The sequence below is a fragment of the Hyla sarda genome, chromosome 11, assembly GCF_029499605.1.
Source record: "Hyla sarda isolate aHylSar1 chromosome 11, aHylSar1.hap1, whole genome shotgun sequence".
NCBI classification, from domain to species: domain Eukaryota; kingdom Metazoa; phylum Chordata; class Amphibia; order Anura; family Hylidae; genus Hyla; species Hyla sarda.
In genome coordinates, this window is record NC_079199.1 from 90,728,320 (window position 1) to 90,872,498 (window position 144,179).

Below are 144,179 nucleotides of genomic sequence, written 5' to 3' on the forward strand. Positions count from 1 at the left end.
ACCCGGGGATGTGCAGGGGCTGCAGCTGGTGGGGTCTGGGGGGTTTGGATATGTATACAGAGGATGGAGCAAGACGCTGAAGATGGAGATTGCACTGAAGATGATTCAGGGGTCACATGGGTATGTAACATTATTATTATTATTACTATGGTTTTTTTTTTATTACTATGATATATTATTTTTTTACTGCGTCAGTCCAAAGGAAAGCAGGAGGTTCAGACACAGGGTTGCCATGCTGCTGTTTTTTTATTTTATATATTTTTTTTAATGTAAATTCCTTTACTATATGTGTTAAAGACATTTGCCCAAAGCTCACATTGTTCACATTCACGTGTACAGTATCCTGCACATATTTGATGCACAGGATTCGAAGCTGCAGATTTTATGCTGCAGATTTCAATGTAAACTAAATGACCGAACACAGTTTTAAAGGGGTACTCTGGCGCTAAGATGCCTGATCGCGGGGGTCCTGCCACTGGGGACCCCCATGATCTTCCACGCCTCACCCCGTTAGAATCAGTCCCCGGAGCGTGTTCGCTCCGGGTCTGATTACTGGCGATCACGGGGACGGAGCATAGTGACGTCATGGCTCCGCCCCTGTGTGACATCACACTCCACCCCCTCAATGCAAGCCTATGGGAGGGGGCGTGACAGCTGTCACGCCCCTCCAATAGACTTGCATTGAGGGGGCGAAGCCGTGACGTCACTATGCTCCGTCCTCGTGGTCGAGATGGACCCGGAAGCCGCTAAAGGTGGGTGCTGCAAGGTGGGTGTAGCGGGACCCCGGCGATCTGACATCTTATCCCCTATCCTTTGGATAGGGGATAAGATGTCTTAGCGCCGGAGTACCCCTTTAACCTCTTTAGGACATAGGACGTTCTATAACGTCCCCGCTACCTGGGCTTTAATGTCCAAGGACGTTAGAGAACGTCCTGTTGTATTTCCGGTCTCTGCCGCTCGCCGGGCAGAGATCGGAAGCGGATGCCTGCTGAAATCCTTCAGCAGGCATCCAGGGCAAACGCCGAGGGGGGCCATGTAGGCCCCCCATGTCGGCGATCGCCGCAAATCGCAAGGGAAATCGCCCTTGCGATCTGCGGCGATGCCGGGCTGATCGGGTCTCTGGGACCCGACCACCCGGTAATTTTGCATGATCCCGGTTGTCACAGACAGCCAGGACCATGCTGGAGGCTAGGAGTGAGGTGGCAAGCCTGCCACCTCCTCCAATCCCCTGCGCTCCGTCGGTTAGCTAGCCGACCAATCGCAGGGGGGGGGCGGTTACTTCCTCCCGCCCTGCCCGGCCCCTGGAACTCCGGAGAGGACGGGAGGAAGACCGGACGCGGCGGGGGATGGGGGAGTGCTGGGGCCCGGCCCCGGTACTTACCTTGTCCCTGAAGACCCGGATCCCAGCGATGAAGATGGCGGCGGCGACAGGTGAGTTCCTCTTCAGCCGCGGTCGGGCCCTTTACAGCAATACACGTCGCCGTAAAGCAACATGCATTGCTGTAATGGGACCCTGTATACTACAACTCCCAGCATGCCCAGCCAGCCCTTGGAGTCTGGGCATGCTGGGAGTTGCAGTTTTGCAACATCTGGAGGTCCACAGTTTGGAGACCACTGTGCCCTTCCAGATGTTGCAAAACTACACATCTTCAGCATGCCCTTACTGTGCAGGCATGCTGGGAGTTGTAGTTCTGTAACATATGGCCCTTCAGATGTTGCAGAACTACAACTCCCAGCATGCCTGGACAGTTTTGGCATACTGGGAGTTGTAGTTTTGCAACATCTGGAAGGGCACAGATTGGGAACCAATGTATTAGTGGTCTGCAAACTGTAGTCCTCCAGATGTTGCAAAACTACAACTCCAAGGATGCTGGGAGTTGTAGTTCGGCAACATGTGGCTCTAAAGATGTTGCCGAACTACTACTTCCAGCATGCCTGACAATGTTTGGGAGTAGTGGTTTTGCAACAACTGGAGGCACACTGGTTGGGAAACTGTTTCCTAACTCAGTGTTTCCCAACCCGTGTGCCTCCAGCTGTTGCAAAACTATAACTACCAGCATCCACTGATAGACTGTGCATGCTGGGAGTTGTAGTTTTGCAACAGCTGGAGGTTCCCCCCTTGTGAATGTACAGGGTACATTCACATGGGCAGGGGGCTTACAGTGCGTATCAGGCTGCAAGTTTGCGATGCAGCAAATTTTGCGCGGCAGCTCAAACTCGCAGCGTGAAACTCACTGTAATCCCCCGCCCGTGTGACTGTCCCCTAAAAACACTACACTACACTACCACAAAATAAAATAAAAAGTAAAAAACACTACATATACACATACCCCTACACAGTCCCCATCCCCTCCCCAATAAAAATGAAAAATGTCTGGTACGCCACTGTTTCCAAAATGGAGCCTCCAGCTGTTGCAAAACAACAACTCCCAGTATTGCCGGACAGCCGTTGACTGTCCAAGCATGTTGGAAGTTTTGCAACAGCTGGAGGCACCCTGTTTGGGAATCACTGGCGCAGAATACCCCTATGTCCACCCCTATGCAAATCCCTAATTCAGGCCTCAAATGCACATGGCGCTCTCACTTTGGAGCCCTGTCATATTTCAAGGCAACAGTATAGGGTCACATATGGGATATCGCTGTACTCGGGAGAAATTGTGTACAAATTTTGGGGGGCTTTTTCACCTTTAACCCCTTATGAAAAGGTGAAGTTGGGGTCTACAACAGCATGTTAGTGTAAAAAATAAATTTTTTACATTAACACGCTGGTGTTTCCCTATACTGTTCATTTTGACAAGAGGTAAAAGGGGAAAAAAGCCCCCCAAAATTTGTAATGCAACTTCTCCTGACTACGGAGATACCCCATATGTGGGCGCAAAGTGCTCTGGGGGCGCACAACAAGGCCCAGAAGGGAGAGTGCACCATGTACATTTGAGGTGATTTGCACAGGAGTGGCTGATTGTTACAGCGGTTTTGACAAACGCCAAAAAAAAACCACATGTGACCCCGTTTTGGAAACTACACCCCTCACGGAATGTAATGAGGGGTGCAGTGATAATTTACACCCCACTGGTGTCTGACAGATCTTTGGAACAGTGGGCTGTGCAAATTAAAAATTTTGTACAGCCCACTGTTCCAAAGATCTGACAGACACCAGTGGGGGGTAAATGCTCACTATACCCCTTGTTACGTTCCTCAAGGGGTCTAGTTTCCAAAATGGTATGCCATGTGGGTATTTTTTGCTGTTCTGGCACCATAGGGACTTCCTAAATGCGACATGCCCCCCGAGCAAAATTTGCTCTCAAAAACCAAATATGACTCCTTCTCTTCTGAGCATTGTAGTTCGCCGGTAGTGCACTTCAGGTCAACTTATGGGGTACCTCCATACTCAGAAGAGATGGGGTTACAAATTTTTGGGGGTATTTTATGCTATTAACCCTTGAAAAAATGTGAAATTTGGGGGGAAACACACATTTTAGTGAAACATTTTTTATTTTTTTTACATATGCAAAAGTCGTGAAACACCTGTGGGGTATTAAGGTTCACTTTACCCCTTGTTACGTTCCCCAAAGGGTCTAGTTTCCAGAATGGTATGCCATGTGGGGATTTTATGCTGTTCTGGTACCATAGGGGCTTCCTAAATGCAACATGCCCCCCAAAAACCATTTCAGAAAAACGCACTCTCCAAAATCCCCTTGTCGCTCCTTCGCTTCTGAGCCCTCTACTGCGCCCGCCGAACTATTTTTATAGGCATATGAGGTATGTGCTTACTCGAGAGAAATTGGGGTACAAATATAAGTATACATTTTCTCCTTCTACCCCTTGTAAAAATAAAAAAATTGGGTCTACAAGAACATGCAAGTGTAAAAAATGAAGATTGTGAATTTTCTCCTTCACTTTGCTGCTATTCCTGTGAAACACTTAAAGGGTTAAAATGCTGACTGAATGTCATTTTGAATACTTTGGGGGGTGCAGTTTTTATAATGGGGTCATTTGTGGGGTATTTCTAATATGAAGACCCTTCAAATCCACTTTAAACCTGAACTGGTCCCTGAAAAATAGTGAGTTTGAAAAATTTTGTGAAAAATTGGAAAATTGCTGCTGAAATTTGAAGACCTCTGGTGTCTTCCAAAAGTAAAATCACGTCAATTTTATGATGCAAACATAAAGTAGACATATTGTACATGTGAAAAATGTTTTCTTTTTATTTGGAATATCCATTTTCCTTACAAGCAGAGAGCTCCAAAGTTAGAAAAATGCTAAATTTTCAATTTTTTCATCAAATTTTGGAATTTTTCACTAAGAAACGATGCAAATATCGACAAAATTTTACCAATAACATAAAGTAGAATATGTCACGAAAAAACAGTCTCGGAATCAGAATGATAGTTAAAAGCATTCCAGAGTTATTAATGTTTAAAGTGACAGTGGTCAGATGTTCAAAAAACGCTTTGGTCCTAAGGTGTAAAATGGCCTGGTCCTTAAGGGGTTAAATCTGCAGCTTTAAAGGTGAAAGGTGGAAATTATATTTTTTTAATCAACTGGTGCCAGAAAGTTAAACAGATTTGTAAATTACTTCTATTAAAAAATCTTAATCCTTCCAGTACTTATCAGCTGCTTTATACTACAGAGGAAGTTGAGATGTTATTTTCTGTCTGACCACAGTGCTCTCTGCTGCCACCTCTGTCCATGTCAGGAACTGTCCTGAGCAGGAGAGGTTTGCTATAGGGATTTGCTCTTGCTCTGGACAGTTCCTGACATGGACAGAGGTGTCATCAAAGAGCACTGTGGTCAGACAGAAAAGAAATTCAAAAAGAAAAGAACTTCCTGTGGAGCATACAGCAGCTGAGAAGTACTGGAAGGATTAAGATTTTTAAATAGGAGTGATTTACAAATCTGTTTAACCTCTTTAAATCCTGCTCATCAAATATGCGAAGGATACTGTACGTGTGAATAGACCACTAAAAGGATTTTGATGGGATTTAGCCTATTATTTATGTGATGTATTTCTAACTATATCTCTCCTGACCTTGCACTTTAATCATTTAATGCACTTTAATGCAGTTGCTAGATAATATTTGTGTATTATTGCGCCTATTTGTGTGCTGTTATGCTGAGGGGTCAGTATGTGAAGAGGGGTAATGTTACATTGTGTATTGTAGGAGCATTAGGGTGTCCCTGAGGGGAGATCCCAATAGCTTTGGGATCCCCTCCGTGGCTAAGAGGATTTTCCTTGCCCTCCCTGTTTTTAATTGTTTTTATGAATAGTGTGCTTTATATTGTCATATTGTTCTTGTACGATTAAAGATTCAGTAGTATATGATTTTGGTGTGTGCCCTATAATGTGTTTATGTCTTGCTATGTTAAATGTCGTTTCTGTATATCTTAAAGGGGTACTCTGCCCCTATACATCTTATCCCCTATACAAAGGATAGCGAATAAGATGTCTGATCGTGGGGGTCCCGCCGCTGGGGACCCCCGCAATCTTCGTGCTGCATCCAGCATTCGTTTAGAGCATCGGGTTAGGCGCTGGAGGCTCGTAATGTCGCGGTCGCGCCCTGCTTGTGACGTAACGTCGCGTCACGCCTTCTCCCATAGACTTGCATTGAGGGGGCATGGCCGTGATGTCACGAGTGGGGCGTGACCATGACGTCACGAGCCTTCGCCCCGCATCGCCAGTCATCTGGCACGGAGCGAAGTTCGTATGTTTCTAGGGATTTGGCCTAATATCTGTGGTTCCTTGGAATCCAGTGTCACACTCACCTCTGCTACATACATACTGTCTGTGCTTTGCATATGCTAAATAAGAAAAGTTGTAGTTGTAGCTGGACAGTACATAAGGGATTGTCCCTACAATGCCAGGAAATTCCCAGCTAGAATAAGGAGGTAAATTCCCCTGCTATGACATTGCTTTCCTAGTATTTCACATTGTGCCAGCAGGCGACCTGGAAATATGATGGTATAAGCTACTTTCACTTTCGAGTTCACAGGAAGCCAAAGGAAACAGAGACATAAAGCTTGTAACAAAACTCTACATGGAATGCAGGAAATGCAGCGAGAGATGTGTGATGGGTTATAGCACTGAGATACGTGTATTTCCAGACTGGACCTGTCAGTAATCCTGTTTAGTAAATTCCGAAATTCTCCATGGAATAACAATTCTAGCGCAGTCCAACTTAAAAGAGTACTCATGTGAAAATGTACTTATCCCAGCAGTCGGACCGCCCGTGATTAGTTACTTATCCCCTATCGTGTGGATAGGGGATAAGTTAATTTTTGGAGCAGAGCTCCTCACGTGCTTCGTCTCCTTGGGATGTATAAGAAACCTGAAGGAAATCTTATTGAACACGGACTGGTCATGGAGTACATGCCCTATGGCTCTTTACGGTCTCTCTTTGACATAATCCCTGATGTCCCCTGGGCTCTAAGGTTTCAGATTCTCCACCAGGTGGCCCTGGGAATGAACTATCTCCACAGTCTTGACCCACCAATCATCCATCGAGATCTAAAACCCAGTAATGTACTGCTAAGCAAGCACTTAGATGTACAGGTATTTATTGTAACTACAAAATACCAACTGAAAAGCATGAATATATACATTGCATTTGGAAAGTTTTTACTCTCTATTTTTTACATTTTGTTATGTTGCAGACTTGTGCTAAAATTACAAAAAAAATATGTTTCCCCCCCCATCATTCTGCATTTAAAGGGGTACTCCCATGGAAAACTTTTTTTTAAAATCAACTGGTGCCAGAAAGTTAAACAGATTTGTAAATTACTTCTATTAAAATATTTTAAGCCTTCCAGTCCTTATTAGCTGCTGAATACTTGTTACGCCGAGCGCTCCGGGTCCCCGCTCCTCCCCGGAGCGCTCGCTTCACTCTCCCCGCTGCAGCGCTCCGGTCACATCCTCTGACCCGGGGCGCTGCGATTCCGCTGCCAGCCGGGATGCGATTCGCGATGCGGGTAGCGCCCGCTCGCGATGCGCACCCCGGCTCCCGTACCTGACTCGCTCTCCGTCTGTCCTGTCCCGGCGCGCGCGGCCCCGCTCCCTAGGGCGCGCGCGCGCCGGGTCTCTGCGATTTAAAGGGCCACTGCGCCGCTGATCGGCGCAGTGGTTCCAATTAGTGTGTTCACCTGTGCACTTCCCTATATCACCTCACTTCCCCTGCACTCCCTTGCCGGATCTTGTTGCCATTGTGCCAGTGAAAGCGTTCCTTGTGTGTTCCTAGCCTGTGTTCCAGACCTTCTGCCGTTGCCCCTGACTACGATCCTTGCTGCCTGCCCCGACCTTCTGCTACGTCCGACCTTGCTTCTGCCTACTCACTTGTACCGCGCCTATCTTCAGCAGCCAGAGAGGTGAGCCGTTGCTAGTGGATACGACCTGGTCACTACCGCCGCAGCAAGACCATCCCGCTTTGCGGCGGGCTCTGGTGAAAACCAGTAGTGGCTTAGAACCGGTCCACTAGCACGGTCCACGCCAATCCCTCTCTGGCACAGAGGATCCACTACCTGCCAGCCGGCATCGTGACAGTAGATCCGGCCATGGATCCCGCTGAAGTTCCTCTGCCAGTTGTCGCTGACCTCACCACGGTGGTCGCCCAGCAGTCACAACAGATAGCGCAACAAGGCCAACAGCTGTCTCAACTGACCGTTATGCTACAACAGTTACTACCACAGCTTCAGCAGTCATCTCCTCCGCCAGCTCCTGCACCTCCTCCGCAGCGAGTGGCCGCTCCTGGGCTACGCCTATCCTTGCCGGATAAATTTGATGGGGACTCTAAGTTTTGCCGTGGCTTTCTTTCCCAATGTTCCCTGCATCTGGAGATGATGTCGGACCTGTTTCCCACTGAAAGGTCTAAGGTGGCTTTCGTAGTCAGCCTTCTGTCCGGAAAAGCCCTGTCATGGGCCACACCGCTCTGGGACCGCAATGACCCCGTCACTGCCTCTGTACACTCCTTCTTCTCGGAAATCCGAAGTGTCTTTGAGGAACCTGCCCGAGCCTCTTCTGCTGAGACTGCCCTGTTGAACCTGGTCCAGGGTAATTCTTCCGTTGGCGAGTATGCCGTACAATTCCGTACTCTTGCTTCAGAATTGTCCTGGAATAATGAGGCCCTCTGCGCGACCTTCAAAAAAGGCCTATCCAGCAACATTAAAGATGTTCTGGCCGCACGAGAAATTCCTGCTAATCTACATGAACTTATTCACCTAGCCACTCGCATTGACATGCGTTTTTCCGAAAGGCGTCAGGAACTCCGCCAAGATATGGACTCTGTTCGCACGAGGCGTTTCTTCTCCTCGGCTCCTCTCTCCTCTGGTCCCCTGCAATCTGTCCCTGTGCCTCCCGCCGTGGAGGCTATGCAGGTCGACCGGTCTCGCCTGACACCTCAAGAGAGGACACGACGCCGTATGGAGAACCTCTGCCTGTACTGTGCTAGTACCGAACACTTCCTGAGGGATTGTCCTATCCGTCCTCCCCGCCTGGAAAGACGTACGCTGACTCCGCACAAAGGTGAGACAGTCCTTGATGTCTACTCTGCTTCTCCACGTCTTACTGTGCCTGTGCGGATGTCTGCCTCTGCCTTCTCCTTCTCTACTGTGGCCTTCTTGGACTCTGGATCTGCAGGAAATTTTATTTTGGCCTCTCTCGTCAACAGGTTCAACATCCCGGTGACCAGTCTCGCCAGACCCCTCTACATCAATTTTGTAAATAATGAAAGATTGGACTGTACCATACGTTTCCGCACGGAGCCCCTTCTTATGAGCATCGGATCTCATCACGAGAGGATTGAACTTTTGGTCCTCCCCAATTGCACCTCGGAAATTCTCCTTGGACTTCCCTGGCTTCAACTTCATTCCCCAACCCTGGATTGGTCCACTGGGGAAATCAAGAGTTGGGGGCCCTCTTGTTCCAAGAACTGTCTAAAACCGGTTCCCAGTAACCCTTGCCGTAACTCTGTGGTTCCTCCAGTAACCGGTCTTCCTAAGGCCTATATGGACTTCGCGGATGTTTTCTGCAAAAAACAAGCGAAGACGCCTTTAAACGACTCAAGTCTGCCTTTTCTTCGGCTCCCGTCCTCTCCAGACCTGACCCTTCCAAACCCTTCCTATTGGAGGTTGATGCCTCCTCAGTGGGAGCTGGAGCTGTTCTTCTACAAAAAAATTCTTCCGGGCATGCTGTCACTTGTGGTTTTTTCTCTAGGACCTTCTCTCCAGCGGAGAGGAACTACTCCATCGGGGATCGAGAGCTTCTAGCCATTAAATTAGCACTTGAGGAATGGAGGCATCTGCTGGAGGGATCAAGTTTTCCTGTTATTATCTACACCGACCACAAGAACCTCTCCTACCTCCAGTCTGCCCAACGGCTGAATCCTCGCCAGGCCCGGTGGTCTCTGTTCTTTGCCCGATTTAATTTTGAGATTCACTTTCGTCCTGCCGATAAGAACATTAGGGCCGATGCTCTCTCTCGTTCCTCGGATGCCTCAGAAGTTGAACTCTCTCCGCAACACATCATTCCACCTGACTGCCTGATCTCCACTTCTCCTGCCTCCATCAGGCAGACTCCTCCAGGAAAGACCTTTGTTTCTCCACGCCAACGCCTCGGAATCCTCAAATGGGGTCACTCCTCCCATCTCGCAGGTCATGCGGGCATCAAGAAATCTGTGCAACTCATCTCCCGCTTCTATTGGTGGCCGACTCTAGAGACGGATGTTGTGGACTTTGTGCGAGCCTGCACTATCTGTGCCCGGGATAAGACTCCTCGCCAGAAGCCCGCTGGTTTTCTTCATCCTCTGCCTGTCCCCGAACAGCCTTGGTCTCTGATTGGTATGGATTTTATTACTGATTTACCCCCTTCCCGTGGCAACACTGTTATTTGGGTGGTCGTTGATCGATTCTCCAAAATGGCACATTTCATCCCTCTTCCTGGCCTTCCTTCTGCGCCTCAGTTGGCTAAACAATTTTTTGTACACATTTTTCGTCTTCACGGGTTGCCTACGCAGATTGTCTCGGATAGAGGCGTCCAATTCGTGTCTAAATTCTGGAGGGCTCTCTGTAAACAACTCAAGATTAAATTAAATTTTTCTTCTGCATATCATCCCCAGTCCAATGGACAAGTAGAAAGAATTAACCAGATCTTGGGTGATTATTTGCGACATTTTGTTTCCTCCCGCCAGGATGACTGGGCAGATCTCCTCCCATGGGCCGAATTCTCGTATAACTTTAGGGTCTCTGAATCTTCCTCCAAATCCCCATTTTTCGTGGTGTACGGCCGTCACCCTCTTCCCCCCCTCCCTACTCCCTTGCCCTCTGGTCTGCCCGCTGTGGATGAAATTTCTCGTGACCTTTCCATCATATGGAGAGAGACCCAAAATTCTCTCTTACAGGCTTCATCACGCATGAAGAAGTTCGCGGATAAGAAAAGAAGAGCTCCTCCCGTTTTTTCCCCTGGAGACAAGGTATGGCTCTCCGCTAAATATGTCCGCTTCCGTGTCCCTAGCTACAAGTTGGGACCACGCTATCTTGGTCCTTTCAAAATTTTGTGTCAAATTAATCCTGTCTCTTATAAACTTCTTCTTCCTCCTTCTCTTCGTATCCCTAATGCCTTTCACGTCTCTCTTCTCAAACCACTCATCCTCAACCGTTTTTCTCCCAAATCTGTTCCTCCCACTCCTGTTTCCGGCTCCTCGGACATCTTCTCTGTCAAAGAAATCTTAGCTTCCAAAAAGGTCAGAGGGAAAACTTTTTTTTTAGTGGACTGGGAGGGTTGTGGTCCTGAAGAGAGATCCTGGGAACCTGAGGACAACATCCTAGACAAAAGTCTGCTCCTCAGGTTCTCAGGCTCTAAGAAGAGGGGGAGACCCAAGGGGGGGGGTACTGTTACGCCGAGCGCTCCGGGTCCCCGCTCCTCCCCGGAGCGCTCGCTTCACTCTCCCCGCTGCAGCGCTCCGGTCACATCCTCTGACCCGGGGCGCTGCGATTCCGCTGCCAGCCGGGATGCGATTCGCGATGCGGGTAGCGCCCGCTCGCGATGCGCACCCCGGCTCCCGTACCTGACTCGCTCTCCGTCTGTCCTGTCCCGGCGCGCGCGGCCCCGCTCCCTAGGGCGCGCGCGCGCCGGGTCTCTGCGATTTAAAGGGCCACTGCGCCGCTGATTGGCGCAGTGGTTCCAATTAGTGTGTTCACCTGTGCACTTCCCTATATCACCTCACTTCCCCTGCACTCCCTTGCCGGATCTTGTTGCCATTGTGCCAGTGAAAGCGTTCCTTGTGTGTTCCTAGCCTGTGTTCCAGACCTTCTGCCGTTGCCCCTGACTACGATCCTTGCTGCCTGCCCCGACCTTCTGCTACGTCCGACCTTGCTTCTGCCTACTCCCTTGTACCGCGCCTATCTTCAGCAGCCAGAGAGGTGAGCCGTTGCTAGTGGATACGACCTGGTCACTACCGCCGCAGCAAGACCATCCCGCTTTGCGGCGGGCTCTGGTGAAAACCAGTAGTGGCTTAGAACCGGTCCACTAGCACGGTCCACGCCAATCCCTCTCTGGCACAGAGGATCCACTACCTGCCAGCCGGCATCGTGACAATACTACTAGAGGAAATTCTTTTCTTTTTGGAACACAGAGCTCTATGCTGACATCATGACCACAGTGCTCTCTGCTGACATCTCTGTCCATTTTAGGAACTGTCCAGAGCAGCATATGTTTGCTATGGGGATTTTCTTCTACTCTGGACAGTTCTTAAAATGGACAGAGATGTCAGCAGAGAGCTCTGTGTTCCAAAAAGAAAAGAATCTCCTCTGCAGTGTTCAGCAGCTAATAAGTACTGGAAGGATTAAGATTTTTTAATAGAAGTAATTTACAAATCTGTTTAACTTTCTGGCACCAGTTGATTAAAAAAAACAAAAAAAAAAAAAAAAAGGTTTTCCACCGGAGTTTAACCCCTTAAGGACGGACCCATTTTTTTACCTTAATGACCAGGATCTTTTTTTTTAAATTTGACATGTGACCTTTAAATGGTAATAACTTTAGAATGCTTTTTCTGAGCGGAGTGATTCTGATATCCTTTTTTTCATGACATATTGTACTTTATATTGCATTTTTGTTGACACATGCAGCAATTTTTGTGAAAAACTCCAAAACATTGAGAAAAACTGGAACATTTCTGGCTTTTTTTTAATGGTGTGCGGTAAAAGTGATGTTATATTTATTCTGTGGGTCAGTCTGATTATGGCGATACCCATTTTATATAGCTTTCTATGTTCTTTTTCTTTTTCTGAGCAAAATTATTTTTCTGCCATTCATTTTCCAACAGCTGTAACTTTTTTATTTTTTGTCCGACGCCATTGAGTAAGGGCTTATTTTTTGCGGGATGAGCCGTACTTTTCATTGGTATAGTTTTTGCGATACGTGCTACCTTTTGATCTTTTTTATTCTGCTATTTGTACTAAAATTGGCAAATTTTGCGCTTATAGCTTCTGGGCCCTGATGCAAAATCTGCAAAAGGGCCCCATATGTCAAATATACTACTGGTCTCTTGTGGGGTAGAAGTGTTTTAGGGCCCCCTTAGGCACCAGGGCGCTGTTGCGACTGCTACCTCTGCTACCTCTATAGCCATGCCCCTGAGCTGTTGATAATTACTGGAAGGATTATGATTTTTAAATATAAGTAATTTACAAATCTGTTTAACTTTCTGGCACCAGTTGATTTAAAGAAAATAGTTTTTCACCGGAGTACCCCTTCAAATATATTAACTGTTCAGCCGAGAACATAGGATCACAATAATCCTGCTTAAGACAGTACAGAAAATCTACGGGAGTGCAGATAAAGCCATAGTAAATTTTGTGTAAAATAATATTGTATGAGGTATTCCCATCTGATAAAGTTGTGGCATATTCATGGGGAGAATTTCCAACCGCTGGGGACCCCATGATCTCCAGTACTAGGGGCAGCTACTCACTTGACCTCAGCATGCTCCGGCCCCCACCCTCGAGACAGGCTTCAGTGGCAGGACGAATCACCAGCTTACCCCGATCCTCGGCTGAGTCGGTCATTTTGTGAGCGGGCTGTGACTCAAGACTTGGGGTGGGGGTGGGGGGGCCTCTGGATAAGAGATTAGTCCTATTTTCCTGGAGTACCCCTTGTTACGCCTAGCGCTCCGGGTCCCCGCTCCTCCCCGGAGCGCTCACGGCGTCTTTCTCCCTGCAGCTCCCCGGTCAGTCCCGCTGACCGGGAGCGCTGCTCTGTCATGGCCGTTGGGGATGCGATTCGCACAGCGGGACGCGCCCGCTCGCGAATCACATCCCAGGTCACTTACCCGTTCCCGTCCCCTGCTGTCATGTGCTGGCGCGCGCGGCTCCGCTCTCTAGGGCGCGCGCGCGCCAGCTCCCTGAGACTTAAAGGGCCAGTGCACCAATGATTGGTGCCTGGCCCAATTAGCTTAATTGGCTTCCACCTGGTCCCTGACTATATCCTCCTCCCATGCACTTCCTTGCCGGATCTTGTTGCCCTTGTGCCTAGTGAAAGCGTTTTGTGTGTTTAAAGCCTGTGTACCAGAACTTCTGCTATCTCCCCTGACTACGTACCTTGCCGCCTGCCCCCGACCTTCTGCTACGTCCGACTTTGCTTCTGCCTACTCCCTTGTACCTCGCCTATCTTCAGCAGCCAGAGAGGTGAGCCGTTGCTAGTGGATACGACCTGGTCACTACCGCCGCAGCAAGACCATCCCGCTTTGCGGCGGGCTCTGGTGAAAACCAGTAGTGTCTTAGAACCGGTCCACTAGCACGGTCCTCGCTATCCCTCTCTGGCACAGAGGATCCACCTCCTGCCAGCCGGCATCGTGACACCCCTTTTAATAGTAACTTTCTGTAAGGCCAAAGCTACACCCGTCTTCCTATGCTCAGCCACTTTCTCTACATCCCAAAAATGCTTAGTTGAACAGTGAACTAGGAAATGTGCAAGACAGGAACTTCCATCAATTAGAGGACAACACAACAGTTTTTACCTACTTAGCACATTATCCGAGTGCAGGTAGAAAGTGCCCATAAATGGAGATGAACTCTTAGTGTAGACTACACCCTTCAGGGTACAGCATTGGATCCTGACATGCTCCTTCCAATGCCTATGGCCTGTTCATCTTGGCTCTATCAGGACCTTCTATTATAGCATTTCTCATAGGTGTCTCGTTTAGAAGTCGCTATGGATACTATTGATGGTGCCTATCTGTAAAGTGTGATTATTCGATTGCATTGGATCTTATACTAGGATGGTGGGACCACACCAACTTTAGTGCCTTCATTATACATTTTTATCTTGAAGAACTTTGACTCACCTGGAACGTTGTTTGAGACAATACTGGTGACAGATATTCTTGTGTGTAAAATAAAGGTTATATGGTCGTCTTCTTTCCTAAGATCACGGATTTTGGATTGTCTAAGATTATTGGGGCTACAAGTTCTATAACTCCATCAAATGCCGGAACCTTGTCATACATGGCACCGGAAGCTCTGAAAGACATCAACTATCATCCTACTAAATCCTATGATGTTTACAGGTGAGAGACAGATGATTTGCTGACTGGACAGTAAACACTTTACCTCATTCAATTTACCCCTGGTCACCTCAGAAATGAGTTACCCTTTACGCTAAAGCAATGATCTCAAACTGTAGCCCCCGGGATGTTGCACAAGTTCAACTACCAGCATGCCCGGACAGCCAACGGCTGTCCGGGCATGCTGGGAGTCGAACTTGTGCAACATCCGGGGGGCTACAGTTTGAGAACACTGTACTAAAGGGTACCTTGAGCCAAAACTAAGGCTTCAGAATCTTTATGTATAGCTATTCTCTAGTACATTTAGCAGGTCCTGCTTTCAGTTGTTGACACAGGAAGTAGCTGGCTCAATGCTATACAGTGATCCCTCAACTTACAATGGCCTCAACATACAATAGTTTCAGCATACAATGGTCTTTTCTGGACCATTGTAACTTGAAACCAGACCCAATATACAATGCTACAGACAGTCCAGATCTGTGAAACGTGTCAATGACTGGAAGAACCGACCAATTGCCATTTCACTGGTAAAAACCCTGTTTTCCTAAAGGACATGCACTGACTGGCTGTCTGGAAGCGCACCCTAAAGTACAGGGCGGTACTACAGGTTATGTACTACTCTTTACCTGTATTACTAAAGTGAATGCACTGACTGGCTGTTTGGTAGCACCCCTACAGTACAGGGAGGTATTACATGTTCTGTACTACTCTTTACATATACCAGGGTTAGCTGCTCCTTTGGACACCAGGTAAGGGCAGCTCCATGTTACTTTTTTTTTTTTTTAGGACATTGTGTGTACTGTACAGGGCCCTGAAGAAGCTCCTGTCCTCTACATAGACTGTGATTATAGCTCCCAGCAGCTCTTTCTTACTTTTATATGGAAGTACTTGCTTTATCTTTATTAGTTATCTACTTATTTTTCTTTAATCCTCACTTTTTCCTATTTTTTTTTTATGACATTTTAGTGGCTCCAGAACCAATTACAAGGTTTCCATAGAGTTATGGTCTCAACATACAATGGTTTCACCAATCAATGGTCATCCTGGAACCGATTAATATTGTAACTTGAGGGACCACTGTATAAGCTCTGATAGGAGGCTTTTCCTGTCACTTGGCCACAACTATTTGTCATATCCACCCCTGCGTTGAAGGCAGTGATATAAGCTGCTGTTTTACTTTGACAAATGAAAGTAAAATTGGGATACATCTATAGTTCTTTAGGGCGACCAAGGACAAGTCACTGGATAGTATTATCATGCTTATAATGAAATTATTTTTGTATTGTTTTCTAAATTGTAGCTATGGAATCCTAACATGGACTGTGTTCTCCAGTGAAGAACCATATCCAGGTAGGTCCTAGTATGCATCAGGTAACACAGCACATTTATATTATATTCCTTCATTTATGTTGGCACAATATACAACATATGTCCTGTGGGTTTATCTTCCCCTGTTGCAGGTATCAATGCAGCTTTAATCCAGCACTTTGTGAGTGAAGGCCAAAGACCTAGAGACAGTGTCCTAGACCAGTACAGAGATGTAAAAATGGTTCCTGAAGCGAAAGACTTAATGATTAAATGTTGGAACCAAAAGGCAGAGGACAGACCCAGCTTTAATGGTGAGTACATGGACTACTTCCATTCACAGCTAGAAATAATAACAGGTGAAGACTTCCAAGGAAAGAGTGGGGTTCAACGGCGCTGACCAGGAGCAAGCACGTCAGGTAGGATAAGAAGGTTTAATCGGATAAAAGAATGCAACGCGTTTCACCGCACTAGTGCGGTTTCATCATGCATCAACGATGCCTGATGAAACCGCGCAAGTGCAGTGAAACGGGTTGCATTCTTTTATCCACTATACCTTCTTATCCTACCTGACGTTCTTACTCCTGGTCAGTGCCATTGAACCCCACTCTTTCCTTGGAAATCTTCACCTGTTATTGTTCGTTTGGTCAGGGAGGTTGCAGACCGGGCTTATGCTCATTCACGCTGACCATTGTTGTCTGAGTCCACACAACTTTCTATGGTAAGAGTTACATTGGTGGATTACCTATAGACGGTTTTACACTATGGAACGCTCTTCCATTTTGTTCTAATTCACAGCTAGAAGACAAGATTATTGACAGATTTTCAATTGCTTTATATCCTATGCATATTGGGGGAAATGTAAGTGGTGTAGGAGAACAATTTTTGGACACCATTAATTTGTGTGGTGGTAATGTGTACATGTGCCAAATTTATAAGGCTGGGTTCACATATGTCCGGCATCCAGCATAGGTGAACTCAGCCTAGATCTCGACGCAACTGATGACAAGTTGTCATCAGTTGTATGGCTTCTGGCGTCCATTCTTTTTGGATGGCGGACAGGGGTTTGCAACAAGCTGTGTTCCCTGTCTGGTGCCCTTCGGCGTGTCCAACCATCTGGCGTCAAAATTGAGATGCTTGATGATTCTGAACTGTCCCATTCAAATGAATGGGATCAGTTCTATCATCAGTTTCTCTCCGATGCACGCCGGAGGGAAACTGTGTCAGACACCTGATATATGTGACCCCAGCCTTATACGTTGCATGGCTTGTGATAAATATGAGCTAGCGCCCATTTTTTTTTTTATTAAATTACTCTTCAGTGCAAAACTTTGTATGGTTCCCCCCTTGAGATTTTTTCTGCAACTCTTTGACCCATTGTGACAATATTTACTATTGCTGTCCACAACCAGTTTTGTAAACCAGGTCTGGGCTAGTGTTAATTTCAGACAAATTGAGGTCTTTGCAAATTTTTTTTTTTTACTTTTCACCAAAACTCGCACATGATAAAGTCATGATCACTGCAGAAAAACGACTTCATTTTGACATACCTACACAATCATAGAACATTATCTACTTGAAAAGTCACAACGAAAATAAAAAGTTGTAGAAAAAGTAATTGCAACAAATTTTGAGCATAAATATAGTTTACATACAATAATAAATAACTCCCCCAACCCCATAGTCCCACTTCTAGATGCCTAAATTTCTAGAAGACCATTTTTCAATACTATTTTGTGGTGGTTATTTCAAATAGGTTTTAATAAACATTGGTTTAAGAGAACCTGTCATGATCTTGTTAAATTTTATAATCCTCTCAGTTCACTGCCCCCATCATGATAAACCACCCCCTGCCATTATTTTTCTCATTTTTTTTTTTGTTTTCTACCTTGATATTGCTCTGTATTTTCTGCTCAGTCTCACAGACTCAGATTCACAGACTGGGAAGGGGCGTTCCCCAGCAGGCATTACATCATCTGAAGCCATACAGGGGAGAACTTCCTCCTTCACTCTACTACACACAGCCCAGAGCAGTTCAGTGTGCGAGTTGAGCTATGATTGGCTAAGGCTGAACACACACCCTCAGCACTCCAGACTGCCTTTCCTGCTTTTAGACTTCTGCCAGGCCAGCAGGAGTCCAAAGTCTGTGTAAGAGATGGGGGAAATGTGCTCATGACAAGTAAGGAGACACCTAGTGGCAGCTTTTTTAAACACAAATAAAACATAGAAAACTTCATTATTTTTAAACAAAGATTTTTTATTTATCATAAGGAGTGCAATAGCAAAAATTTGTTTTCATGACAATGCCCATTTAAGGGACTGGAGATTTGCTTTGTGCCATCATACTATTAAAAATGATCATGCAAATTTAATAAGAGACAGTGTTTGTTGTTCATAGCCAAGGTACAACTATAAAGAACCTGCTCTCCATAGGTCCTTAATTTTATATTGTTTCTCTTCCATGTCTGTCTCTCCCACAAGACTGTAGTGAAACTACAGCATTGATGTTTGAGGCTTATGGAGATGAAATTGTTGATGCTGTTCGAAGTGTTCAAGATCTTCTCAATAGGATCTCTTCCCAAGATCAGGTACCATTTTCAGGCATTTCATTTTTCATTAAAAAAGGGTGTTCAGGCATTAACAAAAAAAGTAAAATAAACAAAATATTACTGGGCCTGTAGAAAGTCTATACTTACCTACCCCTGGACTTCTGCAGCTCCTATTCGACTCCTTATGATCCCCTGCCACTGTTGTCTTCTTCCTGCTTCTGAGACGAGAGTTCAGAGCAGGACTCAGCCAATCTCTAGCAGCAGTGGTGTCCTGTCTCAGACAATGAGTGGGGAGGTCCTGCAGTGAACTCTCACCTCGAAAGTAAGAAGAATACAGGAGGATAGAGGAGGCAGGAAGTGGCTGAACTGGAACTGCAGAATACTAGATAAGTATAGTTTTTTTTTTTATTGTTCTAGTATTCCTCCTGTTATTGTGTAGTATTTATCATCTTGTCCGTTTGTATGCTACTTACAGTTAGCACAGGGGTGGAAGTATCCATAGCAGTAAACAGAATAGAAGGGAAGTGTGATAATTCCAATGTAAGTACATATGACATTATTCTCTGTCATCAATAAAGCGAAAGGGAACCTTATATTGGAGATATGATTAAAACTTCACTTTTAATAGTAGCTAATAAAATAACCAAAAAAAACAAACAAACAAAACATCTAGTGCACAGAATATTTACTGACCACCACCATTAATAAGAGATATCGCTAGTAGAAGCTCAAATATCTGCTATTGGGCAGTCCTTGAAAAATGAAGGAGTACTGTAGTCGTAGGGCTACTATGTATAAATAGTCACTAGATCACTTCTGCTGATCTTCCTTCAACGAAGGTGCATGTTACCAATATTTTATATGCATAAAGTGCGTATTCCAGCAATTATAATAGTGTTCATAGTGCAGTAGTGACTCAGCTAGTCAGTATATCCCAGTAGTATAAGGCCTTGATAGCAGCATACATAGGCAGCAATAGATAGCACATATCTTAGCAGAATACCATCATTGCACTCCGTTCTGCAGCAATTAGTATTGCACTTTTCCAGCATAGCAGCAGAAATCCTGATAGCATCGTAAACAAGCAGCAATAGATAGCACATATCTTAGCAGCATACCGTCATTGTACTCAATTCTGCAACAGTAGGTATTGCACTTTCCAACATAGCAGCAGAGATATACAGCAGCAGAATATAGAGTTGGCACCAAAGCGAAATTGATATCATTGCACTTAGCCCTTCAGTTCTGCAGCAGTTATATATTGCACTTTATTCAGTAGCTGCAGATAGCTTGCAGTAAGCAGCAGTACAAGCAATTGGTTCCAACATACATCCATAGTCATAGCACTTAGCCCTATGTGCTGCAGCTTTCCTTCATCTAGTCCAATCACAAAGGCAAATATCTTAACATGTCCAGAGCAGGGGTCCTACGTGTTTCCTTTGCCATCAATCATCAGGGACGGCTGCCACCAGAGTCGCACATAGAGAAATGAGCACATGGATTAAACTAAAATAAAGAGCCAAGACGCTGGTCCCTGATGATTGATGGCAAAGGAAACGCGTAGGACCCCTGCTCTGGACATGTTAAGATATGTAACTATGCTGCTTTATTAATGCATTTGTGATTGGACTAGATGAAGGAAAGCTGCAGCACATAGGGCTAAGTGCTATGACTATGGATGTATGTTGGAACCAATTGCTTGTACTGCTGCTTACTGCAAGCTATCTGCAGCTACTGAATTAAGTGCAATATATAACTGCTGCAGAACTGAAGGGCTAAGTGCAATGATATCAATTTCGCTTTGGTGCCAACTCTATATTCTGCTGCTGTATATCTCTGCTGCTATGTTGGAAAGTGCAATAACTACTGTTGCAGAATTGAGTACAATGACGGTATGCTGCTAAGATATGTGCTATCTATTGCTGCTTGTTTACGATGCTATCAGGATTTCTGCTGCTATGCTGGAAAGTGCAATACTAATTGCTGCAGAACGGAGTGCAATGATGGTATGCTGCTAAGATATGTGCTATCTATTGCTGCCTATGTATGCTGCTATCAAGGCCTTGTACTACTGGGATATACTGACTAGCAGAGTCACTACTGCACTATGAACACTATTATAATTGCTGGAATACGCACCTTATGCATATGAAATATTGGTAACATGCACCTTCGTTGAAGGAAGATCAGCAGAAGTGATCTAGTGACTATTTATACATAGTAGCCCTACGACTACAGTACTCCTTCATTTTTCAAGGACTGCCCAATAGCAGATATTTGAGCTTCTACTAGCGATATCTCTTATTAATGGTGGCGGTCCGTAAATATTCTGTGCACTAGATGTTTTGTTTGTTTGTTTTTTTGGTTATTTTATTAGCTACTATTAAAAGTGAAGTTTTAATCATATCTCCAATATAAGGTTCCCTTTCGCTTTATTAATAAAATATTTGGGAGACCTAAACCTCTAGCTAGAAGCCATATTGAGTATATTATACTCTATGTCCTTTCAATTAATTTATCTTGCTTTACAGTTATCGGAAACATCAGGAACATTATATGATTCCACCCTCTCTATGGAGGATTTCATCAAAGGTTAGTTTGCTTGGACTTTTACCTATTGAGAGAATAGGGATGCTGTGAGCCATTGAAGTTGAAAGGGTTGTCCAGCCCTAGAAAAACCAAGCTAGATTCTTCAAAAACTACACCACATTTGTCGCCAGGTGGTGTGTGGTTTTGCAGATCAGTTTAATTGAAGTGAAAGAGCCAAGTTGTCATACCACACACAATCTATGGACAGGTGTCAAGCTGTTTTTAGAAGAAATTAGCTCTGTTATTCTATTTCCGCATGACCCCATTACTGGTTCTTGCTTGGTTCTTTCCATGACTCTCTTCAATTGATAAATATGCACATAACTACCTTTCTAGTGATTTTGATATGAAAAATGTGTTTATCCCAGGTAAATTTAAAACTGACCACTGCCAACTGCTGCTGGCTGGCTAACAGGTTTCACACCCCTGATATCCCAATAGGTCCCAAAGGTGAACATGCCATGAAGGCATAAAGGGTTATATTCATCTGGACATGTCATATCCACAGGTCCCACACCTATCTCAAGATTTTTCAGATTCAGAAAAGTTCAGATGTAGTTGGGAAACTGAAAACTGTGAGGGTGTGTGTTTTATGCAGTTTTTGTAACACCCATTGATGTTAATGGCCGCTGTGTAGACAGTGTAGCATCATAAGCTACACTGTTTTCACAACTCCTGTGTTGATAAAAAAAAAAAGTAAAGTGAGTAGTGCTATGCTGTTTATACAACTCCCATTAACGTCTAAGAAAGTACTCCAAAAGTCTGTTCAGCTGTTTTTGGCTTCCTGACCACCTTTTATGGCCTCAAGCAGGCTAGAGGGGGCTTGATTTCAAGACAGTGTGGGTCCCACGTCTATCAGACATATAGGGCATATTGGCCCTCATTTACTTAGAAAATCGGGTTGTAAGTCTATCTTGCTTTCTAACCCGACTGCTTTTTTCCCCTGGTATTTATTATTATGTCGCATCTTGTTTGTCGCACGTGCGTTTTGTTGGTTTTGGTTTCCAACTCCTCTGAGCTGTCGGGAAAAAATCCACAACAATTCAACAAATTCGGGTTGGAAACCTTTATAAATACGTGGGAAAGCTCAGAAATGTCGGGTTACGCCCCTTTTTCGGGTTTGGGAGAATCCACATCGGGTCCGTCGGGAAAAAATGTCGCATCGTGTCGCAGACTGGCGCACGATGTCTGCGACATGGCGTAGACAAAGATGCGACAAAAAAACCCGACAAAAGAAGTCGGGTTTAGAATAGTAAATGAGGGCCATTATGTTCATTTGGATATGCCTCTTTATAGGAAAACTGCCAGCCTGTTCACCCACACTAAACCCAATACACTGTGTTAAAGTTTGGGTGAACAAGTGTCCGATGAGGGGTCTCTGAGTTAAATATGTCCAGTAGGTCCTGAGATATGTACCCCAGAAAATCCTCTGCTAAATTCAGTGAATCCCACACAGGGGGCTGGGCTCTGACAACTCAATTTACATATTCATTGTCTGTGACTCCACATCCTAGTGAAGTGGAGTCACGGACAATGAATATTTAAATTGAGTGGGCAGAGCCCCTCTACCCTATATCCTAGTGAAATGGAGTCACAGGCAAAGAATATGTAAATTGAGTGGGCAGAGCCCCGCCCTTTGTGCGCGATTCACTGAATTTAGCAGATGATCTTCTGGGGGACATATCTCAGGACCTACTTGACATATTTAAGTAAATGACCCCTCGTTGGACTCCTGTTCACTCACACTATAACCCAGTGTATTGGGTTAAGTGTGGGTGAACAGGCTGACAGTTTTCCTTTAAGATGGAAAGACCCTTATAAAATCTATTTTTCATTTGTGGTAGCCACTGGGGTGCTAGGACTATACCTTATCACTTTGTAACGCCAGGGCACTGTTAGCCTAAACATGGTTAGAGGTTGGAGACAGCTTCTCCTGGGTCACATGAGTTTACACAGCTCCTCTCTTAAAGGTACAATAACACACACAAATCACATACATAGAAATAACATGATAATTATAAAAATATTAACTTTCAGCAAAGTGCTGGAACACAATAGATATGTCAATAAGTCCCTCAGTGGGCCCAACACCGGTGCTGCAGGTCTGCCTGAGGAAGTCCAAAGCCACAGGACAGCCTTTGTGCTGGGACACCACACATTGCTTCTGGACTAGATGCATTGCTAGATCCTAAAGCCGAGAAAATCTCATACTCTCCTACAGGACCACACTAATGTTTTACTGTATGTGGTGTCAAAACCAAAACTCTGCTAATACATGTTTTTTTCAGCTTTAAGGAATGATCTGCAAACTGATGAAAAGACAGAAAACTCATTTTCAGCAGATAAACAAATACAAGTTAAAAAACATAAGAATGACAAAATGGTGAGTTCTCTACAACACTAGAGCTTTCACATAGGAAATGTCTTTAACAGTATAAGTGGTAGGCCCATCATTTATCCTAATGTATAGGACATATATAGTAGACACCAACTCTACAACATATCCTATCTGCATAGATGATTATGTCATATAATGTGACATCTGCCAGTATGTAAAAGAGTATCACATTGCACATATTTACCAATATTTTATTATTACACATTTTATATTGTATTGATTCCATCCTTTTTGGATATTTAAATTCTTAGCTTGGTCTTTAAGTTTCTGCTAGTTATTTGGGTGATCTTTTTACATATAAATTTAGTATAATACCTTTGTTTTATTTTTCAGGATCGTCCTTCAAAAGTGATCCACAAGGCTGATGATATCTCACCAGCAGGTTGCTAAGAATGTTTTATTATTATTTTTTTTTAACAATCAAATCTAAAGCCAAGATCTAACATTGAACAGCAGACTCCTTCCATGATAATCACAGTAGAGACATGGATATTGTATGATTTCAAGCTTAAGGCAGTCACAGAAGACTTTATACAAAGCATTTAGAGCAATGTCTCCAACCTGTGGCTCTTCAGATGTTGCAAGGATGGGGATGTAGTTTTTCATCAGCTGGAGAGCCTCAGGTTGGGGATCACTAATGTATGGGTTACATATTTTGATGGCTAGGCCAAAAAGTCAAACAGATACATTAAAACCTCATCCAAACCCCCTTTTTTGAGAAGACCATGTCTGGCCTATATGTGATTTTCAGTGCCTTTATATCCCTTGTATTGGTTCTCTGCATTCAGAGGACCACCCCCTAAACTGGCCACTTTGTACTTCATTTACTGTACTTTTACTGTACTGCACTCCCCAATACAAAAATAAATGATTTCCGGGCCACCATTTAAAGTTGAAAATTTTGTATCTTGCGACCAAAACTTTTTGGAAAACTAGCAACTGGTTTGAAGCCCTTGAATGTAACCCCCAAAAGAGAATGAAGATTAAAGAAAAATTAGATAACTAAAACAAATAAAACACATGCTAATAAGTTAAGAATAAATGCTAGAAGCTACAAATAATTTTATACACAGAGAAGATGATCTTCTTCAGGGTTGTGCACAGTACACAATATACTAGAAAATCAAAATGGAGCCCCCCTCATGTGGTGTCCAAAAGAGCAACTATGATCATTTCTATACATACTCACTTACTTATATATGTCCAGTAGGTCCTGCGATATGTACCCCAGAAGATCCTCTGCTAAATTCAGTGAATCTCGCACAGGGGGCAAGGCTCCGCCCACTCAATTTACATATTCATTGTCTGTGACTCCACATCCTAGTGAAGTGGAGTCACAGACAATGAATATGCAAATTGAGTGGGCGGAGCCCCAATCCCTGTGCACGATTCACTGAACTTAGTAGATGATCTTCTGGGGGACATATCTCAGGACCTACTTGACATATTTAAGTAAATGACCCCTTGTTGGACTCCTGTTCACCCACACTATAACCTAGTGTATTGGGTTAAGTGTGGGTGAACAGGCTGACCATTTTTCTTTAATATGGAAAGACCCTTATGAAATCTATTTTTCATTTGTGGTAGCCACGGGGTGATAGGACTATACCTTATCACTTCGTAATGCCAGGGCACTGTTAGCCTAAACATGGTCCGAGGTTGGAGACAGCTTCTCCTTGGTCACATGAGTTTACACAGCTCCTCTCTTAAAGGTACAATAACACACACAAATCACATACATAGAAATAACATGATAATTATCAAAATATATCAACTTTAAGCAAAGTGCTGAAACACAATAGATATGTCAATATGTCCCTTAGTGGGCCCAACACCGGTGCTGCAGGTCTGCCTGAGGAAGTCCAAAGCCACAGGACAGCCTTTGTGCTGGGACACCACACATTGCTTCTGGACTAGATGCATTGCTAGATCCTGAAGCCGAAAAAATCTCATACTCTCCTACAGGACCACACTAATGTTTTACTGTATGTGGTGTCAAAACCAAAACTCTGCTAATACATGTTTTTTTTCAGCTTTAAGGAATGATCTGCAGACTGATGAAAAGACAGAAAACTCATTTTCCGCAGATAAACAAATAAAAGTAAAAAAACATAAGAATGACAAAATGGTGAGTTCTCTACAACACTAGAGCTTTCACATAGGAAATGTCTTTAACAGGATAAGTGGTAGGCCCATCATTTATCCTAATGTATAGGACATATATAGTAGACACCAACTCTACAACATATCCTATCTGCATAGATGATTATGTCATATAATGTGACATCCGCCAGTATGTAAAAGAGCATCACATTGCACATATTTACCAATATTTTATTATTACACATTTTATATTGTATTGATTCCATCTTTTTTGGATATTTAAATTATTAGCTTGGTCTTTAAGCTTCTGGTAGTTTTTTGGGTGATCTTTTTACATATAAATTTACTTATCTAGCGCTTATAATACCTTTGTTTTATTTTTCAGGATCGTCCTTCAAAAGTGATTCACAAGGCTGATGATACCTCACCAGCAGGTTGCTAAGAATGTTTTATTCATTTAAAAAAAATATATATTTTATTAACAATCAAATCTAAAGCCAAGATCTAACATTGAACAGCAGACTCCTTCCATGATAATCACTGTAGAGACATGGACAATGTTTGTTTGATTTGAAGCCTAAGTCAGTCACAGAAGACTTTATACAAAGCATGTAGAGCAATGTTCCCAACCTGTGGCTCTTCAGATGTTGCAAGGATGGGGTTGTAGTTTTGCATCAGCTGGAGAGCCCAAGGTTAGGGAACACTAATGTATGGGCTACATATTTTGATGGCTAGGCTAAAAAGTCAAACAGATACAATAAAACCTCACCCAATCCCCCCCCCCCCCCCCACACACACACACACACATTTTTTTTGAGAAGACCATGCTTGGCGTCTCTGAGTAGTAGCTAAAATATTCTTGGAAACACATACTAGAATAAATGTCCTAATTTCTATCCAGTCTGACTCTAGGCCCATTTGTTGTGCTTGGATTCATGTTTACTTGATAAATCTTGTTGACATGTTATAATATACGACTCTTATATGGCCAATGTCTCGTCTTTGTTTCAGAATTTGTTATGGATAATATTGCAACAGCCATCAAGAATTCCGGTGACTTTAAAAAGATAGTAAACAAGCTTGATAATGACAGCATCCTATCCAAAGATGAACAGAAGGAACTGTACAGCACCAAGAGTTTAAAGGACTTAGGGAACAAAGCTGGGAAAGTTATTCTTACAAAATCCGAAAAGAATCCGGAAGCTATTATATCTTTTATCAAGAAACTCTTTTGAAAATTATGTAAATACAATTCAATAATGGTCAAGCACTGTGTCCTTTAAAGGGGTACTCGAGTGGGAATTTGTTTTAAAAATCATCTGTGCCAGCAAGTTATACAGATTTGTAAATACAGATTTGAAAAAATCTTAATCCTTCCAGTACTTACCAGCTGCTGTATGCTCCAGAGGAAGTTGTGTAGTTCTTTCCAGTCTGACCACAGTGCTTTCTGCTGCCACCTCTGTCCGTGTCAGGAACTGTCCAGAGCAGGAGAGGTTTTTAAAGTACCCCTTTAAAGGAACATTATATCAATACAATACAGTATTTATGAAAATCAATAGACTTTACATCATAGTGAACTGGTGAATATTGATGTGGTTTATTCAGCTTTCTCCTATGGGGAGTTCAAGTTAGGATGGTTTTAGCATTCTCAGAACCCTTCTTTCCATACTGACAAGGATTATATGTGAAATTGAACAGTCCTACAAGTAAGGAGGGGTAATTTTAAGAGCATAATAGAAGAGGTCCCGTAAAATATAAAGTTTAGTAATAAGACAAGTTAAAATCCTCCAGAGGAAAAAAAGTGTATTACCAAAATGTGACAAAATATAGCAATTAAATAGGCTGTTAAAGCAAGGAATTGAGTCCGTGAACAGTAAGATTCAAGACATGATAGACAAAAAGACTTATTGATCAGATCTATTTGGCCTAGTTGTGTAAACAATAGCACCACCTTTAAAACTCAAATATCTGAGACTATAATGACTCACTAGCGAGAAAAATGCATGCATTTCCTACGCGTTTCTCTCCACATATTATTTACAGTAGTATATGGAGACGTCCTCAGGGGAACCATCATCGGCCAAAAAAAAGGCCATAAATAAAATATGGACTTTGTTTTGTCAATTACAGAAGAAAATGTGCCCGTAAAATATAACATATTGAATATAACAAACGCTTAGTAGTTTTCTCCATACACAAACCAGTTTTAAGTCTAAATTTGATACCTTGTTAAAGACCTGGACCATGTATGACTAACATAATATTCCTGTGTTTGTATTTTAGTATACTGTGCATATGTTTTGGGTTGTTGTTTATTGCCTTATTGTTTACACTTTTTTTTTATTTCTTTATACATTTGACAATAAAATTGTTACAAAAGTAGTTTTAGCAACTTTTACAAATATTATGAAATATCCATATTCCCCTTACCCCCCCGGCATGGAAGAAACTAATGAACCCAATTCATTCAGACTCTTTCTATATATTTTTTTAAGCCATTAGAACTCATCTTTGCAATATTTATAAATTTTACTAAACAAATTTTCCCATTCTGTCGTGTCAGGAACTTTGAAAATATGTCATATTCTAGGTTCTTCAAAGTAGCCATCTTTTGCTTTAATTACTGCTTTGCCCACTATTGGCATTCTCTTGATGAGCTTCAAGAGGTAGTCACCTGAAATGGTCTTCCAACAGTCTTGAAGGAGTTCCCAGAGATGCTTAGCACTTGTTGGCCCTTTTGCCTTCATTGGGTTCAGGTCCGGTGACTGTGGAGGCCAGGTCATCTGGCACAGCACCCCATCACTCTCCTTCTTGGTCAAATAGCCCTTACACAGCCTGGAGGTGTGTTTGGGGTCATTGTCCTGTTGAAAAATAAATGATGGTTCAACTAAACGCAAACCGGATGGAATAGCATGCTGCTGCAAGATGCTTTGGTAGCCATGCTGGTTCAGTATGCCTTCAATTTTGAATAAATCACCAACAGTGTCACCAGCAAAGCACCCCCACACCATCACACCTTCTCCTCCATGCTTCACGGTGGGAACCAGGCATGTAGAGTCCATCCGTTCACCTTTTCTGCATCGCACAAAGACACGGTGGTTGGAACCAAAGATCTCAAATTTGGACTCATCAGACCAAAGCACATATTTCCACTGGTTTAATGTCCATTCCTTGTGTTCTTTAGCACAAACAAGTCTCTTCTGCTTGTTGTCTGTCCTTAGCAGTGGTTTCCTAGCAGATATTCTACCATGAAGGCCTCACACAGTCTCCTCTTAACAGTTGTTCTAGAGATGTGTCTGCTGCTAGAACTCTGTGTGGCATTGACCTGGTCTCTAAACTGAGCTGCTGTTAACCTGTGATTTCTGAGGCTGGTGACTCGGATGAACTTATCCTCCGCAGCAGAGGTGACTCTTGGTCGTCCTTTCCTGGGGCTGTGCGCATGTGAGACAGTTTCTTTGTAGCTCTTGATGGTTTTTGTGACCGCACTTGGGGACACTTTTTACCTAGAATATGACATATTTTCAGTTGTTTCACACTTTTTTGTTAAGTCTATAATTCCACATGTGTTAATTCATAGTTTTTATGCCTTCAGTGTGAATCTACTATTTTCATAGTCATGAAAATAAAGAAAACTCTTTGAATGAGAAGGTGTGTCCAAACTTTTGGTCTGTACTGTATATACAACCTAAATATACACCTTCTATGTGCTCAGCCTCTTAAAAACTTACCCAATACTAGAAGCAATATGCAACATCTTTTTGGGAAATTCAGGGCTTTGAAAGCTACATTAAACAGGGTATTGTGCCCTGGGATTGAGAGTTCCGATATCGCCCTCTGCCAGAATGAGAACTCCCTCTGTACTTACAAACTGGGAAGCTGAAAGCGCAACTGTCATGAAGTTTGTGGCATATAAACTAACCATAGTCTGTGTATTGTGTGTAGACTAGTAATACAGCATTACTTTTAACTTCTTTATTCCAGTTGTAATTACCACAAAAAACACTTTTCTTTGCAGTCACTGACAGTCGCGTGGCCAGGGGTTTGCTATGCCCTCCAGCCACCACGCCTATCCTCTATGCCTCAGCGCTGGGACTGCTGTGTAATTGACACAGGTCCCAGCGCATGCGCCCCCTTTGATTTTTATGTGTGCGCCGACCGACAGGAATTTACACAGCAAGTGCCGGCTCCCCCGGCCAGCACTTGCTCATGCAGTCTGTACAATGTAGAAGCAGGGAGTGAGCTCTCTAGCATTGCACAGGCACACGGAGATGTGAAACAGCGGGAGCGAGCATTTGGTGGGGAAGGGATAACAGTGCCCGTTCTCCTCTTCTTTGTGTACCTGCATTCACTAGAGGCAGAGAACTCACTTGCTCCCTGCCTCTAGCATTGTACCGGTGGCGATATCAGACAGCAGGAGTGAGTGCTGACTGGGGGAGCCAGTGCTTGCTGTGTAAATTCCTGTCGGTCAGCGCACACATAAAAATCAAAGGAGGTGCATGTGCTGGGACCTGTGTCAATCACACAGCAGGCCCAGCATTGAGGTATAGGGGATAGGCATGGCGGCAGGAGGGCATGGCAAACCCCTGGCCACGCCTATCTATCTGCAAAGAAAAGTGTTTTTTGTGGTAATTACAACTGGAATAAAGAAGGTAAAACTAATGCTGGATTACTAGTCAGTTCATGACAGTTGCACTTGAAGCTACCTACTGTTCATTAAAATTTATGCACATTTTGTTGAAGGAAAAAAGGAAAAACTTGGTCAATACATTGGTTAAACTACAGGAACAAAAGGAAATTGTCCTACGTTTTAAAAGTGATCCTGAATTTGTTAATAAAGAAACACAATTACAGAACCAAGTTGAGAAATTCCAGTATCAATTAAAACATCAGAAACATACACAATTCATTTTGGGATCTTGTTGACTTTATAGAAAATAGGGTTTACAGTGTCCTGGAAAAGAACTCCGCCTCTAGAGACACGGAGACTGAGATCTCCTTATCTGACACTGATCAATAGGAGGGAGGTACTGGGGGACACAAAGGGGGGGGGGGGTACAAACAGAAATAGAAGAGGTAGGGGAAGGAGTCATTTTTGGGGTGCTAGCAACAACCAGACAGAAACATGTGGCACCACATCATCATCATTATCCTCTCCTTTTTTAGATGGGAGCCAGAGAGACCCATACCAACTCCATTTTCAGCGGCCACCACAATATGGAATCTCCGCTGAACTCTGCGAGCGGAGATTCTGCATTGTGAACATACCCTTAAAGGGGTACTCCACTGCTCAGCGTTTGGAACAAACTGTTCCGAATGCTGGAGCCGGCAGCTCGTGACATCATAGCCCCGCCCCATCATGATGTCACGCCCCACCCCCTCAATGCAAGTCTATGGGAGGGGCCATGACAGCCATGGCGGGGCTATGATGTCACAAGCTTCCGGCTCCAGCGTTAGGAACAGTTTGTTCCAAACGCTGAGCAGCAGAGTACCCCTTTAAAGAGCCAAAATCTTATTTTTTTCCCAGCTTTCATGCATACTAAAACAACGCTGAGCTGATCTATGCCGATCGTACTTCACACAGACATTTGGTTTCCGTGATGAAACCATTGCAAATGTGCAGGATGAAGTAAAGCAGAAGTATCAGTACAACAGGAAACTATTGCTTTTCAAAAACATGACTCATGATTTGCAAACACATCGCAATTGCTGATCATTACCACCTTATCTGGAGGACATATCACCCTAGTCACATATATTCAGGGAAGATAATAAACCATATATACTATATTATTAATAATAATAATTTATTGTTATTAATTTCTATGAAAGCATCTTAAAAATCAATGTGTATCAGGAACAGACCAAACAGAAGTGGTTGCACTGGAAATACCGTAACATAACTGATTAAAAACTTAACACATTATTCCCCAACTAGATTTACTAGACACACAAATGTACCATTAACCCCTTAAAGGGGTACTCGATTGAAAAAACTATTTTTTTTTTTAAATCAACTGGTGCCAGAAAGTTAAACAGATTTATAAATTACTTCTATTTAAAAAAATCTTAATCCTTCCTATACTGAATACTACAGTGGAAATTCTTTTCCGTTTGAAACACAGAGCTGTCTGCTGACATCATGACCACAGTGCTCTCTGCTGACATCTCTGTCCATTTTAGGAACTGCCAGCGTAAAAGGAAATCCCCATAGCAAACATATGCTGTTCTGGACAGTTCCTAAAATGGACAGAGATGTCAGCAGAGAGCACTGTGCTCGTGATGACAGCAGACAGCTCTGTGTTTCAAAAAGAAAGGAATTTCCGCTTTAGTATTCAGCAGCTAATAAGTACAGGAAGGATTAAGATTTTTTAATAGAAGTAATGTACAAATCTGTTTAACTTTCTGGCACCAGTTGATTTAAAAAAAAAAAGTTTTTCACCGGAGTACCCCTTTAAGTCCTCTTCCTGTTTTTTACCTTAATGACCGGTCCCATTTTTTCAGATCTGACATGTGTCTCTTTATGTGGTAATAACTTTTAAATGCTTTTACTTAGCCACACTATTCTGAGATTGTTTTTGTGACATATTGTATATTAGTGGTAAATCTTTGTTGATACATGCAACATTTTTTGTGAAAACTTAAAAAAATGTTAACATTTTTTATGGGTTCACTGTCTGGTAAAAATCATTATTCTGTGGGCTGGTATGATTATGGCGATATCCAATTTATATAGCTTTTTATGTTCTTTTTCCATTCTACAACAAAATCCTTTTCTTTTTCTCTTTTTTGTATTGCCAAGTCCTGACAGCCTTTACTTTTTTACTTTTTGTCTGACCCCATTGTGTGAGGGCCTATTTTTTGTTGGACAAGCTGTACTTTTTATTTGTGCCATTTTTGTGATACATGATACCTGTTGATCATTTTTATTACATGTTTGGACCAAAATTTGCAACTTTTGCGGGTTTTTTTTTCTGGCATTCATCGTGTTGGGAAAATAACATTGTTTTATTACAAAAATTATTGTATTATTACAAATGTGGCAATACCTATACCTGTATAGGTTTTGGGGTTTTGTTTTTTTGGTGATAATGCATTGGGAAAGGGGTATTTATTTTATTTTTTACACTTTATTTATTTATTGAAAAACCTTTTATTTTTATACTTTTCACTTTTTTACTGTTATACTATGCCACAGTACAGCATAACTGTCAGTATTATTTTGACATTCAGCCTGTGCAATCCAGTCTATAGCTAGACCTCACATACTGCCGTACTAGGCAGACAGGAAGCCATCAGCTGGCCTCTTGCTGCCATGGCAACCATCGGGATTGCATTGCGATGTCAATGATGGGGGACAGGGGGAGGGTCCTGATAATAATACTGCCATATCAGGACCAGATCACCACCACATAATGTCTAACACCACTATACTTTTATCGAAAACAAAATTAAAAGACCAATTTACTGTATAAGTGATTACAGTGCTGTTATATTTAGTAAGTATAGGTAATGGCTTTGATTGGTTTAACATTTTTCCAGCATCCTGTCAAACCATTTCTCATCTCTATACATACCTCTCATCCTGTTGACCCTTTAACAGTACTATCCTATTGCTTCTCCAGGTGTAGGCATGACTGTACTCCCCAACAATGTGTGGTGGCCCAATATAGGAGTTGCACCTTTGTACAATTGCTGTCCTCTCAGGCAGACTCCATCCAGTGACCCCTGCCCCCCCCTTCACCTGTATCCTATGTATATTCCTAAGTGCCTATGTTATACAATGTAATGTACATAATTCGTCATATACCTTTAAGTACTGTTGTCATGTGATTGTAACCAAGGAAGGTGTCAGTGACCAGGTGACTACAGGGAGACCTATGGGACCCGTTCACAGTCTCCCCCATATAAGGAGGGTCTCCCCCTGGGAGGAGCTAGCTCAGTCCCTTTGATCTTTAGTGCTGAGTTGCAGTGAGGTCAAGTCCAGAGAGTGTCTGGTGTCCTAAGGAGGCCTAAAGTCTACCTCACAGCCACAGATCCACAAGTCCACCACCCCCCCAGGTCCAAGTCAAAACCTGGTAAGCTACAAAAGGGGTGAAGTCTGTCATAGTCAGTCTCAGTCAAGTCAGTCAAATAATTTGTATCAAGTCAGCATGGCCGTGCATCAAATTATCCAAGTCCACTATAAGTCCCAGCAAGCCCTGTGGTCTCTGAAGTCACTGGCCTTTGGCCTAGCCAAGCTGTATAGACTGTTACACCTGTCTGACTCAGTAAAGCTGCCATTGTTCCGTAACTTGGCTTCAGAGTCATTATTTGCCCCCGTGCCTAGCCCAGGATCCATCGGTATACCTTTGGGTGGTGTAGAGGATAAACCACACCCTTGCGTCATGAACACAAGGGGTTAATGCCCTCTGCCCCGAGGATAATTCCATCTGTCCTCATCATACCCTCACCACAACTCACATCAAACAGATGCCCCAGAGGGTGTGTGTTTGTCACCAATATACCAGCAAAAAAAGGTATGCTGACATATTTTACAGTATACTCTTAGCAGAATCATTAGGGGGGTGTTCATCATGGCCAGCATGGGGTGTGTATAGAGGCACAACACAACAAATTGTGTCCAAAAGACCATTGCACCCTTATCTCACCGTCACCTTATAAAACCTAACTTTTATTGATTAAGTCGGTAAAATGTTAAAAATAGTGAGACAAAAAACATTAAAATCACAGCTCTTGTTGGTAGTGTACATACACTTATAGTAGTGTTAGTGCTGGAGAACCTCAGCAAGGTGCTATGTCCAGCCCTGATAAAGATGATGCTTCTCTGGGGCGCCTCAAGGAATGCAGGTACTTGAGCCTCCGACCCAATGCTGGGTTATGGAAGGATGATGCAGGAGCAGGTTGTGTCTTAAAAAGCTTTATTCAGATGACACGTTTCGCAAGTCGTCCCTTGCTTCATCATGACCTTACACACCAATTGGTATGGATAGAGATACTCACTGGGGATATACCCTCGACATGTGTATCAGGGATACCAAGCTACTGGTCGCTCCATTAAATGTGACCAGGGTATGTGGTTCACAGTGTTATCTAACCTATTGCAACAAAGGATGCACAATTTAAGCTGAATCCAGCAGCAATATTTTAGGTACTTGGGGCTGATAGTAGTCAAGTAAAAGGGGGTGATCACCAGACCCCTCTCTCTTGATGGCTTATAATACTAGTCAATATGTGTATTTAAGACATGAGCACACCTGCAGTATGTGCCGATATTAATATAGTGATAGTGATGACACAGTAATACCACGAGAGCTGCTATTTAAAAGCAAAACGCAAACGCTGCTATTCTTATAATATATGGCTTTATCAAGGAAGACAAGCGAACAGAGGGTGAAAAGTGTACAGAGGGCGCAGCACCAGGCTAAGGATGGACATCACCCTGAAGAGTTCCCCTGCTGTAGACACTTCCTTGCAGCGATTGTTGGGGTTGCCGCTGCTCTCTCATTGTCAACCAAGAAGTATAGGGGGTATAGGCTGTATTCTCCCTTTAATTGGTGCTAATATGTAAGAGAAATCAGAAAAAAAATAAAAAAATATATATATATATATATATATATATATATTATACTGTCGTATATCCCCCAAATATCTTTTATGACAATAAATGTGAAATAAAAAAATAGATGATAGATAAAAAATTAAAAAAAATTGAGAAAAATAGCACAACCCTTAGTAACCAAAAAAATTAAACAGGTGCACGCAGGTTCTGGAGTCTGGCCACTTTAAGGGTGCGTTCACACGCTATTACTAGCAGCGGGTTGCCCGCTGCGGGAAACCTGTTGCGAGTTACACTACCATTGATTTGAATGGGTCCACAGACAGTCCACAATAGTGTCAGATTTGTGGACTGTCCGCGGACTCACTTAAATCAATGGTGGCGTAACTTGCAGCACGTTTCCCACAGTGGGAAGCTAGCTACTAGCGTTTGAAGGCACCCTTAAACAGCACAAGGAATCTCCCAGCAGCAAACAGGTTAGGTGAAAAATCCAGTGATTTATTCCATATAAAGTGTCATATTAAGTGTCAACGTCAACTGTGCTTTATGACACTTTACATGGAATAAATCACCATATTTTTCACCTAACCTGTGTGCTGCTGGGAGATTCCTTGTGATAGATAGATAGATAGATAGATGGATAGATAGACAGATAGGAGATAGATATGAGGTATATAGATATGGGATAGATATGAGATGAGATAGATATGAGATAGATATGAGATAGATGATAGATAGATAGATAGATAGATATGAGATAGATGATAGATAGATATGAGCTAGATAGATAGATATAATAGGAAGAAGAGCAGCACAATGTGATAATAGGAAAAATATTGCGGGGCACACAGATTCTAGACAGCAAAAATTTTCTTTTTACAGCACACAAAGGGAGAGATTTATCAAAACCTGAGTTGACGAAGAATGGTGCAGTTGCCATGGCGACCAATCAGATTGCTTCTTTTATTTTTCACAGGTCTCTTTAAAAATGAAAGAAGCGATGTGATTGGTTGACATGGGCAACTGCACCATTCTTCCTCTACACAGGTTTTGATAAATCTCCCCCAAAGTCCATGTAAAAGTGTCGGCTGCGAGATCATTCTACTAAACAGAGTTGTCCCTATCTCCGATTGTTTCAGAACTGCTTATGCAATGCTTTATTAAACACTCAAAATGACATAAAAATAAATAAAAACAAAAGGGCCCAGATTTATTAAACTGTGTGAGAGAAAACATAGAGTGATTTTCCCCCAGCAGCCAATCACAGCTCAGCTTTCACTTTATCAGAGCTCGTTAGCTGAGCTGTGATTGGTTGCTGTGGGAAAATCCCTCCACTTTTTCTCTCACACAGTTTAATAAATCTCATAGCTAAAAAAGAAGAGGAGGCACAGTTCAAACTTCTGGGATTAATTGATCCAGCACCTGGGAACTGGTTCCATGTGAAGACATGAATCCTGCACTCACCGCGTCCACTGCTGCAGAAAAGGAGGCTTCATGGAGGGGTGAAGACAATTGACGGGGGCTCAGAGGCAACGACCGGTGGCCGGAAGAAGTGCTCATTAGCATGAAACCACCGTTTGTTGCCTCTGAGCCCCCGTAAATTGTCTTCACCCCAACATGAAGCCTGCTTTTCTGCAGCAGTGGATGTGGTGAGTTCAGGATTAATTTCTTCATTTACTGCTGTAGTTTTTCATGTCTTCTGCTTATCCAGGCACAAGTACCACCCCACTATTCCACAATATGGAGCTGTCTTCACCAAGTCCACCAAGAACCAGGTGGTGGGCCGGCTCATCCTGGGGGCACACAGCGTCACTGCCAACGGCATTGAACATTGGCGCGAGGTCTGCAATAACCCCCGCAAGCTGATCGCCAAGTGGCACAGCTTGAGCGAGTACTAGGGGCCTCTTGGCGCGGTGAGGCCGGTTAGTAGGTGAAGAAGGTCACACAGGTCGTAGTGATGGGACAAGTGCTGGAACCACATGGGCAGGAGATCTTTTTATTTTAAGCCTCCAGTGACCGAGGTGCCCGTTACATACCGCAACCGTTCCGAATGCTGAAGGGGCTAGCCTTGTTTTAGTGGTAAATCAAACATTAGGCTGTCAATTCTGATGTCTTGCAGGACACTATAATACTAAGTACTAAACCCCACAGTAACACATGGATATATATACGGAGTGTAACCCTTTGTGTGCATGTTTACCACGTGACTCCGCTGCCTCTCTACGAGCCCTGTGCATGTCAGGCCGTGTTCCTAACTCCTGGTAATGAGGTCTGTCAGGCCCAAGGCCTGATTATGGAAACATACATGTGTTTTATAATTGTATCTGTGTATAAACTAAGACCTGGGGGTGAGGGTCATTCAGACTGTGTGTTTGTGTATTGCATTTTATTGGGGGTCTCCTTTGAAGTCATGCACCCTGGTCCCATCATATAATCAAACAGATAAGGGGTCAGAAATAGAGATGCCCCACCTGGTGGGATCAGAGGGGAGGGGGGGATGGAGTTTCCCTCCAAAGAAGCAGATAAGACTTAAAATGCTGGACTCAACTGTTGTTCAGGGCTGTGCCAAAGGCTGACAAGAGCTGGACTCTCACTGACAAGGACGGCTATACCATCATGCTGTAAGAACTTCATTTTTGCTTTCTGAACTTGTCTTGCCAAACTCTTTTATATATTCTTGTACCTGTATGTCATTTGTTTCTGTATTTTTATATATATAGCACTGTGATACCTTTTATCAGATTAAATGTTTAATTAATCAGCTCTGGTCTTTGATCTCTAAATATATGAGCTCACCTTTCTGAAGGAAGCTCTGGTGAAACACGTTTATCTAAGGGTTAATTTGGTGACTTGCTGGGACTAGTAGTGGATACCCAGAGGTCTGGTGGCCTTAACCCTTGCACCATCACACTCTCTTTAATGTCTTGGCTGGACCGATAGGGTGTGATTGTGACAAGGTCCCTGGGGCTCTTGTGAATTCGGGAGTTCTGTGGCCCTTGTGTCATAGGTTGTGGTGGTTGAGGTTTTACTGGTGGAGCGGATCATTTCCACCCATCGTCTGGATGATGTCACATGACAGCACGCTGTATGGATGTCCCCGGTGTCATCAAGTTGGAGATATGTAGGCTCAGACTCGACGGGTATATCACACATCGCAGTGTGTCTGCTTGTAGCGGCGTATTTCCGTTCCGAGCAGGCACCTGTAAAGGCAGCATACAGCGGTCCTCCAGCGGCGGATCTGCAGCGTAATACGTGTTAGTGGTTCCGCTCGTGTGAACATACCCTTAGGAAGGATCCATGCTTGTCTTGGGCTAAATGGCTATGTTGTGAGATTACCATAAAGCTGAGGCTTTTTGTGAACTTTTTGTGAATTTCCTACTGGCGTTCATTCCCTCAATCTACAAATCCCATAATTCCTTGTTTGCAAGTGTGAGGTCACTTTTCTCCCTCCCACATATCAACCACCCCCCCCCCCCATTGAAACACACCTGTGTTCCTCTTAATGCAATAGACTAACGTGTTTTTACCAGGGTGCTTCCAGCCGTTGCAAAACTACAAGTCTTGCAGAATGATCTCCCTCCAACCTAGCAGTCGCTGCACCCATTAAAGGAGTACTCCAGTGCTGATTCTCTTTATCCTATCGTGCCCGGGCTGCAAAAAAAAATGTAACCCCTTAAGGACCCGTTTTTTTTTGTTTTTTGTTTTTTCCTCCTAACCTTTAAAAAATCATAACTCTTTCAATTGTGCACCTAAAAATCCATATGATGGCTTATTTTTTGCACCACCAATTCTACTTTGTAATGACATCAGTCATGTTACCCAAAAATCTATGGCAAAACGGACAAAAAAAAAGCATTGTGAGAAAAAATTGAAAAAAAAAACGCCATTTTGTAATTTTTGGGGGCTTCCGTTTCTACATAGCACATGTTTCGGTAAAAATGACACCTTCTCTTTATTCTGTAGGTCCATACAATTAAAATTACACCCTACTTATGTAGGTTTGATTTTGTCGTAAAATCATAACTACAAATGCAGGAAAATTTATACGTTTAAAATTGTCATCTTCTGACCCCTATAACTTTTTTTTATTCTTCTGTGTATGGGGCGGTATGAGGGCTCATTTTTTGTGCTGTGATCTGAAGTTTTTAGCGGTATCATTTTTGCATTGATAGGACTTATTGATCGCTTTTTATTCATTTTTTCATGATATAAAAAGTGACCAAAAATGCACTATTTTGGACTTTGGAATTTTTTTGTGTGCACGCCATTGACCGTGCGGTTTAATTTACGATATATTTTTTATAATTCTGACATTTCCGCACGCGGCAATACCACATATATTTATTTTTATTTACACTGGGTTTTTTTTAATGGGAAAAGGGGGGTGATTCAAACTTCGGTCCTCCGGTCTGGCCTTTTTGCTTCTGTGTGCACAGATCGTCACACTGCGGTCAGCGTATAGCTGGCCGCAGCAATTTTCCACCTCGGCCGGTGATAGCTTGAGTGCAGTGTCATGTAAGGAGCCCGGGCAGCAGGGAGAAGGCGGGGCCCAGGCTCCTTACATGACATTGCGTTCAGCCTATCACCGGCTGAGGTGGGACATCACTGCGGCCGGCGATACGCTGACCGCAGTGTGACGATCCATGCACACGGAAGCATAAAGAAGACCGATAGCGGCGCAATGGGGGAACGGAGGAAGGTGAGTTAATGTGTTTTTTTTTAAATGTATTTATGCAGCCTGGGCACGATATGATAAAGAAAACCAGCGTTGCAGTACTCCTTTGAAGCAGAAAGGCTAACTCTGATCACTTGACTAGTGATATAATATCTTCGGTCCCAATGCAACCTGGGAAAACCTGAGACAACACTCATTTTGTATACTGTTAAAAATAAACATTGGGGCAAAAATTACAGAAGAATTGCAAGACCACCATGAAACATAGGTACAGACACTATATTATGAACTACACTAACTTTACTGCCCCTGCAGCACAGACAAATAAAAAAAATTAAAAATCCAGGAATAACCCCTTTAAGTGGACCTAGAGCACCAGTATAGATATTGTTTGTATTTTCCGCATAGGTGCATTTCTGGCTTGCTAAATCACAGATTGGCGATTTAAAATAGAGTGCCATTCCCATATATTATTTTTTGTATATATTTTCCATTATATTTTTAATAGTTCAAAAATTTCCTCACATGGCGATACCACATACGTTTGTTTGGGCTTTGTATTTTACATATTTTTATTTGTAAATCAGTAAAAGGGGGTGCTTTACATTTTTATTAGGGGAGGGGCATATATATATATATATATATATATATATACAGTATTAACCTGTTGAGGACCCATGACGTAATGTTACGTCATGAGTTCGCTCCTGATCTATAACGCGGGGCCACGGCGTCTCTAACAACGGCCGGGACAGATGGCTAATAGCGCGCGGCACTGATCGCAGTGCGGTGCGCTATTAACCCTTTAGACGCAGCGTTCAAAGTTGAACGCCGCATCTAGAGTGAAAGTAAAACCATGCCGGTTAGCTCAGGGAGCTGTTGGGATTGCTGCAGGCGTACTCGCGGCATCCCGAACAGCTGTAGGACACGAGGAGGGTCTCCTACCTTGCCTCCTGGTGTCCGATCGCCGAATGACTGCTCAGTGCCTGAGATCCAGGCATGAGCAGTCAAGCGGCAGAATCATTGATCAATGCTTTACTATGAGAAAGCATTGAACAATGTAAAAGATCAGTGTGTGCAGTGTTATAGCTCCCTATGGGAGCTATAACATTGCAAAAAAAAAGTGAAAAAAAAAGTGAATAAAGATCATTTAACCCCTTCCCTATTAAAAGTTTGAATCACCCCCCCTTTTCCTATAAAAAAAAAAAAAACAGTGTAAATAAAAATAAACATATGTGGTATCTCTGCGTGCGTAAATGTCCGAACTATAAAACTATATAATTAATTAAACCGAACGGACAATGGCGTACACGCAAAAAAATTCAAAATTCCAAAATAGTGTACTTTTTATATAATGTAAAAATGAATAAAAAGCGATCAACAAGTCCAATCAATACAAAAATGGTACCGCAAAAAACTTCACATCACAGCGCAAAAAATGATCCCTCATACCTCCCCATACACGTAAAAATAAAAAAGTTATAGGGGTCAGAAGATGTCAATTTTAAACGTATAAATTTTCCTGCATGTAGTTATTTTTTCCAGAAGTACGACAAAATCAAACCGATATAAGTAGGGCATCATTTTAACCGTATGGACCTACAGAATAAAGAGAATGTGTCATTTTTACCGAAAAATGTACTGTGTAGAAACGGAGGCCCCCAAAAGTTACAAAATGGCGTTATTTTTTTTCAATTTTGTCTCACAATTATTTTTTTTCCCGTTACGCTGTAGATTTTTGGTTAAAATGACTGATGTGATTACAAAATAGAATTGGTGGCGCAAAAAATAAGCCATCATATGGAGTTTTGGGTGCAAAATTGAAAGAGTTATAATTTTTTAAAGGTAAGGAGCAAAAAATGAAAATGCTAAAACGGAAAAAAACCTGGTCCTTAAGGGGTTAAAATTATTATTTATTTTAAACTTTTATTATATTTAATATATACTATAAAAACATAGTACTATCAGTACTCTTATTCTGTCTAGGCCTAGGCAGACCATACTGCAAGGAGAAGAGTAAGAGACCGCCCATCACTATTTTTACTCATCAGACCCCCCTGATCGTTCTGCGGCGGTCCGATGAGTTCACCAGACCCACTGGCAACTGTCATTTTTTCCTGCCCTCGCTTTATAGGCAATAAACATGCAGCATTGTAAATATATGGCGCTGTGCACCTAGCACCATACATTTACGTTGCAGATCCTTTAGGGGTCACATTCTTTTCCCCCATGAAACCTATACCCTAAATAGTCAGTAGTAAATGCTGTGTGAATCGGACTTCATTTGTTTTTAATGAAACATAACACATTTTCTATTTTTCTCTCAGAAATCTTTTAGCCATGTCAGGCTCTGGGCACAGGAAATTGAAGAAAAACTGTGGTAAAAAGAGGAGTGGATCTGTTTCATGTTGTAGTCACATTGTAGCTGACTGTATGTAAGGAGAAGGTTAGCAGAGACATTCCAGTCTACATTGTCTCTCAGCCGCCTGTATACTGTCATACAAAGATATATGAGGATTACCACAGCCCCGTCCTCACTCACTCGGGATTTCCCGCCTCCCGCCCTGCAGTCAGTCAGTCACACAATTGGACGAGGCCACAGAGAGTACACCGCCCGGAGGACATGCAGCCTCTGCCGCCCGGGGACCTGTCCCAGCTGGAGCTGGTGGGCAGCGGGGGGTTCGGGGAGGTCTACAGAGGGCGCAGCACGAGGCTGGGGATGGACATTGCCCTGAAGAAAACCCTCAGAGACAGCGCGTGAGTGCCGGGCGAGTGGGCGTGACGCGCGGGTCACGTGACCTCTCGCTGTAGACTTCTACTTGTTGTGGTTACTGGGGCTGTCCCTTCTCCGGTTTTGAGGCGAATAAAGTCGCTAAATAAGGACGGGTTATACACACTTTTACTTTCAGTGTGTAGAGGATACTGCATTAAAGGAAAACGGTCATCTGTTCACCCACACTAAACCCAATACACTGAGTTATGGTGTGGGTAAACAGGAGACCGATGAGGGGTTAATGGGTTAACTACTGGGCTCAAGTCCTGCAGGAACGTGTAGGAACTGAGTTCCTACACTTTTTGCACAGCAGGAACACCTTTCCCATTAGCAGGACCAGCCCTTAAAGGGTAGCTCCCACCATCCTATATATATATTTTTTTTTGCTAGCCCGTTTCCAAAGGATAGGAGATAAGATGTCTGATCGCGGGGGTCTCCGGGAACGGAAGTCCGTGACGTCAGGACTCCGCCCCCGTGTGACGTCACGCCTGTCCCCTCAATGCAAGTCTATGGGAGGTCCCCCCCATAGACATGCATTGAGGGGACGGGCGTGATGTCACACGGGGGCGGAGTCCTGACGTCACGGACTTCCGTTCCCAGAGTCGCGACTCAGGCCCTCCAGTGGTTCGGGTGAAAAACCAGGTGGGTGCTGCATGCAATAATGTGGGGGTCCCCAGCGGCGGGACCCCTGCAATCAGACATCTTATCCCCTATCCTTTGGATAGGGGATAAGATGTCTAGGGTGGGAGTACCCCTTTAAAGTGCATCATGTAAATTCAAAGTGTAAAGCTGTCAGGCCCAGTTGAGTCCAGTTCACAAGTCCATTTCTGATGAACGGAACTCACTAGGTTTCATACAGTTGCCTTGGCAACAGTACCGCCTCATCTAAAGATCCTGTGAGCTGGAAACTTTGGATTTACGCTTTAAAGTCTAGAACTGCTCTCCGCCCACCCCACCCACCGCTGGGCGGTGCAGTTGCCAAGGTAACCGTACGACGTCAATTAAGTTCCGAGCATGAGTTCTGCTTATCAAAGAATAAGAACTCGCTGGGCGTCATAGGGTTGCCTTGGCAACTGTACCACCCATCGTGAACAGCGTCTCTGCACTGATCTGTTGAACTACACAACTTCCTCTGGTGCATACAGCAGCTGATGGTACTGGAGCGATTAGGATTTTTAAATAGAAGTAATTTACAAATCTTTATAACATTCTGGCACCAGTTGATTTAAAGGGGGGTAGCTCCCACCATCCATTTTTTTCTTTCTGTCCCTGCCTATTGCCCATCTATCCCTAACCCCCTCCCTGCCTTTACATTTTTTTTTACTATATTAAAATGGCTTTTTGTCTGCCAGGTAGTGTGCTCACTACCAGGCAGACTTCCCCAGCAGGCGTGACGTCACTGATGCCTGCTGGGGCCGACACTTTCACCCTTAGTTCACTATACAGGGTGCCTCCAGCTGTTTCACCACTATAACTCCCAGCTTGCCCTGACATCTACTGGCTGTCAGGGCATTCTGGGAGTTGTAGTGGTGAAACAGCTGGAGGCACCCTGTGGTGAAAACAATAACTTTGTTAGCGCAGCAGTGCTACTCCGCTCCTGCTCCCCCCCCCCCCCCCCAGCCTCTATTGCTGAGCAGCGGTGGCGCTCTCCCGAAGCCCGCTTCCCCCACCCCATTCCTCTAGTGCAGAGAGCAGATTTACCCATCCGGGGGATCAGCGCAGCAATGAGTGCGCGCTCTGCCTCCGGACAGGGTAACGAGGGCGGGCGGGCTGCGCGCGAGGCCAGTGGAGCTGGCCAATGCGCACAGCCCCAGCTATCAGCGTGCTCGCTCTCGCCTGTTTGATTGACAGGCGGGAGCGAGCACCGCAGTGACTGGATTTCGACTCATTGCCAGGCTTAAATGAGTCGATATTCTGTAGTGACGTCACTGCCGAATGCATTCGGCCACTAGGAGGGCGACCCCTAGTGGCCGAATTTAAAAGTGATTTTAAACTGGTTTAAAATCACTTTTTTTAATTAAAGTATATTAGAGATATGTTGTAGTACTTAAGTACTACAACATATAAATTTTTTGATTTCATGACAGTGCCCATTTAAAATCATTTTTGTATCCTCTGAAGTGCCCTCTTTAAAGGGAACCAATCATCAGATTTTACCCTATATAACGCTTGGTAAAGCGTTATATAGGGTAAAATCTTTATTTTCACCATTCCCGGGGGACACTCCTGCCCCCAGGGATGGTGAAGATATGAAGTTATATACTAGTCACTGCCGCCGCCGTAAGTAGTCACCTGGGCGGGGAGCTCTTCTCATCTACTCCCGTTCTTCGGCCGGCAGCGAAGCCCCCTCTGCTTCATTGATGGGCCACGTCATCACTCTGCTCCGTCTGTTCAGTGAGCGGAACGATGACCCCTGCTCTGCCTTCACTCTGCCCTCCCCCAGCTCTAGCTTCGGAAAGCTTCGGAGAACTGAGGGGAGGAGCAGACACAGACTTGCATGGGACGCAAGTCTGCACCTCACACCAGAGCCGGTCGGGATAAGTTATACTGTATATCATTTTAATTTGATTCACCCGCGCTATGACCCTGTGTATTGGGTTTACTGTGGGTAAACCAGCTGACAACTTCCCATTAATTTAGTTGTGATCAGAAATCCTTTTTTTATTTTTATTTTAGAGCTGATTTGAAAAGCCTTTTGAAAGAGAAAGACATGATGTCCAGAGCAAATTACACCTATGTTCTTCGTCTGCTTGGATTATACGAGATAGAGGGGAGAACAACATGTAATTTTGGTCTAGTTATGGAGTACATGCCCTATGGTTCTATTTGCACCCTTTTTAAATGCGTTGAAAATGTGCCATGGGCATTGAGGTTTCAGATTCTTCACCAAGTGGCGCTGGGTATGAATTATCTCCATCACGTTCTTGAGCCACCTATTATCCACCGTGACCTGAAACCCCATAATGTTTTATTGAACAAGTCCTTAGATATTCAGGTCAGTATATATGATGTGTGCCTTCTAATCTGTATTAGCAATAACATCTGCTGCATTTTTAGATGGTAACTTTATATTTGTTTTGAAGGGATTTTCCAATTTTATTTAAAACTTTAACCGCAACCTGCTACCCCATACTCGCCTTACCTGCTCTAGCACCGACCCTCTATTCTGTGCCATTGTGCTCTGGTACCTTTGTTAACCTGTCCTGATGACTCCTTCTCCCAGCTCTGCTTCTAATATTCTTAACTCGCCTGAGGCTGGAACATCACTCGTACCATCAGCAAAGCAGGGGGAATGCATTATCATGGTAAGTAAACACAGACATCAGGGTGCAATGGAGCAGCGCTGCTGTACCGGGAGAGTATGGGATAGTTTTTATTTTTACAGTCATAGCAGGCATTTTATTTTTAAATAAGTCTGAATACCCCATTAATTTAGACCCTGGACATTTCTCACGTCATTGATATGCCTAGAAATTGACAACTGTTCCCTTTATTTTAGGGTTAGCTCACAGTATATTGGTGTTTTTGACAAAATGAATGAAAATGGCATATGAATAGTAAAAATTGAATGTGTGCTTCCCTTGTTTAAAAGATTAGACCAGTAAAAAGCTTCTCTTTAAAATCTGGTCAGGGAGGGTGATAGTAAAAATCAAATAATAAATACCCAAGTTACTTCCAGTGGTACTATGGGGAGGCGCCTAAATCATAACTTTTAATATAGTATTTTTCAAAAACACCAAAATTAAAGAAAAGAAGAAAGTGATCCAGTGATATCCCAAAACAAAAAGTAATATTGAACCACTTGACCGTGATAGATAGGGGTTAACTAGTCATATACTAATTGCTAAGCCAATCTACCCCTATATAAAGTAAGTACAACAGCTACCTTAATTTTGTGCAGGTACACATTTCCTAAAATATTGTATGGTTTACCCACTGTGCAAACTTTTGTAACTTATATGACTTTTTGACCCATTACGCAAAAATTTGCAACTTTTAATTTATTGTGTTGGTAGTGGAAAAATGGGCAAGTGTAACGATCTAAGCACCTTTTGACGTGAGAAAATTGTGATGACTTGATCAGAACATCTCCAAAAGTCCAGTTCTGTATGCAGTGGTTAGGTGTTCCCTGTATGCAGTGGTTAGTACCTACCAAAAGAACAGCCGGTATATTGACGATGGCTTATGGACTCTCAACGCACATTGATGGAAATGGGGAGGAAAGGCTAGTCCTTCCGAGGGTGTATTGTAGCACAAATTGCTGACAAAGTTAAAATATACTTGTTGTTCTAGGTACCTTTTTTAGATTAGCTGTCCTGTGTGTATATGGGATGTAGCACTATTTATGGCCATTACATACCTTGTTATGGTATGTTTCACCAGATTTCTTCTCTGCAGGCTTCATCTCTAATTTTTGATTGCCACTGAGCTAGTGGGTGGAGATTAAACTCTATAATGGCTCCCATACACTGTGCACACACAGGAGAGGAAATTCTACTCTCCTTTACCTCTGTAGACCACCTTCAGAGACACTTTCAGGTTGGAGGACATTATAGAACAGTATTGAGCAGTTTAAGCTCTGAATTCAAGACCTAGGATGAGATCTACCCCTCACTACAAACACCTGCAGTTTATCTGTCTCCCTTTGCCAGCCTTGGACTTTCTGCAGCCACTCCTCCCCTTCCCCCCCTCTCTTCTCAATAGACTTGTATAGGCAGCTGTAGCCTGATTCTTTATTCAAGTGATCTGTCTTGTGACAGACTTGAGCTGTTTTGCAGAGTGAATTCGTTTAGAAGGTAGGGAGGCTAGGAAAAAGCTTAATAAATGGAGAAAGATGTATTTTTCTCTAATAAAATATACAAAGATTCTTATATTTGCTTGTACGATTGATTTGTGCAAAGATTTCTTAAACAGCTCTGACCATTTAAAGCATTACTGTCACACAGAGATGTCAACATTTTTTGATTGGTTGGGCTTTCGGTGCTGAGACCCCCACCTATCACTTAATATAGCCAGGTGAAGTACACAAAGGCCAGGAGAAGTTTACTCCCTGGCTCACTGTAGAAAGGGATTGGCTCAGAGAAAAAAAAAAACTTTTGACATTTCTGTATGTGTGACAGTAAGACTTAAGGTAGACAGTTTTATTGTTATAGCTGATCAATGGAACTGGTCATATTGAACACAGTATTTAGAAATTAACCTACTATTGCATCATGAGTGTATTGAATAATAAATTGGCTAAAATTAAAGTATAGTTCATGAGCATGTTATTTAAAGGGGTACTTTTTCTAAATCAACTGGTGCCAGAAAGATAAACAGATTTGTCAATTAACTTCTATTAAAAAACCTTAATCCTTCCAGTACTTATTAGTTGCTGAATACTACAGAGGAAATTATTTTCTTTTTGGAACATAGAACTCTCTGCTGACATCATGACCACAGTGCTCTCTGCTGACATCTCTGTCCATTTTAGGAACTGTCCAGAGCAGCAAATGTTTGCTATGGGGATTTTCTCCTACTCTGGACAGTTCTTAACATAGACAGAGATGTCAGCAGAGAGCACTGTGCTCATGATTATGCAGAGAGCTCTGTGTTCCAAAAAGAAAAGAATTTCCTCTGTAGTATTCAGCAGCTAATAAGTACAGGAAGGATTAAGATTTTTTTTTTTTTTTTTTATAGAAGTAATTTACAAATCTGTTTGATTTTCAGTTGATAAAAAAAAAAAAAAAAAAGTTTTCCACCAGAGTACTCCTTTAATGCTATAAAAAATAGCACTGACATGATAACTTTCTGACAGAATTGCTGGATCCCATATGAGATGGCCATAGACATATTGTTCTCTAAAAAGTGATGGATATCTACACTGTGGCAGGGACATTTTCAGGATAAATCTTTCATTTTTCTGTGATGTTTCTTTCTTATTCTAGCTAACAGATTTTGGGCTTGCAAAAAATGTAGAATCAGACACCTCAAGTCAATCTATGGCGGGCACTGTATCTTACATGCCACCTGAAGCCCTAAAATCCATCACTTACAAGCCTACAAAAGAGTTTGACGTTTACAGGTGAGATTGTTGGTTATCTTTGTTGACGTTCTGTGGTTTATCCAACATAGAAAGTAATAGAAATAAAGCCGGCACTCACCGTTCTTCTCTAAGGGCCGGAGGAAGTGCATCCACAGCACGAAACTGAGCTTTTGTCGCCTATGTAATCCCCCCACGTCTGTTCCCTACCCCTGAATTTATGTGAAGCACAATAAAGCAAGAATTTTGAGAAGAACGGTGAGTGCCGGCTTTATTTCTATTACTTTCTATGTTGGATTACCATGAACTCTCATCCATAAGCCAGAGCACCATAAGACTCTCAGCAGCGTTCCCCAGTAAACTGTAGAGATCCTCCCACGTCCTCAGTGCCGTATGCACACCTATGAGTGAGTTCTGTGGTTTATGATTAGTCCCATCTTTTGTATATTTTTGTTACAGTGGTCTGTACAATAGGCCAATTGTTGAGGTGAGGAGGGTCCACTAAACGTTAACTGTGAATGTGGCTTTACACATTTATGATGCATTCGATTTATTGTTTGCATGGTTATTTGATACTAGTCATGAAAATGTTGAATATTGTGTGGGACAAATATATGCATCAATTAAAAATAGTCAAATTGTGTGAATTATCAAGGCATATTTTTTCATGACAAAAATATCTACAGTACTTAAAGGGGTGCTGTACTGCTCAGTGTTTGGAACAAACTGTTCCGAACGCTGGCACCGGGAGCTCTTGATGTCATAGCCCCGCCACCTAATGACACCCCGCCCCACCCCCTCAATGCAAGTCTATGGGAGGGGGTGTGACAGCCGTCACACCCCCTCCAATAGACTTGCATTAAGGAGGCGGGGCGTGATGTCATGAGGGGGCTGGGCTATGACATCACCAGCTCCCAGCACCGGTTCCAGCATTTGGAACAGTTGGTTCCAAATGCTGAGCAGCGGAGTACCCCTTTAACCTGGCCCTACATATGAGTGTAATGGCTGCCAAACCTGAAAATTTTAATGGGGCTAGAGGACGATCTAATGTATACTCTACTAAGGCAGATGTTGCAGGAGAAAAGGATTGGACGATTCGATTTATGAGGTCTGTCTGGATCCAGCCATGTAATATGAAGAACAAGGGCATTTGCTAAAGAAAAAACAAAATTCAAAAACACTGTACATAGGACGTCTCAGCCCCAAGATCCTAAGTCACAATCTCAGTCACAGTAGTTTTAGGAATGCCCAGATCTTCTAGATCTCTCACTGTCGGTTGCGGATCTTTGTTGATTGCAGCCCGCACATATTTAACATTCTCTCAGACATTTTGAATGCAATGGCCATACAGAACATATGCTCACTCAATAGCTGGACACTTTCTAGACAGACCTAATATTCATGGACATTCCTTTTGTTTTTGTTAGCGAGAAGGTACCACCAGAGTAGTCTGGTATGAAATAGCCCCTTAACTCATTCAGAACGCATTCACATTAACGGGGTAATCCGGTGGAATTTTTTTTTAAAATAAACTGGTGCCAGAAAGTTAAACAGATTTGTAAATGACTTCTATGAAAAAATATTTACCCTTCCAGTACTTTTTAGCGGCTGTATGCTACAGAGGAAATTCTTTTCCTTTTGAATTTCTTTTTTGTCTTGTCCATGGTGCTCTCTGCTGACACCTCAGTCCATGTCAGGAACTGTCCAGAGCAGCATAGGTTTGCAATGGGGATTTTCTCCTGCTCTCGACAGTTCCTGATACGGGCATCAGGTGTCAGCAGAGAGCACTGTGGACAAGACAAAAAATAAAGTCAAAAAGAAAAGAATTTCCTGTGTAGCATACAGCTGCTAAAAAGTACTGAAAGGGTAAAAAAATTTTTTGAATAGAAGTCATTTATAAATCTGTTTAACTTTCCGGCACCAGTTAATAAAAAAATAAAAAAATAATGTTTTCCACTGGAGTACCCCTTTAAGCCACATTGAGAGTGCATATGTAAAGGTGGGTGTTCAGCCCACAGCTATCTGATATGTATGACCAGCCTTATTTTTGTGTGTGCAGTAATGTCTTATATCTATAACTCTTTCTTCTTGACTAAGGCCCGTTTGCAAGGGCCAAAACATGTCACCTGTGTTTACACTGTCTATGTACCGATACAGCAATAAAGTGCAACGTTTGGCAAGGAGTTGGCGCTGGACATTTTCCTTTGTTTGTAAATATAACTTTCTTATTATGTTGCAGTTTTGCAATCTTCATCTGGTCTGTCTTGTCTGCTAAGGAGCCCTATAAAGGTGGGTCCCGGACATTGCAATATTTTTATTTTTTACTTAGTCTTTTTCTATCGCTCTCCTTATACCTCATTTGTAATGACTGTCCATCTGATTATGATTCAAACTTGTTTTGCTGCATTTATTGTTCCTGTATTGCATCTATCTATAGCAGTTACTTAGCATCATCTGCATCTTGAGAAAATGTGTCATCTCATTGGGTCTTTCCACATTTAGTACAGATTCAGAGTATTCCTTTATGACTGCTTGTTATGGCAGCTCATACTTTTATAGGGTTGGCTTTTACAGCTTTATTACTAGATAAAGACATATCTAACTTGAGGATTATAGTAGCCATTGCCACTGTGTCCATCAGAGACGTCAGGACACATCTGGGGGAGTTGGGAAGATGGCAACATCAGTGAATACTAGAAATGGCCCCAGTTAAAAGTGATGTTTCATGAAGATAACCCTGTCCACATGGCCCTCTTCTTCTTTAGAACTCCAAAATAGAAAATAAATGCTCAGTGTAAACAGCTTTAGTTCAGGCAGGCTCAAACTGTTCTGGCATTATATGGATGGCCATTCAGCCGCCATGACTTCCAGGTATTAAAGGGGTACTCCGCTGCTCAGTGTTTGGAACAAACTGTTCCGAATGCTGGAGCCAGCACCGGGAGCTCGTGACATCATAGCCCCGTCCCCTCATGACGTAACGCTCCACCCCCTCAATGCAAGTCTATGGGAGGGGGCGTGACGGCTGTCACGCCCCCTCCCATAGACGTGCATTGAGGGGTTGGGGCGTGATGTCATGAGGGGGTGGGGCTATGATATCACAAGCTCCCGGCGCTGGCAGTTTGTTCCAAACACTGAGCAGCGGAGTACCCCTTTAATACATATCCTCTGCAGCTCAGTGGTAACATAGTAAGGTCGTCTCTTCACACTTAAGTTATTTTTCACTACAAAATTCCTTTATCCCCTATCCAAAGGATAGGGGATAAGTTATAGTTCTCGGGGGGATGAGCGCTGGGACCCGCTCAACAGGGTCCTGGCAGTCTGCTGAAAGGGGACGGGCCAACCCATGCACCGAGCACCGGCTGACATGCCCCCTCCATATATCCCATAGAGATACATAGAGGGAGATCGCGGGGGGTCCCAGAGCTCGGACCCCCGTGATCTATAACTTAACTTATAGTTAATTTTTGCAGCACTACTTCTTTTTGAGAAACCTATGATTAGTCTTAAACTTTGGTGCCAGTGTTACCAAGTTAAGAACCACAGACATGTAACTTCTCATATGTGTGGCTCAGTTGCTTAGAACTTTATTTCAACCTCAGTTATTCTGAAAAACTTGGTATTTTAGGTGTAAACAGAGAAATGATTGAATTGCTTATTCCACAATGCCAGAAACATAGACCTGATATGAACTTGGTCAACCAGTGGACATCCCAGAAGATGGTTCCTGAAGCTATACAGCTGATGCAGGAGTGTTGGGTTGCTGATCCTAGTAAAAGACCATTGTTTTCTGGTAAGGATTTACCACAACAACTTATCCTTCACTGGGGATGATAATTTAAAAAGGTTGTCATCCTTATGTCATATTGTCTCTGTTGAGTGCTTCTCTGGAGAACTGCACAGTTTTGGATATTAAAAATGATATCTATTTCGTACTTAGAGATGTAGTGGTTAAAACCTGTCATAAACCACACACACCAGTCATATTTGGTCATCACTATATGACTGGTGTTTTTACGGAAACGCTTCTCATGACAAATAAGAGGAAGTATCATTGACACCATTGTGAATGTGTATGGCCGACTTTCTTAGCCTTTAATAATACTGGGTTCACATCACGTTTTATGCAATACGGGACCGCGGTTTTAGGTCCGGTGGGAAAACCGAATACGGGACAAAAGTGAGCCTACCAGAGTCATCGAAATACATTACATACGGACCGCATACGACAGGGATATGGTAGCGCCCGGTTTTAGCTCCCCCCCAGCCGTATGCGGTCCCATATTGCATAAAACGTGATGTGAACCCAGCCCAGCCCACATTTGGGCTTGAATAAAGAAAAACACAAAATCATGGACAGTTCTCCAACTATATAGAGCAACAATCACTGTGTATATCATGGATTACTAGTAGATAACATTAAAGGGGTATTCCAGGCAAAAACTTTTTTTTTATATATATATATATCAACTGGCTCCAGAAAGTTAAACAGATTTGTATATTACTTCTATTAAAAAATCTTAATCCTTTCAGTACTAATGAGCTTCTGAAGTTAAGGTTGTTCTTTTCTGTCTAAGTCCTCTCTGATGACACCTGTCTCGGGAAACGCCCAGTTTAGAAGCAAATCCCCATAGCAAACCTCTTCTAAACTGGGCGTTTCCCGAGACAGGTGTCATCAGAGAGCACTTAGACAGAAAAGAACAACCTTAACTTCAGAAGGGAGTGAAAGGATTAAGATTTTTTTAATAGAAGTAATTTACAAATCTGTTTAACTTTCTGGAGCCAGTTGATATATATAAAAAAGTTTTTGCCTGGAATACCCCTTTAACTTAAAAGGTCTATCCATGTGACTAAGACTTCTGAAGGAAATAAGGGAAATTTACTATTAAAATGTAATAGCTTTTCTGGGAAAAGCTGATTTTGTTCTGTAGGTATGAAAAAGATAGAACAAGTGCACTCACCACTTCAGCAGTATAAAACTTGACTTTATTGCGAACATCCAGGTAACAGACATCAGGAGTGCAGGGGAACAGGAAAGGAGGTAGTCGTGGGCTACAGCACCGTCTCGCGCACAGACGGTGTGCGCGAGACGGTGCTGTGTCTGGGGTGCGATTTATTTGAAAAGCAATTTTCCCAAATATACAAGGCTGCCTCATAGTACCAGCATCCTGGGTGGTCACAGTTTTGCTCATTAACTCCTCTTTGATAGAGTATTATGCCTTATGTCTAGAAGATTGTATTGTGTTTTTGTGTCCACGATCATCTTCTTGGTTCTCTCTGTATTGCAGCCATTATTAAACGGACCGATGAGATGAATTTGGCCTACGCTGGTGAGATTCACAATGAAATTATTAAGATTTTGGATGAACTCAAAAAACATAACTCTGCACATTTTCAGGTACAGCAAACTATTTTACAGAAATGATAATCGTGTACTGACCCCCATGGATAGCAATATTCACAGATTTTTTTTCTACTTAAAGAAGTAAGTACTGTGGTGCAGTACAACTTATCCCCTATCAAAAAGGAAAGGGTGTAAGTGTCTGATCGCAGGGGGTCCAACTGCTGGCATTTGGGTATTTCCGCAAGGAGCGGGCGTGTCGGCCACCGCTTTATGCATGGGTTGACACCTTCTGTTCCTGGGGAGAGCCAAGGTGCTGTGCAAGAGATCGTGGGGGTCCCTTTGGATAGGGGATACGTTTTGCTGCACCACACTACTCCTTTAAAGGGGTACTCCGGTGCTTAGGCATCTTATCCCCTATCCAAAGGATAGGGGGTAAGATGCCTGATGGCGGGGTCCCGCCGCTAGGGACCCCGTGATCTTGCACGCCGCACCCCGTTAGAATCAGTCCCCGGTGCGTGTTCGCTCCGGGTCTGATTACTGTCACGCCCCCTCCCATAGGCTTGCATTGAGGGGGCAGAGCGTGATGTCACACGGGGGCGGAGCCGCTCCAGGGTCTTATTTTAACGGGGTGCGGTGTACAAGATCACGGGGGTCCCCAGCGGCGGGACCCCCGTGATCAGGCATCTTATCCCCTATCCTTTGGATAGAGGATAAGATGTCTAAGCACCGGAGTACCCCTATAATGTTCCATGGGAGATGCCCACAGTATTAAAAACATCAAAACTTCTTGAAAACAAAAGCTTCTTTTTATTGAGGATCCAAAAAAGGGTATAACAAATAATAGAAAAATCACAAGAACATGACAGGGAATGCTCAGATAGACGTGTTTCGAGTCCTACGACTCTTAATCGTAATACATTTTGAAAACTTCTATAGGGGACCTCCTGTGAGGAGAGGATGTGACTGTGTCACAAGTTCAATCCCTACTTAGGGTGTGTTCACACTGCGGAAAATACTTCAGCGCTAGGGCCGCGCGGCACTGATGGCTATGCAGTGCTAGCGGAATCCGCGCAAAGAATGAACATGTTCTCTCTTTGCGTGGAATTCCGCAGTGTGAACTTAACATTAGTGTGAATAGGTCTCCGCGTGACCCGTTCACAGTGCGGAATTTCAACGGTGGACAATTCAGCCGCTGAAATTCCACAGTGTGAACGGGTCACGCGGAGACCCCTTCACACTAATGATAAGTTCACACCGCGGAATTCCGCCCGTGGAATTCCGTAGTGTGAATGTACCCTTATTGTAAAAAGCATAATTTACACTCTTGATGTGATAGTATAGCACAGAGAAACATGGGAGATCTGTGCTCTGGAATCCTTCCACAACTTATGTGGATAGAACCTGCTCCAGGGATTCATTCTGATGCCATATTCGAGTGGGGAAGGATTTTTTCTTCACATGGGGCAATTGGCATTTTTTGCCTTCCTCTGGATCAACACATTAGGGTTCTAGGTTAAAGTGGTATTCCAGGAAAAAACTTTTTTTTTAAATATATATATATATATATATATATATATATATATATATATACATATCAATCAACTTTCTCCAGAAAGTTAAACAGATTTGTAAATTACTTCTATTAAAAAATCTTAATCCTTTCAGTACTTATGAGCTGATGAGGTTGAGTTGTTCTTTTCTGTCTAAGTGCTTCCTGATGACACGTGTCTGGGGAACCGCCCAGTTTAGAAGCAAATCCCCATAGCAAACCTCTTCTAAACTGGGCGGTTCTTGAGACACGTGTCATCAGAGAGCACTTAGACAGAAAAGAACAATCTTAACTTCAGAAGCTCATAAGTACTGAAAGGATTAAGATTTTTAATAGAAGTAATTTACAAATCTGTTTAACTTTCTGGAGCCAGTTGATATATAAAAAAAAGTTTTTTCCTGGATAACCCCTTTAAACTCGATGGACTCTTGTCTTTTTTTAACCTTACAAACTACCGTATTTATCGGGGTATACCACGCACCGGCCTATAACACGCACCCTCATTTTACCAAGGATATTTGGGTAAAAAAAGTTTTTTACCCAAATATCCATGATAAAATGAGGGTGCGTGTGTGCGCGTGTATACCCCGATATACCCCCAGGAAAGGCAGGGGGAGAGAGGCCGTCGCTGCCCGCTTCTCTCCCCCTGCCTTTCCTGGGGTCTAGAGCGCTGCTGTCGGCCCTTTTCACCCCCTGGTTATCGGCGCCGCTGCCCGTTCTGTCTCCCTGACTATCGGTGCCGGCGCCGATAGCCAGGGGGAGAGAAGCGGCGCCGACAGCCAGGGGGAGAGAAGGGGCAGCGGCACCCATTGCCGGCGCCGCTGCCCCGTTGCCTCCCCCATCCCCGGTGGCATAATTACCTGAGTCGGGTCCGCGCTGCTCCAGGCCTCCGTCGTGCGTCCCCAGCGTCGTTGCTATGCACGGCGCGGCGCTCTGACGTCATGCGCCGCGCCGTTCAGCGCATAGCAATGACGCCGGGGACGCACGACGGAGGCCTGGAGCAGCGCGGACCCGACTCAGGTAATTATGCCACCGGGGATGGGGGGAGGCAACGGGGCAGCGGCGCCGGCAATGGGTGCCGCTGCCCCTTCTCTCCCCCTGGCTGTCGACGCCGCTTCTCTCTCCCTGGCTAACCAGGGGGTGAAAAGGGCCGACAGCAGTGCTCTAGACCCCAGGAAAGGCAGGGGGAGAGAAGCGGGCAGCGACGGCCTCTCTCCCCCTGCCTTTCCTGGGGGTGTATCGGCGTATAACACGCACATAGACTTTAGGCTAAAAATTTTAGCCTAAAAAGTGCGTGTTATACGCCGATAAATACGGTATGTAACTATGTAAGAAATGCTTTTACATTGTCTACTGTAAACTGGAAGTGCACTTAAAGATTATCATTTATCAAAAAGACATTTATTTTTGACAAAATTAATTGGATTGTTCTTACAGGCTTTAGACAATCCTGATGGTGGAAGAACATCAAGTCTTAGGCCTACTATTCCAGGTTTGTGAATATAGAGGTTTAACTCCTTCTAGTCATTTATCAGTGTGATTTTATGTGTCAGAAATAACCATTCTTTTTGCATTTATCTGTAGACACCTATTCCCTCAGTGTAAACAATTTTAGAGAAATCCTACAGCTAGCCGAAAAGAGGGGAGCACACGTAAGTTTGATGTACTGTGTGAGAGAGACAAGAATGTATGCCACAAGAATATGCTACATCACACTAGATATAAACCACTAGAAGAGATTGTACAAGAAATATGTCCATGCTGTTCAGGATCTTATTATTAAAGAGGTTATCCAGGAAAAAAAATAAAAATTATATATCAACTGGCTCCAGAAAGTTAAACAGATTTATAAGTTTCTTCTATTAAAAAATCTTAACCCTTTCAGTACTTATAAGCTGCTGAAGTTGAGTTGTTCTTTTCTGTCTAAGTTCTCTCTGACGACACCTGTCTCGGGAACTGTCGAGAGTAGAAGCAAATCCCCATAGCAAACCTCTTCTACTGTGTGCAGTTCCCGAGACAAGCAGAGATGTCAGCAGAGAGCACTGTTGCCAGACATAAAAGAACAACTCAACTTCAGCAGTTGATAATTATTGGAAGGATTAAGATTTTTTTCATAGAAGTAATTTATAAATCTGTTTAACTTTCTCGAGCCCCTTTAAATGTGAAAGTCAGAAATGTTTTTATTTTAAGATCCCCGTCTTAATAGGGATGTCCAATTAAAAAACAAACAAATGAAAAAAACAGCAACAACACATCTTCATAAACATATTAGAAATGTAAGGGTGCATTCAAATGGCCGTCTGACCCCGTTTTTATATCCCCGTTTTGTTTCCGTTCTTGCAGACTCTTAACAGATTAAAAACGGTTTAAAAAACAATCCCATTCATGTCAATGGGATTTTTTTTACAATCCGTTTACATCTGTTTGTACCCATCTGCACTCATTTCCGTTTTTTTATGGCAGAAAAAATGGCACATGCAGTATTTTTTCTTCTGTCAAAAAAACGGAAGAAAAAAATGAAACAGTAAATTTTACATTGAAGTCTATGGAAAACGGATGAGCCTTTAATGTCATCCATTTGCATCCGTTTTTTTAATCTGTTTTTTGATCCGTTTTTACTTCTGAGCATACTCAGACCAAAAATGTTTTTGGGTTTATTAACTGAACAATAATGGATACAAACGGATAAAATCTGTTTGCATCCGTTATTGTCCGTTTTTTTTTTTTTAAGTCCATTTTTTTTTTTGATGGAAGAAAAACGGGACGTGTCTAGACGGCCGTGTGAACGCAGCCTAATAGAGGAAAGCCACCTGTTGAGGATGATTATCTCTTGGCCATAGTGGAGAGCAGTAATGAAGAGTGTCTCTTCCTCCAGAGGACCTGTCTTGTCCTCTAATACATAAACAGTCAATTGATTTAATAGGGAACGGTATAAATGCTAAATAATCCAGTGGTGGCACCGCATGGAAATGTGTTACTTACTGACATGTTCCCTACAGATTACAGCTGATCACTGGGAGTCTTAACAAGAGGACATGTTTTTGTCAAGAGAGACTTATGACAAGTAGACATTGTCCACAGTGGATAACCCCTTTCAAAGTAACAATAGCAAAAACAAGAGTATATATATTTTTTTGTGGCAATAATGCTTCAAGCTGGCCTAATACATTACATTAAAGGGGTACTCCACTGGAAAACATTTTTTAAATCAACTGGTGCCAGAAAGTTAAACAGATATTTACCATACCATCCAGTACTGATCAGCGTCTAAATGCTCCACAGGATGTTCTTTTCTTTTTGAATTTCCTTTCCGTCTGACCACAGTGCTCTCTGCTGACACCTCTGTCCATTTTAGGAACTGCCCATAGTAGGAGCAAATCCCCATAGCAAATCTATATTGTTCTGGACAGTTCCTGAAATGGACAGAGATGTCAGCAGTGAGCACTGTGGTCAGACAAAAAGGAAATTCAAAAAGAAAAGAACTTCCTCTAGAACATACAGCAGCTGATAAGTACGGGAAGGATTAAGATTTTTAAATAGAAGTAATTTACAAATCTTGAAGAAGAGTGAGTGCTGAAGCCAGCGGTATAATAAACTTCACCTTTATTCGTAATCCATATAAAACGTCGACATTGGCGTCTCAAAATACAAACAATAAAACCTCCTGGATAAGCAACATGACGCGTTTCAGGTTATGTGACCCTTCATCAGATGCATAATTTAAAAATCTGTTTAACTTTCTGGCACCAGTTGATTTAAAAAAAAAAAATGTTGGCCTACAGAAGTGGCAGAATCACCAAAGTATCTAAAATGCCCAATCCCTCCAAGGATAAGCAATGCCAGTATCGCCCCACAGCATCCAATCTCCTTTTAGCTCTAGCCGTTACCATAGAGGCTTGGCCAGTATGAGCTTGAATGTTTATGTAGAGAAGTTTGTGACATCTCGTCTGTATGACTATATGGCGACTGTATGGAAAGGTGGAATCCTGCTTCAGTTGTATGACCATTCTGACTCTTTTCAGGCCCATAATACACCTGTTTCCCCAGAGTCCTCCAGGGAAGACAACGTAGATGCAAAAGGTAAAGATAGGATTTCATTCCACATTTGTCCTGTGTAGTTTTTACTAAGTGTGTAGTTTACTCTCATTGGATCCTCTTTTCACTTATTTCATGTAGCCATGTACATACTATCTGCCATGACACCTAGTAGTGGAAGAAAGTTTGTTATACCTTTAACATTTTCACGGTTGTGGAATACATTTGTCCTAAAATATAATCCAACTTCTAATCATACATAAAAACAAATTAGCTAAAGATCATATACCATACAGAAGGATATAGGAAGGAGAAGATAGTCCGGCACAAAGCCCATATGAAGGATGAATGCTTTATTCAGTAAAATCCAATGTGCACCAACGGGACATCACAGGGTGACGCGTTTCGGCCTCACGCAGGAGACCTGCGTGAGGCCGAAACGCGTCACCCTGTGATGTCCCGTTGGTGCACATTGGATTTTACTGAATAAAGCATTCATCCTTCATATGGGTTTTGTGCCCGTCAATCTTCTTCTTCAATGTCTGCTATTCTGGAGTGGTCCGTGCCAGTCCGTGCACTCAGCGTAAGAGGGTGAGCTGGCCTACACTTGCTACATAGAAGGATATATGCTCTGATTTAAAACTCGCTTGGGCTTAATGCTCGCTTGGGCTTAATTTTCGGCCGAATTGCCCACCCCGGGTAGGCTTAAAACATATGTTAACATTTTAAAGGGGTTATCCAGGAAAAAAAAAATATTTTTATATATCAACTGGCTCCAGATAGTTAAACAGATTTGTAAATTATAAGGATTTTTTAATAGAAGTAATTTACAAATCTGTTTAACTTTATGGCACCAGTTGATAAAAAAAAAAATATGTTTTACAGTTGAGTACCTCTTTAAGGGCTCACAAACTTTATATTATAGTAACTTTTGTGTTTATCACAGCCTCAGAAACAACAATTCTATAACCTTTTTTTTTTTTTTTTTTTTTTAATCTTTTTAGATTTCTTAGAGTCAAACTTTCCCCAGATTGTTCAAGCCAAACCTGACCTGAGTGAGGTTTTAGATGTCCTTCTTTCTAAACGTACGATCACCCAAGAAGAACTAGACACCATAAAACTTGGCTCCATCCAGAATCAGATCAGGAAGACTTTACATACGATCATCAGCAAGGGACAGGAAAGCTGTATGGAATTTCTTAAACTCCTCAACCGTCTCCACGCAGAACTAATGACCTCACTAACCTCAAATTCCCTCCCTGGAGACGAATGAATGGAGAGGTGGCTGGGCATGTGCACTATTCTCCACATTCAAAGCTAAGCAAGTGAGCAACCGGACCCTGTTCTGGAGAGGGGATCTTCTGGGACCCGCATCAGTCAGGAATTTATGGCATATCTGTTAATACGCAATAAATGTCTGAGTTGGCTATACCCCTTTAAAGGGGTACTCCACTGAAAAAACATGTTTTTTAAATCAATTGGTTCCAGAAAGTTGAACAGATTTGTAAATTATTTCTATTGAAAAATCTTAATCCTTCCAATACTTATCAGCTGCTGTTATGATCCACAGGGAGTTATTTTCTTTTTGAATTTCCTTTCTGCCTGACCACAGTGCTCTTTGCTGACACCACTGTGGTCAGGCAGAAAGCAAATTCAAAAAGAAAAGAACTTCCTGTGGATCATAACAGCAGCTGATAAGTACTGGAAGGATTAAGATTTTTTTTAATAGAAGTAATTTACAAATCTGTTTAACTTTCTGGCACCAGTTGAGAGGACATAGCTGTGTTGACCCTTGAGGACGTTACTTCTTTTTTTGTGCTATTGCAGTCAAAAAGCCATAACTTTTTTCTGTTCAGGTAGTCTTATGAGGGCTTGTGTTTTGTGGGGTAATCTGTATTTTCAGAGGGGAAGGGGCAAGGACAGCTTGAAACCACCCCATCCCAAATCCACTCACCAAAGCACATGCTCCATCAAGGGCAACCCGGAAATCTGAAACAAAACTTCCCCCTTCACAGCCAGCAAGGGACCACGGAGGGGAGTAGACAATACCAATGCAGGAAGAGAAGCAAAACAACAAAAACCACAAAAAACTATTTAAAAAAAAATGTAAAATATGTGTAGCTCACTTAGGATAAAAGAAATAATGTGCTTGAGGTTAAAGGTGTTGCCTTCACCCAAAAGGCCTAATGTAATATGTAGAAATTATAAATAAAAAATATTTATGTGAACCAGTCCTCAAAAGCACAGGGGAGAGAAAAAGGAAAAGACTAGTGGAGATGGGATCCAAGAAATGGTCTTTATTATATAAAAAGGATATATATGGCCAATCGCCTAGCAGGGCCCTTGCTAAAGGCGAATGGAATATACTGGGTAAAAAATAGATATAATAAAAAATACAGAATATAGTAGGATTAAAATGAGATAAATATGATGGGTAAGTAGCACCAAAGAAAATTCATTAATTAAATATCTGCTGCATATATCAGGAGAAAACGTTCTCAGTCCATGTAAGGCTGGGTTCACACTACGTTTTTGCCATACTGTTTTCAATCCGTTTTTCTAAAGAAAACCGTATGGCAAAAAAACGGATGGAACAGTATGGAAAAAAGTAAACCGTATGCGTTTTTAAACAGTATACTGTTTTTAAAAGTGCATACAGTTCCGTCAGTTTTTATTTTAAAAAAACCCATACGTTTTTGAAAATTTTGTCCATTTTTAATGGGAGGGGTCTTGGGTGGGGACTTTAGGATTCAAATGCGCATGTGCAAAGTAAAAATGTATACGTTTTTCCCGTATGAAACCGTATACATGTGCGTTTCCCATTGACGTCCATGTTAAAAAAAACGTATGCGGTTGCAGTACGGTTTTTAAACCGGAGACAAAATTGTGGTCAACCACGGTTTTGACTCCGGTTTAAAAAACGTACTGCAACCGCATACGTTTTTTTAAACATGGACGTCAATGGGAAACGCACATGTATACGGTTCCATACGGGAAAAACGTATACGTTTTTACTTTGCACATGCGCATTTGCATCCTAAAGTCCCCACCCAAGACCCCTCCCATTAAAAATGGACAACATTTTCAAAAACGTATGGGTTTTTTTAAAATAAAAACTGACGGAACTGTATGCACTTTTAAAAACAGTATACTGTTTAAAAACGCATACGGTTTACTTTTTTCCATACTGTTCCATCCGTTTTTTTGCCATACGGTTTTCTTTAGAAAAACGGATTGAAAACAGTATGGCAAAAACGTAGTGTGAACCCAGCCTAATTCATAGGGATATTTCAATGAAAAATCCACAAGAAATGTCCAGAATGAAAAGTCACAATTAGTTTGGGTGTGTCCGGAGTAACGATATATGGTAGTGAGTGTAGCCACAATAGCTACAATAGGAAATTCATGGACAGGTAATGCAGACAATGTGGCAAACACTGTCAGCGATGAAGATGTCAAGTCTCGGTGCACAGCACCACTCACCCTCCTTTGGAGTCCTCAGGTCCGGGCTGGCACGGCTGAGTCCGGCACTCTGGATATCAATGCCCGCCTGGGTGGTATGCTGGGTGAATGGCTGAATCTCCGGGGGTCCGAGTATCCTTGGCTGGCACGGGAGGCGTCCGGCCTTGGGGAGGATGATGTCCAGGAGTAACTCTGCCGACCGGGGCTGTGAGAGGATGCAGGTAACAGGTGGTGCGGATTGCACGTATGAATAAGGTGCTAACAGCGCGCGTGCAGCAGTGGTCCCGGAATCGTGGGCATCCAGCTGTTGCAATTGGAATATGGCAGATACAGTCTATTTGAAGTGATATACACTTATGGATAAGGTGCAGATAATAGCCCATTATCTGCACCTTATCCATAAGTGTATATCACTTCAAATAGACTGTATCTGCCATATTCCAATTGCAACAGCTGGATGCCCACGATTCCGGGACCACTGCTGCACGCGCGCTGTTAGCACCTTATTCATACGTGCAATCCGCACCACCTGTTACCTGCATCCTCTCACAGCCCCGGTCGGCAGAGTTACTCCTGGACATCATCCTCCCCAAGGCCGGACGCCTCCCGTGCCAGCCAAGGATACTCGGACCCCCGGAGATTCAGCCATTCACCCAGCATACCACCCAGGCGGGCATTGATATCCAGAGTGCCGGACTCAGCCGTGCCAGCCCGGACCTGAGGACTCCAAAGGAGGGTGAGTGGTGCTGTGCACCGAGACTTGACATCTTCATCGCTGACAGTGTTTGCCACATTGTCTGCATTACCTGTCCATGAATTTCCTATTGTAGCTATTGTGGCTACACTCACTACCATATATCGTTACTCCGGACACACCCAAACTAATTGTGACTTTTCATTCTGGACATTTCTTGTGGATTTTTCATTGAAATATCCCTATGAATTATATGGACTGAGAACGTTTTCTCCTGATATATGCAGCAGATATTTAATTAATGAATTTTCTTTGGTGCTACTTACCCATCATATTTATCTCATTTTAATCCTACTATATTCTGTATTTTTTATTATATCTATTTTTTACCCAGTATATTCCATTCGCCTTTAGCAAGGGCCCTGCTAGGCGATTGGCCATATATATCCTTTTTATATAATAAAGACCATTTCTTGGATCCCATCTCCACTAGTCTTTTCCTTTTTCTCTCCCCTGTGCTTTTGAGGACTGGTTCACATAAATATTTTTTATTTATAATTTCTACATATTTAAAAAAAAAAGACACAACACCATGTCAAGCCTTGGTGACTTAAACAACAAAAACACAACAGAGCAAAAATCTGCAAACGATGCACTTTATATCACAGAATGGAAACCCTGCCAACTGCTGAAAATGGATTTTAGTAATTTATTTCACAAATGGGATAAAATACAGCAATTCAATCATGTCTTTTTGATTTTATTTTTACAACGTTCAGTGTATATTATACATGGATATGTTATTCTTCTGGTAACAATGATTACAGAAATATCACATTTATATAATATATATATATATATATATATATATATATATATGCATGTTTGTCTACTTTTGCACAATAAAAATATTTCCTTACAAACACAACCAATACGCACTTCAGATGGTACTAACTATGTAGGGCCGACATCATAAATGCATGGCTCTAAGGAGTTAATAAGATCACCAATCCAAACTGAGCAAACCAGTGTTTCGGGTCTCTGATTGTAAGAAACACTTTGCATTCGATTTATTAAAGGGGTACTCCACTGCTCAGCGTTTGGAGCCGGCGCCGGGAGATCGTGACTTCATAGCCCCGCCCCCTCACTACATCACGCCACGCCCCCTCGATGCATGTCTATGGGAGGGGGCGTGACAACGTTCACGCCCCCTCCCATAGACTTGCATTGAGGGGGCGGGGCGTGACATCACGAGGGGCGGGGCTATGACATCACAAGCTCCCGGCTCAAGCATTCAGAACAGTTTGTTCCAAACACTGAGCAGCAGAGTACCCCTTTAATGTACTACCCAACTCTGCTGTAACCTTTTTACAATGTGGAGCTCAAGACTGAATCGTGTATCAGAGGGGTGGTCTCATAAAGCATTTTTTTAAAGGGGCAATATTACAATTGCATTACTGTTTTTATCTTTATGTTGTATGGGTTTTGGTGTAGGTTCAGCAGCATTCCCTTAGATACTTGTAGAGAAACACTTACGATTAGATGATTCATTTCTTCATCCTTAATCAATATTTTTCTGTTCCTTCAGAATTAAACACATCAGTAGGTTCAACATTTACATGTACTGGCAGAGATCGAACACACCAGAAGATCACCAGAGGTCTGACGTGACGTTTCGGGGGACGCCCCCTTACTGTTTTTTATCTCTCTTTTTATATAACCTTAAATTGTAGTAGCTTTTGTCTGCGTACTGGTGCTTAGTCTTCTTGTAAATAATTTTACCAATTCATTCTTTTGTTCTGTTAACCCCAGGTGTACTCCATTTAAAGAGGTACTCCAGTGGAAAACATATTTTTTTTTTTTTAAATCAACTGGTGCCAGAAAGTTAAACAGATTTGTAAATTACTTCTATAAAAAATGTTTACCCTTACAGTACTTTTTAGCGGCTGTATGCTACAGAGGAAATTCTTTTCTTTTTGAATTTCTTTTTTGTCTTGTCCACAGTGCTCTCTGCTGACACCTCTGTCCGTGTCAGGAACTGTCCAGATCAGGAGAAAATCCCCATTGCAAACCTATGCTGCTCTGGACAGTTCCTGACAAGGACAGAGGTGTCAGCAGAGAGCACTGTGGACAAGACAAAAAAGAAATTCAAAAAGAAAAGAATTTACTCTGTAGCATACAGCTGCTAAAACGTACTGGAAGGGTAAAGATTTTTTAATAGAAGTCATTTACAAATTGTTTAACTTTCTGGCACCAGTTGATTAAAAAAAAAAAATTTCTCCAGAGTACCCCTTTAAGTACTACACTACTTTGAAGAGGTGAGCCAGTGCAAAACCGAGCAGGATAGGTTTGCTATGGGGATTTGTTCCTAACCCTGGCAGAGGTGTCAGCAGAGAACCCTATGGTCGGACAGAAAAGAAAGTTAAAGGGGTTCTCCGGTGCTTACACATCTTTTCCCCTATCCAAAGGATAGGGGATAAGATGCCTGATCGCGGGAGTCCTGCCACTGGGGACCCCCGGCATCATGCACGCAGCTCCCCGTTTGTAATCAGTCCCCGGAGCGTGTTCGCTCCGGGTCTAATTACCGGCGACCACAGGGCGGGCGGCGTGTGACGTCATGCCTCCGCCCCTGTGTGACGTCACGCCCTCTCCCGTAGGCTTGCATTGAGGGGCAGAGCCACAGGGGGGCGGAGGCGTGACGTCACACGGGGGCGGAGGCGTGACGTCACAGGGGGGCGGAGGCATGACGTCACACGCCGCCGGCCCGGTGGTCGTTGGTAATCAGACCCGGAGCGAACACGCTCCGTGGACTGATTACTAACCAGGTGCCGCGTGCAAGTTCACGGGGGTCCCCAGTGGCGGGACTCCCGCGATCAGGCATCTTATCCCCTATCCTTTGGATAGGGGAAAAGATGTGTAAGCACCGGAGAACCCCTTTAAAAAGAAAAGAACATCCTGTGGAGCATACTGCAGCTGATAAGTACTGGAAGGATTAAGATTTTTATATAGAAGAAATTTATAAATCTGTGTAACTTTCTGGCACCAGTTGATTTAAAAAAATGTTTTTCACCTGAGTACCCCTTTAATGATGTGCACTCCCCTCCTCAGTCTGTATGCATTAGGTGCCTATTCTACCCCTTGTAATGGTTTTAAAAAATTTAACTTTTGGTTTTCATGAAGGAACATTTACCTAGAAGGCAATTCTTTTATCTGTTTATATATTGTTAGTATTTAAAAAACACATACTTACCTACCTCACTCCCTGAGGAATTACCCTGTGAAGTTTTCCATCCCCAATGAATGCTCTGGCAGCCACTTCCGGGATGGACTCGTCTCGACAGCAATGGCCTGCTGGGGCACAACTACAGCGAGCGGATTGGCTGAGCTGAGTCGGCGCGAATGCGCTGTGTACTCGCATGTCGCGACAGCTCTTGGCCTAGCTCATGGAGCAGGGGGTGCGGCCGCGATGTGTGCGAGTACACCGCGCATGCGTGGCGACTCGCACATCGCTTCAGTGTGTCTGCTCGTAGCAGTGTATTGCTGCTCAGGGCAGGCACATCTAAAGGCACAATGTAGTGGTCCTTCAGCGGCGGATCCGCAGCGCAAAATACACTGTGGATCCGCTTGTCTGAACGTACCCTTACAGTGTGTCACCCCAGTAGTAATGAGATTACATGATGAAGAGGTTTGTTACAGTGTGTCACCCCAGTAGTAATGAGATTACATGAGGAGGAGGTTTGTTGCAGTGTGTCACCCCAGTAGTAAGGAGATTACATAAGGAGGTTTGTTACAGTGTGTCACCCCGGTAGTAAGGAGAATACATGGGGAGGAGGTTTGTTACAGTGTGTCACCCCAGTAGTAAGGTAATTACATGATAAGGGGGTTTATTGCAGTGTGTCACCCTAGCAGTAAGGAGAATACATGGGAGGAGGTTTGTTACAGTGTGTCACCCCAGTAGTAAGAATATAACATGAGGAGGAGGTTTGTTACAGTGTGTCACCCTAGTAGTAAGGAGAATACATGGGGAGGAGGTTTGTTACAGTGTGTCACTCCAGTAGTAATGTAATTACATGATGAGGGGGTTTGTTGCAGTGTGTCACCCTAGCAGTAAGGGGAATACATGGGGAGGTGGTTTGTTACAGTGTGTCACCCCAGTAGTAAGAAGATTACATGAGGAGTAGGTTTGTTACAGTGTGTCACCCCAGTATTAAGGTGATTACATGAGCAGGAGGCTTGTTACAGTGTGTCACCCCAGTAGTAAGGAGATTACATGAGCAGAAGGCTTGTTACAGTGTGTCACCCCAGTAGTAAGGAGATTACATGATGAGGAGGTTTGTTACAGTGTGTCACCCCAGTAGTAAGGAGATTACATGAGTCTGGGTCTGATTACCGACGACCACAGGGCCGGTGGCGTGTGACGTCACGCCTCCGCCCCCGTGTGACGTCATGCTCCGCCCCTCAATGCAAGCCTACGGGCGGGGGCGTGATAGCTGTCATGCCCCCTCCCATAAGCTTGCATTGAGGGGCGGAGCATGATGTCACACGGGATAGGGGATAGGGGATAAGATGTGTAAGCACCGGAGAACCCCTTTAAAAGGACAAGAGAGGCCTGTAATTTTCATCATCAGTATATCTCAACTATGAGAGATATAATGAGAAAAAAAAATCCATAAAATCACATTGCCTGATTTTTTTATAATTTATTTGCTAATTATGGAGGAAAATAAGTATTTGGTCAATAACAAAAGTTCATATCAATACTTTGTTATATACCCTTTGTTGGCAATGACAGAGGTCAAATGTTTTCTGTTTTCACAAGGTTTCACAGTTACTCCTCCTGAGGATGGTGCTGATGCACTGAAACTAGTAGAGGATGGCAAGTCATGGTTTTTAAATAAGCACATATTAAGTCCAGTATAAGGGTACTGCAGACCCCCAGTGATATATCATGTGTGGGTTTATCCCATAATACATTTCTACGTCTGGAACAGTATCAATCAAATAATTACAGTATCAATCAAATAAAAGTTACATTTTATAAAAAATAAAAAACATGGGGGGCTTTCCTTAAAGGGATCTTGTGCCCCAGGCTTTGGCCCTAGGTTGTTGTATCTTCACAAGGTTTTCACACACTGCTGCTGATATTTTGGCCCATTCCTCCATGTAGATCTTTTCTAGAGCATCGGTGATGTTTTGGGGCTGTCGCTGGGCAACACGGACTTTCAACTCCCTCCAAAGATTTTCTATGGGGTTGAGATCTGGAGACTGGCTAGGCCACTTCAGGACCTTGAAATGCATCTTACGAAGCCACTCCTTCATTGCCCAGGCAGTGTGTTTGGGATCATTGTCATGCTGAAAGACCCAGCCACATTTCATCTTCAATGCCCTTGCCCAAAGCATGATGTTTCCACCCCCATGCGTCACAGTAGGTATGGTGTTCTTTGGATGCAACTCAGCATTCTTTCACCTCCAAACATGACGAATTGAGTTTTTAACAAAAAGTTGTACTTTGGTTTCATCTGACCATATGACATTCTCCCAATACTCTTCTGGATCATCCAAATGCTCTCTAGCAAACTTCAGACGGGCCTTGACATGTACTGGCTTAAGCAGGGGGACACGTCTGCCACTGCATGATTTGAGTCCCTGGCAGCGTAGTGTGTTACTTTGTTACTTTGGTCCCAGATCTCTGCAGGTCATTCACTAGGTCCCCCGTATTGTTCAGGGATTTTGCTCACCGTTCTTGTGATCATATTGACACCACAGGGTGAGATCTTGTATGGAGCCCCAGACCAAGGGAGATTATCACTGGTTGCCAATGAGTTTCCATGGCAGCTGGTGCTCTTAAACAAATAAAAAATATCTTATACATATTTGTTGTTTCCATGACCATAGTGACCTGAACTATAATGGCAGTATTTTATTAACTGGTGTCCCAAAAAAACAAAATGATCAAAAGTTGCCTGAAAATGATACCAATTTTTCTGCAAAAAAATAAATAAATAAATAAAAAAAGTTAAGAAATCCCCCCTAGCTTCATCAAGAAAAAAATGTGACAACACAATCTTTTGTTTTTCATATTAGAATATGTTTCAATTTCTATTATGCCAATCTAATAATTTAAGACACAAAAAATAAAGACAAAATCACAAAAAAAAAGTCATCAATACGTTACATGAAACTCAAATTAGTGCCATGAAAGAGAACAAATTGTACTGCAAAACAAAATACCCATATGGCTATGTCATTAACAAAGAAAAAATACAGCTCTTATAAGGTGCCAAAATAAAAAAATAACTGTTTGGTCACTATGGGGTTTAAGTATTTATACAAACAATGTTAAAATGTTAGCATAAAGAAGTTGTTTTTTAGCTTCATCATGATTAACTAATAAATAAGTAAAAAGAAAGAAACTAGTACTGTAAGGGTATGTTCACACTACCCATTTGTAGTTGAATCTCCACTCGCGGAGATTCAGCCTGGCAGCCAGCGGCGGCGGTAGGGCCGCGCAGCACTGCTCCGTCACCTTTGACAGCTATGCAGTGCTTGCGGACTTCCGTGCAAAGAATGAACATATTCTTTCTTTGCGCAGAACAATTTTAGCGTCTGAATTGTCCGCCGCTGAAATTCCGCAGTGTGTATGGGTCTCGCAGAAGACCCATTCACACAGATGCTAACGTTCACTGTACGGAATTTCACTTGCGGAATTCCGCTCACGGAATTCCGTGGAAATTCCGCAGTGTGAACATACCCTAACGGAGCTGGATGTGGATCCACTGACCTGTGAGGCAGATGACTTGGGCCGTAATGGGGAGCAGAGTCTAAGGTGCCACTGGTCTTCACCAGAGCCCGCCGCAAGGCAGTATGGGCTTGCTGCGGTAGGTGGCACCCAGGTCGCTACCCCCGATATGAGTCGACCACACAGGTAGCTGCCACCAGGAGAAAAGTTGAGAGGAGGACATCTTTTCTTGTCCACTTGAGACCTAATACGAGATGTGGCATGCATAAGTGAGCAATGTGTCATTTGCCAGATGGTAGAAAAATTCTGCACTTGCTCATCAACCGCAGAAACTCCAGAGGAAGAAGACAAAGGAAGAGGAGGACGAGGATTAAGTCCATAAACCACAAAGAAAGGCGAAGTCCCAGTGCATTCAGAATCTGGATTCAGAAGTCCCAGTAGATTCAGAACTCTGCCCAAGAAAGCAACTCGACCCAGCCATTTTGACAAGTAGAGGAGAAATGACGAAGATAGTCTCCTAATACCTGATTCACTCTCTCGACCTGTTCTTGGATTGAGGGTGATAGGCAGAGGAAAAATCCAGCTTAACTTGGAGACGTGAACAGAGGGCCTGCCAGGACTTGGAGATGAACTGGACTCCACGGTCGGATACAATATGAGAAGGCAGTCCATGTAGGCGGAAGATGTGGCAAAGGAAAAGCTTAGCAAGCTGTTGAGCAGAAGGAAGTCCAGGCAGTGGCATGAAATGAGACATTTTAGAAAAATGGTCTACTACCACCCAGATGACCGTATTGCCGCTGGAGGACGGAAGGTCATTAATGAAGTCCATAGCAATATCGGTCCAGGGAAGCTCTGGGACCGGCAAAGGCTGTAGAAGACCTGCTAGTTTAGGACAAACAATCTTGTCCCAGGCACAGACCGAACAGGAAGGGACAAAATCAACGACATCCTGTTTTAAACTAGGCCACCAATAGTGTCTGGAGATGAGCTGCAAGGACTTACGAATTCCAGAATGACCGACCAGGAGAGAGGAATGACCCCACTTCAAGACTTGGAGTCTTAAACAGGGAGATACGTAAGACTTTCCAGGAGGCAGGTGCTGGAGTCTTGCTGGTGCTACAGAGATGAGATGCTCAAGAGGAATAATATGCTGAGGAAGAGTTTCCCGGTCATGAGCGTCAGAAGACCTGGAGAGAGCATCCGCTCGTAGATTCTTTTCTGCTGGATGAAAGAGAATGTAAAAGTCAAATCTGGAGAAGAACAGAGACCATCGAGCCTGCCGTGGGTTGAGTCTTTGGGCTGTCTGTTGATAGAGCAAATTCTTATGATGAGAATATATAGGGATCGGATGTACAGAGCCCTCCAAGAGATGATGCCATTCTTCCAGAGCCAGTTTTATGGCCAAGAGTTCATGATCTCCAATAGTATAATTTTTCTCCGCCAGAGAGAAGGTCTTTGAGAAAAATTCACAGGTTACAATTTTTCCCTTAGAAGACTTTTGCATTAACAGAGCACCAGCACCGACTGAAGAAGCATCCACCTCCAAAAGAAATGATTTGCCGAGGTCAAAACCGGAGCTGTAGCAAAGGTGGACTTTAACTGTTTGAAGGCCTTTTCTGTCTCTGGAGTCCAGACCTTGGGATTAGAAGTCTTCTTCGTAAGAGACACAATGGGCGCTACTAAGGTGGTGTAATAAGGAATAAATTGCCGATAGTAGTTGGCAAACCCAAGGAAGTGCTGGATTGCTCTTAAGCCAGAAGGTCGAGGCCCGTCCAATACAGTGGACAACTTGTTAGGGTCCATTTGAAGACCTTGACTGGTAATGATGTAACCCAGAAATGGAAGACTGGTCTTTTCAAAAATACATTTCTCAAGTTTAGCGTAGAGATGGTTGTCACAGAAGCGTTGTAAAACCTGGCTGAAATGTGAACGATGTGTCTGAACATTGGGCGAGTAGATGAAAATATCGTCCAAATCGACCACGACACAGGAGTATAAGAGGTCACGAAAAATATCATTAACAAACTCCTGGAAGATTGCTGGAGCATTACAGAGTCCGAACGGCATCACAAGGTACTCAAAATGTCCATCACTGTTAAACACAGTCTTCCATTCGTCACCCTATATGCGAATCAAGTTATAGGCTCCTGGAAGGTCAAGTTTGGAGAAAATCCTCATTTCACGTAGACGAGCAAATATTTCCGAGATTAACGGGAGAGAATAGCGGTTTTGGACGGTAATTTTATTCGAGCCGCGATAATCAATGCAGAGTCGCAGAGAACCGCCTTTCTTTTCTACAATGAAAAAAACGGCACCGGCAGGGGAGGAAGATTTCCTGATAAAGCCCTTTTGTAGATCCTCTTGAATGTACTCTGACAGGGCCTGAGTTTCAGGGTTGGACAACGGGTAAATTCTGCCCGGGAAAGTGTGGTCCCAGGCAATAAGTCTATAGGGCAATCATAGGGATGATGAGGTGGTAAGACTTCAGCTTTTTTCTTACTGAAGACGTCAGCAAAATCCAGAAGAAACCATGGTAAACCGGGCAAAGGAGTAGAAGGAGACACCAATTTAATCGGACGTGTTTGAAACGGTTGTTGTTGCAGTAAGGTCCCCAACGGAGTACTTCTCCAGTTTTCCAATCTAGCTGCGGAGCATGGAGTTGCTGCCCTGGAAGGCCTAGGAGAAAAGCGGAGGTACAATGAGGAAGTACATAAAAGGACAAGTTCTCCTTATGCGAGACTCCAACCTGCATAGACAACAGTTCAGTGCGAAATTGCACACTACAGTCCAGATCTTCTCCGTTAACCGTAGAGATGTACAAAAGCTTCAAGAGGCGAGAAACTGGCAGAAGATACATTTGTACCAAGGAAGCATTAATAAAATTTCCCGCGGAACCAGAGTCCAGGAAGGCAAGAAGGGAAATACTCTCCTTGGGGGGAAGAGAAAGCTGGACCGTGAAATTCAAGCATGGAGAGGAAGTATTCACACCAAGGGAAGCCTCTCCCACAAAGCCTAGGTGTGAGCGTTTCCCTGTGACTGAGGACGCACAGGACAGTCTCTGAGGAAATTATATGCACTGGCGCAGTACAGGCAAAGATTCTTAGCTCATCGACGAGTTCTTTCCTGCAGAGTAAGGCGAGACCGATCCACTTGCATAGCCTCCACTGCGGAGAAGTTTGCAGTGGTTGCTGGAAGACTGGTGCCAGACGAGGAAATCGCTGAGGTCGTGCAGATGCCCTTTCGTGACTTGTTCCTCACATTGTTCAGAGAAACGAATATCAATCCGAGAGGCCAGTTAAATGGGGTCACTCAGAGTGGATGGCAACTCCCTGGCAGCAAGGACATCTTTAATATGGCCAGAAAGTCCTCTTTTCCAAGATAGCTCCGATGCAGGGGTACGAAAATGGATGGCATACTCGCCCACAGAGGAGCTGCCCTGGGAAAGACTCAGCAAGGCCGTCTCATCGAAAGAAGCTTGTGCAAGTTCTTCAAAAACACCTCGGAATTCTGTCAAAAACGCTTGGAGACTAGCTGTGAGTTGTCACGATTCGGCTGGCTGGAGGTGGATCCTCTGTGCCAGAGAGGGATTGGCGTGGACCGTGTCGGTGGACCGGTTCTAAGTTGCTACTGGTATTCACCAGAGCCCGCCGCAAAGCGGGATGGTCTTGCAGCGGCGGTAGCAACCAGGTCGTATCCACCGGCAACGGCTCAACCTCTCTGACTGCTGAGATAAGCGCGGTACAAGGGAGCAGACAAGAGCAAGGTCGGACGTAGCAGAAGGTCAGGGCAGGCAGCAAGGATCGTAGTCAGGGGCAACGGCAGGAGGTCTGGAACACAGGCTAGGAACACACAAGGAAACGCTTTCACTGGCACAATGGCAACAAGATCCGGCAAGGGAGTGCAGGGGAAGTGAGGTATAAGTAGGGAGTGCACAGGTGAAGATACTGATTAGGCCTGCTGCGCCAATCAGTGGCGCAGTGGCCCTTTAAATCGCAGAGACCCGGCGCGCGCGCGCCCTAAGGAGCGGGGCCGCACGCCGGGACAACACAGACGGAGAACGGGTCAGGTACGGGAGCCGGGATGCGCATCGCGAGCGGGCGCGTCCCGCGTCGCGAATCGCATCCCGGCTGGGAATAATATCGCAGCGCACCCGGTCAGGAGGTCTGAACGGGGCGCTGCGAATGAGAGGACGCTGCGAGCGCTCCGGGGAGGAGCGGGGACCCGGAGCGCTCGGCGTAACATGAGTGGATCACTGCGATCCCATAATGGGGTTGCCCAGGCCAGAGCCCTTCCAGTTAAGAGACTGGTGACAAAGGCCACCTTCGCTCATTCTGTAGGGAACTGTTCAGCCATTAGCTCGATGTGCATGGAGCACTGTGTCGCAAAACCACAGCAAGACTTAGGATCCCCTCATACTGAGTTTGGACCCTGTGGCGACTGCAGGAGTGGGAGGCATCACCGGAGCAGAAGAAGGCTGTGGTTGCTGCGGTTGTTGCTGGACTGAAAGCAACTGCTGCATCATGGCGGACAATTGGTTTAACTGTTGCGCCTGCTGCACCAACTGCTGCGACTAGAGAGCCACAATGGAAGCAAGATCTGGATTCTCGGGCAGAGGTAACCCAGCGGGATCCATGGCCGGATCTTGCTGTAACGGAGCTGGATGTGGATCCACTGACCTGTGAGGCAGATGACTTGGGCCATATCAGGGAGCGGAGTCTAAGGTGCCTGTGGTCTTCATCAGAGCCGCCGCAAGCAGGATGGGCTTGTTGCGGCAGGCGGCACCCAGGTCGCTACCCCCGGTATGACTCGACCACTCAGGTAGCTGGGCTAAATGAGGTACAGTAGGATGAGGCAGAGGGATAATTGGACTTAGCAGAAGGTTAGAGCAGGCGGCAAGGTGGCAAAGTCAAGAAACGGAGCGGAATGGTCTAATACATGGGCAAACAACAGACGTGGGAACGCTTAATCTCAGGCTATGGGGCACTGAAGATCTGGCAGGGAAGAGGGGGCAGAGCAGCCTTAAATAAACTAACAGGAGGACCAAGCACCAATTAGTGTTACACTGGCCCTTTAAATCTGAGGCAGCCGGCGCGCGCGCCCTGGGAGGTGGGGCGCGCGCCGGGACCCAGAGACAGAAGCAGGTAATGCGGGCACGTCCCACAATGCTCACCGTGACAAGTGCATCATATGGGGTGCATGCATATTATTATTACTATTTTATTAATATTATTATTACATAAAAAATTTATTATTATTATTACTACTATTATTGTTAGTATTAGTATTATTATTATAAATAAAAGTAGTAGTAGTAGTAGTAATATTACATTTACTTTATTATTATTATTAGTAGTAGTAGCAATAGTAGTATTACATTTGCTTTATTATTATTATTATTATTATTATTATTAGTAGTAGTAGTAGTAGTAGTAGTAGTATTTAAATGAATAATATTATACTCATATACTTATTTTTTTGCATATTATAATTATTACAATTTTATATATATGTTTAGATTATTTTTTGAACACAAAAGGTATCATATACATTTTGCCTACTAGTAACCTGTACTAACTAGATTTCTGTATCTTTCTAGGATGAAGGTGACACCATCTCTGTGCATGAATTACATTTCCTTAAGTTTCTAGAGTCTTCTCTCCAGCTAAGTTTAAATGTAAACCTTTTTCTGACTTGTTTATGAGCCAACCTTCTCCTATCATTAAATATAATAAATAATTTCTACTTTGCTTCCATAGCCCGGGAGGTTTCATAATAGGAGGAAGGAATATTATTTCAGTCATAGTGAATGGGGAGTAGGAGAGACACTAAGGGACAGCATGTAACACCCACAGGAGAAATAACTATAAGGCATAAACACTAGACAAACGTCACCTGTCTCTCTAGAATTTATTCTTATTTTTATTCTAATTAATGGGAGGAAGCACATAGAGTTCTGAACACCTGCGATCTGGGCCCCAGGAGTCAGGGGACAAGTGTTGTACAATATGCAATTAAACTATAGTAAAAGCAAGTAGAGACAATCCCAAAGTGCTTCTAACAAGGTAACCAGCAGTCTCCTAGGTCCTATCCGGAGTCTATACACATAGTCCTATGCTAACCTCTCTACCGGGACATGAAAACCATGTGACAATTGCCATCAACTGCTGAGTTATTTTAATTATTCTGTTAATCCTTAGTGTGCCAGTAGGATAAAACGACTGTATCTTTCTACCAAGTGTTACATGACATGAACATGTATTTGGTTTTTATTTGTATTATTTTTTATTATTAATAATAAGAAGAACATATAATGTTTGACAATTAGAAATGAAAATTAGCATAATAGCATAATAAATGAGCATAATAAAAACACTGAAATAAAAAAAATATATAAAATATTAAATCTACTACTACTTATAATAATAATACTTTTTATTAATATTATTATTATTATCAATATTATTATTATTACTACACAAATTACATATTCTTTATACTTTTAAAGTTACAGGTTGCAGGATGTACCAAGTGTCATGATCTGTTTTTAGCAGAAATACGGACAAAAAGGTGGAGACAGTTTTAGCTGGGGCCCAACTCTTTATGTGCCCCATAGCAGCTTCAGTGGCGGCTGTCATGGTACCCTTGCCCTAATTTTTTTTTGTTTGTTTTTTTAAATATTTTTAAAATTTATAAAACAAAAACACAAAAGCACATAAAAAAACAAGGCCAAAGAAGCCATTGGACAGAATATATAGCAATATAAGTCCTGACTGTACAAAGTAAACTATATGTTGTCCTGTACTAGCCTGGGGTCCCTCCTGTCCATTATATAAGCAGCACCCCTTAGACCACCTTTTTGTCCGTGTTTCCACTATTATTCATCTGCTCCATCCAGCAGCTACCATAGGCATCACCACCCCTATACTTGCAACATAGTTGCACATAATGGTGTGACAACTCATCAGGTCAGTATATCACTTTGGTGTGGTGGAGGGTACACACCAATTGATATACTATACCAAGGAGCACCCCCTATTTTTCTTTTTCTATGATTTGTTTTTGTAGCTGCCGTTCCTACTTCATATAATAGTATTGATCATTAAATATTATGGAGAGCACACTTGGTCTTCTTGTTCTCCATCAGCTTTTTTTTCATTATAGGTGAGGTACGGTGTATTTCCATTTATTAGGTTAGTGTTTGTTAAAAAAAATATTATGGCCTGTTGGCCTGTTGTGAAACTAATTATTTTTAGTTCATCATTGGTAGACAGTTCAATTGTACTACCTGAGAACAAATAAGCAGTCATTGGTAGATGCCAAGTGTAAGGCTTCATTCTCCATGTTATAGAGAGAGTGCACATTGTGGGGGATATCTGAAATGCCTTAAAGGGGTACTTCAGAGAACTGAAGTTATTAGACTTTATCCCCTATCCACATGATAGGGCATACGTGTTTGATCCCAGGGGGTCCGACCACTGGGGCCCCCTGTGATCTCCTGTATGGAGCCTGTCCTACTTACTTTTCCTCAGCCTGCTCCGGTACCCACTTTCCATACTGAAGATCAGGAAGGGCTCTAGTTGTTGGATCCCCGCATTCAGTTCAGTTCCCTGGACTACTCCTTTAAAAATTAAGGGCATATTATTAATTGTTATGTTGGCAGGACTTATATTGCTGTATATTCTGTCCAATAGCTTCTCTGGCCTTGTTTCTTAATGTGCTTTTGTGTTTTTGTTTTATAAATTAAAAAATATAAAAAAATACATATATATATATATATATATATATATATATATTTTTTTTTTTTATTAGGGCATGGGTCCCATGGCAGCAGCCCCTGCAGCTGCTATGGGATGCATAAAGAGTTGGGGTCCCAGCTGAACCTGTCTCCATCTACTTTCTCTAAGGGCGATATGAACCAACTTGAAAGCCACTTGGCACCTGTTTCTTGTACAAGATTAGAAGTGGACACTGGGACCTCCTGCTTTGTGATTTCTTTGATGAAACAGAAGATAGCAATGTAAAGTGGGGGTTTTCATATTCTTCCTAATGCACCAAATTTTCCTTTTTCTGTATCAGGCAGGCATTCAAAAAAGTGCTATTCAGCCTATGTCAATGTAACAATTTTTCAGTGTGCAAGCTCACGAGACCAAGAATAAGCCTAGGCTGTTCAGGCACAAATGTAGGAGCTATTCAGTCAATGATCTCCTGCACTTCTGTCTGGGCTCCCCATGAAGGTGTGGTTTTTTACCTGTATATACTATTGGACACAGAAAAAAAATCAGCTGCCGAAGGAAGAACTATTTGGATTGGCCATATATGAGGACAGACAATTATTTGGGCCCTATCAAAAGTCTCACTCCTTGTCATGAACCAAGAAGCACAGAGCAGCAACAACAGATGTTGAGGAGGAGGACCTGCACCATATATATGAGACCAGCACTAAGATATGCCCATATACCAGCTTTGTCAAGCACCTGGCCAAGCACAAACTACTGTGCAAAATGGTGTTCCAGTTCCAAAATGGTGTTTAAGTGGTTTCCCTCTGTAACAAGGCCAAAGTCCCATGGTACAAGAAAAAGCCCTGCTGGCCATGTAGATGCTCTCAAAGGTTGCCGAGTCTTCCAAGATCTATACCAACTACTACATTGGTACATGTACAGCATATCCAGCTTCCCCTACCCCCTACCTCTTACCCCATGGGGAATGTGAATGGTACAAGGCAGAGGTTAGCACAAGTAACTGGAAACACATCCTGCCAAAGCCCAGTGACAGGGCCTACCTAAGACATGATTTGCCCACCAATGGTTCACAAGAAATCTCCAGCCCATCCCCTCAAGAAACTGTGGAGCCCATAGACTGTGTCCTGCACAAATCCATAAAGAATAATCCTCAGCATCCCTGTCCATAGGACATAAGTCACAATGCTGGCAACCTCCTATCCCCCTAGCTGTTTTCTGCTTTGTACAGGTAACTTATTAATTCCTTTTATAGGTAAACCAGTAGTATTTAGAAAGGGGTTGGTAAGCTGGGGCAAAGAGTAGCTTGTTCATTTGGGGAGAGGTGGTGGACTAGAGGCTCAGAGACGTAACACAGGGCCTGAGGAGAAGCTGTACAGAGGTTCAGCTGGTGTATTTGGTGTTTCTGCAGTATCTCTGAAGAGTAGGGCCTGGTTGAGATATCACAAGGTACAAACGATGAGATACTGGGTGACCACTTGGTAGCCTCGAGGTAAGTCTGACCGTGGAAGAAGGTGGCTCGTGCTCTGTGTAGGCCGTTGCCAAAGTGTTATTGGCTGTGTGTATTGTCAGTATGGTTGGGGTTAACTCTGTGAGAGTCTGCTGTAGGTGTCGAGAATAATATTAGCATGCAGCAAACCAATGAGGGGCTAGAGTATGGTGTGCTCCAACCTGGGGAAGCTAAAGTTGAGGTGTTCCAGCGGAGGTCTGGTTGCCCTAGAGGCCTGAACTGTGGATTGGTTGGTCAGACATGAAGTATGGCTGGTTGCCTCGTCTGAAGTGCAGCATTCTGGTTCAGTGAAATGTAGCAGATTGGGTGGGATAATTAGTTGAAGACCTAAATGGAGAGTGGATTCTAGATGGAGACATGGAGAGTGAAGTAGAAGGAACAGTTTGAAGGAAACAAAAATAGAGAAAAAGAAACACAGCCGCACATCCACAATTTGAATTTTGATCTACTTGCTTCTCAGCATAAATTCAAACACTAACAGATTGTTAGTATACATTGTGATAAAAAGTACAAGCCCACTCACGAAGTCAAGGCCACCTATTAAGAGTGGGTCCCTAACCCAACATTGGCGTAGCGCCGAGTGGCCACCACACCGCAACACCATGCACACAGGGGGAGCAACCCAGTGGCCAGGCAGCCCCACTGCTGCCCGACCAAGCCCCTGGCTCCGGGCCACACCCCCCCCACAGACAAAGCATCACAGTAACAATGACCGCAGCAGTGCAACCACACCAATGTGAATACTTACCAAGTGCTCTCTGCCAGAGGGCTGGGAGAATGCTAGGAGGAAACCCATATGCAGTCTCCTGCTAATTAAAAACGCCTGGGCCGAATGGGAGGAGCAGAGTGCTGGCTATGAAAGAGGGGACAGACTACAATTGTAAATGGTGGATGTGCACATCCGACCAAGGTCACTTTAAGCATTAATAACTCTGGGATGTTTTTACTTATGAATTTGATTCTGAGATTGTTTTTTCATGACACATTCAAAAGTTTCATGAAAAATTAACTTTAAATCTCTCTGCTTGTAAGGAAAGTAGACATACCAAATAAATTATGTTTGCATCATTTCTCACAAAATTTTCAAAATCAGAATTTTTCAGTGACCAGTTCAGTTTTGAAGTGGATTTGAGGGGCCTTCATATTAGAAATACCCCATAAATGACTCCATTATAAAAAAATTCACCCCTCAAGGTGTTTAGGTGTTTCACAGGAATAGCAGCAAAGTGGAGGAGAAAATTCAAAATCTTCATTTTTTACACTCGCATGTTCTTGTAGACCCAGTTTTTGATTTTTTTTTACAAGGGATAAAAGGAGAAAAAGCCCCCCCCCCCCCCCCCAAAAAAAAAAAAAAAAAGAATTGCAACCCAATTTTTCTTGAGTAAGCAAATACCTCATATGTGGATGTAAAGTGCTCTGTGGGTGCAGTAGAGGGCTCAGAAGGGAAGGAGTGACAATGGGATTTTGGAGAGTTAGTTTTGCTGAAATGGTTTTTGGGGGGCATGTCACATTTAGGAACCCCCTATGGTGCCAGAACAGCAAAAAAAAAAAAAAAAAATGGCATACTATTTTGGAAACTACACCCCTCAAGGAACGTAACAAGGGGTACAGTGAGCCTTAGCACCCCACAGGTGTTTTTGTCACTAAAATGCAGTTTTTTCCCAAATTTACCATTTTTTACAAGAGGTTCTAGCAGAAAATGCCCCCTAAAATTTGTAACCCCATTTATTCTGAGTATGGAAATACCCCATGTGTGGACATCAAGTGCCCTGCGGGCGCACTACAATGCTCACAACCGAAGCAAATTTTGCTGAAATTGTTTTCTGGGGGCATGTCACATTTAGGAAGCCCCTATGGTGCCAGAACAGCAAAAAAAAAATGGCATACTATTTTGGAAACTATACCCCTCAAGGAACATAACAAGGGGTACAGTGAGCCTCTACACCCACCAAGTGTTTGACAAATTTCCGCTAAAGTTGGACGTGAAAATGAAAAATTAGATTTTTTTCACTAAAATGCTGGTGTTACCCCAAATTTTTCATTTTCCCAAGGAGTAATAGGAGAAAAAGCTTCCCAAAATATGTAATACCATGTCTTCTGAGTATGGAGATACCCCATATGTGGATGTAAAGTGCTCTGTGGGCGAACTACAATGCTCAGAAGAGAAGGAGCTCCATTGAGCTTTTGGAGAGAGAATTTGTTTGCAACGGACGTTGGGGGCGTTTGCAAAGTTGGGGGCGTTTACAAAGCCCCATGGTGGAAGAACAGTGGACTCCCCCATGTGACCCCATTTTGGAAACTACACCCCTCACAGAATTTAATAAGGGGTGCAATGAGCATTTACACCCCACTGGTGTTTGGCAGATCTTTGGAACAGTGGGTGCGGAAATCACGGACTACTGTTCCAAAAATCTGTCAAAGCTCACTGTACCCCTTATTACATTACGTGAGGGGTGTAGTTTCCAAAATGGGGTCACATGTGGGTATTTATTGCTTTGCGTTTATGTCAGATCCGCTCAAATGTACATGGTGCGCTCTCACTCCTGAGCCTTGTTGTGCCCCGCACTCAGAACAAATTGTGTTACAAATTGTGTGTGGGGGGGGGGGGGCTTTTTTTTTCTTTTACCTCTTGTGAAGATGAAAAGTATGGGGCAACACCAGCATGTTAGTGTAAAAAAAAAAATATATATATTTACAATAGCATGCTGTTGTAGACTCCAACTTTACCTTTTCATAAGGGGTAAAAGGAGAAAAAGCCCATAGAGAAGTGGGAGAGTGGGACATCATTGGATGACAGTGGGAGCAGTGAGGGAGGTAAGTATGAGCTCTTTTATTGTTTTATTGCACTGGGAGACAATTAGGAAACTTTTAAAACCACTTTAAAGCTTTGTAGATTTCTAAATGTAAATCCATTGATCTGTCTCAAAAAATAGACTTTGGGTCAGACAGGCAGGTTGGCAGCAGCAGGTTTACCTGTTGTCTATTAGAAAACTACTTCTATGTGAAAATCATATCGCCTGACTCCCGGGCAGGTGAATTCTTCAGGCATTTTGCCCTGCTTAGTGCAATCAGAGCCAGGGCGGGCGCCACTGGCCTAGAGCAACCTGGGAACCAGGACTCACATCCCGGATGCCCTGAGCAAGCGCCGCTTTAACCCCTTTCTGCCCAGGATGTATACATACGTCCCAGTTACTGAAAGGTTTGTGCAACTGGACGTATGCATACATCCAAGGAATCTTTTGCACAGTACAATGTGTTGCGGAACCCAGCTGTGATTGTCCTACTGCAGCCACTGAGACCAGGATTGCGCTGGTCAGTCCTGATCATGGCATCTATGGGATTGATAGGGGGAGGGGGCGATGTGATCCCCGGGACCCGTTGGTTGCCATGGCAGCAGGTGGCCATCAGATGTACTGCAGTATAGCAGTAGAGCATAACAGGTAAAAAGTATAAACATAAAAGGTTTTCAATAAATAAAGTGTAAAAACAATAAAATAAATAGCCCATATTATCCCAATTGTCCCAATAAAGCCGTGTATTATTACCCCAAAAAACAACCTATGCTTAACAAATCCAGATAGTAAAAGCAGCACTCCAAAGTTTCAAAAAATTTTGTTTTTATTCACCCATCAAGGTGCAGAGTGCACTTTGCACCTTGATGGGTGGATAAAAACACAATTTTTTGAAACTTTGGAGTGCTGCTTTTACTATCTGGATTTGTGATGTACGGTTTGGAGTCAGAACCTGAAGAGCAGAGCACCCACCTGTGACTTAAAGGGGTTATCCAGTAAAAAAAAAAAAAAACATTTTTATATATATCAACTGGCTCCAGAAAGTTAAACAGATTTGTAAATTACTTCTATTAAAAAAATCTTAATCCTTTCAGTACTTATGAGCTGCTGAAGTTTAGTTGTTATTTTCTGTCTAAGTGCTCTCTGATGACACCTGTCTTGGGAACTATCCAGGGTAGAAGCAAATCCCCATAGCAAACCTCTTCTACTCTGTGCAGTTCCTGAGACAAGCAGAGATGTCAGCAGAGAGCACTGTTGTCAGACAGAAGAGAACAACTCAACTTCAGCAGCTGATAATTATTGGAAGGATTAAGATTTTTTTAAAAGAAGTAATTTACAAATCTAAAAAGAAAAAAGGGGTGTATGTGCAGCTCACAATAATAGTACACACTGAGGTCAAGCTAGGGCATGCAACTATACCCTAATTGCAAAAAAAAGGAAAAGCCAATAGTAAAAATTGCCCGGACCTTCTAAGTGAGTAAATAATGGTCATAGTTATGACTACTGAGGAAAGGGTTACATTAAATAACCCTGAAACGCGTCTAGTCCACTTGGGCATGATCACTGGCATATCAATTTTATAAATTGTGCATATCCACCAAGGCTGGTTTATCGCCTTCAAACTACTAAGACCATCAGGACATCCAGTCCGACATCAGTCCGGTCCACTATTGCCAACTACCTCTAGTGCAACGAACCCGGCTCCAGCAGCAGCTGACGTCACACGCCGGCAACACGAGGTGAGCTCCTCGTATCCAGTGTATGGCCCTGATTCCATCTAGCCAGCGGTGAGGACTTACCATCTCTAGCGCCTGCCAGCGCCAACGTCCTCCCGGCGATCTGCGATCACCGGCGCCTGCCAGCGCCAACCGCCACCGCTCTCACCAGGACATTACTGGACTCTACTAATACCATCTGGAACGTTGCACAGAGGACGCAGTGTACCGGCACCATCTACACACTGTGAAAACAGCGCCTCTAACCCAGGTTGCCACCAAAAGGATCGGTAACACTCATTTGAAACTGTCATAAATTGTTGAACTATTATAAGGATACATTATATTCTAAAGAAGGAAAAGAGGGAAACAATTATACAGGCACCCTCAGCTACATTTCACATATTGCGCAGTGGGTGCCTAGATATCAGCGGTTAAATACCAGCTGCACTCACTATATGCCAATGATAATATTATTATGCCATTAACATTATTTTAATTTTGGTACTATTGTCATTTCACATTTTCATGTACATTATTACCTAAAGGTTGTTTTTATTGTATATGTTCTTCTCACATGGGCCCTGTGAGAAGCAACTAACTACAGTCTATTTATCCTAATTTACAAATCTGTTTAACTTTCTGGAGCCAGTTGATATAGAAATTTTTTTATATATTTTTTTTTTTTTTTTTTTACCCCTTCAAGTCATTTTTACAGTGACGTTGTCTCCCTGCATTATTTGTCTATACATAATAGGTATTGCCATGTTTGTAATGACTAGTACAATAAAACAACAGGGGTATTCATCCCGCACGATGAATGCCGTAAAAAAAACTATAACAAAAAAAAATACAATCATCGTTAATTGTGGTTCAAAACATAAAATAAAAAAGATCAAAAGGTATTGCAAAAATGTAACCAACATAGGTTTAGCTTGTCCCACAAAAAATAATTCCTAACACAATGGCATTGGCCGAAAAATAAAAAAGTTATGGCTGTTAGAACATGCCAACATAAAAAAGGGGGAAAAAAGGACTTTGTTGAAAAAAGCTAACATAAAAAAGCTGTATAAATTGGGTATCGACATTTTTTCCCCCACACACCATTGTTTCTGTACTGTATGTGTTACAGGACTCTGGATACTCCTACTTTCTCAGCATGCAATCTGACATTTGCCCAGAAGATGGTGCCAGAGCACCATGGATATTCACAGAAGATTTAGTTTTATAGCAGAAAGTAATTTCATGTCATGATTTCTCATCATACAGACTACGATAATGTTCAGGAATTTGCTAACAGAGATTTGTATTTGTAATGCTGTGAGTGAACACCAGTTAAAGGGGTACTCCCCTGGAAAACATTTTTTTTTTAGATCAGCTGGTGCCAGAAAGTTAAAGGGGTATTCCAGGAAAAAACTTTTTTTTTATATATCAACTGGCTCCAGAAAGTTAACCGGATTTGTAAATTACTTCTATAAAAAAAATCTTAATCCTTTCAGTACTTATGAGCTTCTGAAGTTAAGGTTGTCTAAATCCTCTCTGATGACATCTGTCTCGGGAAACGCCCAGTTTGGAAGCAAATCCCCATAGCAAACCTCTTCTAAACTGGGCGTTTCCCGAGACAGGTGTCATCAGAGAGGATTTAGACAACCTTAACTTCAGAAGCTCATAAGTACTGAAAGGATTAAGATTTTTTAATAGAAGTAATTTACAAATCCGATTAACTTTCTGGAGCCAGTTGATATATGTAAAAAAGTTTTTCCCTAGAATACCCCTTTAAACCGATTTGTAAATTACTTCTATTTAAAAATCTTAATCCTTCAGGTACTTATCAACTGCTGTATACTGCAGAGGAAATTCTTTGCTTTTTGAATTCTTTTTCTGTCTGACCACAGTGCTCTCTGCTGATATGTAAGGAACTGTCCGGAGCAGGATAGGTTTCTATGGGGATTTGCTCCTATACTGCACAGTTCCTAAAATGGACAGTGGTGTTAGCCTGTGGTCAGATAGAAAGAAAATTCAAAAAGAAAAGAACTTCCTGTGGAGCATACCGCAGCTGATAAGTACTGGAAGGATTAACATTGTTAAATAGAAGTAACTTACAAATCTGTTTAACTTTCTGGCACCAGTTGATTAAAAAAAAATGTTTTCCAGTGGAGTACCCCTTTAAGATATTTATTTTTGCATTTGTTCTAGCCTTGTATTTCCCACCCTGGGCGCCCCCAGATGTTGCAGGACTTACACTGAGTAGGATGAAGATGATCTCTCTCCTTTTCTCTCTCTCTCTTTCTCGTGCATTTAACTCATTTCAATCAAAGGGTTAAATGACAACATAAAAAAGGTAGAGCAAACAGATGACCTCATTGTTACTGGTGCCGGATGTGGTCCGAGGGCTCTGTCGGGTAAAAGGCCCGCCGCTGCCACTACTGGGGATCCAGGATACTTGTGAGACATTGATACTTTTCCTTTTTTTTGCTGCATCACTTCTGATTAATCTCTCTACCAATGATTTTCCTTTTTTGAAAATGAATATAGAAATAAAAAAAACGATGTTTATTGTACGTCGTTATGATCGGCACTTGCGCTTTGATCTGTACTTTTCCTTTTTCCATACTCTGTTTTTGTGTTTTTTTTAATTGCCGTGAGTTGCGCCGTGGGCATTCATGCTGGCCGCGTGCGTACTTGCAGCCCGTCTCACTGTACAGCTTCAGGGACGGGCAGTGCCGTGGCCAGCATGTCCGGCTGCAGTTGCACTCAGTTAGCCGGCGGTTACTTACCTCACCACACTCCTGGCTCCTCCGCTTCCTCTGACTGCCGGTGTGCGCATACCCGTTTCCTAGGGTGCGCGCTGGCTCTCTGAAATTTAAAGGGCCAACGCACCGGTAATTGGTCCTTGCCGTGCGCTGACCCTATAAAATGTCTGCACTTCCTCTTGACTCCTGCCGGATCTTTGTGCCTTTTAGCCATTGAGAAAGCGTACCTTGCAGTGTCCTGTCTATACCTTGTACCAGTACCGTTTTTCTGTTTCCTGATCACATACCTTGCCGCCAGCCCTTACCTTTCTGCCAGTTCCTGTCTCTGTATTTTCTTATTTATTGTATCATGCCTCACCTCGGCCACCACTGTTAGTTGTACCAGGGGTAGCGACCTGGGAGTTCACCTGCCGCAGCAAGTCCATCCCGCTTTGTGGTGGGCTCTGGTGAAAACCAGCGGCTCCTTAGACTCCGCTCCCTGGTGCGGCTTTCTCCAGTGGTACAGCAGATCCACTACTCCGACCGTTACATTAATGATCAGGTCTCCTCTCTCCATTTCTAGCACTTCCTTCTGTACTCTCTGTAGTTGTTCCCTTTTTCATTCCTTCTTTTGGAATTTTGTTTGCAATATACCAGCTTCTGTCATATAGTCCTCCTTTTCTGTGCAGTTTCGGCATGAAAAACTATATGTCGGCCAAACAAAAAGACAGCTTAACCCCTTAAGGACGCAGCCCTTTTTCACCTTAAGGACTGAGCCATTTTCGCAATTATGACCACCGTCACTTTACGAATTATTAACGCGAAAACGCTTTTACCGAATATTCTGATTCTGAGATTGTTTTTTCATGACATATTCTACTTTATTTTGGTTGTAAATTTTCGGCGGTAATTGCATCCTTTTTTGGTGAAAAATCCCCAAATTTCATGAAAATTTTGCATTTTTCTAACTTTGAAGCTCTCTAATTGTAAGGAAAATGGATATTCCAAAATTTTTTTATTTTTCTTCACAAATACAATATGTCCACTTTATGTTGGCATCATAAAATGGACATACTTTCGCTTTTTTTTAAAAATTAGAGGGCTTCAAAGTAGAGCAGCAATTTGAAAATGAAAATTGCTAAATCTGAAGGGACAGATGTTATAGAACTACAACTCCCAGCATGCCTGGGCAGTCGAGGCATGCTGAGAGTTGTAGTTTGGCAAAATCTGGAGGGCTACTGTTTGGGCACCACTGTAACAGTGGTCTCCAAACTGTGACCCTCCAGATGTTGCAAAGCTACAACTCCCAGCATGCCCAGACAGCCTTTGGCTGTCTGGGCATGCTGGGAGTTGCAGTTTGGCCCCCCTAGTGGTTGCCACGGTAAAGATCGATTTACTTTCACTTTCAATTCCCCCCCCCCCCCCTGTCGATTCCCTACCTGAGCAAAGATCCAGCAGGCTCCAGCGAAGATCCCAGGTCCCCAGGCATCTTCTCCTGCAGGTACGGCCTCCATCTTCTTCCCAGAGCCCCTCGACATCCAGGGGCGGGCAGAACGGGGGGTTGCCATGCCTGTCCTGCACTGCCATTGGTCAGAACTCCGTTCTGACTAATGCCAGGGGATAGGAGGAGATCGCAGCTTTGTGACCTCACTCCTATCCTTTAGGCTGATCGGGGCTGTTGCTGACAGCTCCGATCAGCCCTATTTTCCGGGTGATCGGGTCACCAGAGACCCGATCAGCCCGGAATTGGAGAAAATCGCATGTCTGAATTGACATGCGATTTTCTCCAATCGCCGACATGGGGGGGGGGTCTCAGAACCCCCCTGGGTGATGTGCCGGGGTGCCTGCTGAATGATTTCAGCAGGCATCCGGCTCCGGTCCCCAACCGGCTAGCGGTGGGGACCGGATTTCCCACGGGCGTATGGATACGCCCTCGGTCCTTAAGGACTCGGAATGCAGGGCGTATCCATATGCCCTGTGTCCTGAAGAGGTTAATGTTCAGATAGGAGAACATTTGTATAACATACAAAGGGGTTTTGAGGGACAACCCCTTTCTCTACATTTTAAAGAAAAGCATAACAAATCCATCCAAAGCTCGAACTTTTTTGATTGGAAAAAATTAGAGGGGGTAATTATATTGCCCAACTATTATGAGCTGAATCAAACTGTATTTTTAACTTAAATACACTGATTCCGCATGTTTTAATTACCGAATTTGAACTATTTCAATTCCTGTAACAAACCATCAAATGCAAATAATATACAGGAGGCGGAAGCACACTCTCCATAAGTCTCATGAATTCCCCACTCGAGGACACATAAAGGAGGTAAGACCTATTCTATTCCAGGCTAAGGAAACCGCATTCATTTCTGAAATGCGTCGGAAGGAATTTTGGGCTTATCGCCATCTGTAGTGATGTCACTGCAGGCTTCCAAATACCATCAGGCAACACCAGGAGCTGGGAGACAAATGATTGAGACTCCACTGGCCGGGGCAGTCTCGCGTTACCCCGGGACTTCTCATAGCACCTCTTCAGTAAGAACTGACTGTACATTTTCTGTATCAGTCACTATAGATTAAAGGTCCTATAGCACCAACTATATTGTTAGTATAGTAAGGCAGCAGTAGGTACATCCCCTGCACATCCATATGAAAGCACTAATGTACATTGTTTCATCTATGGAAAAATACTGGTCTGTATATAGTGGTTTTATTCAACACAGTATGAGGGTATTATCAGTTATTGTGTGGTGGTATATATTTCCTCCTAGTATACCAGTATTATTGGTCATGGAAAATTATCTTTCCTATATTAACATGTTTTATATACACATCATTTTATTTTATTTTGTGTGTAGGGGTGGGACATGAGGAGGGATTTGGGTTGGATAGGGGCGTGACAGAGGTGTGACTATGCAGAGTCTCGCAGGGGGCCCTTACTTTATTTGGTCCGGGGGCCCTGAGTGTGTCAGTCTGCCCTTGGCATCTTCTGGTAGCACCCCTGTGAGGTCAGTGGGATGAAAATGATGTAATAGACAGTTTGTGACAGTTCTCCTGGACAATAATGACCACAGATGCAGGGTTATGAAAAACTATCTTTACTGAGGCAGGGCAGATGGTAATTCCTTTACAGTAAAGATTAGAGCAAGGGAATTTTCTCTAACATAGGAGTCAGCTTGCCTTTATTCTCTGTATCTAGTTCTTTGTCCATGTTCAGACCAGTGGTGGTCTCTGAGTGTTTTTGTGTTTGTTCTTGTTATCAAGTATTTGCACATCTTGTGCTAGTGTCTGTCTTCAGTCTAACCTTGTTCATCCCCTGCTTCTCTGGATATATCTCGCCATATATTATTCCTAGTTTACCTGTCTAGTCATATTTCATATCTGCTGTTTATCTTGTATTGGTTCTTAGGCTGTTGTCTATACGCTATATTCCTGTTACCTTGTTTCCTGACCGAGGCGGCACAGATACACAACAGGACTCCTCTCCAGCAACCCAGCGCATAGCAAGTACTTCAACTGGGAACTGTAAGTGGACCTGAGGAAGGCATCAGTGGATGCCGAAACGCGTTGTCCCTGCTACACCAATGACGTTTTTATTGTCCTGTGCCACTCGAGTCTTTCTTTAATGACCAAACACTGAGCAGTTCCTCGCCGAACCGTTTTTTTTCTGATTTTCATTTCCATTTTTCTAAACTAAATAACCCTAATTTTGATAATCTTTCTGGATCCGGTAGTCCACCCATTACCCTTATTACTCTGCTTGCCCAACTTTGAATCTGTTCCAGCTCCACTATATCTTTCTTGTATACTGCCCCCCGACAATGATCTTATTTGCCTTGGCAGCAGCTGTCATTTACATGCCCACTTAAATTTTTTGTACCTGTTACCAGTTTTTTTTCTTTACATATTTTAAATTGTCCTTATAGCTTTTACATGCATCTTCACTGCTTTCCTGTTTAGTAGCTTAAATGTTTATTTTTTTATTTATTGTCCCTGATATAGGGAAAAAAAGTATTTAGTCAGCCACCAATTGTGCAAGTTCCCCCACCTAAAAAGATGAGAGAGGCCTGTAATTTTCATCATAGGTTATAACCTCAACTATGAAAGACAGAATGAGAAAAAAAAATCCATCAAATAACATTGTCTGATTTTTAAAGAATTTATTTGCAAGTTATGTTAGAAAATAAGTATTTGGTCAATAGCAAAAGTTCATATCAATACTTAGTTTTATACCCTTTTTTAGCAATGACAGAGGTCAAACATTTTCTGTAAGTCTTCAAAAGGTTTTCATACACTGTTGCTGGTATTTTGGCCCATTCCTCTAAGCAGATCTCCCCTAGAGCAGTGATGTTTTGGGGCTGTCACTGGGCAACACGGACTTTCAATTTCCTCCAAAGGTTTTCTATGGGGTTGAGATCTGGAGACTGGCTAGGCCACTCCAGGACCTTGAAATGCTCTTACGAAGCCACTCCTTCGTTGCTCGGGCGATGTGTTTTGGATCATTGTTATGCTGAAAGACCCATGTTTCATCTTCAATGCCCTTGCTGATGGAAGGAGGTTTCCACTCAAAATTTCACAATTTCACGATACTTTACACGTATCAGTCGTCCTGGTCCCGTTGCTGAAAAACAGCCCCAAAGCATAATATTTCCACCCCCATGCTTCACAGTAGGTATGGTGTTCTTTGGATGCAACCCAGCATTCTTTATACTCCAAACACAACGAGTTGAGTTTTTACCAAAAAGTTCTACTTTGGTTTCATCTGACCATATCACATTCTCACAATCCTCTTCTGGATCATCCAAATGCTCTCTAGCAAACTTCAGACAGGCCCAGACATGTACTGGCTTAAGCAGGGGAACACGTCTGGCATTGCATGATTTGAGTACCTGGCGTCGTAGTGTGTTACTGATGGTAACCTTTGTTACTTTGGTCTCAGCTCTCTGCAGGTCCCTCTCTAGGTCCCCCTGTGTGGTTCTGTGATTTTTGCTCACCATGCTTGTGATCATTTTGACACCACGGGGTGAGATCTTGCATGGAGCCCCAGATCAAGGGAGATTATCAGTGGTCTTGTATGTCTTCCATTTTCTAATAATTGCTCCCACAGTGGATTTCTTCACACCAAGCTGCTTGCCTATTACAGATTCAGTCTTCCCAGCGTGGTGCAGCTCTACAATATTGTTTCTGGTGTCCTTCGACAGCTCTTTGGTCTTGGCCATAGTGGAGTTTGGAGTGTAACTGTTTGAGGATGTGGACAGGTGTCTTTTATACTGATAACAAGTTCAAACAGGTGCCATTAATACAGGTAATGAGTGGAGGACAGAGGAGAATCTTAAAGAAGAAGTTACAGGTCTGTGAGAGACAGAAATCTTGCTTGTTTGTAAGAGACCAAATACTTATTTTACCGAGGAATTTACAAATTAATTCATTAGAAATCCTACAATGTGATTTCCTGTATTCTTTCCCCCCATTCTGTCTCTCATAGTTGAGGTAAATCTATGATGATAATTACAGGCCTATCTCTTCATTTTAAGTGGGAGAACTTGCACAATTGGTGGCTGACTTTTTTTCTTCACTGTATTTCTTATGTATCTATCTTTGTCCAAATATTCCCTTTCTTTCCTTTCTTCTTTTGTCTTCTCTATTTCTCTGTCTCTCCTTTTTCTCTGCTCTTTCTTCTCTCTCTCTTCTTTTTATCTGTTATTTCTCCTTTTTTTTCTTTCTCCATTTTTTCTTTTCTGTTTCTCCCTTACTTTACTTCTCTTCTTTCTACTCCCTCTTTTCTTTCTCTGTCTTCCTTATTTTTGTTTGCCTTCTATATTCTCTTTTTCTCTTCCCCTTTTCTCTCTCTTTCACCTCTTCTCTCTTCTCCCTCTTCTATTTCTCTTTTCTCTCTATTCTTTTTTTTTTCTTTTCCTTTCTCTCTCTTTCTTTTTCCTTTTTTTGTTCTCTGTTCTTTCTCTCTATATCTCTTTTCTTTATCTGTTCTTTTCCCCCTTTATTTTCTCTTTCTCTGTCTTCTTTCTCTATTTCTCTTTTCATTCTCTATCTTCCTCCTCTCTTTTTTGTTTATCTGTTCTCTCTCTCTTTATTTGTCTGTCTCTCTTTCTCTCTCTTCTCACTCCTCTCTATTTTTCTCTTTCTTTCTTCTTCTCTCTCTCTTTTTCACCTCTTCTCTCTACTCCCTCTTCTATTTTTCTTTTCTCTCTCTTCCTTTCTCTCTCTTTCTTTTTCCTTTTATCATTTTCTGTTCTTTCTCTCTATTTCTCTTTTCTTTATCTGTTCTTTCTCTGTCCTCTCTCTCTATTTTTCTTTTCATTCTCTCTTCCTCCTCTCTTTTTTTTGTTTATCTGTTCTCTCTCTCTAGTTCTCTCTCTTTTTCCCTCTCTCTCTCTTTCTTTGTCTCTCTCTTTCTCTCTCTTTTCTCCTCTCTATATTTCTCTTTCTTTCTCTATTCTTTCCTCTCTTTCCCTCCCCTCACCATTTCACTGCTCTCTTGCTCTCCTCTCTATTTCTCTGCTCTCTCTACTTTTTTCTCTCCCCTCCTTCCTTGTTTTACTCTCTCCTGACCATTCTCGTTCTCCTCTCTCTCTCCAATATATTCAATATATAAATCAATCTTGCTGTAAATTTTATTATTTTTATTCTCTACTCCTCCGATATGTATGTGCACGTTTAGTCTGGAATTACATTTCCCATTGTGCTCAGTTCTTGCTGTGCTGTATAGCTGTCTATGTTATCTGTTATCTGTATTCCTCCCTGCTGTGCCCTCCATGATAGCATTGTCTGCTCTCTTCAGTATGATGATCCCTCCCGTTCCCCCATATGTGATGCCTCCATCAACCTAATGTCATCTATGTGGATTCCGGTGCCTGTTCCATCTATGACCCAGATGACAGAGCTGCCTCCTGCATTGTGCTCCACACATCCCTGTACCATGTTTGTCTCCATCCTATATTCCGCTCCATCTATTGTATATCATTGTTCTCAGATGTTGCAGCCTGTGATACAGAGCTTGTTTTGAGGATGTTCTTGCGCTTACCATTAACCCTTTCCTACCCTCACTGCCTCCTCCAGCAGTCGGTATGTAGAAGCATGTCAGGTTTACACTACATTCCTGCATCCTGATTTTGCAGCATTCCCTGAGAGAGTGGAGGGGGGAGGAGGGGGATGGTGATGCTGAGATGATGCACAAGTGATGATGTGGATGCAGAAGGTATATTCTTTTTCAGAGCTGATGCTGATGGTGAGCATGCGGTGAGGTCTCTGTGGCGCAATGGACGAGCGCGCTGGACTTCTAATCCAGAGGTTCCGGGTTCGAGTCCCGGCAGAGATGGTACCTACCGTAGTCTTTTGTTTTATACACAATGTAATCTATATTTACTGTAATTATCTGTTCATCTACCAGCAGCTGGTCTTTGATTCTGAATGGTATATTCTGAATTAGTCACATTTCTCAGTCTATCTATCCATCTATCTCCTATCTCATATCCATTTCTAATTTTATATTTCTTACTGTATTTTATATAAATAAAGATTTGTTGGATAGTTTCCCATGGAGATGATTGATAATAAAGACAACACGTTTTATGTTGAGCTGCATTTTATTTCATGACTTGGTTTAAAGAAGGAAGAACGCCAACAACGTAAGACAGTCCTATGGAAAAGTAGAGAAATGAGAGAAATGAGTTGTGGCAAATGATGGCAGAGTCAATTCTTCCCAATCTGTCAGTTCTCCCCGCTACAGCTGTCAAATCTAGCTCTGATTCATAGAATATCATAACTCTAGCAGAATCCATCACTGTCTACACTGCTATGTGACAAATCCATCTTTGCTACTTTGACAAACTTTTATTACAGAAGACTGCAGTAGTTTTCTTGCATGCCTGTAGAAAACACGTTAGGGTGTCATCGCAGAACCTACCAAATAAAAACTTTTGCTGCTTAAACACTTTCAGCTCTGCTACATCCGTACACGTGACCTGAAATGACGTAATATTTTGGTCACTCATATTTTGTCAATCAATTTCATGAGGCTAATGAATGTGGGATATTTACCAAAGTGACAATATTCACTTTAATGTTAAAGTGTTCCAAACGAAATACAATGGAAAAATTCTCCTCGGAAATTCAGTTGCAGCAGAGTCCCAGTGTTTTTAAAAGGATTCTGCTGCTGTAACATCAGCCATGGAAATCCTGATTCTGACTGTCTTTAAGTTTAGGAGCTCCAATAAGACTCTTGTTGCTCTTCCTAAAATAGATTGGACCCATAACTACTTCAGTTGACTTATGGGATCATCTCCAGTCCACATTGTGAGGGTATGTGTTTAAGTTTTCTGCTCCAAGAAGAAGTATTGTTTAGAGGAGAAGAAAGCTGAACAAGGATCCCTCTGCAAACACTAATCTCTGTAGTTAGTACTGTGTGGCTGACACATCACAGAAGTTTCTGTGTATAAGAGACATTCTATTCAATATAAGGCAAAAAGTGGATCCGGCACTGCAAGCCACCTAAATCCCGTTCCGGGGAATGTCTCTGCCGGCAACGATATACCGGCGGGGCTACACTGAGGGTGCACTCCAAACTGAACAGTGTGCAATATGCAATAAAGGAGAAAAAAGGCAGATGCACTCACTCAGGTAATCTTGCCAAACAAAGTCTTTATTCGGTATCCGTTAAAAGGTAAAGCAGGTAGACGCAGAGGAGCAGCCTCAATATATCTGCTAGTGAGGTGGTTCTTAAAGGGACCAACAACATGTTTACTTACAAATGGTAACATTCCACTCTGAAAATACTTTTTTTTTCAATAGAACAGTAGGTTTAGTATGGTTTCTAAGTTTATTTGACAAAGGATTGTTTAGGCGCACAGGGGAACATAAGGTTAGCTACCTCACCCTGCCATGTGACATCACCATCTACATTCCTTAAGGATCCTAAAGGACTATTACACCCAGCTAGCCTGCACCTCAGCCTCCCCTGTGCACTAATTACATCACCAATAGAGAGTGACCCATGAGGGACCCCTTTGAAAGTATTTTGGTTTTATTATTGTAAGTACAGTAAATAGTTTCATGACATAAATATCTAAAATAAATGATTAATGTAGACACAATCTTACATATCACTGATATTTTATTCATTGTATGTGTTTTAACAATATTTTTCTATCACATGTACATTACATTTTATAATTTCATAAATTCTATTTCGAAAATGCAAGCATGGTATAGAGAATAACATTATCTTTTCTCAATGGAGACAATTTCCTTATAAACTGGCAACATTATTTTAAATAACCACAATGCAGCAGATGATGTAGAAATGGAAGGAGGCACTCACCAGGTTTGTAGCAGTGAATCTTCTTTATTAAGTACAAAACAGTGCAGTGTCAAACATAAAATTCAGGAAGACATGGATGCTGGGCGACCCAGCATGGTCACAGCTGTATTGTACCTTTGTACTTCATCAGACCGTCACGTCCACTGAAGGCTCACCTGGTAACTACCCGCGAGACTCCACCAGTGGTCGGTCGTTCCTGCAACTCAGTGCACATGTGTGAATACATACCGCCCACTGGTGGAGTCTTGCAGGTATTTACCAGGTTAGCCTTCAGTGGACGTGACGGTCTGATGAACTATGGAGGTACAATATAGCTGTGACCACGCTGGTTCGCCCAGCGTCCATGTCTTCCTGAGTTTTATGTTTGACAATTCACTGTTTTGTACTAAATAAAGAAGATTTGTTGCTACGAACCTAGTGAGTGCTGCCTTCCATTTCTATATCATCTTCTTCATTGTGGATTTATGTACTGTCCAGGCTGAGCACCTGATGATCGGCACGAACACCCACACCAGTTTCCAGTGTGTATTAGAGTATTAGAGCAGTGGCTGTGCCCAACGCTGGCTTTTCCATGTGATTGTTTTAAATAACGTGTCAGTGCCACGATATACATGTCATCTGGCAATACCTTAAAGGGGTACTCCGCTGCACAGCCTTTGGAACAAACTGTTCCGAATGCTGGAGCCAGCAGCTCGTGATGTCATAGCCCCATCCCCTCAATTCAAGTCTATGCGAGGGGGCGTGACATCCATCATGCCCCCTCCCATAGACTTGCATTGAGGGGGCAGGGCTGTGACGTCACGAGCTCCCGGCTCCAGCGTTCGGAACAGTTTGTTCCAAACGCTGAGCAGAGTACCCCTTCAAAAAAATAAAATAAAATGCTCTGGTCTTACCTATGGCCTACATCTGTTATTGCAGCTCAGCCAGGTAAACTGGACTAGGGCCAAGTTGTAATACCAGGCACAGCCTATAAATAAGTGTGGTGCTATTAATCTTCTAAATTTGGATTTTGTACACACCATATAGTCATAATGCTCCCTACAAATAAAAATAAACTTTAAAATACTTATCCGAATGACTTAGAAAATAGATGTCTTTGTATGTTTCAAGGATATAAAGCTTAAAGAGGTACTCCTGGTGGAAAACATCCTATCCCATACGCAAAGGATAGGGGATAAGATGTCTAATCACGGGGGTCCTGCTGCTTGGGGATCACCGAGCCTGGCATCGGCGGCGTCCGGAACACAAAAGCTTGGAGCTTCTGTATTCGTGACATCACGCCACACCCCCTCCATTCATGCCGGCATTATTATTTTCTTTCTGCTTTAAAATCCTTTCTCTGGGTGCCACTGCATAAACATCATGGTGTTGTGTGTGTGAGCACATGCTACGGTACATTCTGGAGCTTTTTGGCTCATGAATACAGTACAGAGGTACTATAACTGGGGAGAGGTGGGGGTGGCTCAGAGGTATCGGAGGTGGCAGGGAGGTCCAGACTGGTCATAACACCCCCATGTGTAGGCCACTGGCAGCTGCTATGAAAGTCTGCAGTATATGCTTTGGTTAAATGCTGCATCCTGAAATGTTAGTCATCAAGCCTGGAAATAACAATGCTGGCTGAATTTTACTATGTTCTGCTTAGGTATACCTAGCCCACATTGTTATCTCCAGGTTAGAGAAACAACTTTTAAAATTTCTTTCCACTATGAATTTGCCAAATGGTTCACAAAAATCTATTTCATGAAATTATTATTATTATTTTTTTTTACAAGACCAGAGGTTGTTGTCATTGTTGCAGTCAATCTCACCATAGTGGCTATACTTGTCGCTGGGTGAGAACGTCTTGGGCCTTCCCATGTTGTAGTCATGTCTATATGCCACTGACCATGGTGAGAAGACATCCAAGAGACTGACTGCACTGAAGGAGTAGTGAGGAGTCGACTTTCTACTTTCTGTACTGTTGAGGTTGTAGACTACTTTTTATACACATGTTCTCGAAGCTTTCGGAGGCTCTTTTTTAAACCGCCTTTAACATCCTTGTTCCTTAAGCTATAGATCAATGGGTTGAACAAAGGAGTAAACATGGTATAAACCAAAGCGTAAATCTTGTCATTCTCTACAGTGCGCAATTCTTTTGGGACAACATAGACAATGAATGCAGTGCTGTAAAAGAGGATAACAACCATCAAGTGTGAGGAGCAAGTGGAGAAGGCTTTACTACGACCATGGCTTGTCTTAATCTTCAGTATTGAGTATATAATTATTAAGTACATGGTTATAACAAATAGAAGAATGAAAAAGGTGGCTACGGTGCTGACAGACTGGTTAGCTGTATTGATAGGAGTCGTATCGGCACACGCTATAGCCATAAGGGGTGCTAGGTCACAGAAGTAATGTGTCAAGTCATGAGATTTACAATATGGAACCCTTACTGTAAGTGTCAGAGGCATAATGGCCACAAGGAATCCATAGGACCAACATACAGAAGTCAGAACCTTACATACTCTTTCAGTGATGATGGTGGTATACCGAAGTGGGTTATATATTGCCATACAACGATCAAAAGCCATGACTGCCAACAAAGCACACTCGGTGATACCAAGGCTGTGGAACATGTAGAGCTGAGCAAAGCACCATTGGAAGGAAATTCTCTTATTATTGGTCAACAGTATGGATAGGAGTTTTGGAACGGTGGTAGACACATACCATATATCAAGAAAGCTTAAAACAGTGATGAAGAAATACATGGGAGTCTGGAGGCTGATGTTGGTCCAGACCACCAAGATGATTATAGTGTTGCCACTCAGAGTACAGAGGTACACGATGAGGAAGAAGATGAACAAGTAGCTTCGATACTTCTCAAGATCGGAAAATCCTATCAGGAGGAAATCACCATACAAGTCTAAAGTGTTATTTAAATATTCCATATAATAGTGGTCTTCACCTATTCAAATGAGAAAGCTTAAGCTCAAGAGATGTTTTTAATGGTTAGTGGTGAGACCTGTAAAGAAAAGAAGAAAATGTTGTTTAAAAGGACTTGTAATGTATTATTATAGATAGTGTGGCAGTGCCACTGCTGGAGTGGCATGTTTATGCCAATAAAGTGACAAAGCTGAGGCAACTAGGGTGTGTGCACCAGAGCAGGAGTCTTCTGAAGGTATCTGTACACATGAAACAGCTGTCCCCTATTTCTTCCAATCTCCACATGAAAGACCTTAAAGGATATTAGATATCAAAGCATAACCTTCCTAAAGAAGCACTGATAATAGAGGTTAATAGTATCCAATTCATTGCATTGTTATTAATATTATTATGTATTTTATTATTATTATTATGTTTTACTCATTTATAGTATAGGCACCAGAATATGAGATATATATTAGATAGATATAGAGAGATATACATGAGATAGACAAAGGGAGAGAGATAGTGTTACGCCGAGCGCTCCGGGTCCCTGCTCCTCCCCGGAGCGCTCACTGCATCTCTCTCCCTGCAGCGCCCCGGTCAGACCCGCTGACCGGGAGCGCTGCACTGACATTGCCGGCGGGGATGCGATTCGCACAGCGGGACGCGCCCGCTCGCGAATCGCATCCCAAGTCACTTACCCGTCCCGGTCCCCGGCTGTCATGTGCTGGCGCGCGCGGCTCCGCTCTCTAGGGCGTGCGCGCGCGCGCCAGCTCTCTGAGACTTAAAGGGCCAGTGCACCAATGATTGGTGCCTGGCCCAATTAGCTTAATTAGCTTCCACCTGCTCCCTGGCTATATCTACTCACTGCCCCTGCACTCCCTTGCCGGATCTTGTTGCCTTGTGCCAGTGAAAGCGTTTAGTGTTGTCCAAAGCCTGTGTTACCTGAACTCCTGCTATCCATCTTGACTACGAACCTTGCCGCCTGCCCCGACCTTCTGCTACGTCTGACCTTGCCTCTGCCTAGTCCTTCTGTCCCACGCCTTCTCAGCAGTCAGCGAGGTTGAGCCGTTGCTAGTGGATATGACCTGGTTGCTACTGCCGCAGCAAGACCATCCCACTTTGCGGCGGGCTCTGGTGAACCAGTAGCCTCTTAGAAACGGTCCACCAGCACGGTCCACGCCAATCCCTCGCTGACACAGTGGATCCACAACCTGTAAGCCGAATCGTGACAGTAGATCCGGCCCTGGATCCCGCTGAGGTGCCGCTGCCAAGTCTCGCTGACCTTCCCACGGTGGTCGCTCAGCAATCGCAGCAGATTGCCCAACAAGGACAGCAGCTGTCGCAGTTGACCGCCATGTTACAGCAACTTCTGCCTCAGCTCCAGCAACCATCTCCTCCGCCAGCTCCTGCACCTCCTCCGCAGCGAGTGGCCGCTTCCGGCCTACGATTATCCTTGCCGGATAAATTTGATGGGGACTCTAAGTTTTGCCGTGGTTTTCTTTCGCAATGTTCCCTGCACTTGGAGATGATGTCGGACCAGTTTCCTACTGAAAGGTCTAAGGTGGCTTTCGTAGTCAGCCTTCTGTCTGGGAAAGCTCTGTCATGGGCCACACCGCTCTGGGACCGCAATGACCCTGTCACTGCCTCTGTACACTCTTTCTTCACGGAAATCCGAAGTGTCTTTGAGGAACCTGCCCGAGCCTCTTCTGCTGAGACTGCCCTGCTGAACCTGGTCCAGGGTAATTCTTCTGTTGGCGAGTACGCCATCCAATTCCGTACTCTTGCCTCCGAATTATCCTGGAATAATGAGGCCCTCTGCGCGACCTTTAAAAAAGGCCTATCCAGCAACATTAAAGATGTGCTGGCCGCACGAGAAATTCCTGCCAACCTGCAAGAACTTATCCATTTGGCCACCCGCATTGACATGCGTTTTTCTGAGAGACATCAGGAGCTCCGCCAGGAAAAAGACTTAGATCTCTGGGCACCTCTCCCACAGTATCCTTTGCAATCTACGCCTGGGCCTCCCGCCGAGGAGGCCATGCAAGTGGATCGGTCTCGCCTGACCCAGGAAGAAAGGAATCGCCGTAGGGAAGAAAATCTTTGTCTGTACTGTGCCAGTACCGAGCATTTCTTGGTGGATTGCCCTATTCGTCCTCCACGTCTAGGAAACGCACGCACCCAGCTCACGTGGGTGTGGCGTCTCTTGGTTCAAAGTCTGCTTCTCCACGTCTCACGGTGCCCGTGCGTATTTCTCCTTCACCCAACTCCTCCCTCTCAGCCGTGGCTTGCTTGGACTCTGGTGCCTCTGGGAATTTTATTTTGGATTCTTTGGTGAATAAATTCTGCATCCCGGTGACCCGTCTCGTCAAGCCGCTCTTCATTTCCGCGGTCAACGGAGTTAGATTGGATTGCACCGTGCGTTACCGCAACAAAACCCCTCTTAATGTGCATTGGACCCCATCACGAAATGATTGAATTCTTCGTCCTTCCCAACTGCACCTCTGAGGTCCTCCTCGGTCTGCCATGGCTCCAGCTTCATTCTCCCACCCTTGACTGGACCACCGGGGAGATCAAGAACTGGGACTCTGCTTGCCACAAGAAATGCCTCTCCCCCCCTCCCAGTCCCGTCAGGCAAGCCTCAGTGCCTCCTCCCACACCTGGTTCCCCCAAGGCTTATCTGGACTGTGCCTTGCCTCCTCATGGCCCCCGTCCTGGTGACACCCTGCCCCGTGCCAAGCTACACCCTCTGCCCTCCCTCCCCATTCCCACTCCTGCTGTACGGCCTTCCTTTGAGGAAACCCTTCAATCACTCCCGGTGTCCTCATCCCATGGGAAGCAGTTGCCGGACAAAGAAAGGGGGAGACCTAAGGGGGGGGGTACTGTTACGCCAAGCGCTCCGGGTCCCTGCTCCTCCCCGGAGCGCTCACGGCGTCTCTCTCCCTGCAGCGCCCCGGTCAGACCCACTGACCGGGAGCGCTGCACTGACATTGCCGGCGGGGATGCGATTCGCACAGCGGGACGCGCCCGCTCGCGAATCGCATCCCATGTCACTTACCCGTCCCGGTCCCCGGCTGTCATGTGCTGGCGCGCGCGGCTCCGCTCTCTAGGGCGCGCGTGCGCCAGCTCTCTGAGACTTGAAGGGCCAGTGCACCAATGATTGGTGCCTGGCCCAATTAGCTTAATTAGCTTCCACCTGCTCCCTGGCTATATCTACTCACTGCCCCTGCACTCCCTTGCCGGATCTTGTTGCCTTGTGCCAGTGAAAGCGTTTAGTGTTGTCCAAAGCCTGTGTTACCTGAACTCCTGCTATCCATCTTGACTACGAACCTTGCCGCCTGCCCCGACCTTCTGCTACGTCTGACCTTGCCTCTGCCTAGTCCTTCTGTCCCACGCCTTCTCAGCAGTCAGCGAGGTTGAGCCGTTGCTAGTGGATACGACCTGGTTGCTACTGCCGCAGCAAGACCATCCCGCTTTGCGGCGGGCTCTGGTGAACACCAGTAGCCTCTTAGAACCGGTCCACCAGCACGGTCCACGCCAATCCCTCGCTGACACAGTGGATCCACAACCTGTAAGCCGAATCGTGACAGATAGGAGATAGATATGGATAGTTATGAGATAGATACAGAGATAAATATGAGAGTGAGAGAGCAGAAAGTTAGATATGAGAAATAAATAGATATATATTGATGGGTTGAAACGGGAGAGAGTAATAGATAGGAGATAGATAAATAGATAGACAGATAGATCTATAGATAGATCTATAGATAAAAAAATTCCAGAAGAGCAGCACAACAAATTTGAGAAAAACAATGGTGCACGCTGGGTGTGTACCTTGGTGAGAGGTTCACATGTACTAGAAAAAAACAAGAGACCAGCAGCACACAGAAATTAGGTGCAAAAAAGGTGAAAAATGTATTGCATTATCCCAGTGTACAAAGGAAGCGACGTTTCACGACCTCTCATCGCCGTTCTCAAGCTCAACTGAATAGATCCCTGTGCAGTCTTATATGTGCAGTTAATTACATAATTGCTTAATGTAATCATGAACATACAGTACATAAATAAATATATACAAGTTGTGCATACATATAAACAAATGTGATTTTATACCAACAGACAACATGTCCGTATCATATTAAAGTGCAATAGTGATCTCATAATAACCATGTGTGTTTAGATTGTGTTTCTCCTAGGTGTGCATAACCGTGCCGTTGTGTTCCATAATTCTTTACTTCTTACTCACATTGATAAGTACAGTATTGCACTTACCCAGCAGAGCACCATAATCCACGTGTCATAATTGCCGGAGCGTGGGTACTAACTTAGTGCGCAGATGCGCATAGTCAACCAATCGAGTGAGGACTTCCTCGTGTTGAGTATAACCAATGGAGGAAAAGAGAATTCACGCATGCGTGCTGGAGTTGAGAAGTAACTTGCGCCATCTTGCTTCAGGGAAAAATTGCCCAAACCTTCATCTCAGGTACTTCTCTTTGTAAAAGCGTCATGGGTGTCTCATGTTCACTTAATAGGGTTTGTTTGCAGACTGAGCTGGCATGGCTCTTCCTCATCATGATCGCTGCAGATGTGGGGTTCACATATATCGGACCAACATGTCTCCATGCCGGACGTCACATGCGAATCCTGGACGTATAGACGTCAGTCAAAGACTGGCTCCATCCTCCAGATATCACCCACATATTTCAGCAGATTAAATGGGGATAGTCTGCACCCTGTGGAACAAATTAGACAACCCTAATTGACACAGATAGACAAAACTCCTGCATGCAAGACAGGTTTCAATGAAATTCAGATAATAAAACAGAAATAAAAAAGAAATAAAAAAAGAGGCTCCTTTTTGCATATATGACGTGGTGGTTGCTCTGTTGGTGGCAGCAGTACAATTGTTTGTTATCTGTAATAAAACATAAAAACAAGTATAAGGATCAAATAGAAATACAATATATCCAGAGTACATGTAACAAAACAAAGGGGCTACAGATAGGGCACTACCTAGTACACATCTTTGCCGTAGACTTAAATTCTGCATTGAGACCCCCTGGTTTCATGGATCCCAATGTAAAAATCCATTTGAGTTCTCGTTTCTTCAAAAGTGTGACACGATCCCCACCACGTTTCATTGGTGGAATGTGATCTAAAATCATGAATCTGAGATCACGTTCTTTATGATTGGCCTCTGAGAAATGTTTAGAGACTGGGAGATCCAGTCTCTTTTTTCTGATGGTGTACCGATGTTGGTTGAGACGAGTCTTACAATCAAGACTTGTCTCTCCCACATATAACTTCTGACACGGACACCAAAGGATGTACACTACATGATCTGAATTGCAATTTAAATAGAAATTATTGTCATATTTGCGGCTGGTAGTGGATGAGTGAAGCTAGGGCCCTTAACCATGTATTCACAGTTTACACAATTGCGACATGGAAAGCTACCTTTGCTTTTCACCGTAAGGTAACGTTGTTGTGCCTTAGGCTGTTCAGAGATGTCAGTTTTTACTACCTTATCCCTCAAATTAGGTGGTCTGCGGAAGGACATCAGTGGAAAATCACTGAACTCTTCCACTTGTATATGACAGTCGCGAAGTAAGTGCCAATGCTTGCGTATGATGGAGGAGACTGCATGTGAGGACTCGCTGTATGTAGTAATAAAAGGGATACGTTTATTCTTGTTGGTATGTTTCTGTTTATCCAATGTTGTCACTTCGTCATCTACTTGTATATCACTAACAGGGCTATTTTTCTCACGTCTACATTGTCTGATTCGATTCTTATGTTCCTCTATTAATTTAGATGGATACCGTCTCTGTCTGAAGTCAATAGTCATTTTGTATAAGGCTAGTTCTAATTTAGAGTCATTGTCAGTAATTAGTTCCGCCCGTAGCATTTGACTAAATGGTAGTGATCTTACCATGGCTCTAGGATGGCCACTGTCAAATCTCAGTAGGGTATTACAGTCGGTTGGCTTGTAATATAAGTCTGTGGTAAGTATATCACCCTCTTTCGTAACTGTCACGTCCAGAAAATTCACGCTGGTGTTTGAAGAAGTCATGGTAAAGGTTATGTCAGCCTCCATGTTGTTTAGGTAAGGATGAAACAATTCTAGCTCCTGTTGTGTACCAGTCCACAGCATGAAGTCGTCGTCTATGTATCGCCACCACTTCAGCACATGGCTGAAGTGGGGCGATACATACACGAATTCCTCCTCCAAATACGCCACAAAAATGTTGGCGTATGTGGGCGCCACGTTACTGCCCATTGCAGTTCCCCTTAACTGCATGTAAAAGACATCATTAAAGAGGAAATAATTACATTCTAGAACAATCTTAAGTAAAGTGACAATGAAGTCTATCTTTTCTGGCGGGAAATCAGACAAAATTAGGGCATTTTCGACGGCATGTATACCTCTCTTGTGGTTAATTGAGGTGTATAGGCTGGAGACATCCAAGGTCACTAGAGAGGTCTGTTCAGGGATGACAATATCTTGAATTTTTGACAGAAAATCAGAGGTGTCTTTTATGTAGGATTTAGCATTAATGTTATAAATGCGCAATAATTTATCCAAAAAAAAAGGAAATATGTGAGGTTATAGACTCTCGCCCGGAGACTTTAGGCCTCCCGGGCGGATTTTCTCTGTCTTTGTGCAATTTTGGTAATAGGTAAAGCATGGGAGTAATGGGATATTCAACAATCAAGTATTTTCTGAGATGGTCATCAATCAGACCCTCTTCATGACCATTGTTAATTGTCTCCAGAATTCGAGAAGCGATAGATGCTCTAGGATCTCTATTTAACACTTTGTATACTGCTTCATCATGCAACTGTCTATCTGCTTCCAGCACATATTTGAGCCTGTCCATGACCACTATAGCCCCACCTTTGTTGGCAGGTTTGATGACAAGGCGGTGGTCATGGACAAGCTCATCAAGTGCTTCCAACTCATCATGTGTCATGTTGGGATGCTTTAAACTATGCTGTTTATGCATCAATGCTCTAAAGTCATGTTTAACACAATCCTCAAATGTACTAATGGCATGTGGCTCGATTGGTGGCTGGAATTCACTAGGAAGACTCAAATTGAAATCTCTTAAGGACATCATGGAGGTGGCCGATGTCTCGGTCCCTTCACCGGTGGCATAAGAGCTCCCAGCTTTACTGGGTTGTGTTGAAAACCACAGCTTCAATTTTAGTTTCCGTATGAACTGTAAAAAATCTAGTTCTAGTTCAAACCAATTAATGTAAGCATTAGGGCAAAAGCTAAGGCCTTTTGACAAAACCATTAATTGTTTCTCAGACAATGTACAAGATGAGATATTTACCACGTTCATAGTTACATTTTCTTTTTCTTGTTGCGATTGTTGTCCGGGTTCTTGGACGAAGTTTGAGATTTGTTTTGCAGTTTTGTTTTTACGCCATCTGTTGTGCTTGCAGCCTCCTCTCCGGTATCGCTGGGAGACAGTCCCTGAGCCCCTAAAAAAGGCTCCTGTGCAAAATTCTGTGTTGCTTCATCTGAGGGCTGTTTAGAAGAATAAATGTTAGTCATGTCTTTATATTTCCTATTACGCCTGTAGGTAGATGATGAATTAGACCGTTGGTAAACCCTTGATGTAGAATAGTCTTGAGTGTCCCTAAACCATTTGTGTCTTTTTGTTTCCTCCAATGTTGATCGTAATTTGGTTAAAAAGGACTGTTGCTTATCAAAAAAAGCTCCACAATCATCATTAGGCAAACAGTTTTTTAGTGCAGTTTCAGAATCAAGAATTTTGTTTTTTGTAATCTCAAGATCTTTTTGTAAAAAGTAAGAAGTAAGAAGTAAAATAAGTTCCAACGAATATTGGTTGGTGATTTTTTCAAAACGATTTCTGTAGTCCATATCATGTGAATAAGCAGAGTCTCTAGGTTGTATCCTCATTCCTCTTGGGACCTGAGAAGCCTTATAATACTCTCTAAGTGTGGTATAATGCAATTGTAGTGTCAACATCTTTTTAGTCTCAAACTCATAATTTCTTTGTAAATCAACAATAGACGGCTTGTATAAAAAGGTAGCGTCCCCCTCTGCACTCCCCAATATTCTAGTCACATCACTCTCGGTATATTTAAATACACTGGCATCAGAGGTCATACTCACAGACCCACAGGTGGAAAAAGTAGGAAAAAATGGTAATGAAAGTCCATTATTGTCCTTAGAAGGTATAGAAGGTGCATGCTCCATGACCACGTATGAAAAAAATTCCAGAAGAGCAGCACAACAAATTTGAGAAAAACGATGTAATGGTGCACGCTGGGTGTGTACCTTGGTGAGAGGTTCACATGTACTAGAAAAAAACAAGAGGCCAGCAGCACACAGAAACATGTTGGTCCGATATATGTGAACCCCACATCTGCAGCGATCATGATGAGGAAGAGCCATGCCAGCTCAGTCTGCAAACAAACCCTATTAAGTGAACATGAGACACCCATGACGCTTTTACAAAGAGAAGTACCTGAGATGAAGGTTTGGGCAATTTTTCCCTGAAGCAAGATGGCGCAAGTTACTTCTCAACTCCAGCACGCATGCGTGAATTCTCTTTTCCTCCATTGGTTATACTCAACACAAGGAAGTCCTCACTCGATTGGTTGACTATGCGCATCTGCGCACTAAGTTAGTACCCACTGTCACGATGCCGGCTGGCAGGTAGTGGACCCTCTGTGCCAGAGAGGGATTGGCGTGGACCGTGCTAGTGGACCGGTTCTAAGCCACTACTGGTTTTCACCAGAGCCCGCCGCAAAGCGGGATGGTCTTGCTGCGGCGGTAGTGACCAGGTCGTATCCACTAGCAACGGCTCACCTCTCTGGCTGCTGAAGATAGGCGCGGTACAAGGGAGTAGGCAGAAGCAAGGTCGGACGTAGCAGAAGGTCGGGGCAGGCAGCAAGGATCGTAGTCAGGGGCAACGGCAGAAGGTCTGGAAACACAGGCAGGGAACACACAAGGAACGCTTTCACTGGCACTAAGGCAACAAGATCCGGCAAGGGAGTGCAAGGGAAGTGAGGTAATATAGGGAAGTGCACAGGTGAAAACCCTAATTGGAACCACTGCGCCAATCAGCGGCGCAGTGGCCCTTTAAATCGCAGAGACCCGGCGCGCGCGCGCCCTAGGGAGCGGGGCCGCGCGCGCCGGGACAGAACAGACGGGGAGCGAGTCAGGTAGGGAAGCCGGGGTGCGCATCGCGAGCGGGCGCTACCCGCATCGCGAATCGCATCCCGGCTGGCAGCAGGATCGCAGCGCCCCGGGTCAGAGGACGTGACCGGAGCGCTGCAGCGGAGGGAGTGAAGCGAGCGCTCCGGGGAGGAGCGGGGACCCGGAGCGCTCGGCGTAACAGTACCCCCCCCCTTGGGTCTCCCCCTCTTCTTGGAGCCTGAGAACCTGAGGAGCAGACTTTTGTCAAGGATGTTGTCCTCAGGTTCCCAGGATCTCTCTTCAGGACCACAACCCTCCCAGTCAACTAAAAAAAAATTTTTCCCTCTGACCTTTTTGGCAGCCAAAATTTCCTTGACCGAGAAGACGTCCGAGGAGCCGGAAACAGGAGTGGGAGGAACAGATTTGGGAGAAAAACGGTTGAGGATGAGTGGTTTGAGAAGAGAGACGTGAAAGGCATTAGGGATACGAAGAGAAGGAGGAAGAAGAAGTTTATAAGAGACAGGATTAATTTGACACAAAATTTTGAAAGGACCAAGATAGCGTGGTCCCAACTTGTAGCTAGGGACACGGAAGCGGACATATTTAGCGGAGAGCCATACCTTGTCTCCAGGGGAAAAAACGGGGGGAGTTCTTCTCTTCTTATCCGCGAACCTCTTCATGCGTGAAGAAGCCTGTAAAAGAGAATTTTGGGTCTCTCTCCATATAATGGAAAGGTCACGAGAAATTTCATCCACAGCGGGCAGACCAGAGGGCAAGGGGGTAGGGAGGGGGGGAAGAGGGTGACGGCCGTACACCACGAAAAATGGGGATTTGGAGGAAGATTCAGAGACCCTGAAGTTATACGAAAATTCGGCCCATGGAAGGAGATCTGCCCAGTCATCCTGGCGGGAGGAAACAAAATGTCGCAAATAATCACCCAGGATCTGGTTAATTCTTTCTACTTGTCCATTGGACTGGGGATGATAGGCAGAGGAAAAATTTAATTTAATCTTGAGTTGTTTACAGAGAGCCCTCCAGAATTTAGACACGAATTGGACCCCTCTATCCGAGACAATCTGCGTAGGCAACCCGTGAAGACGAAAAATGTGTACAAAAAATTGTTTAGCCAACTGAGGCGCAGAAGGAAGACCAGGAAGAGGGATGAAATGTGCCATTTTGGAGAATCGATCAACGACCACCCAAATAACGGTGTTGCCACGGGAAGGGGGTAAATCAGTAATAAAATCCATACCAATCAGAGACCAAGGCTGTTTGGGGACAGGCAGAGGATGAAGAAAACCAGCGGGCTTCTGGCGAGGAGTCTTATCCCGGGCGCAGATAGTGCAGGCTCGCACAAAGTCCCCAACATCCGTCTCCAGAGTCGGCCACCAATAGAAGCGGGAGATGAGTTGCACAGATTTCTTGATGCCCGCATGACCTGCGAGATGGGAGGAGTGACCCCATTTGAGGATTCCGAGGCGTTGGCGTGGAGAAACAAAGGTCTTTCCTGGAGGAGTCTGCCTGATGGAGGCAGGAGAAGTGGAGATCAGGCAGTCAGGTGGAATGATGTGTTGCGGAGGGAGATCAACTTCTGAGGCATCCGAGGAACGAGAGAGAGCATCGGCCCTAATGTTCTTATCGGCAGGACGAAAGTGAATCTCAAAATTAAATCGGGCAAAGAACAGAGACCACCGGGCCTGGCGAGGATTCAGCCGTTGGGCCGACTGGAGGTAGGAGAGGTTCTTGTGGTCGGTGTAGATAATAACAGGAAATCTTGATCCCTCCAGCAGATGCCTCCATTCCTCAAGTGCTAATTTAATGGCTAGAAGCTCTCGATCCCCGATGGAGTAGTTCCTCTCCGCTGGAGAGAAGGTCCTAGAGAAAAAACCACAAGTGACAGCATGCCCGGAAGGATTTTTTTGTAGAAGAACAGCTCCAGCTCCTACTGAGGAGGCATCAACCTCCAATAGGAAGGGTTTGGAAGGGTCAGGTCTGGAGAGCACGGGAGCCGAAGAAAAGGCAGACTTGAGTCGTTTAAAGGAGTCTTCTGCTTGAGGAGGCCAGGACTTGGGATCAGCATTTTTCTTGGTTAAAGCCACGATAGGAGCCACAATGGTAGAAAAATGTGGAATAAATTGCCTGTAATAATTGGCGAACCCCAAAAAGCGTTGGATAGCACGGAGTCCGGAGGGGCGTGGCCAATTTAAGACGGCAGAGAGTTTGTCTGGATCCATCTGTAGTCCCTGGCCAGAGACCAAATATCCTAGAAAAGGAAGAGATTGGCATTCAAACAGACATTTCTCAATTTTGGCATAGAGTTGGTTGTCACGAAGTCTCTGAAGAACCATACGGACATGCTGGCGGTGTTCTTCTAGATTGGCAGAAAAAATTAGGATATCGTCCAGATATACCACAACACAGGAGTATAATAGATCACGAAAAATTTCATTGACAAAGTCTTGGAAGACGGCAGGGGCATTACACAGTCCAAAGGGCATGACCAGATACTCAAAGTGTCCATCTCTGGTGTTAAATGCCGTTTTCCACTCGTCCCCCTCTCTGATGCGGATGAGGTTATAGGCGCCTCTTAAGTCCAATTTAGTGAAGATGTGGGCACCTTGGAGGCGATCAAAGAGTTCAGAGATGAGGGGTAAGGGGTAGCGGTTCTTAACCGTGATTTTATTAAGACCGCGGTAGTCAATGCAAGGACGTAGGGAGCCATCTTTTTTGGACACAAAGAAAAATCCGGCTCCGGCAGGAGAGGAGGATTTACGGATAAAGCCCTTTTTTAGATTCTCCTGGACGTATTCGGACATGGCAAGAGTCTCTGGGGCAGAGAGAGGATAAATTCTGCCCCGGGGTGGAGTAGTACCCGGGAGGAGGTCGATAGGGCAATCATAAGGCCTGTGAGGAGGTAGAGTCTCAGCTTGTTTTTTGCAGAAAACATCCGCGAAGTCCATATAGGCCTTAGGGAGACCGGTTACTGGAGGAACCACAGAGTTACGGCAAGGGTTACTGGGAACCGGTTTTAGACAGTTCTTGGAACAAGAGGACCCCCAACTCTTGATCTCCCCAGTGGACCAATCCAGGGTTGGGGAATGAAGTTGAAGCCAGGGAAGTCCAAGGAGAATCTCCGAGGTGCAATTGGGGAGGACCAAAAGTTCAATCCTCTCATGATGAGATCCGATGCTCATAAGAAGGGGCTCTGTGCGGAAACGTATGGTACAGTCCAATCTTTCATTATTTACACAATTGATGTAGAGGGGTCTGGCGAGACCGGTCACTGGGATGTTGAACCTGTTGACGAGAGAGGCCAAAATAAAATTTCCTGCAGATCCAGAGTCCAAGAAAGCCACTGTAGAGAAGGAGAAGGCAGAGGCAGACAACCGCACAGGCACAGTAAGACGTGGAGAAGCAGAGTAGACATCAAGGACTGTCTCACCTTTGTGCGGAGTCAGCGTACGTCTTTCCAGGCGGGGAGGACGGATAGGACAATCCCTCAGGAAGTGTTCGGTACTAGCACAGTACAGGCAGAGGTTCTCCATACGGCGTCGTGTCCTCTCTTGGGGTGTCAGGCGAGACCGGTCGACCTGCATAGCCTCCACGGCGGGGGGCACAGGAACAGATTGCAGGGGACCAGAGGAGAGAGGAGCCGAGGAGACGAAACGCCTTGTGCGAACAGAGTCCATATCTTGGCGGAGTTCCTGACGCCTTTCAGAAAAACGCATGTCAATGCGAGTGGCTAGGTGAATAAGTTCATGTAGATTAGCAGGAATTTCTCGTGCGGCCAGAACATCTTTAATGTTGCTGGATAGGCCTTTTTTGAAGGTCGCGCAGAGGGCCTCATTATTCCAGGACAATTCTGAAGCAAGTGTACGGAATTGTACGGCGTACTCGCCAACGGAAGAATTACCCTGGACCAGGTTCAACAGGGCAGTCTCAGCAGAAGAGGCTCGGGCAGGTTCCTCAAAGACACTTCGGATTTCCGAGAAGAAGGAGTGTACTGAGGCAGTGACGGGGTCATTGCGGTCCCAGAGCGGTGTGGCCCATGACAGGGCTTTTCCGGACAGAAGACTGACTACGAAAGCCACCTTAGACCTTTCAGTGGGAAACAGGTCCGACATCATCTCCAGATGCAGGGAACATTGGGAGAGAAAGCCACGGCAAAACTTAGAGTCCCCATCAAATTTATCTGGCAAGGATAAGCGTATCCCAGGAGCGGCCACTCGCTGCGGAGGAGGTGCAGGAGCTGGCGGAGGAGATGACTGCTGAAGCTGTGGTAGCAACTGTTGTAGCATAACGGTCAGTTGAGACAGCTGTTGGCCTTGTTGCGCTATCTGTTGTGACTGCTGGGCGACCACCGTGGTGAGGTCAGCGACAACTGGCAGAGGAACTTCAGCGGGATCCATGGCCGGATCTACTGTCACGATGCCGGCTGGCAGGTAGTGGACCCTCTGTGCCAGAGAGGGATTGGCGTGGACCGTGCTAGTGGACCGGTTCTAAGCCACTACTGGTTTTCACCAGAGCCCGCCGCAAAGCGGGATGGTCTTGCTGCGGCGGTAGTGACCAGGTCGTATCCACTAGCAACGGCTCACCTCTCTGGCTGCTGAAGATAGGCGCGGTACAAGGGAGTAGGCAGAAGCAAGGTCGGACGTAGCAGAAGGTCGGGGCAGGCAGCAAGGATCGTAGTCAGGGGCAACGGCAGAAGGTCTGGAAACACAGGCAGGGAACACACAAGGAACGCTTTCACTGGCACTAAGGCAACAAGATCCGGCAAGGGAGTGCAAGGGAAGTGAGGTAATATAGGGAAGTGCACAGGTGAAAACCCTAATTGGAACCACTGCGCCAATCAGCGGCGCAGTGGCCCTTTAAATCGCAGAGACCCGGCGCGCGCGCGCCCTAGGGAGCGGGGCCGCACGCGCCGGGACAGAACAGACGGGGAGCGAGTCAGGTAGGGAAGCCGGGGTGCGCATCGCGAGCGGGCGCTACCCGCATCGCGAATCGCATCCCGGCTGGCAGCAGGATCGCAGCGCCCCGGGTCAGAGGACGTGACCGGAGCGCTGCAGCGGAGGGAGTGAAGCGAGCGCTCCGGGGAGGAGCGGGGACCCGGAGCGCTCGGCGTAACACCCACGCTCCGGCAATTATGACACATGGATTATGGTGCTCTGCTGGGTAAGTGCAATACTGTACTTATCAATGTGAGTAAGAAGTAAAGAATTATGGAACACAACGGCACGGTTATGCACACCTAGGAGAAACACAACCTAAACACACGTGGTTATTATGAGATCACTATTGCACTTTAATATGATACGGACATGTTGTCTGTTGGTATAAAATCACATTTGTTTATATGTATGCACAACTTGTATATATTTATTTATGTACTGTATGTTCATTATTACATTAAGCAATTATGTAATTAACTGCACATATAAGACTGCACAGGGATCTATTCAGTTGAGCTTGAGAACGGCGACGAGAGGTCGCTGAAACGTCGCTTCTTTTGTACACTGGGATAATGCAATACATTTTTCACTTTTTTGCACCTAATTTCTGTGTGCTGCTGGTCTCTTGTTTTTTTCTAGATCTATAGATAGATAGCGGGTGATGGACATAGGGGGAATCTATCAATGTTGACATGGCTGAAGTCATTTTTTACACAGTGTGTTAGTTAATTTATCAAAAAGGTGCATGCCGTATGATAAATTAGATGAAAGTCCACAAGTACAAAAATGTAGTTGAAAGCCTTTTTTAAGCCATCCCAATAATACAGCCTTTTTTAAGCCAGCCTAATTACACTGATTTGCACCTTTTTTGTGTTTAAATGCAAAAAAGTAAATGCATTGAAAGAGACACAACCACTGAACTGTGCCATTATATGCGCCCAACCTAATAAACAAATTACTCCCCCACCATAGTGCTGGAGAGTGTGTTCATCTGCCCAGGCTGGGTGAGATAATAAAAGTCTAGAAAAGTTGAGTTGTTCAGCAGATCTATTCTACTGAGCCATTGTTTGGTGGTTTTGGGCCTGGATTTGTATAGACTGGCAGGTAGGAATGGTAGTGGGCCTTCTCATTCCTTCTCCACTCCAGTATGTAAAAAAGTGAAGAGAACGAAAAAAGAAGTTGGCATATGCGGCAGCTTACCTTATTTGTGGCATGTGATGGAGGCAAATGCATAGGTTTCATTTATCATGGGGTATTTATACAATTGATGGGAGTCAGAGGCACCTGATGTTTTCCATATTAATGTTTGGATACAAATTGCAACATGTAATATCCCACGGGAAGTCATTTCTTTGTGTTCACATCATTATCTTGTTACAACTTCAAATCCTCTGAGTCTAATAATAAAAATCAACATAAACAACAATACAAACATACATATGATGAATAGAATTTACCATGACTGTTTGATTATTTTCTTTAAATGTAATTTTCTAAAATTAGCATTTTGTACTTTATTCTGGTACTATTTGGGGGTAAATCTAACTCATTGAATAATTTTTGTTTTTCATTAATATGCATTCTGAATAAAAGGCTGAAGGTTGAGCAGTAGTCAGGATAGGCCAATAATATTTGATTGTGGGGTGCTGCACTGGAGGAAGTGCCCGCAATACATAGCGAACAGGAGAAGATGGCTCCATACATTGCTTTACTGCAACTCCGCTCTTACAGAAATGAGAGGATGCCGATCAGATTCTGAAGACAGACAATCAATAAAAATAAGTCCTTAAAAACCTCTTTACCTTTATAATATGGGTCAAGACAAATACCATATATGAGCATCACTCACTCATTCTGACATCCATTGCTCAGGAAGGAGCATGTCCGAGGCAAGCACTGAGCCCGCCCTCACTCACCATGCATTCACTTCCTCCCTGAGTCTGCTGTGCTGGGTCTCTTCTTCCAATCACTGCATGCTGCTTTGTAACCCCCTCCTCTCTGTTTTCAGGCTACAGTCTGATAGGACAGGAGTGAGCACAGAGGAGTGCTAGTTCCCCCCTTACATACTGTACTTTGTCCCAGGACAAAGACGATGCTGCAGCCGGACAGTATTATATTCTAGATGGAATTTTTTAAGCCATTATTTCTATAAAAGGGAGATAATTTTTTTTTTATAATTTTTTTTATGAAGTATGTTAGAAAGGTTAATATTTTGCCAAAATGTACAACAAAGAAAAAAGTTTTTGATTCTGACAGTGCCCATTTAAATACTTTTTAAAATCCCTTTTTATGATTTTTTTTTATACATTATGGCATTATAACATGGGGCAATTATTAACCAAATTGGCCGAAAATTGCAATGTGTATTAGGCCCAGCAATCGATTTCTGTTACCACAACCATGTCTGAATTATAAAACAGTAGAAGCGATGGATATTATGCACGCACCCGCGGAGATAAAAACATTATTTTATTGTTGATCCATTAAAAGCGTGTGCCCGGTGGGAGGGAAGGTGATCGCAGTCAGCGCAAAGCTGAGCGGAGGTCTTGAAGCCTCCGGACCTGCGGTCAGCACAATCCCCTTCCCTCCCACCGGGCACATGCTTTTAATGGATCAAAAATAAAATAATGTTTTTATCTCCACGGGTGAGTGCAAAATATCCATCGCTTCTACTGCTTTGTATTTATGTGCCTGCCCACTCTTTCTCCTAGCCTACATGTCTGAATTATTTCTGCTGCACCCCCAATCACGGGTACACCCTCAGCTAACTTATTAAATGTACCCTAGAGTCAAAGGAAGATTTTTTTTTTTCTGGAATTCTTTTCAGTCTGACAACAGTGCTCTCTGCTGACACCTCTATCTGTATCAGGAACTGTACAGAACAGAAGAGGTTTGCTATGGGGATTTGCTTTTTAGGTAGTTAGGTTGTTAGGTAGCCAGGTATGTAGGGAGGAAGTTCTGTAGCCAGGTATGTAGGTAGTTAGATAGTTAGTTAGCCAGGTATGTAGATAGGTAATTATGTAGCAAGGTATGTAGATAACAAGTTAGGCAGCCAGCTAGTTAGATGGAGTTATGCCAGTTATGGAGGTAGTTAAGCAGCCATGTATGTAAGCCAGGTATGTACATTGTTAGGTAGGTAGTAAGGTAGTTAGGTAGCCAGGTATGAAGGTAGGTAGTTAGGCAGCCAGGTATGTAGGCTAGGTATGTAGTTAGCTAGGTTGCCAGTTATGAAGGTAGTTAGATAGCCAGGCATGTAGGTAGTTAGGCAAGCAGGTAAAACATTAGGTAGCCAGGTAGGTAGTTAGGCAGACAGGTATATAGTTAACCAGAATGGTAGTTAGGCAGCCAGGTATATAGTTAGGCAGCCCGGTAGGTTGATAGGTAGTTAGGCAGCCAAGTATGTAGTTAAGTTAGGTAGATAGAAAGCCGGGCATATAGTTAGCCTGCTAGGTAGGTAGGTAGGTAGTTCGGCCCCCAGGTATATAGATAGGTAGCCAGGTGGATAGACAGCCAGGTATATAGTTAGGGAGGTAGGTAGTAAAGCAGCCAGGTATATAGTTAGTAGTAAGTAGGTAGCCAGTGTCTTGCTTCCTCCACAGTGCAGGTGCCGATGAGTAACGTCTCCTCTCAGTGTAGGCCGCAGATGCAGATTACACTGAGAGAAAGCTTTCAGCTGTATGTGCATGAGCTGCACATACAGTTGAAAGCAGCATTGGCCTGGGGATCCTGGGGGTCAGTGCAGCCGAAATGAGGACATTTTGGGGCCTTGTGCTGCAGTGGTTTGCGCATTTGCAGGCAACAGTTTAGGGACGACCACACACATCACATTCCCAGAATGATGATTCAGAGCATAGGGTTTGGGGCGGGCATAATTTTTACTTCTGGCTATACTCTGGGTCATCATTCTGAGAACATGATTGGCATATCAGTAGTAAAACTGCAATTTTCACTATCCCCAAACTACACTTCATTCATTCCTGAAAAATAAATTTAGGAAACACCACTGCGTTCAAAATGTCCACTACACCCCTATACACCTTCCCCAAGGGGGGTACTGCCTGTAATGGTGTCACATGTGGGTGTTCCTTTTTTATTTTCCTCTGAATGTATGTTACCGTCAGCTACTGATATGTCATAGGCCTCAAATGCAAACATAGCTCTATGACTCTTGAGCCCTGTTGTGTGTCCGCACAACATGTTACGTCCACATATTGGATATTTCCATACTCAGAAGCAATGGGGTTAAAAATTGTTGGGGGCATTTTCTCCTATTACCCCTTGGGCAAATAAAAAATTTGGGGTAACACCAGCATTTTTGTGAAAACAAACAAACACATTTTTCATTTTTACGGCCCACTGTTCCAAACACCTGTGAGGTGTAAATACTCACTGTACCCCTTATTATGTTCCTTGCGGGGTGTAGTTTCCAAAATGATGGCACATGTGGGGGGCCGACTGTTCTGGCACAATGGGAGCTCTGTAATTGCACATGGCCCCCAACTTCAATTCCAGCAAAATTCTCTCTCCAAAAGCCGAATGGCCCTCCTGTTCTTCTGAGCCATGTTGTGCACCCGCAGAGCCATTTACATCCACAAATGAGGTATGACCATACTCAGAAGAAATGGGTTTACAAATTTTGGGGGGAATTTTCTGCTATTACCCCTTGTGTAAATAAAAAATTTGGGGTTAAACCTGCATTTTAGTGAAAAAATTTGAATGTTTCATTTTCACATCCCACTTTAACGAAAATTCATCAAACACCTGTGGGGTTACGTTCCTTGAGGGGTGTAGTTTCCAAAATAGTGTGCCATGTGCATATTTTTTGCTGTTCTGGTGCTATAGGGGCTTTTTTGCTGTTGCGGAAGGCCCCCCAAAAACCATTTCAGCCAAATTTGCTTGGAAAAAGCCAAATGTGTATCCTCTTCTGAGCATTGTAGAGCGCTCGCAGAGCACTTTATGTCCACACATGGGGTATTTCCATACTCAAAAAAATGGGGTTATAAATTTTGGGGGGTATATTCTCCTATTACCTCTTGTGAAAATGATAAATTTGGGGAAAAAATGAATTTTAGTAGCAAAAAACAACAACTTTTTCATTTTCACATCCCACATTAACAAAAGTTCGTCAAACACCTGTGGGGTGTTAAGGCTCACTGTACCGCATGTTACGTTCCTTGAGGGGTGTAGTTTACAAAATAGTGTGCCATGTGTTATTTATTGCTGTTCTGGCACCATAGGGGCTTCCTAAATGCAACATGCCCCCCAAAAAAACCATTTCAGCATAATTCGCTCTCCAAAAGCTCATTGTTGCTACTTCCCTTCTGAGCCCTCTAGTGCACCCACAGAGCACTTTACATCCACATATGAGGTATTTCCTTATTTGAGTGAAATTAGGTTACAAATTTTGGGGGACTTTTTCTCCTTTCACCCCTTGTAACATGTTAGTGTAAAATGGAGATTGTGAATGTTGTCCTCCACTTTACTGCTATTACTGTGAAACAAAGAAAAAAACCTTCAGAATGTAATTTTAAATACTTTCAGGGATGCAGTTTTCATAAAGGGGCCCATTATAGGGGATTTCAAAATTACTTAAAAACTGAACTGGTCCCTGAAAAATATAGATTTAGAAAATTTCGTAAAAATTGGAAAATTGTTGCTAAACTTTGAAGCCCTCTAATGTCTTCCAAAAGTAAAAACATGTCTATTTTATGATGCCATCATAAAGTAGACACATTGTTTATGTTAATCAATCTATAATTTATTTGACATGTCCATTTTCCTTACAAGCAGAGAGTTTCAAAGTTCTAAAAATGCTAAATTTTTCATCAAATTTTGAAATTTTTCCACAAAGAAATGATGTAAGTATCGACAACATTTACCACTAACATAAAGAAGAATCTGTCTAAAAAAAAAGCAGGGCTCTGTGCACTGAGGACAAGCAGGGCTCTGTGCACTGAGGACAAGAAGGGCTCTGTACACTGAGGACAAGCAGGGCTCTGTGCACTGAGGACAAGCAGGACTCTGTACACTGAGGACAAGCAGGGCTCTGTGCACTGAGGACAAGCAGGACTCTGTACACTGAGGACAAGCAGGGCTCTGTGCACTGAGGACAAGCAGGGCTCTGTGCACTGAGGACAAGAAGGGCTCTGTACACTGAGGACAAGCAGGGCTCTGTACACTGAGGACAAGCAGGGCTCTGTACACTGAGGACAAGCAGGACTCTGTACACTGAGGACAAGCAGGGCTCTGTGCACTGAGGACAAGCAGGACTCTGTACACTGAGGACAAGCAGGGCTCTGTGCACTGAGGACAAGCAGGACTCTGTACACTGAGGACAAGCAGGGCTCTGTGCAGTGAGGACAAGCAGGGCTCTGTACACTGAGGACAAGCGGGGCTCTGTACACTGAGGACAAGTGGGGCTCTGTGCACTGAGGACAAGTAGGGCTCTGTACACTGAGGACAAGCAGGGCTCTGTGCACTGAGGACAAGCAGGACTCTGTACACTGAGGACAAGCAGGGCTCTGTGCACTGAGGACAAGCAGGGCTCTGTGCACTGAGGACAAGCAGGACTCTGTACACTGAGGACAAGCAGGGCTCTGTTCAGTGAGGACAAGCGGGGCTCTGTACACTGAGGACAAGTGGGGCTCTGTGCACTGAGGACAAGTAGGGCTCTGTACACTGAGGACAAGCAGGGCTCTGTGCACTGAGGACAAGCAGGACTCTGTACACTGAGGACAAGCAGGGCTCTGTGCACTGAGGACAAGCAGGGCTCTGTGCACTGAGGACAAGCAGGACTCTGTACACTGAGGACAAGCAGGGCTCTGTTCAGTGAGGACAAGCAGGGCTCTGTACACTGAGGACAAGCAGGGCTCTGTACACTGAGGACAAGTGGGGCTCTGTGCACTGAGGACAAGTGGGGCTCTGTACACTGAGGACAAGCAGGGCTCTGTACACTGAGGACAAGCAGGACTCTGTATACTGAGGACAAGCGGGGCTCTGTACACTGAGGACAAACAGGGCTCTGTACACTGAGGAAAAGCAGGGCTCTGTACACAAAGGAAAAGCCGGGCTCTGTACACTGAGGACAAGCAGGGCAGTGAGGCTCTGACACCCCCCCGGCTCACACATGAGGATGATTGACAACCCAGGAGCCTGAACACAGCCCTGCTTGTCCTGCCCTCACTTCCTGTATATTGACTACTCACAGAGACACACAGGCAATAGCTGCAGGGATAGCATTTTTTCACCCAAAAATATACAATTTTATAATGAATGTATATTACAAATATACATATAATAGTATTATCTACATTATATCAAATGTTCTTGTTAATGACAGGTACATGTTAAGGGGTTAATATTTGGGTGCAAACTTACTTCAAAGGAGTCCTATATACAGGGGGCAAACTACTTACGAGGGGGGTCTATATACAGGGGGCAAACTACTTACGGGGGGTCTATATACAGGGGGGGAAATACTTATGGGGGGTCTATATACTGGGGGCAAACTTCCTACAGAGAGTTTATGGGTCTATCTGCAGGGGTAAACTACCTGCAGGGGGGGTAAGCTACTTACAGGAGGAAAGCTACATACAGGGCGTCCCACATACATGGTCCCTCCTACATTCAAAATCATATTAACAGGTAAATTTAGAGCCCCACTGGGGTAAGGGACCAATCTGAGTCATGACAAGCTATGTACAGTGCTGTGGAATATGCTAGGGCATTTGATATAATAATGGCATTGTGCCATTACTGTTATTACTGGAAATACATGAATCTATTAACAGTTACCCTCTCCTCTCTGAATAGGGCATGTCCTCCTATAGCAGGGGTACTCAACTGACGGACCGTGGTCCAGATCCGGACCACGGCATCGCTTCCTGAGCACCGGAAATCACCTGGATCAAAAGTTTACCTCCATTTGGCTGCCATATCGTCGCAAGCCCGGAGCCCCCATCCACGGTATTCCTCTCTAGACCTCAGAGCGACCCTGCACCATCTATCTAAACAATATGATGTCAAGTATATGTCATCTCAGCTATAAGCTAAGCTAAAAGTCCACCTATAATACGATATATCTATATCTCTATGGACTACCTGCATAAAGTCATTAACATATACATGTGATTCCTCCTTATGATAGGAGATTCTGAAAACACATCCTATACCTCCGTGCTTACACCTAGCTCTACACTAACATGGAAGAAGATAGAGAGGCACTTATCTACTGTGTGCACCTACTTCTCTAACCTGATTTCCCTGATGAGTTGTGCCACAGAGTAACGGACACAACGAAACGCGTTGGATGTTAATCATTTAAATTGTTTATACCAATCGGTATTGTTTATACCAATGTTACATTGATACCTTGATCTTATGTGTTGTATGCACCTGACTCACGCGGTGATATCTGGAGATACTGTCTAACAGATATCCGCCATATTGCATCATTCCCTATACCTACCTCTATCCCATCCTTAAAATATAGGGTGAGATAGGAGGATCCGTGTGTGGGCTGTCTGTCTGTAGGAAGGCCTCCCTGCATCAATAGGTAGGGGGTCTGTTGACCAGCAGGGTCAGCGTCATAGGCAAGCATAAGTGGGCCAATATCCAGGCTAACTAATTACAAATTATCTATTATAAATTGTTTATGTTCATTTTATTGTATCTTTAATAACAGCTATGTTTTATGAAATCTGTGGACCTCCTATTATAAGAGTATGTATAGACATCTATCTATCTACAATATGTCTCTTTCATTTACCTTACACATCTTCTGATTTTGCTGTATAGTACACAAATTTGACCTCAAGATGTCACTATTACACCTTGTATCAAGTTGTGTAAGTTTGCAAAATAAAAGTAAAACTTTGGTTTCCTGATTTTGTTCTTCACTGTTCACTCCTTAAACACATTAATAATACGTGATGGATGCTGTTTATTGTCTTGTTGATTTTTCTTGTATCCCCTTTGGACAATATTTGACTAAACACATTTTTATTTTCAAAGATCTGTTAACTCATGTGAGCTACAGAAACCCTTACAAAGACAATACTACAGGTGTAACCAGTGTTTCCCGAGGATAAGCTATGAAAACAGCTTTTTTTTTGTGGTGCTATAGTTCAGGAGGCGGGGCCTAGTTGCTTAAGTGCCGCAGACTCACTTGTCTCCTGGCTTCCTCCTCCCCTCTATGCCCTGTATAACTGATGTGCACAAGTCAGCTTGCAGAGCTAAGGCCTAAAATGTCAATCATCCTGTACATCAGGGATCTAGAACTCCCGGCCCGCGGGCCATTTGCGGCCTGCGGAACGAAAGTTTGTGGCCCGCACCTGGTATGTGTAATTTGTATTGCCCGATGCCCGGAACATGCAGTTCCGGGTGTCGGGCAGGTAACTTCTTCAGGCATTTAGCCCTGCTTGGGGCAAGCAGCGCTAAATGCCAGAAGGCTTCACTTACCCTGCCCTCCTCCTGGTCTCCTGTTGGCTGAACGGCCTGAGTCTGATGAGGGACGTCGCACATGTGACGTCCCTCCGCAGACCCGCACAGGAGGACGTCAGTGATGTCACTCGTCAGGCCGCCGCCAGATTGGAGAAGTGCAGCACAGGACAGGTAAATGTGTCTATGTGTGTGTGCATGTGTGGGTGTCTGTCTGTGTGTGTGTGAGAGTCGGGGGACGAAGACGACAATGCTACCTAATGTGGGGAACCTGCTACTACCTAATGTGGGGAACCTGCTTCTACCTAATGTGGGGAACCTGCTTCTACCTAATGTGGGGAACCTGCTATTACCTAATGTGGGGAACCTGCTACTACCAAATGTGGGGAACCTGCTACTACCTAATGTGGGGAATCTGCTACCACCTAATGTGGGGAACCTGCTTCTACCTAATGTGGGGAACCTGCTTCTACCTAATGTGGGGAACCTGCTACTACCTAATGTGGGGAACCTGCTACTACCAAATGTGGGGAACCTGCTACTACCTAATGTGGGGAATCTGCTACCACCTAATGTGGGGAACCTGCTACTACCTAGTGTGGGGAACATGCTACTACCTAATGTGGGAAACCTGCTTCTACCTAATGTGGGGAATCTTCTACTACTGTGTTTCTCTGAAAATAAGACCGGGTCTTATATTAGTTTTAGCCACAAAACACACTAGGGCTTATTTTATTTATTTACAGTATGTACATTGAACAACATTTAAACAACAATTCTTCAAATAAAGGTAGAGTCATCTTCATTTTCCTTTGAACCATTGGTCCTAATCTCTCATTTACAGCAATATATGGTACAGTATGATGATGATTACCATACCGGTGGAAGAAGTTCGGCTGTGATGATGTCAGCGCACTCGTCAGCCCGCTCTGTGCACTAAAGAGGAAGGGGGGGGGGGCAGATGTCCGCGGGAGGAGAGGAGGAAAAAGAACAGCCAGTGGGGAACCTGCTACTACCTAATGTGGGGAACCTGCTTCTACCTAATGTGGGGAACCTGCTTCTACCTAATGTGGGGAACCTGCTACTACCTAATGTGGGGAACCTGCTTCTACCTAATGTGGGGAACCTGCTTCTACCTAATGTGGGGAACCTGCTAATACCTAATGTGGGAAAACTGCTTCTACCTAATGTGGGGAACCTGCTTCTACCTAATGTGGGGAACCTGTTACTACCTAATGTGAAGAACCTGCTACTACCTAACTAATGTGGGGAAACTGCTACTACCTAATGTGGGGAACCTGCTACTACTTATGTGGGGAACCCCCAGAAGTAGCACCCCCATCATCTGTCAGCTCATGCTATCACCACACGTGGGTAGGGGGAATGGGGGGGTTGCTGGTGGATGATGAGGGGTGCATGATGGGGGCATTATATGTAAGTGGCGCATGATGGGGGCATTATATGTAAGGGACGCATGGGGCCCAGCCTCACCCAGCTGCTACCTCCAGTGGCCTCCAGATAATTTGAGTTTGAGACCCCTGCTGTACATGAAGGAAAAGGAAGCCAGGAGGTGAGCAATGCTGCAGCATTTAAGCAGCTTGACCACCCCCAGGACACTGAAAAAGTAGTTTTTATAGCTTATTCTTTCATCACCTCGGGCAGCACTGGTATGTTAGTCACACCAGTATAATCATCTGTGTAAGGTAATCTGCAGCTCAATAAACAAAAATATTTCCTTCAATGTAACCATTTACATTTTTATTTGTGAACGTTTGATATTTTTTCTGTGAATAAAACTTTGATAATTTATTATCTAGTGTCAACAACTTAACATTTAATAATATGCTTTGTTAACCTTTCTTGCTCCCTCCAGTGTTCTAAGTTCCCAAAATGCTGCCCCCTACACAATATGTGCCTTGTCATGAGTAAAAGCTGTTCATTCACTGTCCGCAGCAGGGATGGCAGCTCTCTGTGTGGTGAACTCTTCCCTGCTTCCTGCATGCTCATGTTTACCATCCGATGCTTAAAGGGGTTATCCAGGAAAAAAACTTTTTTTTAAATGTCAACTGGCTCCAGAAAGTTAAACAGATTTGTAAATTACTTCTAATAAAAAAATCGTAATCCTTTCAGTACTTATGAGCTTCTGAAATTGAGTTGTTCTTTTCTGTCTAAGTGCTCTCTGATAACACGTGTCTCGGGAACTGCCCAGTTTAGAAGCAAATCCCCATAGCAAACCTCTTCTAAACTGGGCCGCCCCCGAGACACGTGTCATCAGAGAGCACTTAGAAAGAAAAGAACAACTCAACTTCAGAAGCTCATAAGTACTGAAAGGATTAAGATTTTTTAATAGAAGTAATATACAAATCTGTTTAACTTTCTGGAGCCAGTTGAGATATATATATATATATATATATATATATATATATAAAGTTTTTTCCTGGATAACCCTATTTCTGTCACTCTTCAGCACATGGTGCATCAATTGTTAAACTCGAGCATGAAGGAAGTCGGGAAGAGGTCACCACAACAGAGAGCTGCCATCCCCACTGCAGACAGTGAGTAAAGACGGATTACCGTAGTTATGTCAATGCACGTAAAGAATGTATGTGTGTGTGATATAAGACACTGAAAGGAGCAAGGAATATGAATAAAGAATATTGATAATTGTTTTAAGGCGCTAACTAATAATGCAAAAAAAGGCTCAAAACTGTTAAACTTTAAGGCTTATCAGAGTAGTCTACTGTCACTGTTTATACGGTCGCTGTGTATAAAGACAAGTTATATAGTCTTGTTATTGAACTTGGCAAGTGTATAAGGATGGGATTTACCCACAGCTTGTTGCATCTCACAGTATGGGATAAAAGAAACCATGGTCTGTGTACTGCCAAATCCCATTGACCATTTGTTGCACTAAACTAAGTGCAAACTCAGCTGTGATCCGAGTATTCTGAGACAGACTGGTTACTTGGTAAGATCTTCATAACAACAGCATATAAAAAGCTGTGGTTGTCAGGGATATCTAGCAACCAGTCACAGCGGAAAACAGAAAAGGGACATACAGTAGAATATGGACTTTATTTTATCCTTCACTGATATAGGGCTATTTAAACAATTTTTTTTAAATATACAAAGTGTTCAGAATAACATCAGTAGTAAATTTATTCTACTACTACTTGTGGTTCACGAATCACATTTTCTGTATGGCTGATAATGTCACATTACACACGTGTGGCTATCGGTTATGGGTTTCCTGTATGATTTCTGTGGGTTAACAACAAGCATGAAGGTAGTGCCCACAACAAAAAATGGATGATTAGAATCAGTCCTAAACCTTAACGGAAATGATAGTAACTCTTATTTAATACCAACAAAGATGTTAAGAGAAACTCGTAAACACTGTCTAATGCAGCTTTCTGATTAATAAAAATTCAAACAGAAATGCAGCATAGAATGGATGTGAGTTCAGGGACAGCTCATCCAGTGTGTGCACCATCAGTACTCATGCCTAAGGGTGTTGGGTTCAGAAATCCATTACTGCCTAGCGAGGTATCTAACTTTAAAGTGAATTACACCAACTCCGAAATTCTAAATATTACGGTTCCCACTAAATTGACCACGTACTTGAAGACATTAGACCCTTTTTTATGGCCCCAAACTTCTATGAAGTATTTGGGAATACAACTACCTAAATCTCTCTCCCTATTGTATGAGTGTAACTACATACCCCTTCTACATAAACTTACTGATACGCTTAAATCATATGACTTGCCTTTCATCTCATGGATGGGGCGTAAAAATCTTCTCCACACTTGTATTTCCCATTTACTTATACACGTTAACCCTCCTTCCAATTCATTTACCAAAACATTTCTTCCAAAAACTGAAACGCCTGTTTTCCAACTTTTTGTGGAGAAATACCAGACCCAGACTAACCTATTCCCTGCTGGCTCGCAAGAAACATATGGGGTAACTAGGACTACCGGACCCTGAACTGCAGTATAAAGCTATGCATTTAAAATGCTGGGTGGAATTGGTTACAGGTACTGGACTGTTACAGGGCCCCGATATCGAAACTGAGCAGTTGGGAATTAACAAACTGAGCCTTCTATGGGTAACGCTTAAAAAAGATGTGGCCACCTTACCAAACCCACTGTTAAAGGGTACCCTACTAGTGAAACATGAATTTCATGCCAAAACACAATCATCACACCTGATTACTCCCATAGCACCTGCGGCACTTATTCCACAGGTGATAGATGTTTCGTCATACTCAGGGAACCCCATATGGCCTATGCTGAACTCAGTGATGCTGGAGGACTTCTTACCTAATAATACACCCCCTACCCTAGAGTTACTCCAGTCTCTGGTGCGCTCACACCCTTCATCTGCAATGCATAGTTATTCTACAAGACAGACTTGTATTGCCTTTCTAAAAGAGTTTGCGGTTGCCCGATCCACCACATGGCTAGATGACATCTATTCTGCCGACAAAAACACTAAGGTGAAACTATCTGCTTTTCACAGGTCTCTATTAACAGATACTAACGTCAGTGACCCTCTGTACTTGCACTCTTGGGAAACAGAATTAAATATCCAACTCACAGATGAACAGAGGAGGTTTGTCCTTCGCAATTCTCATGGATTCTCTCGGACGTCAGTGACCCTCTGTACTTGCACTCTTGGGAAACAGAATTAAATATCCAACTCACAGATGAACAGAGGAGGTTTGTCCTTCGCAATTCTCATGGATTCTCTCGGTGTGTTAAACTACAAGAGAACCATTTTAAATTACTCTATCGATGGTACAAAACACCCGAAGTGCTGTGCAGACTTGGTCTCCTGAACTCTAGCTCATGTTGGAGATGTGGGGAGGGCATAGGCAATCTAACACACATTTGGTGGAGTTGCCCGATAATCCAACTTTATTGGAAGGTGGTGGAAGATACAATTAATACGGTGTGTAAAAGTTCGATCTCGCTCTCAATGGCTGTCATAGCCCCGGCCCTACCCATGCCTTTCTTAAAACCCTCAAACAAGTCACTGCCTACCCACATGATAGCAGCAGCTAAGGCTCTTATTCCCCTATGATGGTGACAAACCGTACCTCCCACAAAAACACAATGGATGGAGAAGTTGAATCAAATATGCAGAATGGAGGAACTGTCCAGCTGGTCATCACTCACCCATGACAAGTTTGAATTGTTATGGGGACCTTGGCTCTTGTATAAACGCCTTTGCACAACACAGTCCCTTTCTACACCATTGCCCTCCAATTAAGCAGATTCAAAGTATCTGGACCTCACGAATAGACCACCGCAGTGTACAACCTCCAGATGTGCTACTTCAAACAGGACTTCCTGGCATATCCCCTCCCCTTACCCCTCCCTCCCCCCCTTCCCCCCACATACTGATATACTAATCTAGCTTTCATCCTCCTAGAGTTCATACTTTAATTGATGCACCCTTAGCTATCTTAGCTAGCTCACTATTCTCTTTCACTTAAGGGTAACAAGTCCTTCACCAGCCCGATTCACGTGACTTGTTTTGTTTGTTAATATTTGTATTTTAATAATAGGATCTTTCTAGGGTGACATATCTACGCATGTCTCTTTTCTTTGTAACTGGCTATGTATGCTGCGTATATGTACCATTCCAACTGTTTATTGCTTTATCCAGCAACGAGAGTACATTGTGAAGATCCTATCCATTGTTATTCATTGTTATCATTGTACCTTGCTTATTGTTATGTAAAAAATAAAAACAGACTTGTTAAAAAAAGAAATCCATTATTGCCGGGTACCTAGAAAGCAAAAGCTGGGCTCGAGAGAGTGGAGGGACAGATCCACTTGGATCACAATGGGTGTCTACCAAGATAGAAAGCAGAAGAAAGGTGTTTTTGCCAACTTTCCAACATCCAAGGGGACTCTGGGCACTATGGCTTCAGCTAAAAAGTTAGTTGCTTGCTAGCTAGGTCTTATTACAGTACATGTCACAAGTGTAATATATGATTCACAAGGTGACATTGGCTCATCCAAGAACACGGCTCCATCATTAGCAGTTCCTTCTAGTAGGGAATTTTAATGCCTTAAAGGGGTACTTCGTTCTAGACATTCTATCCCCTATCCAAACCGATCTCGGTTGCGGCACCCCAGACATCCGGTGCATGGAGAGAGCCACACTCCATGCCAGATGACTGGCGATGCGGGGCGGAGACTCGTGACATCACATACCCCCTCAATACAAGTCTATGGGAGGGGGCGTGACGGCCATCATGCCCCCTCCGATAGACTTGCATTGAGGGGGCGTGGACGTGATGCTCTAAATGAACGCTGGGTGCAGCAGGGAGATCGCAGGGGTCCCAAGCGGTGGGACCCCTACGATCAGACATCTTATCCCCTATTCTTTGAATAGGGGATGAGATGTCTCAGAGCGCAATACCCCTTTAATCTAGGTTATAGATATTTTTATTACTTGATGTGTCCAATGGAAGTTGGAAAGTTGGAGAAAACATTGCAATATCGTCCACGCTTTGCATGTGGGAAGAAGCAGGTGTTCCTTTAAGACATCTTACTGAATACTGCTGCTTGTTCTTTGGTAAGTGCAATCCTTTTATGCGCACTGACTTAACTTAAGTTATTATTGAATCACATAAGGGAGCACTCTGCTGTGTGGTTTTTCTGTCAACCAGAACAGAGAGACAAAAAGTTTAACTTGAGCCCAGCTACACTAGTACCGTAAATCATTTATCCAAAGCCAGCAAATAGAGCGAGAGTAGCCTGCCAGCTAACATCTTCTGCCCAGGAAAAACGTAAGCCAATGTTCTACTAGTGAAGCTGGCCCACTGTTAAAGCCGTCCTGCAAACATAGAAGACCCCGACTGATTAAAAGGTTTGGCATCTCGGTGACATCATTTTTTAAAATTTTTATTAAAGGCCTGAGTTTGTTGTCAAACAGAGTGTGTAAAGACATCCTTGTAAGGTGTCAGTAGGATTTGCTTTTGGTCTGTATAGAGGCTTGAACATCAGGGCTTCAGCTTGCACTTTCGTAGGAGGAACTAAGGATGAAGAGGCTCTAATGGACTGGAGTCTGAAATACATGGTGTTGGCTTGTGTGACACTATACAAGAGGATTGCCTGCTAGCTTTGAGGAGACACTAGGCTAGCATAGTGATCACTATTGCTGTCTGGGGCCAGGAAGGGACTAGCCATGTTAGAAGTTGGCATGTAGTATTCCACGTGTTGCTATTCTAGTGTTGTAGAATGAATGCATGCTTTCCGTATTTGCTTTGGCTGAGAGAACAAAGTCTGAGGAGCGGAGTACCCCTTTAAGAACAGTTTGCCCCAACATTTTTTTCAAAAACATTTAAGAAATGGCAACATTGAGTGTAAATATAACTACCAATCCCCATATCCACCATATAAACATAAAAACACTATGTATATTTTACAGCACTACATCAGTGTCTACTAAAAAGGATTGATCTACCCCTAAAAGCCCTGTATACCCTATTTAAACCAGACATTACTTCTCGGTTTCTTAAGCTATAGATAATGGGGTTGAGAAACGGGGTGAACATAGCATATACAAGAGCATACAGTTTGTCAGTATCTACTGAATGGGTTTTCTTTGGAACAGCATAAACAATACAAGCGGTACCAAAGAACAAGGTCACCACCGTCAAGTGGGAGGAACAGGTGGAGAAAGCTTTAATTCGTCCACTCTTAGTCTTCATCTTTATGATGGAATATGTGATATTAATATATACAAGAATGATGATTGCGAGGTTAAACATTGTGGTAAAACCACCAACAAATCTGTTAATGGTGACAGTGACTGTGATGTCCCCACATGCCAGACTAAGTAATGGTGCTAAGTCACAGAAGAAATGATAAAGATGGTAGGAGCCACATAATGGAACCAGAGAAGTAAGTGTAACTGGAATTATCGCTATTGAAAAACCATTTATCCAGCACATCAAGCTTAGGTTTCTGTAGACTCTGGTACTCATGATAATGTTGTATCTAAGAGGTTTACATATGGCTACAAAGCGGTCAACAGCCATGACAGACAATACGATGCCTTCGGTGATACCCAACCCATGGAACATGTAGAGTTGAGCAAAGCACCAGTAGAATGAGATCTTCTTATCTTTGGTTAACAGCATCATTAAAAGTTTTGGGGTTGTGGTGGTAACATACCAAGTCTCTAGAAAGGACAGATTGACGATGAAGAAATACATAGGCTTGTGAAGATTAATGTCTTTATACACCACCAAAATAATCAACATGTTTCCAATAAGAGTTAAAATGTAGATAGTAAGGAAGACTATAAACATAGCTGAACTGTAGTTCTCAAGTTCAACAAATCCTTCCAGCACAAAGTAATTCCATTTTGTCTGGTTGAAGATTTCCATGACACTGTGGCTAGCCGGAGTCAGGTGATTTTTGTGGCACCTACTATACGTTCAAAAATATTCTTTTACCTGGGTGGGAAATAAATACCACTGAACAGAGCAAACATATCAAAAAATTTATTTGTCAATTGTTGTCATATCTCTGATTATAAATGAACTAATACATTTTACAAACCTCTTACACATTACATTAGTGGACAATCTGGTTGTAACTTCACACCAAATAAAATTCATGTGTCACAGTTAATAGAATACATTTTTATTACTTATATGAGTTTGAATTATTGATAACAATAAGTCATCCAAAGATTAAAGATAGAGGCTGAGGTTTTTCTCCTCATGGTTTCTTAAATTGTGGGACAATCCAGAAGAGTTCTTTTAAGTTGTACTCTAGATGGTACCGCACAACATCAGTTCTGTTAGACCACTCTCAGACGAGTGTTGATCTTTGTTGGAGGTGCCACCCACATAGAGGTACATTACCCCACCTCTGCACAGGGCTGTGTACACTGAGGACAAGCAGGGCTCTGTACACTGAGGACAAGCAGGGCTCTGTACGCTGAGGACAAGCAGGGCTCTGTACACTGAGGACAAGCAGGGCTCTGTACACTGAGGACAAGCAGGGTTCTGTGCAATGAGGACAAGCAGGGCTCTGTAAGCTGAGGACAAGCAGGGCTCTGTACACTGAGGACAAGCAAGGCTCTGTACACTGAGGACAAGCAGGGCTCTGTACACTGAGGACAAGCAGGGCTCTGTACACTGAGGACAAGCAGGGCTCTGTGCACTGAGGACAAGCAGAGCTCTGTACACTGATGACAAGCAGGGCTCTGTGCACTGAGGACAAGCAGGGCCCTGTGCACTGAGGACAAGCAGGGCTCTATACACTGAGGACAAGCAGGGCTCTGTACACTGAGGACAAGCAGGGCTCTGTACACTGTGGGCAAGCAGGGCTCTGTACACTGAGGACAAGCAGGGCTATGTACACTGAGGACAAGCAGGGCTCTGTGCACTGAGGACAAGCAGAGCTCTGTACACTGAGGACAAGCAGGGCTCTGTACACTGAGGACAAGCAGGGCTCTGTACTCCGAGGACAAGCAGGGCTCTGTACACTGAGGACAAGCAGGGCTCTGTACACTGAGGACAAGCAGGGCTCTATACACTGAGGACAAGCAGGGCTTTGTACACTGAGGACAAGCAGGGCTCTGTGCACTAAGGACAAGCAGGGCTCTTTGTACTGAGGAAAAGCATTGAGTGAGGAAGCAGCATTTGTGCTGTGAAACGCGTTGCATGATGTTTTATTAAACTACTTTTGTTACCTAACTCCTGTATTGGTCTGTTTAGCACCTTGAAATCCTGCATTACCTTCTCTGAAGCCTGTCCACTATCCATTCTTATAAAAAGTTATGCTGATGTATGGGAACACAGACAGCCACACGCCCCATTGACTTTAATGAACTGAAAATAGTCAGCTAGGGACTAAGTTTGGACTATTTTCTGAACATTCTGTATATATATATATATATATATATATATATATATATATTATTTTTTTTTTTTTTTTTTTTTGACTAGGACCCAGAAGTGTGGTTACAAGTTCGGAAAATAACTTAAACATAGTCTCAAGCTGACTATGCTCAGGTCAATAAAGTCACTGGGTTTGTGCCTGTCCGTGCACATATGTGTTGACATACCATTTTGACAGTTTGTCGATGTATACTGTCGTATAATGAATCCGGCCTAAGGCTGGGTTCCCATCATGACTGAAGTTTTAATAAGGCTTAAATATGCCACATTTGTATATGTATGCTTATGCGTTTGCTGTCGTTTGTTTCTTACTTTTTTGGGGGCCTCTGAAAAGTACATCTTTATATGGTTAGAATCAGGGGCGGATCCAGAGTCTAGTCTCGGAAGGGGCACAACCAGAGTATTGTGCTGTGGTCGACCCACCCACTCCCATAGACTAGCATTGAGGGGGTGTCACATCCATGCCTCTCTTGATGTCACACCACACCCCCTCAATGCAAGTCTATGGAAGGGGGCGTGTCGATCCCCGCAGCCCACACCCAACGTTGTGAACAAAATGTTTCGAACGCTGGGGCAGTGGACTACCCCTTTAAGTACGCAGCATAGTTCCCCCACATATGGTTGGAAGCACAGTTCCCCCCACATTAGGTTGGCAACACAGTTCGCTCCCACATTAGGTTGGCAGCATGTTCCCCCACATTAGGTTGGCAGTATAGTTCCCCCACATTAGGTTGGCAGTATAGTGCCCCCACATTAGGTTGGCAGTGGCATACAGCCTCCAGCCATATACAGTGTATGGCTGTAGGCTGTATGTCTGTGTACTGCCAGACCTCACTGCTCCGACCACTACTTCTCTGGTCAGGGGTCACGATTTGCTGATATGGCCTATAGGCCATAACAGCAGGTCCCGGGACCGTAGGAGCAGTGGTCGGAGCACCAAAGCTGACGTGCAGTGGTAAGTTATTACCATGCTGGTCAGTGCACATCCTTCTGCTCAATGCTCTGTTCCTCCACTTCTATGGGTGCACGCACGGGACGTTAGTGATGTGCGCTACCTCCCGGCGGCCCCTGCGCTTTTAAAGTTAACACAGGGCTGTAGAGAGTTAACCGGGGCATCCTTGTGTCCCGACAAGAAATTTCGGGACACAGGGATGTCCTTAATACTGATGGGGGAAATAAATCTCGGGGGGAGGGGGGCAATTGCCCCGTTGCCCCCCCGGATCCACTACTGGTTGGAATAATGTATATGTGAGGGTCCATCATTTTCTTCAGACTAGTGAGAGACGTGAAAAAGGCATGGGACCACAGGACAAACACATTGGGCCTCATGTACTAAGCTGAAACCGACCAGTTTTTGTCTGGTTATTCTGACGCAGAGTGTCTGGGTCATGTCTGCACCAGTCTGCGCCAGTGTGCGACAGTGTTCTTCTGTAAAATCCAACAAACAAGACACTGCCCTCTGAAAAGTCGGAAAAGGAGTATGGTCTGTCGCAAAGGGGGCGGGACCAGCCATAAAAGGGGCGTGGTTTTACAACCCGACCTATTTACTATTGAATTCATAGAAAATCCTGTGGATAAATGGCTGGAAATATCCACCTAGAAAAAGCTGGTCAGAAAATGTTCCTGACTTTTCCCAATAGTAAATAGAGGAATCCTGCAAATCTGAAACAACTTTTCCCACTAGTAAAAACCCGCCACTCTTAGTAAATGTCCCACTGTCTATACAAACACCTTGGTTTCTGTGGTAAAATTACTCCAGGTTTTCTCTCACAAAGTTTGATAAATATGGGCCAATCTATATGTATGGTTTTACAATAAAGTATCGCTTCTTTGTATTAGTATTAGAAGTCTGGCTTATATGTGTGAAGAGCAGCGCTTGAGTGACAAGGGAGGTTTTGTGTAATTCTATGCGTCACCTAGTACACTACTACACAATCAGTGTTAGCTCATCTGATAGATAGGACTGTATTTACACAGTCAGAAAGACCCCACTTAGAGTTGTAGTCCTATATTGGATACTTACACTCTAACATTCAAAACGTTAGAGAGTACAGTTGTCACACTTCCTCCCTCCTCCGCGGTACATGGTCTTCTATTCAATCTGCATACCGGCAGGTTGGTTTTAGACTAAGTGTGGCACTGGGTAAAATTAAATATGGGGCCACTGAATTGCATGACATGACTGGATTGCTCTGTTTTGTGATACAGAATACACAGCACTAGGTTACTGATCATGCACCATGTGAATACGGCCTGAGATCCCAATGAGGGGAAAAGCATCTAAGGCCATAACACAAATGTATCAGGGTCCAAATCTAAGATCTATAGTAAACATTTTCTGTGTTTAAGAGAACATTCAAAGGTTCGTAACTAGCACTAGGTTTCCACTTTGAGTTACAGTACCATGCACTTGTTTGGGCACATGGACAATCCGTAATAGTGGCAGGTTTGCAGACCCCTTAAAATGAACGGTGTCACGATTCGGCTAGCTGGATGTGGATCATCTGTGTCAGCGAGGGATTGGCGTGGACCGTGTCGGTGGACCGGTTCTAAGATGCTACTGGTATTCACCAGAGCCCGCCGCAAAGCGGGATGGTCTTGCTGCGGCAGTAGCAACCAGGTCGTATCCACTGGCAACGGCTCAACCTCACTGACTGCTGAGAAGGCGTGGGACAGAAGGACTAGACAGAGGCAAGGTCAGACGTAGCAGAAGGTCGGGGCAGGCGGCAAGGTTCATAGTCAATGTGGAAAGCAGAAGATCTGGAAACACAGGCTTTGGACAACACTAAACGCTTTCACTGGCACAAGGCAACAAGATCCGGCAAGGGAGTGCAGGGAAAGTGAGGTAATATAGCCAGGGAACAGGTGGAAGCTAATTGGGCTAATTGGGCCAGGCACCAATCATTGGTGCACTGGCCCTTTAAATCTTAGAGAGCTGGCGCGCGCGCGCCCTATGGAGCGGAGCCGCGCGCGCCAGGACATGACAGCCAGGGGCCGGGACAGGTAAGTGACTTGGGATGCGTTTCGCGAGCGAATCGCATCCCCGCCGGCAATGTCAGTGCAGCGCTCCCGGTCAGCGGGTCTGACCGGGGCGCTGCAGAGAGAGGAACGCCGCGAGCGCTCCGGGGAGGAGCAGGGACCCGGAGTGCTCGGCGTAACAAACGGTAGCGTAACCCACACACGTTTTTCTGCAGTGGGAAACCGGCTGCTAGTTACGAGCGTGTGAATGCACACTAAAGGAGAACTTCAGTAAAAATAATTTTATCCACTATGTCCGGGCTGCCAGAATAAAAATAATAAACTTTAACTAACCTTTCACCGCTCCCCTGGTGCCGCCAATATCACAGTCCCGTCTTCCGGTCCTGGTCTTCTTCTGGCTTTTGGTGCCCGATTAAATTAATATGTAATGTTAATGATCCCGTACAGTGAACGTAAAAAGAAACAAACAACCTCAAATTGCTGCTTTTTGGTCACACAAAAGTGAAACCAATAAAAACCACAGATAAGAGGGGTCAGTTTTTACAATTTTACATACTGACTTTGTTAAAAAGTATGAGTTTTTTATTTATAATCAGTACAATAATAGAAAAGCATGTAACTATCATTTTAATCATATTGACCTACAGAATAAAGAAAACATGGACTTTTTAATGTAAAGTGTACTGCTTAAAAATTATACCCCCAAAAGCTGCAAAATTGTGGTATTCTTTTTAATTTCCCCACAAAAATAATATTTTTTTTGGGTTCGTTGTACTGTACATATTATGGTAAAATTAGTGATGTCATTACAAAGTACAATTGGTCACGTAAAAAAAAAAAAAACAAGCCTCATATGCATCTGTGGATGGAAATATAAGAGTTATGACTCTCAGAAAATGTGGAGGAAAAAACGAAAATGCAAAAATAAAACCCGGCTGTGTCCTGAGTGCTTAAAATATTAAACCACACCCCACTCCCCATTTCTAAGATGTAACTATAAACTGCTCCCCCCCCACACACCCCATCCTTTCCCCTGTTACCTTCTACTCTCCTCTCCTATGTTTTTTAAAGGGGTACTCCGGTGAAAACCTTTTTTCTTTTAAATCAACTGGTGACAGAAAGTTAAACATATTTGTAAATTACTTCTATTAAAAATTTTTAATCCCTCCTGTACTTATTAGAGTATTATTAGAGTATTATTGAATACTACGGAGGAAATTCTTTTCTTTTTGTTATGCTCTCTGATGACATCACGACCACAGTTCTCTCTGCTGACATTATTATAATAATAACGCTTTATTTATTGTTGTCCTTAGTGGGATTTGAACCCAAGTCCCCAGCACTGCAAGGCAGCAGTGCTAACCACTGAGCCACCATGCTGCCCTTAGGATACATCTGCTATGCATGGTTGCTAAAATGGACAGAGATGTCAGCAGAGAGCACTGTGTTCGTGATGTCATCAGTGTTCCAAAAAGAAAGGAGCATTCAGCAGCTTATAAGTACTGGAAGGATTAAGATTTTTTAATAGAAGTAATTTACAAATATGTTTAACTTTCCGCCACCAGTTGATTTAAAAGAAAAAAGGTTTTCACCGGAGTACCCCTTTAACCCCTTTAACCCCTTAAGGACCAAGCATTTTTCTGTTTTGACACTTTCGTTTTTTCCTCCTTACCTTTTGAAAATCATAACCCTTTCAATTTTGAACCTAAAAATCCATATGAGGGCTTATTTTTTGTGCCACCAATTCTACTTTGGAATGACATCAGTCATTTTACACAAACATTTATGGCGAAACGGAAAAAAAAATCATTGTGCGACAATATTGAAGAAAAAACACCATTTTGTAAATTTTGGGGCCTACTGTTTCTAGGCAGTACATTTTCGGTAAAAATGACACCTTATCATTATTCTGTAGGTCCATACGGTTAAAATGATACCCTAGTTATATAGGTTTGATTTCGTCGTACTTCTGGAAAAAATCATAACTACATGCAGGAAAATTTATACATTTAAAATTGTCCTTTTCTGACCCCTATAACTTTTTTATTTTTCCACGTACAGGGTGGTTTGAGGGCTAATTTTTGGCGCCGTGATCCGAAGTTTTAATCAGTATCATTTTTATTTTGATTGGACTTCTTGATCGCTTTTTATTCCTTTTTTATGGTATGAAAAGTGACCAAAAATACGCTATTTTGGACTTTGGAATTTTTTTGCGTGTACGCCATTGACCGTGCGGTTTAATTAATGATATATTTTTATAGTTCAGACATTTACACACGTGGCGATACCACATTTGTTTATTTTTATTATGGTTACATATTTTTAATATGGAATTTGGGAAAAGGGGGGTGATTTAAACTTTTAATAAGGAAGGGGTTAATGTGTGTGTTTTTAAACTTTTTTTAAACTTTTTTTTTTTCACACTTTTAGTCCCCTTAGGGGACTTTTAGGAGGAATCATTAGATTCCTCATACAGATCATTGTGGTTTCATAAAACCACAATGATCTGCGTGCTCTGCGCTCGATTGATATCATTCAGAGAGCCGGAGTCGCCGCAGCAGGAGAGGTAAGCCCTCAGGCTACCTCAGTAGTGGATCGCTCCTCCGCGATCGCGCTGCGGGGGGGGGGGCGATACACCCCACTGGACCACCAGGGACTGTATACAGGCACCTTTAGACCCCGCTGTCAACTTTGACAGCGGCGATCTAAAGGGTTACTAGCTGGCCGCGGCGATCGCCGCATGTCGGCTATTAACGCCGGCCCCCAGCTACAAGAATCAGCTGGGGGCTGGCCGGTGTGACGTGGGCTCGAGTCGGGAGCCCGCGTCATACCCCGGTAACGGCCATTGGACGAGTATAGACGTCCATGGTCGTTATCGAGTTAAACCCATAGACAGCATACACAGACTTAGTATGTATCTTCCAAGACCTGGGATGACTCCTTTTGGCTTAGAGTTCAGATGATGTCACCAAAGGTCCTAGAAGATCCAAATTAAGTATGTTTGTACTGTCTATGGGCTCTGTGCAGCCCGGGCAGCTTTCAGGCTATATTCTTACTACTGTATTTAGGGCTGGACTGGGAATAAAAACAAGCCCTGGACATAATTGCAAACCAGCCCTACAGCCACTGGCATCAGGGCATAGACGTATTCCTCTTTTTTTTTTTTTTGTGAATAAATATACAGTATATATATATATATATATATATATATATATATACAGTGACCCCTCGACCTACGATGGCCCCGACATACGATCATTTCAACATACGATGGCCTCTCAGAGACCATCGCATGTTGAAAGCAGCATCAACATACGATGCTTTTGTATGTCGGGGCCATCGCATAAACGGCTATCCGGCAGCGCTGACTGCTTCAGCTGCCACCGGATAGCCGTTTACGGTGCCCCGTGTGGTCCGCTGACGATCACTTACCTGTCCTCGGGGCTCTGGCGCGTCCTCTTCGGGATCCCCTGCATCGTCTGCGCTCTCCATCGTCGTCATCACGTTGCTGCGCACGCCGACCCGTCATCCAATAGGAGCGGCGTGCGTATCAACGTGATGGCGGCGACGGAGCGCGCGGATGCCGGGGAAGCAGAGGCCTTGCCGGAGCGTCGGGGACACCTCGGGGACGCGGCAACAGTGATGGACGGCGACATCCCGGGCAGCGGTGACGAGCGTTGACGGTCCGGAGCGGCGGGGACAGGTGAGTACAACTTCCTCTAACAGTGGTCTTCAACCTGCGGACCTCCAGATGTTGCAAAACTACAACACCCAGCATGCCCGGACAGCCGTTGGCTGTCCGGGCATGCTGGGTGTTGTAGTTTTGCAACATCTGGAGGTCTGCAGGTTGTAGACCACTGTCCTATACTTTACATTGCACTGATCCCTCAACATGGTTTCAACAAACGATGGTCCGTTTGGAACGGATTACCATCATATGTTGAGGGACCACTGTATATATATATATATATATATATATATATATATACTGTCTAAATACTGTATACTGAGACCAATATTACCACCACTAATACTAGTATACTTAGCAAGAGGATTGCAGCCAGGGACCGGAGGGGGATATCGGAGGCAGCGCAGGAGAGCTGAGGGTATGTAGAGGTTTATTTTTTCATATATATCATAGAATGGGTATGCTTATAGAAAAACAAAACCCTCCATCTGGATAATCCCTTTAAGCCCCCTGTGCTCCATATACATCACACCAAGACCATATAACACCACCATGCCATGAGTAAATAACGCCACCATTCAGTGATTCAGGGAAAAACAACTATGGGAATACCAATATTGCCACCATACTGAGACCTGATACACATACAATATATCAATATCAGAGAGCACATGTTGGCCTGTAGAGTCACCGCAATCAGTGCTGGGTAAATGAATATATATCTGATCAGACAAATTCAGAGGCAGAATAATCTTCTCTGTTAGGGTCTATTCACATGTACAGTATCCTGCGCATATTTGATGCACATGATTTGAAAATGCAGATTTGAAGCTGTGTTCAATTAGTTTACATTGAAATCTGCAGAATAAAATCTGCAGCTTCAAATTATGTGGATCAAATATGCATAGTGTTAGTGTTAATACTCCCTCAGGAGTTTTTTTCTTTTCCCATCTTCTAACACTACCCCAAATCACCATGATGACTACAACACCTCTGAGTTTGCAAAAAGAAAACAAAATAATAAATTTCCACACTGCAATACAGCCAGGGAACCTCTATACCAGAGAGAACCCATAAAAGTCAGCCAGGGAACCTCTATACCAGAGAGCACCTATAAAAGTCAGCCAGGGAACCTCTATATCAGAGAGCACCCATAAAAGTCAGCCAGGGAACCTCTAAACCAGAGAGCACCCATAAAAGTCAGCCAGGGAACCTCTATACCAGAGAGCACCCATAAAAGTCAGCCAGGGAACCTCTATACCAGAGAGCACCCATAAAAGTCAGCCAGGGAACCTTTATACCAGAGAGCACCCATAAAAGTCAGTCAGGGAACCTCTATACCAGAGAGCACCCATAAAAGTCAGCCAGGGAACCTCTATACCAGAGAGAACCCATAAAAGTCAGCCAGGGAACCTCTATACCAGAGAGCACCCATAAAAGTCAGCCAGGGAACCTCTATACCAGAGAGCACCCATAAAAGTCAGCCAGGGAACCTCTATACCAGAGAGCACCCATAAAAGTCAGTCAGGGAACCTCTATACCAGAGAGCACCCATAAATGTCAGCCAGGGAACCTCTATACCAGAAAGAACCCATAAAAGTCAGCCAGGGAACCTCTATACCAAAGAGCACCCATAAAAGTCAGTCAGGGAACCTCTATACCAGAGAGCACCCATAAAAGTCAGCCAGGGAACCTCTATACCAAAGAGCACCCATAAAAGTCAGCCAGGGAACCTCTATACCAGAGAGCACCCATAAAAGTCAGCCAGGGAACCTCTATACCAGAGAGCAATAATAAAAGTCAGCCAAGGAACCTCTATACCAGAGAGCACCCATAAAAGTCAGCCAGGGAACCTCTATACCAGAGAGAACCCATAAAAGTCAGCCAGGGAACCTCTATACCAAAGAGCACCCATAAAAGTCAGCCAGGGAATCTCTATACCAGAGAGCACCCATAAAAGTCAGTCAGGGAACCTCTATACCAGAGAGCACCCATAAAAGTCAGCCAGGGAACCTCTATACCAGAGAGAACCCATAAAAGTCAGCCAGGGAACCTCTATACCAAAGAGCACCCATTAAAGTCAGCCAGGGAACCTCTATACCAGAGAGCACCCATAAAAGTCAGCCAGGGAACCTCTATACCAAAGATCACCCATAAAAGTCAGTCAGGGAACCTCTATACCAGAGAGCACCCATAAAAATCAGTCAGGGAACCTCTATACCAGAGAGCACCCATAAAAGTCAGCCAGAGAACCTCTATACCAAAGAGCACCCATAAAAGTCAGCCAGGGAACCTCTATACCAGAGAGCACCCATAAAAGTCAGCCAGGGAACCTCTATACCAGAGAGCACCCATAAAAGTCAGCCAGGGAACCTCTATACCAGAGAGAACCCATAAAAGTCAGCCAGGGAACCCCTATACCAGAGAGCACCCATAAAAGTCAGCCAGGGAACCTCTATACCAGAGAGCACCCATAAAAGTCAGCCGGCTGGCACTAACTTGGTAGTGCACTTAATTCTCACAGAAGCCAAGTGGGTAATGCGGAGTGCAGCAGAGCCACAAGTTAACTTTGCATATCAGAGTGTTAAAATGTATCTCTAGAGTTCTTTTTTCACTTATGACTACGATGAAGCTCTGTGCATGATATTCATTTGTGTAAATATGATTTATTTTAAACTCAGCACCTAAAAAGCCAAACAGTAAGACTTCCCCTGGATGCCTTCAGCTGTATATTGCTGTGCCGTGATAGAAGAAGTCACCACTGTGTCTCTATAGGACCCATCTCCAGTGAAGAGAACCAGCATAATGTAATTCTACAGCACTGGGTCTCATCACTGGAGATGGGTCCTACTATGGAGACGCAGTGGTAACTTCTTCTTACACAGCACAGCGATATTCAGCTGAAAACATCTAGGATTAAAGCTTACCGTTTGGCTTTTTAGGTGCTGATTTTAATAGAAATCATATTATACAAAGGAATATCATGCACAGTGCTGCCTCATAGTCATATGGTAAAAAGAACTCTAGAGGTACAATTTATTATACAACATAGGAATACAACTCCCAGTGTGGTCTCCCTGTCTGTGCCCCTCCCCCAGCCTTAAAGGGATGTGGTGAGTAATTACATAGGCCACACAGAAAGACCACACTGGGAGTTGTAGTTTATATTGTACATTTACACTCTTCAAGCAGCATTAACATAAGGCTCTGCTGTACTGTAGCTCATGTTGGAATAATAGACTCAGCCTGGGGGGGCGGGGGGCAGTCCTCACACTTCCTTCCTCCTCAGCGGTGCCTGTGTTATCGGACAGGATTTTAGCACTGCGTAACTTGTAAAGAGCAGAGGCAGAATAGTTGTCATCTCCCTCTTGCTGTGCAGGCTCTCCTCAGCACTCCTCTCTTCTTCGTGTATCCCCACAGACTGCACAGGCTGGTTTAGGCCTGCAGTCTATGAGACAGGGGGAACATGCTGGTGACCTCTGAGATCCGACACAGAGGGTGCAATGAAGAGATTACATCCTGCTTGCCTGTGTCGGACCTGTGATGTCATCAACGCGCTCCTGCACGTCTAAACCAGTATGTGGCCGTAGAGCATAGAGATGTAAGTGCGGCCATGGGTCCCATGGCTGCTACCAGTCAGGGTTGTAATCAGCCCTGCCAGTGCCTGAAAAATGACAAATCCGGCCCTAACTGTATTTCGCCGCGACTCCGTGATTTTGCGCAAATAGCGGCAAAATACAGTATTGTGAGTATGGATGTAAATATGTTCAGGGGGCCCTCTTTGGATGGGTGCCCTGGGCAACTGCCCAAGTTGCCCCACCTTAACACCGGCCCTGCATACCAGACTGCAAACAGTGTGTGTGAATTTCTCTCCTCTTCCCAATAAAGACACTAAGTCAGGGGTAAGTCCAGGGTAGGGCGGAGAAGTGTTTTTGGGAAAAAAATAAACAGTTTTTTACATGCTACCTGGTGGCGTCATCTGCAGAGTGATGCCTTTGGACAGGTCAGGGGGGGGGGGGGGGGTGATCAGTGAGGAAATGGTATTGGTCTTTGGTGCCTGTGCAGAACTCAATTCTATGGTGAACTACAAGTCTATACATGTGTGTGTATTAGTGTAGTGTTGTGCTTCGGTGTGTGGAAAAAAGTAGCATTGCGGTCTGTAGAGAACTACATATACAGGCCTTTGTGTGTGCTGTGTACCACCGATGTGTGTACCTCAAAGTATAGGTTTCCTACTACTCTAAATAACCCCCCAAAATAATTTACATACCATAACAGTTCAAAGACAGGAAACCTCCTTAAAAATCCTGTAATATAGGTGTCTATGTACTCACCTTTTAAGAGTTCAACAGCAGTGGCAAATACTATAAATAGGGATGGTGCAGGTATTTATACAGTAGTTTTGCTATCGATGTGCCATAAAACACGTCATAAAAGACCAATACTTTGTTTGTCAGGTGATGTCTCATGGGGTGTTTGTGAGAGTGACTGGAATAGAGACTGAAAAGTAATTTAATGCATCCTTTGGGTTTTGTTGAATATTCACTGTATAGACGAGATGTATTTGAAGAAACTCATTGCAGTGTCACACAATGTTGCATATGTTCTATTCATTATTTATGTTTTCTATTCATATTCTTTATTCTATTTTATCCTTTAATGCATTTCCTTAAGGAGTTGTCCCACCTGTATGACCTTTAAGACCCCCAAGTAATCCCAAGGCCTAGGAACCCAAATCTCCCATAAGAACAAGAGCGGCTGTCATGCCAAACTTCTTTGCATTGAATAATACATAAATTGTAGGGTGCCATAGGATGCCATTGTGGCACTTGTAATCTGCTGCATGCATCCCCCATTGTTGCATTTTATGCTGGGGATAGCCCTTAGCAATGGACCACAAGGGCAGAATCTGCTCCCCCAGCATATATGAACAACTGCATTTGGGGTTGG

At 43.7% G+C, this 144,179-nt stretch overlaps 3 protein-coding genes and 1 non-coding gene across 7 annotated transcripts; 3 read left to right on the forward strand and 1 right to left on the reverse strand.

Annotated features, from left to right (window-relative positions):
• Positions 1–6,295: 6,295 nt before the first annotated feature.
• LOC130295150 (receptor-interacting serine/threonine-protein kinase 3-like) lies at positions 6,296–27,827 on the forward strand. 2 transcript variants are annotated; one of them, XM_056545549.1, is made up of 11 exons: positions 6,296–6,550; positions 14,407–14,546; positions 15,844–15,893; positions 16,004–16,162; positions 18,330–18,436; positions 20,929–20,989; positions 23,275–23,369; positions 23,718–23,766; positions 25,418–25,512; positions 25,873–25,921; positions 26,499–27,827. In XM_056545549.1, exons 1-11 carry the CDS (start codon positions 6,314–6,316, stop codon positions 26,720–26,722), a joined length of 1,266 nt encoding a protein of 421 aa, XP_056401524.1. In that variant the 5' UTR covers positions 6,296–6,313; the 3' UTR covers positions 26,723–27,827. The 2 variants fall into 2 exon arrangements, with proteins under 2 accessions (XP_056401524.1, XP_056401525.1); XM_056545550.1 differs by lacking the exons at positions 23,275–23,369; positions 23,718–23,766.
• A 14,260-nt stretch (positions 27,828–42,087) lies between these two features.
• On the forward strand, positions 42,088–76,641 carry LOC130295552 (receptor-interacting serine/threonine-protein kinase 4-like). 3 transcript variants are annotated; one of them, XR_008848905.1, is made up of 12 exons: positions 42,088–42,475; positions 45,168–45,486; positions 48,419–48,555; positions 50,753–50,802; positions 52,139–52,303; positions 53,799–53,908; positions 56,841–56,895; positions 56,988–57,055; positions 59,426–59,483; positions 60,443–60,763; positions 65,183–65,254; positions 75,930–76,641. XR_008848905.1 is itself a non-coding variant. In XM_056546391.1 (10 exons), exons 1-10 carry the CDS (start codon positions 42,342–42,344, stop codon positions 60,709–60,711), a joined length of 1,365 nt encoding a protein of 454 aa, XP_056402366.1. In that variant the 5' UTR covers positions 42,088–42,341; the 3' UTR covers positions 60,712–60,972. The 3 variants fall into 3 exon arrangements, 1 of the variants encoding a protein (XP_056402366.1); XR_008848904.1 differs by lacking the exon at positions 75,930–76,641 and having other exon boundaries at positions 65,183–65,273; XM_056546391.1 differs by lacking the exons at positions 65,183–65,254; positions 75,930–76,641 and having other exon boundaries at positions 60,443–60,972.
• Positions 76,642–94,081: 17,440 nt separating this feature from the next.
• On the forward strand, positions 94,082–94,155 carry TRNAR-UCU (transfer RNA arginine (anticodon UCU)). Its single transcript has one exon. It is a non-coding gene; the product is annotated as a tRNA-Arg (tRNA).
• Positions 94,156–127,317: 33,162 nt separating this feature from the next.
• Positions 127,318–131,038, reverse strand: LOC130294906 (olfactory receptor 6N2-like). Its single transcript, XM_056545055.1, has 2 exons — positions 130,151–131,038; positions 127,318–127,392 (listed from the first exon to the last, which is right to left on the reverse strand). Exons 1-2 carry the CDS (start codon positions 131,036–131,038, stop codon positions 127,318–127,320), a joined length of 963 nt encoding a protein of 320 aa, XP_056401030.1.
• Positions 131,039–144,179: the final 13,141 nt, after the last annotated feature.

Excerpts from the sequence above, each read along its gene's own strand:
- LOC130295552 (XM_056546391.1), top strand. The coding sequence starts at position 42,342 with ATGCAGCCTCTGCCGCCCGGGGACCTGTCCCAGCTGGAGCTGGTGGGC. Across the intron at positions 52,304-53,798 it reads TAAAAGACCATTGTTTTCTG|CCATTATTAAACGGACCGAT; the intron begins GTAAGGATTTAC and ends TCTGTATTGCAG. Across the intron at positions 57,056-59,425 it reads CCGAAAAGAGGGGAGCACAC|GCCCATAATACACCTGTTTC; the intron begins GTAAGTTTGATG and ends GACTCTTTTCAG.
- LOC130295150 (XM_056545549.1), top strand. The coding sequence starts at position 6,314 with ATGTATAAGAAACCTGAAGGAAATCTTATTGAACACGGACTGGTCATG. Across the intron at positions 18,437-20,928 it reads GGATCTCTTCCCAAGATCAG|TTATCGGAAACATCAGGAAC; the intron begins GTACCATTTTCA and ends CTTGCTTTACAG. Across the intron at positions 23,370-23,717 it reads AACATAAGAATGACAAAATG|GATCGTCCTTCAAAAGTGAT; the intron begins GTGAGTTCTCTA and ends TTTATTTTTCAG.
- LOC130294906 (XM_056545055.1), bottom strand. The coding sequence starts at position 131,038 with ATGGAAATCTTCAACCAGACAAAATGGAATTACTTTGTGCTGGAAGGA. Across the intron at positions 127,393-130,150 it reads ATAGCTTAAGAAACCGAGAA|TTTAACACACCGAGAGAATC; the intron begins GTAATGTCTGGT and ends GTTCTCTTGTAG.